General features: G+C 51.9%; 1 protein-coding gene, 1 long non-coding RNA gene, 2 other non-coding genes and 2 pseudogenes across 4 annotated transcripts; 2 read left to right on the forward strand and 4 right to left on the reverse strand.

Moving 5' to 3' along the window:
• The first annotated feature begins 24,766 nt into the window (after positions 1 to 24,766).
• Positions 24,767 to 86,230, forward strand: LOC128826660 (deleted in malignant brain tumors 1 protein-like; annotated as a pseudogene).
• Positions 78,506 to 80,124, reverse strand: LOC128826705 (uncharacterized). The gene is made up of 2 exons (XR_008442874.1): positions 79,644 to 80,124; positions 78,506 to 79,239 (listed from the first exon to the last, which is right to left on the reverse strand). It is a non-coding gene; the product is annotated as an uncharacterized LOC128826705 (long non-coding RNA).
• A 5,846-nt stretch (positions 86,231 to 92,076) lies between the features above and the next one.
• Positions 92,077 to 92,260, reverse strand: LOC128826801 (U2 spliceosomal RNA). The gene has a single exon (XR_008442891.1). It is a non-coding gene; the product is annotated as a U2 spliceosomal RNA (small nuclear RNA).
• Positions 92,261 to 103,037: 10,777 nt separating this feature from the next.
• Positions 103,038 to 105,355, forward strand: LOC128826359 (scavenger receptor cysteine-rich domain-containing group B protein-like). Its single transcript, XM_054009607.1, has 2 exons — positions 103,038 to 103,272; positions 104,943 to 105,355. Exons 1-2 carry the CDS (start codon positions 103,104 to 103,106, stop codon positions 105,353 to 105,355), a joined length of 582 nt encoding a protein of 193 aa, XP_053865582.1. The 5' UTR covers positions 103,038 to 103,103.
• LOC128826803 (U2 spliceosomal RNA) lies at positions 104,180 to 104,406 on the reverse strand (annotated as a pseudogene).
• A 7,085-nt stretch (positions 105,356 to 112,440) lies between the features above and the next one.
• Positions 112,441 to 112,624, reverse strand: LOC128826802 (U2 spliceosomal RNA). Its single transcript, XR_008442892.1, has one exon. It is a non-coding gene; the product is annotated as a U2 spliceosomal RNA (small nuclear RNA).
• Between the last annotated feature and the right edge of the window lie 12,680 nt (positions 112,625 to 125,304).

Here is a 125,304-nt window from a genome sequence, read left to right on the forward strand (position 1 = left end):
CACACTGACGGGGTCCTCCCAGGGACTGTTCCAAAGCTGGGTCTGTAGCCCTGATCCTGTGGCTCCGTGATAAGGGGATGAGGCTTTAATGTGGTTGGGGGACAGAGCTGCTGTACAGGCAATGCAGTAGAGGCAGTGGCAGTTGATGCTGAACACTCCCCAGTGCAATCACTACAGGTATGTCCACTTCACTACCACCCCCTCAGCAACACTGACTCTGCAGACGCAGGCTCTTGTTTTGGCACTAAAAATAGCTGTGTGGACGTTCCTGCTCGGGCTCTGATCTCAGCATAATTGGGGACCACTAGCAGGAATATTTACCCCCCCCCCCCAACATATAATACAAAGCAAAGGGGGGTGGGGGCTTGAGCTGCTCCGGGCCTAAGCAATTGCTTAATCTGCTTACGCCTAGCACCGGCTCTGCCCAGGAGCAATCCAGAGTCACCCCCTGGCAGAATGGGGGTCTGGGCTGGATTCCAGGCTGACACTGATGTCAGATCCATTTCTTCTGTCACTGCAGTGGGTGAGTGAGGATCTTTCTTCTCTCTCCTCTCTGCTCAGCAGGGCTCCGAACGGTGATAGCATGTTGGGTTTGGAATTTGGGGCTCAATTCAGTTTTCAGGGAGAAGATTTCTGGTTTGACCTTAACATTAATGTTCCCTCAGCTCTCCCCTGCCTAACCCTGTCCCGCCCTGTGGATACTCACGGACCGACACCCCGCTCTGCCAGAACAGCCAGCACTCTGCAACAGAGACGGCTTGTTAGTGAACAGACCCCGGAGCAAAGGAGACACTTTCCCCCCTGAATTCTCAGGGTCCCCAGTGAGATGTGATACCAGCACTGCCTTTGTCTCCTTTTACTCCCTGGTCTAAGTTTGGCCCCCACACCTTGGCCTCATGCCCTGGTCTCAGATTCCCCGACCCCTTGGACTCACGCGCTGCCCATCTCCAATACTCACGGAGGAAGAGGACGGTGAGATCACACCACATGTTGGGGGCAGCGAGGGACCCGTTAGCGCTGCCACCAATGCCCCTGCTTCACAGAGCCTGACACCCAAGTGAGCCCAAGTGAGGACCTGAGCCTCAGGGAGCCTGTGATGTCCTCCACCCATTTCTTCCTTTTTGTGTGGTTTCTCTGCAACGTCCAGGGGACATCTACTGCAGTCAGAGCAAACGCAGGTCCCTGTGGTGCACAGCAAACCACATCGCCTCTCCGGGCTGACCACAGCCTCTCCTCCCAGCGCCTGGGGACCAGAGGACAGGGGCTCCCGCGAGCCCACACCTGAGCTCACAGGAGTGAGAAGTCTCTCAGAAGATGTCAAGAGGTGCCCGAGTATTGACAGCCTGCTCCCGACCTTCTCCACTGCATGGTCTAGCCAGGGTTCCCCCTCCCCTCCTTCTGAGCTGGATCACAGCAATGAATCCAGCTAGACCAGAATCCCTGCCTCCTGGGTGCAGCAGATCAGACCAGAGGAGGGTGAAAATCCCCCAGAATGCACCTCACTGAGTGATGCTCTCTCATGGGGCAAGGACAGGTCCCTTCCTGACCTGCAGCTGGGGCCCAGCTCCTATCACGGAGCAGGAGAGTTGAAGGGGCTGGTCAATTCCATTCTCAGGCAGTGTCTCTGCAGATGCGTTTGTTAGATGAGTCTATCTCTGGAAGCTGGAGCTGGGGCCAGGGCATGGGTGGCTGTAGATTCCAGCCCTTGCCTGGTAGGGGTACAGTATCCTAAAAGGAGAAGCGAGGAGATTCAGAAAAAGGATAAGCCACCCCAGAGCTGACTATTGATCTCAGATTGAGTTTGTTTCCTGTGAAACGGACTGAAACCTGTTCCAGCAATGGTGAAATAGCTCTCAGATCGTACAGGAGACTGGCTGGAGCTGTAGGAGCTGGAAGCCAGGATTCCTGGGGTCCATCAATGGCCCTAGTCGGGAGGAGTGGGATCCAGTGGGTTAGAGCAGGGGTACTGGGAACCAGGACTCCTTGGTTCTAACTCCAGCTCTGGGAGGGGAGTGGGATCTAGTGGTTAGAGCAGGGATGCTGGAAGCCAGGACTCCTGGGTTCTATCCCCAGCTCTGGGAGGAGAGTGGGGACTCAGCACCAGCCTTTCTTTCATGTTAATCACAATTCCCTGTTTTCTCCACCTCAGTGCAGTAATTTTGGGGGAAGGAGGCTCCGGCAAGGGCAGGTGGTGCTGGAACCGGGACCCTTGGGCTCATCCAAGCCAGGGGAGTCCATGGTCTCTCTTAGCCCTGTTTCCCCCCCCCCCCCCGCACCTCTCTTCCCTGAGCTGCTTTCCTGGGGTCTCAGTGCCACTGGAGTGAGGGGCATGACCCTGCAGACGGAAGGACGGCTGGATGGGCACAGACAGATGGGGGGATCTGTGGCGATGGACAGACAGATTGTCCTGTCTCACAGCTGGGGACACTGAGGTTCCAAGAGGGAATTATCCCCCCTCCATGAAAAGCAGGGATCCCAGTTGTTCTCCCCTCCAGTCCCATGTCTCCCTGTCCAGCTCCTCCTGCAGTCACTACCCTGACCCCCTGGGTCTCTGTACTGAGCACCTAGCTGGGCAGTCTCTCTGGGGAGAGCCCTGAGCTGAGCACTGGGCCCTGGTGTGTGTGGGGGGTGTCTCCCCAGTGCTGGATGGAGGGGAGTCTCCCTTCCCCCGGCAGAACAGGAGGCCTTGGCCTGCACCATCAAAACAGCCCCCCTGGCCTGTTCTGCAGCCATGGCCCATTGCAAACTCCTGCTCCCCGGTCTCTCTGGGTCAGGGCCTTGCATGGGGGTCTGTGGAGCTGGTCCCTGTCTCTGGCATAGTGCCGCGGCCCCAGGCTGAGGAGGATCCCTGGGTCTCCCCTCAGGGCAGTGGCAGTAGGGGGGTGAGGGGTAGCTGGAGCTGCTGAATGTGGGTCCTAGATGGGCAGGTGGGGGGCAGCAAGGAGATGACTCCTCCCCCGACCCCAGCCGGGATCAACTCCAAGAGATGCTGCCCTTCCCCCACTCCTGGCAATAGAGCAGGGTCCCTTTCTCTTCAGGGGTGGGGGCATAGCATTTGCAGGGCCCTGGGCATGGGGGGGCTTACCCTGCTCTTCCCCCCATAGCTGGGTCACTCCAGTTCCCTGTGCCCATGACCTGCCCTCCGTTTCCTATGTGACCTCCCCTCCCAGCACGGGTCTGAGGTGCCTCTTCCCAGACAGTTGTGGGTCTCCTAGCACCAGAGGCAGCCACTTCCCCCCCTCCCATATGGAGAGAGAATGGCCCTCCTGAGTCATGTGTCACAGTCCCTGTACTGCTCCCAGCTGGGGAGATTCTCCTTTAGTCCAATTGCTGTATCCTACACATGTGTCAGAGGGACTGAGATCCACCCCAACTGCCCATCCAGCACCGGTCCCTTCTGCCCCCTGCACTGAGATCTGATTTTGCCCCTTCTCCTCCAAATTCTTGTTTGGCTGCTGGACCCAGGAATAAATAATTACCCCTGCACCCCCCCATAATCTCCCCATCTCTCAAAAGCCCCCATCTCACAGCCTCCCCAACTCACTCTCCTGACCCACAAACACTCCTTGTCCTCAGGCCCACTGCTCCCCCCATCACGCCGGGCTCTCAATGTGCCCCCCATCCACAAATCTCTCCTAGCCCCTCCCAGGGTCTATCTCCCCTGGGCTCAGAATGTGCCCCCTCACCAACGGCCTTCATCAGTGTCCATTCCCCCCATGACCCCTAGGTCCTCACTGTAGTAACCCCCCCGATTGCCCTCCTCCCCCATCCTAGCGCCCTGTCCCCACCTCCAACTCACTCACAACATAATGTGTTTTGTCTCAGGTGTTTTATTCCTCACAAGGGTTTGGATGAGCATTTGGGGCCAGCTCTCGGTGATGGCGGACTCCCAGCCCCACACTCCCCATGGGGGCAGCACGGCTCCTGCCAGGGCTAGTGTGCCAGGGTGGTCATAGGTGCTGGAACTAGGGATGCTGGAGGGAGGGGCTGCTGCACGCCCTGGCTTGAAGTGGTTTCCATTATATACAGGGTTTACAGTTTGGTTCAATGGCTCTCAGCACCCCCTCCCATACAAATTGTTCCAGCACCCTTGCTGGTGACGTGTCCATTGAAGGTCCAGAGGCCTGGGGCCAGCCAGTCTTGGTAGCCCATCTACCTCAGCTGAGAAGGGGAGAGGAGGTCCCTAGGAAGAGCTGCAGCAGAGAAGCTGTGGAAAGTGCAGCAGCTCCACCCTGGGACTCGGGAGATGGGCCAGAAGCAGGGAGAGCCAGGTGGCTGATGGTGGAGACTCAGCATCAAGAGGAAAGCCCACAGGAGCCACTGTCCTTTGTCACGGGAGAGAAGTGAGGCTGCAGAAAGCCATGGGGCTGCAGAGTGGACATTTCCCTGCTGATCGCTGTGAGCACTGGGGGGAAGGCAGGCTCACGGGATGCTCTGTGGCCACTGTCCCATACGAGGGGCAGGGAGCAGAGAAGGAACGCAGGAGGGGCAGGAGACAGGTGGACACTATTTATGGTGTTGCTTTGTTTGAAGGAAGACTGGGGATTGAAAAGAACTCGGGAGTAACAAAAGGCAGCAGAGGCTGAGGTGTTCGTACTTAGTGTGGGACTACAGTTCATATCTTCGAGACCTGTAATAATAAATTATCCCATGATCAGGGGGCCTCAGTCCAAGAGAGTGTCCAAGGAGTGTCTGAAGTGAACCTGAGGGGGGAAAGTGAGGCTGGGCACCTGCAGGGCCACTCCATGCCATGAGGGGTTGAACCAAGAGGACAACTCTAGGTAAGCTCATTTTGGAAGTGGTCTGCTCCATAAACCCCATCTCTCTGCTGTGGCCATGGTCAGGGTCAGGGTGCTGGGTTTGTAACACTTAGGGTGACCAGATGATAAGAACAAAATATCGGGACACATGGGGGGGGCAGGGCCCAAGCAAAAATAAATAAATAAATAAATAAATGCCCCAAGCCAAAATATCGGGACAAATGAAGTCCCGACCATACTTCCGTCAGGATGAGGGACAAACAACTGAATATCAGGACAGTCCTGATTTTATCGGGATGTCTGGTCACCCTAGTAACACTTACCTTGGTGTGGGCTGTGGCAGCTGAAAGCATTGGGCTGTACCACTGGGATGACACCCTAAAGAGGAAAGGCCCTGTGTCCCACTCCCCACTCCCTGAAACAGTCCCCCACCTGAGGTGGGATCAGAGCCAGTACCCCTTAGAAGGGAAAGGCCCCGTGTCCCAGTGCAAGGGCTATATGGAACAACTATGACTTGAATGATTAATAACTATGGATTCTTTCTGGGACTCTAAAATTAGAGAAGCTGCACACCTCTGATTATCACAAAACTGGATCCACCTATGAAAACAATAATAGAATTGTTCATATCATGTGAGATGCTTTGTCTAAGGACCCACGGCTCAGCCATGGTCAGGCGTGCCCCTCCCTAAGAATAGAAACTGGGGCCAGGTCTACACAACAGACTTAGTGTGAAACCCCTTGAGCAACATAGTTATACAGACCTAACCTCCTGCGTAGACAGCGCTGTGTGAATGGGAGAAGCTCACAGAAGGGGATTAACTAGACCAACAGTAGAAGCTCTCCAGTCAGCATAGTAGCATCTTCATTAAGCGCTACAGTGATGTAGCTGTGCCACTGTAGCACGGTATGTGAAAACAAGCCCTAAAATGGCTAAATGAGAGTATTGTTAATCCTCTAGGCAGAATCTCTCATAATTAGTGTATGGATAAAACCTTTCTCTCCCTCTCAACCTAGCTAACAAGAACTCCAAATTAGCAATGCTTTCCTATGCAAAGGGTCCCACTGCACATTGTGAGTGGATCAAGTGATGGGCGGGGATGCTGACAGTTAAACAAACTCAAAATGTGACTGTAAAATTGAAGGTCCAATAGGGCAAACTATCTCTTCTCCTAGAAATCCAATCCAAATGTTTCCACCCCAAATTATAAACTATACATAAATTCACCAGAGATAATCTTTCACCCCACATTTGAAGTTTCACTTTTGTTTGCCTTGTGAGTCAGAGCTACATCCCTGGATATGTGGAAAAAGTCTCTCACGCTGTTGTAAATCCTAAATAATGTGAAATGCCTATGTATAATCAAAGAACGCATGGAGTGTGTCCTCCAGATTTAGAAGATTATAAGGATTTTCATTGATTTTCATTTGATTTTCATTGTAAATAATTGTTGCAGTCTAGAAGAGATAGGAATGGCCTGGCCCAAGTGAGAAAAAATGTTAAATGATATAAACCAGGGTATAACTTTGGGATAGTAAGATAAAATGCTTTAAAGGGGGGATCCCAACTGATAGTGAGTAAATAATGAAATATAGTCCTTGAAATTAGTCAAACTTAAAAAGCCTGCAATGCAAAAAAGATTGAAGAAATTTGTTATATATCATCACCACCTCCTGGATACCAGTGGAAGCAGCAAAGAAACTGAAAGAACTAAAATCTAAGTACTCACTTGGCAAGTGTTCCAGAGGAATCAGAGGGCCCCACCCCTACATGCCCTGAAATGAAGTCACCACGTGCTCAAGAGAATTGACTGAATGTAACACAAGAAGCTGCAGAATCCTAAATGCAACTGATGCTCGGACCAGTCATGTGAAAAGGATTCAGCCCCATCCCAGCATTAAAAGGATAAGAATTGGTGAGATTTCATTGCAAAGTTTGTTCTTTAATATAAATAACTATAGGTATCTTGCTGAGTCTACACTCACTAGAGAGACCTCAAGTAACTACATTTCTGATGTTAACTCTTTTGTAAGTCCAAGCAAATTGAAAGAGACTGAAAAGAATTGTTTTAAGCAATTGCTTTTGTAAGCAGAGTCAGAATGAGTTCTACCCTGACATCTGGTGGTGAATTATGGCAAGTGTGGAAAAGAACTTCAGGGGCTGATCTTGTTTGCATAGGCACACCCACCCCACCTAGCATGAGCCCACGGCAGCTCAAGATGGTCACTTTGGCAGCAGTGGGATCCCCAGTTTCACTGTTATTGAGGCAGGAGGAATAAAGTGTTGTTACCCTGATTATGTGAATCAAGGACAATGAAACTGTTTTATGACACAGGGTCTCACCATCACCTAAGTAGCACTCACTAGACAAGGGACATGGGTTCCAAAACCAAGTGAATTGAGAGAGATTGGGGATAGGTATGTGTATTTGGAGGGATGGATGTCTTTTGTAGGCCTGGAACACCAATTGCATTTTTTTCCTACAGTGTTGAATAGTGGAGCTAATTTTGATTCCATTAGGAGTCTAACTAGAGGCTGATGAGTTGAATTTGTTTTGGGCTAATGGTGCACAGCACTGGGGCTCCCTGAAATCACTAAAAGAGTGTAATTACTGAGCTGAGATCACTGAGTTCTGTGTTAATTGGTGGGGGAGCCTGAAGCTATATTACTAAGTGGCTGGCAGAGTGGAGCAGTTTGTGGGATGGTTGGAGTGGCCCATGGAACAGTGAGTGGAGCAGCTTATGGGGATGGCTGGAGGACCGGACCGGACTGGACTGGCTGGTAGAGCGGAGCGTTCGTGGTGAAGGCTGCAGCAGAACTCCACGGAGAGGCGGGGCAGTTGGCCTCAGACCATGTAAGGTACCCCTTAACACCCTGTGTGGGCCCCCCCATTTCCACACAGGCTGGGTGTGTGTGTAAAACTCTGTAGATAAACTTTTGAACTCTGGGGCGGCACTGGCCAGGGACAGAGACTTTTTGGGTTGTTGGACCCTGGGGTGATTGGACTTAAGACCCTGAGGGGAAAAGGACACTGCCAAACTTACTTGGAGGTGGGTCTTTTGCTCATGGTTTGTGTTATGAATCCTGTTTGTGGTGTTTCCCAAACATGATGCTGTATTGTTTCCCTCCCTTATTAAAAGGCTTTTGCTACACTCAGACTTCGTGCTTGCAAGAGGGGAAGTATTGCCTCCTAGAGGCGCCCGGGGGGTGGTATGTAATTGTCCCAGGTCACTGGGTGGGGGCTCGAGCCGGTTTTGCATTGTGTTATTGAAACGGAACCCCTAGATACTGAACCCAGCCTTTGTTGCTGCCAACTCAGAGGGTTACACTTTTAATATTGCAAACTTGTCCCCTTTGGATAAGTCCACTCAAAGAATAGTAACCACCCTCTTAAAAGGTGCGTTAAAGACAAGTGCATCCTTGGAAGTGTGATAAATGTGTTAGGAATGGAGAATATATGGTCATAAGTAAATGTAATAAGAAAACTTGGTAATTTGCATTGTTCCTTGATATAACACCTGAGCCTCAGCTCTAGGGTGCTGATTGCTTGCAAAACTTATTTTACTCACAATTGGTTGTGTCTACGTTTGTGTGGTGAACAGCTGATTGTATACTAAGGTGGTTCTGGGTAAATGAATCAATTGTTGGTTGGTTAAGAATGAGCAAGAGTCCTGAGTAGAAAAATACTGTTCAAGTTAAAAGTTGACCGGAAAATAACCCAGCATTAAATTAGTAAGTTAATGCTCCCTGGACTCAAAAAAGTGGTGATCCTATTGGGTTCTGTTATATATTGGCAAACATCATTTGATTTCAGTTTGAAAATCTAACTGGCATGAAGGCTAATTCATAAATTGACTCCTTTTCATGCGTACAAAATTCCCCACCCCCCTTAGCCAGCCAGTCCTCTACAAATTGGGGTGGATCAGAACTTGTGCTATCTGCAGGGTGGGGGCAGAAACAGACCTCACCAGCTGGGCTAGGGTGACCAAATAGCAAGTGTGAAAAATTGTGACAGAGGTGGGCGGTAATAGGCACCTATATAAGAAAAAACCCCAAATATCAGGACTGTCCCTATAAAATAGGGACATCTGGTCATCCTAAGCTGGGCATCTCCATCCGCCGTCCCAAGGAAATCAGTAACCGGGGAGTGATGTGTCAGTCAGGATCCATCTCCCGTCTCCTTTGCTGGCTGCTCACAGCGTGGCTCTTCCCAGTGCTGTGATACTCCCTCGCCCCCACTGTGTGGAAGGGCTGTAGCCACAGGAAGGGCTGGGACCACCATGTCGGGGGCTGTGTGCCCCTCATCCCCCCATGGCAGGGCCCTTATTTTCTCTCTATCCCCATGTCAGGGGTTCTGGGCACTCCCTGTTCCTCTCTTGCCCCCATCCCCTCATTTCCCCTCCCACCCATGCCATGGTGGGAGGGCTCAGGGAGTCGGTCTGTGCAGTGGATGGATGCTGGTTGATATTATGAAGTTGTTATTATGCAGGTGCTGTACCAGGGAAAGCCCCTCTGGATGAGCCTGCCCCATGAGCTGGGTCACGTCTCCACCAGACCAGGGGCAACAGGGGTCACGAGGATTCAGTGACCATCTATTGAAGAGAAATTACCTGGGGACAGTGGGTTTGCTGTTGCAGGGAAGGGCTTCCCTTTGTCTGAAGGGAAGCGGCCATGGAGAACAGTGAGATGTAACCAACAAAGAGATGGAGCAAAGCAAAGGGTTCTACAAGGATTCACAGGGGAAGATGCGCGAGAGCCACCAGGGAACAGGCAGCACTGGGGAGGAAAGAGGAAGGGACAGCCCAGCCCAGAGCCTAGCAAGCCAGCTGGGCTAGGGAAGGATCTGTGTTTCAGATCACAAACCATGCATGGTGGCAGAAGGACCCTGGGCAGCTTCAGGCAGCTGTGGCCTGGAGAATGCACCACAGCAGGGAGGAAATTGAGGCAGGGAAATGCATGTCGGGTTTGTGATTTGAGATGTGTGTCAGGTTTCAGATCTGTGTATTTCTCATGCTATTAAAGAGCAATAGTGTGTCTCTGTGAGTCTATGGTGCACCTCCCACATTGGCCTGTGAAGAGGGAACCCATGGGGATCCCACCTGCAGGTGGAGCTCTGCCAAAGGGTGTGTTTAATATACAGGGAAGACTGAGGGGTCAGACCTGGTTCCAGGGGCTGGGCAGGGGACCATGTGGTCTAAGCTCTCAGGGTGGGTGCTAGACAGAGGACACAAAGGCAGGGACAAGGCCTGACCTCTATTCAGACTTAAAACACACAGGACCCAAGGATTGGGTCCCCTCACAGCTGTGTGGTGAATAGCCAAGAGGGGGTGCTCAATTGGACCTGTGCCACAAGGGCTCCGTGTGTCCCTCCCCCTCATTCTCCCCTCCACTACATGCAAGGGGCTCTGTGTGCCCCCCACTCCCCCCACCAATCTCATGTCTGTTTTGGAAATACATCAGTCAGGGTACCAACAATTTAAACCCCACTGGGACAATGGGCAGAGCTGAGATGGGGAGGTGGTTATATAGGAAAGCATTAATGGCAGCTTTCACAGCTGCAGGGTAACTGCACCTGCACTCCCCCACACACACCTCTGTGGTTCACTCCAGCAGTGCCCATTCAGGTCTCAGCTCTCTGGCCATCACCTCTCTCTGGACAGGGACTCTTGTCCCACTATCTTCTGACCCGGGGGTGTTAAGGATACACAGCCCCTTGCCTTACACTGGGATATCCCCAGCAAGCCAGTCTGCTTAACGGCCAACACCTACACTTTGCTTTTTCTCCAGCAGTTACCACCCAGCTCTTTCTAAGCCAGCACCTTTATTCTTAAGGTAAAAGCACAATGGAGAATCTGTAATAAAAACAACAAACAGATGTAAACAGATGCTAAACATACCACTGGTCACCCATTAGTAGAGCCATCCCTTGGGTACGGCGAACCGAAGCAACTACCCCGGGCCTCGCACTTTGGGGGTCCCTGCGGGTGGGGAGGTGAGGCGGGTGGGTGAGCAGGATGAGGAGGCGAATGGGGAAGCAAGTGGCAGGTGGGTGGGGGTTGAGGATGAACCCCCCTCCCAGAACCTCCCGCTCCCCTCAGTGCTTCCTGCCTGCTGGCAGGCCCCACCAATCACCACCTCTCCCTCCCTCCCAGCACCTACCGCCTGCCACAGATCAGATGTTCCGTGGCATCAGGAGGTGCTGGGGGGAAGGGGGGAGGAATGAGGGTGCAGTGCGCTTGGGGGAGGGGGCAGAACTGAGTGGGAAGAGGCATGGAGGGGGGGCTTTGGGAGAAGGGATGGAGTGGGGGCGGGGCCTGGGCAGAGCCGGGGGGAGCACCCCATGGTAGATAGGCACTGAGTTTCTAATGTCTTGGGCCCCACACACCCCTAGGGACAGCCCTTCCCATTAGCCTGATGGGGCCCTAGTTGGCCAGAGTCTTGCTAACCCTTCCAAAGGTCTCCCCCCGCTCTTGGACAGAAGGTCCTGTTTGTTTCCTGCATCAGAAAGAAGGCCCCTTGTCAGTTCAAGCTCATCCTTTTTTACCCAAAGCCCTTTCTTTCCCTTCTTATCTCCCTCAAACCCAGTTTCATCCAGCCTATGCAACCCACTCCAGGTGGTGGAACATCTGTTTCCAGTCTCAGGGGTGATCACCGCTGCTACTTTAGTTCCTGGAGGAGTTGTAGTACCCCTTTCCCCGTGGAATAGAACACAATCACATGTAAACCATTTCCCCCTTTCATTTTTCCTGATTTTCCCATCAAAATTGATAGGGTTCTGCTCAGTGACACCTGGAGCATTCCTGAAATTTTGGAATTGATTGGTATGACACAATGTGTCCCTGTGTCCACACCCTACATGCTATTGTAATAATCTTTGCACAAAGAATAGCTTGTGAGGTATCTTTTGAAAACTCATACTTTGCTGGCAATTATTTTCCTCATAAAAAATGTGTGGCCACATTGTAGGTGAAGTTATAAGATTCCACACTATGGTGTTATTAACACACATTTCAAACTGAGGTTGGCAGACAGGTCTGCCTCAAACAAAGGAATGTGTGCTCTGCTTGATTTGCATTTAAGCTGTAAACAGAGTGATCAAGCAGGATGGGAAACAAAGGAAGCTGAAACAGGTGAGAAAAAGCAGCTCGGAACATCCTTCCCCACAGATGTTTTGTCTCCTGGTACCCGGCTGGAAATGTTTTTCAAAAGGAGGATTGAAACTATAAAAAAGAGGGACAAACACCTCAAGACACCCCTCTCTCTCTCTCCCTGCCTATCACATTCATGACGCACCGAAGAAAGACTTCACTGGATTCTGGGAGAAGGGGTCCTGACCTAGAGTCTTTGGTCATTAAGACTGCCGAAAGCATATGGTTAGAAACTTTGCTTGAATCTGATACAGTTTGTTAAGTTAGGCACTGTAGCATTTTACCTTTATTTTCTTATAACCATTTCTGACTTTTATGCCTCATTACTTGTACTCATTTAAAATCTCTGTCTTTGTAGTTAATAAACCTGTTTTATAGTGCTCTCTAATCCAGTATGTTTGAATTGAAATGTTTGGGAAACTCCATCTGGGGTGATAAGTTGTGTACGTATTATGTCTATTGATGAAATGATGGGTTTTCTATAAACTTGTATTGTCCAGGAGAAGGTTGGGCAGTACAGGGCACACATTTCTGGAGGAAAATCTAAGGCTGGGAGTGAGTTGGGGTCATCTTGAAGTATAACCAAGGCTGGTAAGAGCCAAGGTGTGGATGCGGTGTTCAAAAATTATCTCATTCCTGACAAACAAAGCCATGGAGATGACTCTTAAGCCTCACTTTGCCTGGCCACTTATAACACCCAACTCTTCTGGTCTAGTGGGGTAGTTCAGTCTTACCTTGCTCTCCTGAGCATGGGGATGCAAGCACCTTCCAGCGACACACTGAGCCATGTGCCTGGCAGCTGTGCAGATGGAGTTTTCTCTAGTCCTTGTTTTCCCCAGGGGCAGACGGGGTGGTGGGGAGGGATCTGGCTACCTGTGATCAAGGCCCTGATTCTGGGCTGGTTGACTTGTTTTCTTTTTGATAAAAAATGCCTTTTTTCAGTTATAAGAAAGTGTTCAAGGAATTGAAAAAATTGTTTCATTTATTGTTTGAAAACAGAAAAAAAATTCAATATTCTTCCCCCATAAACCTTTTTTCCAAGGGAAAAAATATGAAAACTGAAAAGTTTACATGCACCAACCTCCTTCCCCACCTCCCCGTCACATATTCCATGTTGGGTTTTCACTTTTCATCCAAAAAATGTTCATGGGAAATAAAAAACCAGTCCTGCTTCATAGCATCCTGGGGCCTGCATATCTACTCCTCCCTAGATATTGCCTGCCCTTGGATGGCCCCTCTCCTGTGATGGCTCCAGAGCCCCTGCCCAGCAGCGGTCATTTAAAAGTTCGCACTTATCCATATTATTGCAGTCACAGCCACGCTCTGCCCAGCTGTCCTGACCCCAGCGTCCCCTGGAGCATCTCACCCTTTAGATTGGAGCTTCAGAAACGAAGAGATTTTCAATCTGCACTCCCAGACTTGCTCAACTCTAGTTGTCCAAATTCCCCTCCCTCCTCGGTGCTATTGCCCACTCCCCTGATCCATTTCTGCCACCATCATCCCTTGTTACTGAGCAGCGACTGCCCTGTGCACACAGCCCTGTCTCCCTGGTGCAGGAGGAAGGTGGTGCCTTCAATGAGGGGTGAACAAAGACAGCACTGGGGAGAAAAGGTGTAAAAAGACAGCGCAAAAAGAGCCTTTATTTTAAATGGCAGCAAAGAGTGAAATGCGTCACGATGACCACCCCCCAATCAGAGTAAAATAGCAATAAAGCAAACAAAATACCCTCCATTCTCACCTCTCCCCCTTTCTCCCTCTGGCTACATTACATGACCTTGGCTGTGCAGCTTGTTCTCATGGTTTCTTTCTGCAAGTAATCTTGTCCTTTAGCTAGAAGCATGTAGGTTTCCCTTATCACTACTGCTTCCCAGCTGCTGGCCTGTGAGGTTAGTAAAGTTTAACATGCAGGGGCTTTGATTCACTTTGACCTAGAGCGCGGGGGCTTCATCGACTCTCGGGTCTTCCAACCCCCCGAGTTACCTAGGGTGATGCCTAGTGACACCAACACCTGCTTCTAATTGTCCTCGATGATCTCCATGGCCCATTCTGGTGCTCCACTACTCCCAGCTATGACCGGTACCACCAGTGGGTATTCTCTCCTGCCTGATGCAGGTGAAGGAGAAGAAGAGACAATGGGACTTTGGAGCCACCTCAATGACTGCAATTGGATTCCACCCAGATTCTGATCCCAGTATTTATTATTAAGGCTAACATTTTGTCACGCATATTTTTAGTAAAAGTCACAGAGAGGTCACAGGGTTCCATGATTTTTTCTTTATTGCCCGTGACTTTTACTAAAAATATGCATGATAAAATGGGGAACTGCAAGCTCCCCACACCACCCAGGGGGCCTGGCTCAGAGCTGCAGGGTCCCCTCACTGCCTGTGGCGGCTGGGAGCTCTTGTGCACACCGGCGGCCCGCAGCGGCTGGGAGCTCCGGGGCACTCCTGCCGCCCACGGTGGCTGAGAGCTCCGGAGCTCCCCTGCCACCTGCTGCCTGGGAGCTCTGGGGCACTACTGCCCCCCGCCCCAGCTCGGAGATGTGGGGCACCCCTGTAGCCCTCTGCACCTGGGAGCTTGGCCCCACAGTTCCCAGCTGCCAGGGGTGGTGGGGAACCCTAAGTCCCCAGGCACTGGGGGCTGAAGTAATGGAGGTTTCTGGAAGTCACTGATTGCGTGACTTCCGTGACCAAATCGTAGCCCTATTTATTATTAGCATCACACCAAGATCAGGTCCTCATTTTACCAGGCGCTCCACAATCCCAACCAAGTTCAGGTCCCACTTTATGTCCAGTGCTGCACAGACCCTGAAGTAGATCAGGATCCCAATGGGTCCCATTGAGCCGGGTGCTGCCCAGACCCCTACTGAGATCCAGGCCCTGTTGTGCCCGGCAGTGCCCAGACCCTGACCAAGATCTGGGCCCCATTGTGCCAGGCGCTGCCCAGATGCAGATTGAAAGACAGGTGATGGCTCAGAAAGCTCAAAGTTAAAATAGATGAACAAGATGAAGGACTGGAGGGGAAACTGAGGCACATGGCGGCAAAATGACTTACCCTGGTTTATAAAGCAAGTCATTGCCTGAGTCAGAAGTAAACCCCAGGTGTCCTTAATCCCAGGCCAGAGCCCTAGTAACTGCTGCAGAGAAGGGACAGAGACTGGCAAAATTTAAAAATAAACCCTGAGGATCCTGACATTCTCCAGTCTCTGAAGATGTGATTCTTCCTCCTGCCCTGGCCCTCCCTGCTGCTAGAATAGGTTCATCAGCAGCCAGATAAGGTTCTCTCTTGTCTTTTCCCCCCTCCTCTCTTTTTTTGTCTCTTTTTACATTTTCTGTATTTTCACAGGGTTTGCTTTCTATTTTCCATTCACAAGCCTGTTTACTCTCCCCCACTCGATTCCCCCACCCTGTGGCCCCTCCCACATGCATCCCTTCCAGTCTCACCTCTAAAATGTGTTCTTTCTATTTGCTCCCCATTAAGTCTGCTGCAGATGGCGTAATAGCACGATGATTTCACAGTTAATGATAGTACCTGTGTAGGGTGGGAAATTCAAAAATGCCTCCATGACTGAGAAGTTCACGTCCCATGGAAAGTCACCTACCCCTGATTATTACAAACTCTGAAACTTTCCTGAATTACCTCCTGCCCACTGTGTAGCATGTACATGACACACAATGCTAGAGGTTGAAGCTTTTGTCAGCTTAAATTTACGATGGAAAACATTAACTCCTCCTTTTCCTTTCTGGAATTATGTGGCCAAATCAAACTCAGGTGCACACAAAAAAAATCTTTGTAGGTTCATACCTTTTAAGGTGCCAAATGACCAGTCTGTTTAGCTAGCCTGACCTCCTGCTTAACAGATTTGCACTCAGGAATTCCTGCATCCAGTCAATAAGTTGTAATAGAGCTAGAACAGACCTTTTAGAAAGCTAGCCAGTCGCCATATTGAGACACCTAGGTACGTGCTCGATTCTCCATCATGTGAAATGTTGTTCCAGGAATTAATTATCTCCATCATTACAAGTCTACATGTAAGTTCCAGTCTACATTTGTCTAGCTTCAGCTTCCAGCCATTTCTGCCTTTGTCTGCTAGTATTAATGCATGACACTGGAATGGGTTACCTAGGGAGGTGGTGGAATCTCTTTCCTTAGAGGTTTTTAAGGTCAGGCTTGACAAACCCCTGGCTGGAATGATTTAGTTGGGGATTGGTCCTGCTTTGAGCAGGGGGTTGGACTAGATGACCTCCTGAGGTCCCTTCCAACCCTGATATTCTATGATTCTATGACACCATCACACATTCTCTCTCTCTCTCATTCCACTCATGTCTGTGCATACATGCACATATACAGTTAGGGGCATTAGTGTATAAGACTGTGGGGACATCACTGTTTACTTGTGCTGAGTGGGGGTATATTTTTGCACATGAAGAAGTAAAAATTATTCTTGCAAGTGGAAAGAGAGCAGGAGTGAGAAAGAGGGAAACAATTAACTAGAGTCCCAGAAAAGTTTGGCCAAAGAATTTGGCCCTGGGACTGTTTCCTTGCACCAAGTGGGGCTGCTTTCTTGGCATTACTGCCCAGCAGAATGACTGCTGTGGGATCCAGGTGAATGGAGCAGGAGGTGGACCCACCCTTGGGTGAGCAGAACTTCCACCGGCCATCATTGTCATAGTTGGTGGTGGTCGTGCACCAGAGCCACTTGTCTTGGCTTCCCTCTCTAGTGCTTGAAGAGTATGATTTCCCCTTGTAAATAAAGCAGAAGGAGCAGGTGGGAGAGCCTGAGTCTGAAAGTGAAACACAGAAAGATCAAAGACAGACAAATTACAACCACAAGTGTCATAAAGCAGCCTTGCCTTATTGGAATCAATGGGCCAGATCCCCAGATGGTGTAACCCATGGAGGTATGCCAATTTACCCCAGCTCAGGAAGGGAAGAGCAAGTAAATCTACAGTCAGCGGCACAGGCACTTGCAGAAAGTTCTTCATTCTGATTTTAGAATTCATCCTAGTCCTTTTTAGAAACTGGCTGGTTTTTTTTGTTTTTTTGTTTTTGTTTTTTTTTGCAAATGATTTACACCAGAAATGCTGTGGGATTTAGCTGCATCATGGAACAAGGAACCAGATCTCAACCTCAGTTACTCCAGAGTCCATTTGGAGTGACCACAACGACTGATTGGAGTCCACCCAAATTCTGATCCCAACTATGATCCAGATCCCATTGTTTCAGGTGTTGCACAGATCCTGAATGAGATCAAGGATATGTGCAAACTGCTGCACAAACACATTGCAAGAGATAGGTGATGACTCATAGAGCTCAAAAAAAAAATATCGATGAAACAAAGGGTGGGGAAGGGAAACTGAAGCACAGAGAGAAGCTGTGACTTACCTAGCAGTACAAAAGAAGTCACTGAGTCAGAAATAAACCACAGGTGTCCTAACTCCAAGGCCAGAGCCCTGGTCACAGAAGAGCAAAGAGGGACAAATACTTTCAGTTTCTTTATATTTTAAAAGGGTTTACTTTTCATTTTTCCTTCTTGAGCCTGTTTTCTCTCTCCTTTATTTGTCTCACTAAACCTCTACCCCAATGGTCACCAGCCCCTCTGTGCCGCCAGAGATCGCGATCGACTGGGAGATCATCTAGGATCAGCCAGTCGATCGCGATCGATTGGTTGATGACCACTGGTCTAGATAATACTTAGTCCTTCCTCAGTGCAGGGGACTAGATTAGTTTACCTATTGAGGTCCCTTCCAGTAGGACATTTCCATGATTTCTATGAATGGTGGTGCTAGGACCACAACAGGCTGTGAAATCCAGTAGAGCTGGGCCTTTGGGGGATTCTGTTCTGACTTTAACATGACAGTTAAAAGCATGAATTTGGTGCTATTCCAATTAATGTGTGTTTTAGGGTCCATAAAATCTATGTCTATAAAATCTAATAGAACTTGGTCCTTTTGTGGTGAAATGTTTGTGTTTAACCTGCTCTATAGCACTGCCAAGTAACAGCCATGAAAATGGCACTGTTTGACCAAATGGATGTCTCAGGGTCCAACAGGGTTTTTTGGTTCCACTTTCTGTTTTCAATGTGCTCTGCTTTACTTGTGGGCGTGTCATATGACTATCTAGACCACTTCACTGTGACATACCTAACACTGGCCCTAGCTCACTGCATGCTCAAGTTGGTGCCTCCTTCCCTGGCTGGTAGTGCCTGCCATCACAGTTCTTTTGAGCAGGTCTTCAGCAAATCAGCCCGAGGCGCATGCACTGACCCCTGCTTCCGGGGTATACAGTCTCGGATTCATTTCCCAATCCTGGTAGGGGCTGTAGTGCTAGGGCTTCTTCTCAGAGGCCCTGCCTTCTTAAACAACCCATCTCGGTACCCACAGCTGGTGTCCTTTTAGCAGTCCTCCCTGAGCTCAATCTGCAACCAAACCAGCAGGGCCAGGTTCTGGGCTCAGTCCCCTGAGCTCAGCCTGCCCACACTAACCTGTCCACAGTCCTGCCGCCTAGCCAGCCAGGCACTTGATCCTCCCTCTTCAAGCTTCAGGCAGGAACTGAACTCTCTGCTCTGCTGCTTGCCTTTTATATGGCTCTTCTGGCACCTGATTGGTCGCTCCAGCAGCCCCTCCGATTGGTTGTTTCTCTGCAGCCACTGTAGTTCTCTGCAACTCTATTCTGGGGTGCAGAGCTGCAGAGCTGGGAGGCCTCCAGCAGTGGGCCCCTGGACCTAGTCCACCCCATCACAGTGTCCAACATGCCATTAAATACAATGGAAGTAGTCATAAGCCAATTGCTGACTGTAGCCTGAGACATAGCCCTTCACCTAACCCCAGACCTGTTGTGATAATGGAACATCACAGTCCAGGACAACTGCACCTGTATTCCCCTCTATGGTGCCATGAAGGATCCTGGCTCCTCAGCCATCACCACTATTAGATAGAGACTCATGTCTCTCTATGTTGATCCAGGGTGTTATCCAGACCAGTGAGGGGCTGTCATCCCCTGCCCTGTAACCTGGGGTTCCTGTAATGCTTTGCTGCTGTAGCTTGCAACCTGGATCGCTCACAAACAGCCATCAGCATGCAGGTGCCCCTAAATGTCTGTATGTAACTGCAGGCTGCCAGGCACACACTGGTTACACTCTGGCTCTCACCAGCTTCAGTTACTACCGCAGGGTGAACCCAACACACTCCCAGTCATGTATTTACCCCCACAATGTAGGTTTGCATTGTCCAGCCCTCTCCTAGACAGTCCAGATGTACCAAGTCCATAAGAACAGCCATACTGGGTCAGACCAAAGGTCCATCTAGCCCAGTACTATGTCTTCCAACAGTGACCAGTGCCCGGTACCCCGGCGGGAATGGGCCCATGTGATGCTGGGATGAGTTGTTGTCTGGTAATTTGCTTGTTGTATGCTTCCTGGTTTGAAGTTCTAGTATGGACTCTTTTGGGGGCAGCAAATGGGAGTTTTGCAAGGGCACGTGACAGTCAGATCTTACTAAGTTACTGTAAACATAGACCAGTAGCCCCCACCCAAAAAAACAAAACAAAAACAAACCCAAAGAACTAACAAACAAAAAACCCTGCAGGAATCAAAATAATGCAGGCAGAAGTCCAGCAGCAGAGATGGGACTATGCAATTTTTTGCACTGAATGCAGCATGTATGATGACCTGCCTGGTGGGCAGATGGCATACGCGTGCACTTAGTGCAAGCAACTCATGGCCCTCAAAAACCAAGTGTCAGCTCTTGAGGCAAGAGTGGCTGAACTGGGGGAGCTAAGGGAGAGAGAGAGAGAGGTACACGGAGGAGACTTTCCGGGACACAATAGAGTGGTCCCCTCCCAGTATGAAACCCTATTTGCTGTTGAGGAGGATGAAAGTCTCAGGGAAGGAGAACATCAAGCTGGAGCCGAGGGAAAGAATCCCTTAGTTGAGACCCTCCTTTCAGATCTCAAGGTGTCCTCCCACACTAAGGATACCCCTCCGAGGGAAGGGACCCTAGTTATTAGGAAGAGACAGGCAATAGTAATGGGGGATTTGATTATTAGAAATACAGATAGTTGGGTTTGTGACAACTGAGAGAATTGCATGGTGAATTATGGGCCAAATGTGAAGGTTTTGGATGTACAAGACATCCAGATAGAATTATCTGCAGTGCTGAGGAGGAGCTGGTGATGGTACATGTAACAACAATGACAAAATTAAATACATCAGAATTGGAAGTCTGTCAAATAAGCAGTGGGAACACTGAATGATTGAAATGCTAAAGGAGCACTCAAGGAACACAAGGCCATTGTGGAGAAGCTAAATGAAATTGTTACATCAGTCTTCACTGATAACCGATGACAATGAAAGTTGGTAGGGGTAGGAAAAGGAAACAAAGACTGGATTAGTCCAAACAAAAATAGCTACTGATGCCACCAAATGTCCGTGTTAGCATTGTGACTGATAAATAAGGGAAGGGTAGGGACTGGAAATCAATGGACCAAAGTTTGTGTGTCAGAAATTAGACCTAATTGGTGAATGAAATAATGACTGGATGGGCTTGTAACAAAGGACAATATCCTGGATAAACCTTACTGAAGTAAGCTAAAGCTTATTGAATTCATTTTAATACCTTTGGGGTCCATTGTATTCCAAATGCAATTGTTTCATGTGTTGTAGAATTATATGTAATTTTTTTCTGGGAGACATGACTAATGTAAACCTTGGGCAAATGTTAAGCACTTCAAAGAACTGGCTGTGACAATCTGTGTGAAGTGGGTTTCATAGCAGGCACATGGGAGGCCTTTTGAAGCAATGCCCTGAGGAGAAAAGCCCTCTCTTTGCTGATTACCTGCACCTGGGAACCCCAGATCTAACTATCCAACTGAACTGTAGAAAGGATGGTCTAAACTTTTCATGAGTGTGCTAGTTCTCAGCTGAGGCTGTTAGGAACTTGTGACCACAGAAACGATTCCTCGGTAGGGTTTGAAGGACTAATCACCTGCCAGAGCCCATGCTGCAGTTGGGGTGATCTCCGGTCAGATGACTAGCATGCGTGTAGGTTCTGTTATTGTTTTAACATGTTTTCTCTGTGATGCTTTTACCCTGTGGGTCAATGTGCTTGCTTAGAAAGAGCTGGGTGCTAACTTACCAGTGCGCCATGACACTGCTGTTATCCTCTGAAGAGAAGGCAAAAAGCAGCAAAGGCAGCCTGGAAACACCCCAGTCAGGAGGGAGGGAGACAAGGGAGATGACAGCTGGGGAGCTGGGAGCCTAGACTGGGTGCCCTTGCTGGACAATAGAGAAGGGAATACAGGTGCAGTTGCCCTGAACTGTGCCAGGATTACTCCACCCTCTACCTCTGCCTGTTTGGAGCTTTAAAAAGGGAGATTTGGGGGACCAAATTGGCAGAGCAGACCCCTGGGATTCCCTGGGAGAAGGTTGACAGCTGCTGCTTCACTCCAGAGATTCTGTCTTTGTCGGTGAGACTCACTCACTGAGATATCCAGGCCAGCACTCCAGTGAGGAAAACCATCCTCAAAGCTGGATCATAAAGACCCCAGCTGCATGCACATGAGATCCTGCCCTGTGTTCCCTTCCCTCCTGTGCTCCTTTCCACCCTCGCTATCTTCCTCCCATCCTCCCCCTCTCTCTGCTCTTTTCCGGAGCCATTTTGCAAGAGTCACATTCCTAGATTGCAAGGCCAGCAGGGACTCTTGTGACCATCCAGTCTGACCTCCTGCATAGCACAGGCCAGAGTCCCTCCCCCAGCAAGCCCTGCATCTAACCCCTAGCTTGTGTCTGGGCTGTAGGCTGTCATAGAAAGACAGCCAAGATTATCCAGTCCCGTACGGGAAGCCCCCTTCTTGTGTCTCTGCATGGCCCTTCTTCAGCTTCCTCCCCCTGAGACCCTCCGTCACCTGTGTGACCCCAAACTGATACTGGCCGTTCCTGGCCTGACAGACCCCAAACAACAAACCCATCCCTCCAGGTCCATAACAGCCAATCACATTCTGGCCATCCCCACAGCTCGGAGAATGGGTGGATGCACGCCCCCAATGGGGGCAGTATGCAGAGCTGGGCAGTGTGGGGCCGAGCCCCTCCCCTGCATGCAGCACAGGAGTAGCTCGGTCAGTGGGTGGCACTGCAAAACTGTGCGAGGTCTCCTGCTCCCCATGCTGGCTCCTCTCCATTCCCCATCTGCACAGGCTCCGGCTCTGTCCTATGCCACCCCACTCCCGTTATCGTCTCCCTTGGTGGAGGGAGCCCACTCGCCATCACTACCAGGAGTGGGAGTTGCCCAGAATGGGGATGGCTCTCAGCGCCAAACACTCACTCAGTGGGGAGGTGTACATGGAGCGGGGTGGTGGGGGAGCTGGAGCCTGTGTTGATGGGGTAGCAGAGCCTGGGGAGCCATATGAGACAGCAGCTTTGCAAGCAGCCTGCACCCCTTGGTGACCTGGCTCACACACACACTGTGAGCTCGGAGCAGCGCAGCCCTGGCTGGGGTCACAGGCCTGGCACAGACCAGGAGGAAAGATGCTTCCTGATGGGCTGAGCCAGCCACACCAGCCTGGCTGATGTCACAGGGAGGGAAGAGAGAGAGTGGAGCGACTCCCCTAGGGTGGGGTTTGGGACAGCCTGATTCAGCCCTCGGTGCAGCTGCCCCCACCTGACCCCTGGGTTATATGCAGGAGCCAGATGGTTTGCAGGGACCAAGGGTCAGTGTGGATCTCCCCTTCTCTGCCTCATGGTAAGCACCCGATCTCCCATTTCTGTCCCAGCCGATGCTGTGGGTCCCTCTGTCCCATCCCCCAGACCTGCCCCCTCACTACAGTAACCAGCCCCAGCTGTTCAGTCCCACCAGAGGAGCCCCCTCCCACTGCTCTAACCATCCTCACCCCCTGGCCCTGACCCCTCAGCTTTGCTGGAGACTATGGCAGATGAGAGCTCGGCACTGTGGGGAGAGGGGCGCACTGTTCACCGTCTCCAGGGGGCGCCCCACAGCTCTATCCAACAGCAGGGCAGGTTCTCACAGGGCCCCAGCCCGGCCCTCGTGCACCCAGCGCTGTGCCAGTGACCCTGCTACTCACTGAGCCCTAGTTTCCATGGAGCTGCCCATGGGCCTGTCCCTGTGCTGTGACAGTTTGTGCAGACTCAGGGGATAAGGGTGAGGGGTTCACACAGCTCCCCCCAGCCTCAGGGCAACTGACCATTTACCAGCCTCCTGGGTCCCCGCCATTGAGCTGCCCATCCACCAGACCGCTCCCGTCCCTGGACTCCCTCGGTAGCTCTGTGTCATCTGCACCTGTCTCCCCCTTCCCCACTCACCCTGCTCCAAGCCGGGGAATAAATGTGTGAAACACCCACCCCAGGACGGACCCAGGCCCGTATCTCCCTGTTGCCAGGGGGAGAGTCACCACCGGGGGTTCCTCTTTGGCCCTGTCCATACCAGGCCAGTAGCTGTGATTGGAGGCTCACTAGCTAAGACATTAACTAGCCTGGCTGTAAACCCTTGTGCAGGCCGTGCAGAGCCCTTTAAACATGTGTGAGTTGGGCGTGGCCAGGCCCGGGAGCAGCACACGCGGCGCAGGGTAAGTTGTCAGAGTGCTACCTGCACCAGGCTTTGGAACAGGCTTGGTGGGGTGTCAGAGCGAACACCTCTGAAGAGCCGCACGCCCTGGCAGCCGCACACCTCAGCTACACAGACGGGCACCGGCTCCATTCAGATTGGGGGTAAAGCTCATATTAGGCCTTGTCCCCATGGGAAAGTTCTCAGTTGTTGTCACCTTTGTCAGCTGCTCCATGTGCAGGGGCAAGACCATATCAGCAGTAAGGACCGTGGTAGCCAAACCCAGCACCTGCCTCCATCAGTTCTCAGTTCAGATTAGGCTGCTCTCTTGGGACAGGAGACCAATGAATTACGAAGCGTGTTTACTAACAAAAGCTGCTAGGCAGACAGTGATCATGTAGGCACCAAACGCTTCCCTGTTCCACTGAGATCGTCAAGGAGGGGCATAGACCAAACATCCACCCCGAGCGCCTTCAGGAGCTAGCCAGAATCTCTTGGGGTCTATTCTGCCTTGGGAAGTGGAATGGGGCTTAATGGATAGAGCAGAGGGGCTGGAAGCCAGGACTTCTGGGGTTTCTTCCTGCCTTGGGAATGAGAGTGGGATCTAGTGGATAGAGCAAGTGGTGATACCAGGATCTATCTAGCTGTGACGCTCTATCTGCAAGGAGGCCCAATCCTTTTGGGACTTGCAGAGATGACGAAACGGGAACGTGGCTTGGGCATAAGCTCAGGTGTGAATGGACTTGCTCTAGGTACACGGGGGTGTCCCCATGGGGTGAGGCCAGTGCAGTGATGCCCCTTCCCTGGGTAGACAAGGGCTGTGTCTACACCACAACTGCAGCAGTGGCACAGCTCAGCACTGCGGCTACGCTGCTGTGGTGTCGAGATGCAGATGCTACAGCAAAGGAAGGGGCTTTGCCATCACCGTAGTTAATCCACCCTTCGAAGCTGGGTCAACCTAAGCTTTACGTGTCAACCAGACCAAGCCTCAGTCTCATTCAACAGGAGTAAGGGCACCCACACAGCCCTCAGCGTCACTTTAACTGCATGGGCTGAAGCTCGCACACTCAGTCCAACCCGTGCGCCTGTCCCGTGTCCACCAGGCCTCCATGGATCAGTTCTGCTGACTCCCTGTGAACCAGCTCTGGGAACAGCCCCTCTGCCCCATTTGTCCCAGAACCAGCTGTTCCAAGAGGGGTTTGTGTGCTCAACATGTTCCAGGAACACGAATTTCACAATCCAATTATATAAATAAAGCCATAGTGCAGGGCACAAGGGTCACTTCTCCTTTCTGGGCTCAGTTGCACACACCCACTGGGTCACTGCAGAGAAGCGCGGAGAGAGGGGGTCTCTGCAGTGACAGGCCTGTCACACCTCCTGCCCCCTTGGGTTCCTGCCCCCTTGGGTGCTGCCCCATCTCCCCAGCCTCACAGCCTGTGACCGTCAAACTGAGCTCAGCCTTCCGCTCTCACAAGGATGATCGCATGTCCTAACACCTGGTCACGCTGCCCCACAAGGACTGTGCTATGAACATGGGGTTTCCTGGGTGCCTCCTGATCCCAGATGGGCACCCCCATGGCAGGAGCTCGGCTGTCTGCGCTGGAGCCGGGACCACAAGGATCCTCATCATCCTGGCCTGGTTTTGGGGTGAGTGGACTTTTCTCTTTGCTCTGGCTTTGAATAGTGCTGTGGGAAACCTGTGATTCTCCAGCCCCACCCATCAGACACGGCATAGCTGTGTCCTGGGAGCCAGAACTCTTGTGGTCTATTCTGCCTTGGGAAGTGGAAGTGGAATGGGGTCTAGTGAATAGAGCACAGGGGCTGGAAGCCAGGACTTCTGGGGTTTATTCCTGCCTTGGGAAGGAGAGTGGGGTCTAATGGTTAGAGCAGGGGGTGATACCAGGATCTGTCTAGCTGAAGGTACGATTTTACAATACAATTAGTTTAATTTTTGTTAAGTGTTAAAAGAGTAAAAGAAACTGTCATGTCTCTGAATCATGGAGCTTTTTCCCAGCCGCCCTGGGCTGGTCTCTTTAGCAACACGGGTCACAGAGCGCGTCATATAATCCTAGTCATATACTTATCAAGCGCCATCTTCACGTGAGTTAGCACGTTCTCCCCTCACCCATTAGGAGGCTGTTCCTGAACCTTCTTCTCATTTCCAGACTAACATGACTCCTGGCCAGTTTATCCCCACTTGTTCTTGTGCCAACAATTTCCTTTGGCTTTAGTTGGAGTTAATTCTGCTTTGAGCAGGGGGTTGGACTAGATGACCCCCTGAGGTCTCTTCCAACCCTAATCTTCTATGATTCTATGAGTAGCTCTTCTCGCTCCCTGTGGTTCCTATGATGGATTCATACAGAACAACCAGATCCCTGCTCAGCCTGTGATGAGCCAGCTAAACCAGCCAAGATCCTCTTGTCTGACCAGCCTCCATGCCCCGAACGTCCTAGCAGCCCTTCTCTGCACCTGGTCCCATCGGAATCCATCTGTCTTGCACGCGGGTGACCAGAACTGCACACAGGATTCCAGATGATTGCCACAAATGACCTAACTCCTGTCCTGCTCTCACTGTGTTTGTTCAGTGTTTGACGCTTCATTTCTTAACTATTATTTATTATGCAAACACAAGAATTCATGTTACGGCAGCACTGTAGGCCGAGCTCAAGACCCTGTGGGGCTGGGCTCTGCACTGGCAGGGCGACAGGCAGTCTCTGCCCCCAAGAGCTCAGGCTAAATGGAGAGGATACAGAAGGGGATAGGGACACAGAGAGGGGATGTGATAGCAGCTGTTGGGAACGGAGCCCTGGTCTCATCACTTCCAGCTGGGTGCCCCTCAGCACTGCCGCTGTGCTTGGTGCTGTACAACACACGACAAGAGACAGCCACTGGACTCATAGTCAGCCATGAACTGTGCTGTCCCCAGACAGAGCCCTTCTCAGACTCAGGCAGACACTGACAGAACCTGTGGGACAAGGACAAGTTAATATTACAAATCTCAGCTCCCTCTCAGCATCCACCAGCATTTCCAGAGGGCCAGCAATCCACTTTGTAAGCCCAAATACAGAGATTATGGCTCTGTCACCGGACACTAAAAGAAGAGCACATCACTGAGAAAGTTTGTAGATGACACAATTGGGGGAGCGGTAAATAATGAAGAGGACAGGTTATTGGTTGAGAGATCTGGGCACTTTGTAAACTGGGTGCAAGCGAACAATATGCATTTTAATAGAGCTACATGCAAATGTATACATCTAGGGACCAAGAACATTGACCATACTTATATATTGAACTCTCTCCTGGGAAGTAATGACTCTGAAATAGGTATGGGGTCACGGTAGATGAACAAGAGCTCCCAGTGTGACACTGTGGCCAACAGATCTGCTGTGATCATAGGATGCATGACCAAGGGAATATCTAGTACAAGTAGATAGTTTATTTTACCTCTGCATTTGGCACTGGTGTGACCGCTGCTGGAATCCTGTATCCAGTTCTGGTGTCCCCAGTTCAAGAAAGAGGTTGAAGAATTGGAGAGGGCTCAGAGAAGAGCCATGAGAATGTGGAAAGGATTAGAAGACCTTTCTTTATAACGATGGATTCAAAGAGCTTGATCTTAACAAAGAGAAGGTTAAGAATCATAGAATAGCAGGGTTGGAAGGGACCTCAGGAGGTCATCTAGTCCAACCCCCTGCTCAAAGCAGGACCCATCCCTAGACAGATTTTTGCCCCAAATTGCCCCTTCAAAGATTGCACTCAACCCTGGGTTTTACAGGCCAATGCTCAAACCACTGAGCTATCCCTCCCCCCGACTTGATCACAATCTGTGAGTATTTACTCATGGAACAAGTATTTCATAATGGGTTCTTCAATCTAGCAGAGAAAGGGGGAACAAGAGCCAATACCTGGAAGTTGAAGCTAGACAAATTGAGGCTCGAAATGACTCATTTATCAAGGGTCGTGGTGGATTCTCCATCACTGTCAGCTTTTAACTCATGATTGGATGTTTTTCTAAACAATCTGCTCTAGGAATGATTTCAGGGCAGGTCTCTGGCCTGTGCTATACAGGACTCAGACTAGATGATGACAGTGGTCCCTTTTGGCCTAGAAATCTATGAATCTGTAAAACCCCCGAGTCTGACTGAAACTTTCTACCATCCTATCACACTGTGCTGGGTGGGGGGCTGGGGCAGGTTTTGTGGAGCCCATAGGATCTCATGAAGCTGCTAAAACACTTCGCATTCAAAGTTTCTCCCTTGATTTGAGAGGAGCGCCACTGGGACCCCACTGGGATTCCAAGTCTGGTGAAGAATTCATTCATTAGAATGAACGTAGCACATTGGTTCATTACATACTTATTAGCCATGATGGATCATAGAATCATAGAAGATTAGGGCTGTAAGAGAACTAAGGAGGTCGAAGCAGGACTAACACCAAATAAATCATCCCAGACAGGGCTTTGTGATGCCGGGCCTTAAAAACATCTAACGATGGAGATTCCACCATCTCCCTAGGTAACCCATTCCAGTCCTTCACCACCCTCCTAGTGAAATATTTTTCCTAATATCCAACGTAGACCTCCCCCACTGCAACTTGAGACAATTGCTCCTTGTTCTGTCATCTGCCACCACTGAGAAAAGCTGAGCTCCATCCCCTTTGGAACCCCCCTTCAGGTAGTTGAAGGCTGCTATCAAATCCCACCTCACTCTTCTCTTCTGCAGACTAAATTAGACCAGTTCCCTCAGCCTCTCCTCATAAGTCATATACCTCAGCCCCCTAATCATTTCCGTTGACCTCCACTGGACTCTCTCCAATTTGTCCACATCCTTTCTGTAGTAGGAGCCCCAAAACTAGACGCAATACTCCAGATGTGGCCTCACCAATGCCGAACAGAGGGGAATAATAACTTCCCTCCATCTGGTAATTGGCTTGCAGCCTTAAACCCAATCCCAAGGTGTTCTGGGATCGCAGAAGGCAAACTGCTAGGTAACTTGGGGGAAGGAAGTCCCCTGGAGTTACTAGTGTCCCTCCCCTTTCCAAAGACATTGCACCATGCTCAGCCTGTTCCTCTGGGTAACAGTAGGGTTGATGAGAGATGGGTTGCTTCTCAGCAAGATAACTTAGGGTGAAGTAGGGTCCCATGTTACAATAACCCACCCCTAATGCCATTACAATAAGCTCAGTTTAGCCTTTCTGAATGAGCTGGCGACTGTCTTCATGCCTGGCCCCTTTGGAGATAGGTTCTTTTCCAAATTTGGACCAGTCGTTCTGAGTTGTTTTCCCATCAAGAGTTGTGCGGGACCATATCCAGCAGCTGCTATCGGTGTTAATCTGTAACTCAGAAGAGCAAGGAATGGGTCTTCCTGCTGTAGGATTTTCTTGGCTGTCTGTACAGCTCTTTCAGCTTCTCCATTCACTTGGGGTAATGTGGGAGACTCACAATAAGAGCAAAATCATATTTAGTTTGGAATGACAAATTCTGCTGCAGTGAATCGTGGTCTGTTGTCTGTCACTAGTTGCTCTGGAATACCAAAGTGAGCAAAGGTGCACTTCAGTTTCTCCATAACACTGTGACATGTCTTTCAAGTACATTATCTCTATATACCTGGAAAAATAGTCCATGATGACTGGGTAATGACAACCTCTGAATAGATGCAAGGTCTCTCTGGTAGAAATGTTTGTACATTGTACGGTTCAGCAATGTCTCTTAAGTGGATTTGTACTGGATCTCCTTTCAAAAGCCCAATATCATAAGAACATAAAACGGACATACTAGATCAGAGCAATGGTCCATCTAGCCCAGTATCTTATCTTCCAACAATGCCCAATGCCAGGTGCCCCTGACGGAATGAACAGAATAGGTAATCATCAAGTGATCCATCCCCTATCACCCATTCCCAGCTTCTGGGAAAAAGAGGCTATGGATAACATCCCTGCCCATCCTCGCTAATACTCTTTGGTGGACCTATCCTCCATGAACTTCTCTAATTCTCTTTTGAACCCTGTTATAGTTTGGTCCTTCACAATATCCCCTGGCAAAGAGTTCCACAGGTTGATTTTGTGTTATATCATCAAATCCTTCAGTGAGTTCTTCCACCTTTCTCACTAAGCCCATCGTGGCTGACAGGCTGTTGCTGAGAAGGTTGATGGTCTGTGGTTCTTTGATCACATGCACTCTGAATGCAAAGCTTTTGTCTTAGTAAGTTGTTTCTGTGGTGAACTGTCCCATGCATTTAAGAGTACCTCCAGGGCTAGTCACAGCCCTCAGGTGACTTCAGCTATGGGAGGATGTGACAGGGTGCACTCACACCGAACCGAATGGGGAAGGGTTAATTCCTCACTGTGAGTGGAAGAGGCCACACCCTCAAGTCCCTACTAGGCATGCACCAAGTGTAGCACTTCTATAAAAGGGAGCAGCACAGCTCAGTCAGGGCAGACCGCTGGAGAGGAAGGACTCACGCCCCAGGCTCCAGCCCGGGAGTTGTCGAAGCCCCAGACTGCGGGAGCCAGAGGTGCTGAGACCCAGGCAGATGCTCAGGTACCCGAGGACACCACTCGGAGGTCGGAGCCACCGGGAGCAGCACAGTCCAGGGAGACCAGAGACCCAGAGGATGTCTAGACCAAGACTGCAGGAGACACAGTAGGAAGTATCCCATGGAAGGACTAGCCATTGTCCCTACAGCAGTCAGCGTGTATCAAGCCTACTCGCCACTACCAGTGTCCTGGGCTGTGACCGAGTGGAGCAGGGAGGGCCAAGGTCCCCCTAAAATGGCTGCCACTCACCTCTGGAAGGCAGCCAAATCCGCACTCCGGCCAGTAAGCCTTCTGCCCTGAGGATTAGGACAAACCCATTGACTCTGGACGCAAGGCCTTACCACCCCATGGACCAGGGCAAACCTTATTGACTCAGGCCACTAGACTTTTCTGTCCTGTGGCTCAGGGCAATCCTATGGGCTCAGGTCACTGGGCCTCACTACCCTACCGACAAGGGCATCCCTATTGACTTTATCCACTGTGATGCATTGTCTGGAGAGAACGGACAGCTTGAAGACTGGGGTGCACTCACCCATGCTAGATGGGAACACCCCACCCTGTCACAGAGAGGTTGAAGGGGATTCTAAGTCCCTTCTGAGATGCCTGAAATATTAGCTCCTGAGTCAGTTTTATAGTCAAGTGTCTTGCCATGAACATTCAGTTTCACTCTCCAGACAGGCTCCATGTCCTCACAAGTGATGGATCCCAGAAACAACGGCTCTTGATTGTCTGTAATCTGAATCAGATCCATAACTGCTCTGATGCTGCAAACAGCTGCAAAATGTCCATATTTCATGCAAATATTACCCCATGTGCCTCTGGCTGGACATGTATCATCCCTTGGGATAGGACCTTTTCCACACCTAGTGTATGTAGGCTGTCCCTCTTAGTCTGGGCATTCTCTCTCCCTGCCTGATGCCTTTTATGGTAATGACCTTTAACACTCAAATATCTGTTTATAGCTTCTAAGAGCTACACTAGAGAGTTTACAGCTGCAGAGCTGCAGCAAGGCAGCTGTGTCAAGCTCTCTAATGTAACCACTCTGAGATGACGGGAGAGCTCTCCAGTTGGCTTAACTACTTCACCCCCATGAGCGGCAGTAGATATGTCAGTGGGAGAACTTCTTACGCCCACATAGCGCTGTCCATACCGGTGCTTAGGTCAGTGTAACTTACATCGCTTGGAGGGGCGGGGCTTTTTCACACCGCTATGCGCCGTAAGTTATACCACAGCAAGTGCTAGTGTAGACATAGCCTAAGCTAAGCCATAGCTAGTGTCAGGTTTAACAAGTTGCTCCTGCCTTTTGTTCTGTTGTTGGACTAATTCAGACTGGTTTGCTATTTGAATAGCTGTGGTGAGAGTTAAATCTCTTCAGTTGGACCTGCTGTGAAATTTTTTTATCTGTTAGCGCACACAGGCAGGTTATTCGGTTATTTTCAACCTTTGCATTCCTGAAATCCCAGTTTTTACCCAATATATGTGGAACTTTTATAAAATATTCCAAACTTTCCCCTGGTTCTTGAGTTCTCTGCTGGAAAGAAGCTTCTTCATAAGCCGCATTTCTCTGAGGTATAAAGTATGCATAGAACATAGCCAGAGCCCTTTCATAGTCACCTTTGTGACTGTCTTCAGTAAAGTCAAAGGATTTAAAGATATGCTCAGCCTCCTTCCCATAGCCTACATTAAAGACGATACCTGCATATCTCCAGTTTCCTTATGCAGCTTGGCAGCAATGTGAAATCTTGTTTCCAGTGTGTCCATGGTAAAGTTTGTGAAAGCTGAAGTTCTCTGGGGCACTGAAGAGTGGCACGGTGACGAGATCCTGCAACCTTCCTAGCTTTGTTCCTTCTGTTTATGTTCTTAATTTATTCCACATGCCATGTCATGTTCTTCTGTACCAAACATGGACTGGTCACAGAGCTTCCTTTTACATACCACGATCCTTTAATGCTCTGCCAGGCATGGCTGAGATCAGCTTAAAACAGGGGCGGGCAAACTTTTTCGGCCACATCGGGTTTTGGAAATGGTATGGAGGGCCGGTTAGGGGAGGCTGTGCCTCCTCAAACAGCCAGACGTGGCACAGCCCCCGCCCCCATCTGCCCTCCTGGCTTCTCACCCCTTGACGGCCCCCCCGGGACTCCTGCCCCATCCAACCCCCCCACCGTTCCCTGACCGCTCCCCCGGGACCCCTGCCCCATCCATCCCCCCCTGCTCCCTGTCCCCTGACCGCCCCCCGAACCTGCACCCCTGACTGACTCCCGCTGTCCCATCCAACCCCTCTTCTCCTTCCTGACTGCCCCCCAGGACCTCTGCCTCATCCAACCACCCCTTCTCCCTGTCCCCTGACCGTCCCCAGAACCCCTGCCCCTGACTGCCCCCTGCCACCCCATCCAACCCCCCTCCTTCCTGACTGCTCCCTAGGACCTCTGCCCCCAATCAACCCCCCTGTTCCCCACCCTCTGACCACCCTGACCCCTATCCACACCCCTGCCCCCTGCCCACCAGCCTGAACTCCTTGGCCCTCTATCCAACCCCCTCCCCCCCGCTCCCTGCCCCCTTACTGTGCTGCCTGGAGGGTCACGCCACCACGCACCACAAAGCACCGGATCAGGCTCTCAGCTGCGCTGCCCCAGGAGCTCGCAGCCCTGCCGCCCAGAGCATTGCGCTGCCAGCGGTGCAGTGAGCTGAGGTTGCGGGGGAGGGGGAACAGCAGGGGAGGGGCCGGGGGCTAGCCTCCCAGGCCAGGAGCTCAGGGGCTGGCAGGAGGGTCCCATGGGTCAGATGTGGCCCGCAGGCCATAGTTTTCCCACCTCTGGCTTAAAATAAGGTATTTTACACACATCACCACCTATTGGGTGAGCAGTATAATACACTTTTGCATCCAATTACAGGGCTTGTGGGGTTGTCACACTCCAGGGTGGGGGGACACTAGCCCCAGTCATGCCTGAGGGGAGCAGGGTGTGTGGGACCTTCAGCGATGCAGGCAGTGTGAAAGCAGGTGTCTCGGTTTGGAAGGGCTGGTGCAGTGTCATTGGTTCTGACGTCGCTCACCATGTCTTGTATTTTGCCAGCTACTTAGGGCTCATCTGCACTGGAAAAATTACAGTGTAGATACTACCAAGGCCGACAGGAGACATTCTCCCATCAGTGTAGGCAATCCACCTCCCTGAGAGTCAGTAGCTAGTGTCACTGAAATATGATGTGCAGCTGAGACCTTTTCTCCCAGTGCATCAACAGATGGCAGGGGAGAGCTCACTCTGGCCACTGCTTACATCAGCCAGTGTTTGGAGATCCCTGAAGTGTCCAGTCATGGAGATAGAGACTTACCTCATGTCTTTGCTTTCTTTCAGCTTCTATGACAGGACTCCCAATGGCAGGTAAATACAAACATAGGCCGAGGGTGCGGGGTGTGTGTGGGGTGCATGCTGCAGGGTGCAGCTCTGGGTACAGCTATCTCATAAACCGGGGTGGGGAAGGGCAGAGTTAAGATTATTTAAACTAGTGGTTCAAATGTAGAACTGGAGACCTGGGTTCAAATCTTGCCTCTGCTGGACTCAGGCTCACTACATGCCTCTGTTTTCCCCACCAGTGAATTATTAGCAAGGCGGACTGTGTGGCAGAGTGCAGGGCATCCTGGCTGTTGGGTCCCTGTGGAAATACCCAGGCCATCCAGCATCTCGAGAACTCACCCTTGTCTAGCAAGTCCAAGTTACACTTGGGCTGTGGAAGCTCCTGGGTGAGCTGCTTCAATTTGGGGTGACCCCAGATTTACCCTGGCAAAGGATCTGCCCCCAAAAGATATTTTTGCCTTGAGTTATTGTTAGAGCCATTTCAGCTCAGCTCTGGCTGGGGCTGACGCATGGCCCCGACCCCTGCACCGGGGGAGTGGAGGTGCCGTGAGTGACGCTAGCTGGGGCCTGCGGGAGATGGGGGTGGGATACCAGGAGTTAGCTGCCGTGGTGCTGTCACCACAGGAGGGTGCTCAGTTCAGCCCAGGGCCGGCCCTGTCTGTCCGGGCACTGTGGAATATAGAAGAGCCGAGTCAGCCCCAGTCAGCCCCAGTGGAGTCTTTGGGGAGCAGAACTACAGCCCCGCGAGGCTGCTGCTGTTGGCTCCGGTCAGGCAGGGTCATCGGGGCGTGGACGGGGAGGGAGCCCAGGCAGGGTCAAAGGGCAGTTCAGTCTCCTGACCACTTATGTCCTTTGCCCCTCGGCTGGGAGCCGCTCAGACTGAGGGCTGGCCTGGCCTGCACACACCTGTCCTGTCACGGAGGGGAATTAACCCCAGCAGCTCATTTCACATTCTGGGCATCAGAGAGCTGCAATGGCTGCGACTTCCACTCACTACCAGCTTGGACCCAGGGCCCCAGACGTAAAAGCCCAGTGCCTGTGCCCCCCACGCCAGCCACAGCCCCTGCCTGAGTTGGGGAACTTGTGCCCTCCAGACGAAAAGCTCCAGGTCTCCTTCCACCAGTGTACTGCATCAGCTCATCCCCCTCGCACAGACTACTGGAGCCAGAGTCCCCTGCGGGGAAAGACCCTGTGTCCCATTCTCCATCCCACGAGTCAGCCATTCCCCCCTGCCTGGGGCTGGATCAGAGCTGGTGACCTCCCGAGAAGAACCCCGCAGTGTCCCATTCTCAGCCCCGCTGAGCCAGTCAGTCTGCCACACTGGGACTGAAAGGGAGCCAGAGTAAAGGATAGGGGAAACCCCCATATTCCTTTCCTCTAGCCCATCCCTGAGTGTTTATTGCCTTGAGGTATTTGCAGACTCAGGCATCCCAGAACTAACTCAGCTCCGACTGGTGAACGGCCCGAGTCGCTGCGCTGGGAGAGTCGAGGTGCTTCACAACCAGCAGTGGGGAACCGTGTGTGATGACAACTGGGATTTAACTGAGGCCAGAGTCGTGTGCAGGCAGCTGGGCTGTGGGACGGCGTTATCAGCCCCACGTGGGTCTCAGTTTGGACAGGGAACTGACCGTATCTGGCTGGATAAGGTTAACTGCACAGGGACAGAAGCCGTCCTCTCCGAATGCACGGCTCGGCCTTGGGGAGAGAATAACTGTAACCACGTAGAAGATGCTGGTGTTGAGTGCTCAGGTAAGAGTCATCTCTTCTGTCATGGTGGGTACTACAGGGAGTGGATTAAGAAGCTTTCAGTGTAGCCCCTGGTTCCCCATCTGAGTTCCTGTGCCCCAGCATAGCGCTAAGGACTGTACTGAAGGGAGCAGGTTGGGAACACAGTAGGGGGCGCTCTCCTCTAGCAGTCTGGGCTGACCCCAGTCCTCCCGCTGGCTGACAGAAGGTCTGTGCTGCAGGGTATGGGGCTCTCTCCCTACAGTGAGTGATGCTTACAATTCCCCAGAGCTGAGCTAGGGGGCATGAGCTGCAGAGGGTGGTGTGTGGGGCAGAGTGAGAGGCCCTCTCCCCGCTCTGATCCCCCACCCCTCCCTGGCACAACGGGGCGCTGGGGAAGCATGGATCCCAGCTGTTGGACTTGGTGTCAAACAGAGCTTGCAGACACTCCTGGGGACTTGAAACCCAGGTCACCTTGTCAAGAGTTGGGCTAATAGCTCAACTATGCTGGACAATTTGCCCCACAGATAATTACCCCTGAACTTGTAACGTCCCCCACAGCTCTGACTGGACAAACATTTCCCCCTACTTCCTGTCATGCACAGTCACCATATTTCTGTGCCCTGACTCTCAGCTGCCCAGTGCCACCCCAGAAGTGGCAGCATGTCAGCGGTGGGGACTGAGCCCTTGCAGTGGCTGTGTGAGGAGGCCAGTCACACGCATCAGTGGTAGGCAATACAGTCATCAGCATCACTTGTGATCAGATGCACAGGAATCTCCTTGAGTATTTATTGCATTTGCAGACTCGGTCATTCCAGACCCAGGTCCTCTCCAACTGGTGAACGGCCCCAATCGCTGCGCTGGGAGAGTCGAGGTGCTTCATAACCATCAGTGGGGAACTGTGTGTGATGATGGCTGGGACTTAACTGATGCTGGAGTCGTGTGCAGACAGCTGGGCTGTGGGACGGCGTTATCAGCCCCACGCAAGTCTCGGTTTGGACAGGGAACTGACCGTATCTGGCTGGCTGACGTCAACTGCACAGGGACAGAAGTTGCCCTCTCCGAATGCAGGGCTCGGCCTTGGGGAGAGCATAACTGTTACCACATAGAAGATGCTGGTGTTGTGTGCTCAGGTAAGCCTCATCTCTTCTGTCATGGTGGGTACTACAGGGAGTGGATTAGGAAGCTTTCAGTGTAGCCCCTGGTTCCCCATCTGAGTTCCTGTGCCCCAGCATTGTGCTATGGGCCTGTACTGAAGGGAGCAGGTTGGGAACACAGTATGGGGTGCTCTCCCCTAGCAGTCTGGGCTGACCCCAGTCCTCCCGCTGGCTGACAAAAGGTCTGTGCTGCAGGGTATGGGGCTCTCTCCTCACAGTCAGTGATGCTCACAATTCCCCGGAGTTGAGCTAGGGGGTGTGAGCTGCAGAGGGTAGTGTGTGGGGCACAGTGAGAGGCCCCCTCCCCGCTCTGATCGCTCTGATCTCCCGCCCTTCTGGCACAATGGGGCACTGGTAAGCATGGATCCTAGCTGTGGGACTTGGTGTCAAACAGAGCTTGCAGCTGCTCCTGGGGACTAGAAACCCGGGTCACTTCGTCAGCAGTTGGGTTCCTAGCACAACCATGCTGGATAATTTGCCCCACAGATAATTACCCCTGAACCTGTAACATCCCCCATAGCTCGGATTAGGCAAACATTTCCCCCTGCTTCCAGTCATGCACAGTCACCATATTTCTGTGCCCTGACTCTCAGCTGCCCTGTCCCACCCCGAAGTGGCAGCATGTCAGTGGTGGGGACTGAGCCCTTGCAGTGGCTGTGTGAGGAGGCCAGTCACGCCGGTGTTGTTTGCTCAGGTAACCCTCCTCTCTCACATATCTGGGGGTGCTGCCTGGAACAGACTGGGAAGCTTTCATAGATTCATAGATTCATAGATTCTAGGACTGGAAGGGACCTCGAGAGGTCATTGAGTCCAGTCCCCTGCCCGCATGGCAGGACCAAATACCATCTAGACCATCCCTGATAGACATTTATCTAACCTACTCTTAAATATCTCAAGAGATGGAGATTCCACAACCTCCCTAGGCAATTTATTCCAGTGTTTAACCACCCTGACAGTTAGGAACATTTTCCTAATGTCCAACCTAGACCTCCCTTGCTGCAGTTTAAACCCATTGCTTCTGGTTCTATCCTTAGAGGCTAAGGTGAACAAGTTTTCTCCCTCCTCCTTATGACACCCTTTTAAATACCTGAAAACTGCTATCATGTCCCCTCTCAGTCTTCACTTTTCCAAACTAAACAAACCCAATTCTTTCAGCCTTCCTTCATAGGTCATGTTCTCAAGACCTTTAATCATTCTTGTTGCTCTTCTCTGGACCCTTTCCAATTTCTCCACTTCTTTTTTAAAATGCGGTGCCCAGAACTGGACACAATACTCCAGCTGAGGCCTAACCAGAGCAGAGTAGAGCGGAAGAATGACTTCTCGTGTCTTGCTCACAACACACCTGTTAATACATCCCAGAATCATGTTTGCTTTTTTTGCAACAGCATCACACTGTTGACTCATATTTAGCTTGTGGTCCACTATAACCCCTAGATCCCTTTCTGCCGTACTCCTTCCTAGACAGTCTCTTCCCATTCTGTATGTGTGAAACTGATTTTTCCTTCCTAAGTGGAGCACTTTGCATTTGTCTTTGTTAAACTTCATTCTGTTTACCTCAGTCCATTTCTCCAATTTGTCCAGATCATTTTGAATTATGACCCTGTCCTGCAAAGCAGTTGCAATCCCTCCCAGTTTGGTATCATCCTCAAACTTAATAAGCGTACTTTCTATGCCAATATCTAAGTCGTTGATGAAGATATTGAACAGCGCCGGTCCCAAAACAGACCCCTGCGGTACCCCACTCATTATGCCTTTTCAGCAGGATTGGGAACCATTAATAACAACTCTCTGAGTACGGTTATCCAGCCAGTTATGCACCCACCTTATAGTAGCCCCATCTAAATTGTATTTGCCTAGTTTATCGATAAGAATATCATGCGAGACTGTATCAAATGCCTTACTAAAGTCTAGGTATACCACATCCACAGCTTCACCCTTATCCACAAGGCTCGTTATCCTATCAAAGAAAGCTATCAGATTGGTTTGACATGATTTGTTCTTCACAAATCCATGCTGGCTGTTCCCTATCACCTTACCACCTTCCAAGTGTTTGCAGATGATTTCCTTAATTACTTGCTCCATTATCTGCCCTGGCACAGAAGTTAAACTAACTGGTCTGTAGTTTCCTGGGTTGTTTTTATTTCCCTTTTTATAGATGGGCACTATATTTGCCCTTTTCCAGTCTTCTGGAATCTCTCCCGTCTCCCATGATTTTCCAGAGATAATAGCTAGAGGCTCAGATACCTCCTCTATTAGCTCCTTGAGTATTCTAGGATGCATTTCATCAGGCCCTGGTGACTTGCAGGCATCTAACTTTTCTAAGTGATTTTTAACTTGTTCTTTTTTTATTTTATCTGCTAAACCTACCCCCTTCCCATTAGCATTCACTATGTTAGGCATTCCTTCAGACTTCTCGGTGAAGACCGAAACAAAGAAGTCATTAAGCATCTCCGCCATTTCCAAGTTTCCTGTTACTGTTTCTCCCTCTTCACTAAGCAGTGGGCCTACCCTGTCTTTGGTCTTCCTCTTGCTTTTAATGTATTGATAAAAAGTCTTCTTGTTTCCCTTTATTCCCGTAGCTAGTTTGAGCTCATTTTGTGCCTTTGCCTTTCTAATCTTGCCCCTGCATTCCTGTGTTGTTTGCCTATATTCATCCTTTGTAATCTGTCCCAGTTTCCATTTTTTATATGACTCCTTTTTATTTTTTAGATCATGCAAGATCTCATGGTTAAGCCAAGGTGGTCTTTTGCCACATTTTCTATCTTTACTAACCAGTGGAATAGCTTGCTTTTGGGCTCTTAATAGTGTCCCTTTGAAAAACTGCCAACTCTCCTCAGTTGTTTTTCCCCTCAGTCTTGATTCCCATGGGACCTTACCTATCAGCTCTCTGAGCTTACCAAAATCTGCCTTCCTGAAATCCATTGTCTCTATTTTGCTGTTCTCCCTTCTACCCTTCCTTAGAATTGCAAACTCTATGATTTCATGATCACTTTCACCCAGGCTGTCTTCTACTTTCAAATTCTCAACGAGTTCCTCCCTATTTGTTAAAATCAAGTCTAGAACAGCTTCCCCCCTAGTAGCTTTTTCAACCTTCTGAAATAAAAAGTTGTCTCCAATGCAGTCCAAGAATTTGTGGGATAGTCTGTGCCCCGCTGTGTTATTTTCCCAACATATATCCGGATAGTTGAAGTCCCCCATCACCACCAAATCTTGGGCTTTGGATGATTTTGTTAGTTGCTTAAAAAAAGCCTCATCCACCTCTTCCACCTAGTTAGGTGGCCTGTAGTAGACTCCTAGCATGACATCTCCCTTGTTTTTTACCCCTTTTAGCCTAACCCAGAGACTCTCAACACTTCCGTCTCCTATGTCCATCTCTACCTCAGTCCAAATGTGTACATTTTTAATATATAAGGCAACACCTCCTCCCTTTTTCCCCTGTCTATCCTTCCTGAGCAAGCTGTACCCATCCACACCAACATTCCAATCATGTGTATTATCCCACCAAGTTTCAGTGATGCCAACAATGTCATAGTTGTATTTATTTATTAGCACTTCCAGTTCTTCCTGCTTATTGCCCATACTTCTCGCATTTGTATATAGGCATCTAAGATACTGGTTTGATCTTTCCTCCCAGTTTTGTCCTGACCCTCCTTTCTCTCTGACAATATAGCCCACACTCCCTCTCGTTTCCGACCCATCTCCCCGGTCTCCGTGTTCCCCACTTACCTGTGGGCTTTGCTCACCTGTCCCCGTCGAACCTAGTTTAAAGCCCTCCTCACTAGGTTAGCCAGTCTGTGTCCAAATAGGGTCTTTCCTCTCCTCGAAAGGTGAACGCCATCTCTGCCTAGCAGTCCTTCCTCGAATAGCATCCCGTGGTCTAGGAAGCCAAAGCCCTCCTGGCGACACCATCTTCGCAGCCAGGCATTCACCTCCATGATGCATCTGTCTCTGCCCGGGCCCCTACCTTTGACAAAAAGAATTGAAGAGAATACCACCTGCTCTCCAAACTCCTTCACCCGTACTCCCAGAGCCCTGTAGTCACTCTTGATCCGCTCAGTGTCACACCGCGCAGTATCATTTGTGCCCACATGGATGAGTAGCATGGGGTAGTAGTCAGAGGGCTGGATAATCCTCGACAATGCCTCCGTAACGTCTCGGATACGGGCTCCCGGCAGGCAGCATACCTCCCGAGATGAAATGTCAGGGCGACAGATGGGCGCCTCCGTCCCCCTCAGCAGAGAGTCTCCGACCACCACTACCCTATGTTTCCTATTCGCAGTGGTGGCAGCAGACCTCCCAGCCTTAGGGGTACGAGGCTTATCCTCCTTTACTGTAGGGAGTGATTCCTTCTTTCCTGTATCAAGAAGAGCATAACGGTTACCTATTACCACAGCAGGAGGGTTCGGAGCAGGGGTGGAGCACTGCCTGCTGCCAGAAGTAACCAGCTGCCAGTGTCCACCCTGAGCCATCTCCTCCTCCACCAGTGGTGTATCAGCAGTCCTGTGTACTGGGACAGCTACCTCAGCTGTCTCCACATGGACACTGTTGAGGAATTGCTCGTGGATTCAGATGCTCCTCAACCTAGCCACCTCCTCCTGTAGCTCTCCCACCTGCTGCCTGAGAGATTCCACCAGCAGGCACCTCTCACATTGGATGGTCCCCCCAGCCTGGATATCAGTAAGTGGAAATTGCAAGTTACAGTCTCTGCAAAACCACACCAGGATCTGGGTAGAAGCATCCATGCTCAGGCGCTCTGTCTGGCTACAGGCACAGGTGGAGGAGACAGAAGCAGTGCTGGCACAGGTGTTGCGGGTCTTCCTAACCATCATAAGCCTCCCTCTGTCACACTCCTGTCTGCAGCCCCCTGTCCGCTGAAAGGGTTGTTTAAGCAAGAAGTTTTGAATGTAGTTGGTTTATAGGTATTAAGGGGAATAAAGAGAAAACAGATAGAACCGGCAAGGGACCCTCGCCCCCTTCCTGCTCCCTTCCAAACTCCCTTACGAAACTCCCTGTTAGCAGCCCCAGTTCGCAAAAAAAAGCACAGTCCCTGCTTTCCTGTCTGAGTCAGTGCTGACCCCAGTGCCCTAGTGAGGTGCTGGGGGGCTGTGCTGCAGGGTGTGCTGTGTCCCTGTGAGACATACACCGCTCCCTGAGCCAGGCAACAGGCGTCAGGAACAAGGGATGGTAACAGGAGCAAGGAACAGTAACTGGACGAGGAAGCAGGAGTCAGGAACAAGGATCAGGAACTTGGGCTGGTCCCAGGCGTCTGGCCAGCAGCCGGCCTAGCAACGGGTTGTTCAGATAAGGGGTAAAACGGGAACAGGAATCTCTGTACCTGAAGGTGTCCAATCAACAGTCTGCTGCTAGTTACCTGACTATGATGAGTCAGCAGGTGTGGCCTCTGCTGGTGGGCCATTGGCTGCAGTGACACATTATGCTCTAGTTGGGCAATCTCATAGGCCTAAGTTTCAGACCTGCAGTAACAGAGAAAGACGAAATTCTTCCCCATTTCCTGCGTAAACTACTGGGCCAGCTTTCTGTAGCCTGTCTCTCAGCTGCCCTGTTCCACCCCAGAGGTAGTAGCATGTCTGTGGTGGGGAGTGAGCCCTTGTTGGTCAGTCACTGTGTGCTGAGACTGTTTAGACCTGTCAGTGGAAGGGATAAGATGCACAGGAATCTCTCTGATTACTCACTTGGGGTGTTTGCAGACTCAGCCCTTCCACACCTGGCTGAGGTGCGACTGGTGAACAGCCCAAGTCGCTGCGCTGGGAGAGTCGAGGTGTTTCGTCACCATCAGTGGGGAACTGTGTGTGATGATGGCTGGGACTTAACTGATGCTGGAGTCGTGTGCAGACAGCTAGGCTGTGGGACGGCGTTATCAGCCCCAGGAGGGGGTCGATTTGGACAAGGATCTGGACCAATTTGGCTGGATGATGTTAACTGCACAGGGACCGAAGCTGCCCTCTCCGAATGCAGGGCTCCGCCTTGGGGGGACCATAAATGTGACCACAGAGAAGATGCCGGTGTTGTGTGCTCAGGTAACCCTCCTTCGTCATGCCCATGTGAAAAGCAGTTTGGGGACTCACTGAGGTGCTCTCCCCTCACAGTGAGTCCTGACCCTAATGCACCACCTGATGCAAAAGGCTGTGCTGCAGGGAGTGGGGCTGGGGCTCAGCGTTGGCTGCTCTCCCTGCAGATTTATGTGTAACCACAAGGTCCCAGGTCATGTCTAAGGGCCTTTCTGCAGGCAGCAGTTTGGGGACCACAGGAGGGGGCTGCCCTCTCTCAGAGTCAGTGCTGACCCCAATGCCCCAGCATGGTGCTAGGGCACCGTGCTGCAGGCTGAGGTGTATACGTCGCTGTGAGAGCCCCTCTGCTCACTCTGACCCCCCCCACCAACTACAGCACTGTGGGCACTCTGTGACCAGTGAGTTCTAGTCAGACTCACTTGGTGTCTTATTCTGATGAGATGGGAGGGAATAGCCTTGATGTGCTTAGACATCTGCCATTTTTGTATGCAGTGTAGTTGCAGCCATGTCGATCCCAGGATACGAGAGAGACAAGATGGGTGAGGAAATGTCTTTTATTGGACCAACTTCTGTTGGTGAGAGAGACAAGCTTTCCAACCACACCGAGCCCAGACCTGAAGAAGAGCTCTGTGTGAGCACCAAAGCTTGTCAGGAGAGGGGGTTGGGGTGCAGGTGGGGTATGGGATGCAGCAGGGGGCTCAGTGGAGGGGGTTGGGGTGCAGGTGGGGTGTGGGATGCAGCAGGGAGCTCAGCGCAGGGGGTTGGGGTGCAGGATGCGGGAGGGGTTTGGAGTGCGGGCTCTGGCCCGGCGCCACTTACCTGGAGCGGCTTCAGAGTAGCAGCGGCGTGGCACCACTAAGGCAGGCTCCCTGCCTGCCCTGGGCCCGCACTGCTCCCAGGAATGGGGAACCATGGCCAATGGGAGCTTCGAGTGTGGAATCCACAGGTGAGGGCTGCGCATGGAGCCCTCTGACCCCTACCCTCACTCGGCCGCTTCTGGGAGCGGTGCGGGGCCCACGGCGCCACGGGGGTGGCAATCCCGCGGGCCGGATACAAAGCCCTGAGGGGCCGGATCCTGCCTGCGGGCCGTAGTCTGCCCACTATTGCTCTAGATTCCTGTAAGGCAAAGATTACTTGGCACTGCACGAGAATGATGCAAAATTGACATTGTACATGATAACTCAATGATACATCTAGGAACACAGAACACAGGCCGCACTTCCAGGAGGGGGACTCTCTCCTGGGAAACAGTAACTCTGAGAGAGATTTGGGGGTGGGGGGTGGATAATCAGCTGAACAGGAGCTCCCAGTGTGACTCTGTGACCAAAATGGCTAATGCAATCCTGGGATGCGCACACAGGGGAATCTCGAGTAGCTGAAGAGAGGTTATTTTACCTCTGTAGTTGGTGCTGGTGCGAACACTGCTGGAATCTTGTGTCCAGTTCTGGTGCCCACAATTCAGGAAAGATGTTGATAAATTTAAGACGTTTCAGAGAAGAGCCATGAGAATGATCAAAGGATCATTTGATTGAGGGGAGGGATAGCTCAGTGGTTTGAGCATTGGCTTACTAAACTTAGAGGTTGTGAGTTCAGTTCTTGAGAGGGCTATTTAGGGAACTGGAGTAAAAATCTGATTGGGGATTGGTCCTGCTTTGAGTAAGGGGTGGGACTAGATGACCTCCTGAGGTCCCTTCCAATCATGGTGTTTTTATGATTAGGAAACCTTCCTTGGGGTGATAGACCCAAGCAGCTCAATATGTTGAGTTTAACAAAGAGAAGGTGAAGGGGTCACTTGATCACAGTCTGTAATTACCATCATGAGGAACAGAAATGTGATAATAAAGGGCACTTTAATCTTACAGGCAAGTGATTAATAAGATCCAATGGCTGGAAGTTCAAGAGAGACAAATTTAGATTACGGATAAAGTGCAAATTTGTATCAATGAGGATTATTAACTGTTGGAACATCTTTCCAAGGGCTGTGGGGGATCCTCCCTCACTGGCAATTTTTATATCAGGATTGGATGTGTCTGAAAGGAATGTCCTAGGAATTACTCTGGGGCAGGTCTCTGGCCTGTGCTACCCAGGAGGTCAGACTAGCTGGTCACAGTGGGCACTTTGGACCTTGGGAATCTATGAATCCCGCTGATCAGATTCAGTGTCAGATGGATCCTGCAGCCATTCCCAAGGAGTAGGGACCCTGGGTCACTTTGTCAAGCATCAGGCCCCTAAACCCACTGGCCAGTTAGTGTCTTAGCTGATGAGCCATAAACCTGTAACATTTGGCACCATTGTGAATGGATGCAGAATTCTTACCCCTGTCCTCCCTAAATGACTGGGCCAGATTTCTCTTGCCTGTTTCTCAGCTGCACCCCAGCAGTGGCTGCATATCAGTGGTGGGGAGTGAGACCCTGATAGGCGGTAGCTGTGTGTGGAGGCTGTTCAGACCCGTCAGTGGGAGGTGCTACGTTCCCCAGCATCACTACTGATCAGATGCACAGGAACCTCTCTGAGTGTTTATTCTCTTGGGGTATTTGCAGACTCTGGCATCTCAGAAGTAAGTCAGCTCCGACTGGTGAATGGCCCGAGTCGCTGCGCTGGGAGGGTCGAGGTGCTTCACAACCAGCAGTGGGGAACCGTGTGTGCTGATGACTGGAACCTACAGGATGCCACAGTCGTGTGCAGGCAGCTGGGCTGTGGGACAGCGTTATCAGCCCCTGGGAGAGCTCACTTTGGACAAGGATCTGACCCCATCTGGCTGGATGATGTTCACTGCACAGGGACAGAAGCTGCCCTCTCCCAATGCAGGGCTCGGCCTTGGGGAGACAATAACTGTTACCACGGAGAAGATGCCGGTGTTGTGTGCTCAGGTAACTTGCATCCATCACGTCACTGTGGGTGCTGTAGGGATCGGGCTGGGAAGCTTTCAGCACAGACCCAGCTCTCCTGTCTGAGTAAGCGCTGACCCCAGTGCCCCAGCATGGTGCTAAAGGCCTGTACTGCAGGGAGCCGGTTGGGGGCCACAGTAAGTGTCGCTCTTCCCATGGTATCAGTGCTGACCCCATTTCCCCCACACAGTTCTACAGGCTTTTGCTGCAGGGAGCCGGATGGGGGCTCAGTAGGGGGCGCTCTGCCCTCACAGTCAGTGCTATCCCAGTGCCCCAGCACAGCACTTAGGGCCTGCGTTGCAGGGAGCAGTACGTGCGTCTCAGTGAGAGGCCCTCCCCGTCACTGATCGCTCTGTTCCCGCTTCCCCACTACAGCACAATGGGGCGCTGGGTAACCGTAGATCCCATTTGTGGGATTTGGGGTCGAATGGAGCCTGCAGCCGCTCAGAGGCAGTAGAAACCTGGGATCCCTTTATGAAGTGTGGGACTCCTCCCCCCGTCACTCGGGATAATTTCCATCTCAGCTAATTACTCCTGAACCTTTAACATCTCCTAGAGCTGTGACTGGAGACATGGTTCTTCCTCACTCCCTCTCCTACACAGCCCATGAGTTTCTGTGCCTGGTCTCTCAGCTGCCCTGTTCCACCCCAGAAGTGGCTGCATGTCAGTGGTAGGGAGTGAGTCCTTGATAGGCAGGTGCTGTGTTTAGAGGCTGTTCAGACCTGTCAGTGGGAGGTGCTACATTCCCCAGCATCACTACTGATCAGATGCACAGGAACCTCCCTGAGTGTTTATTCTCTTGGGGTGTTTGCAGACTCTGGCATCTCAGAAGTAACTCAGCTCCGACTGGTGAACGGCCCAAATCGCTGCGCTGGGAGGGTCGAGGTGCTTCACAACCAGCAGTGGGGAACCGTTTGTGCTGATGACTGGAACCTACAGGATGCCACAGTCGTGTGCAGGCAGCTGGGCTGTGGGACGGCGTTATCAGCCCCTGGGAGAGCTCACTTTGGACAAGGATCTGACCCCATCTGGCTGGATGTCGTTCACTGCACAGGGACAGAAGTTGCCCTCTCCCAATGCAGGGCTCGGCCTTGGGGAGAGTATAACTGTCACCATGGAGAAGATGCCGGTGTCGTGTGCTCAGGTAACTTGCATCCATCATGTCACTGTGGGTAGTGTGGGGATCGGGCTGGGAAGCTTTCAGCACAGACCCAGCTCTCCTGTCTGAGTCAGTGCTGACCCCAGTGCCCCAGCATGGTGCTAAAGGCCTGTACTGCAGGGAGCCAGTTGGGGGTCACAGTAAGTGTCGCTCTTCCCATGGTATCAGTGCTGACCCCATTTCCCCCACCCAGTTCTACAGGCCTGTGCTGCAGGGAGCGGGATGGGGGCTCAGTAGGGGGCGCTCTGCCCTCGCAGTCAGTGCTATCCCAGTGCCCCAGCACAGCACTAGAGCTGTGACTGGAGACATGGTTCTTCCTCACTCCCTCTCCTACACAGCCCATGAGTTTCTGTGCCTGGTCTCTCAGCTGCCCTGTTCCACCCCAGAAGTGGCTGCATGTCAGTGGTAGGGAGTGAGTCCTTGATAGGCAGGTGCTGTGTTTAGAGGCTGTTCAGACCTGTCAGCGGGAGGCGCTAAGTTTCCCAGTGTCACTAGTGATCAGAGGCACAGGAATCTCTTTGAGTCATTTACCCTTGGGGTATTTGCAGGCTCAGACAGTCTGGGCTTTGCTCCATTCGGATTGGTGAATGGCCCAAATCCCTGCGCTGGGAGAGTCGAGGTGCTTCACAATCAGCAGTGGGGAACCGTGTGTGATGGCAACTAGCAGTTACCTGATGCTGCCGTCATGTGGAGGCAGCTGGGCTGCGGGACGGCGTTATCAGCCCTAGGCAGGGCTTGATCTGGGCGAGGGTCTGATCCCATCTGGCAGGACAATGTTCACTGCAGAGGATCGGAAGTTTCCTGCAGTGAATGCCTGGCTAAGCCTTGGGGAATCCATAACTTTCACCACAGAAAAGATGCCGGTGTTATGTGTTCAGGTAACCCACATCCATCACCATGGTGCAGGGAGGGTGAGGGGGTCTCAGCAGGGAGCGCTCTGCCCTCACAGTCAGTGCTGACCCCAACACTCCAGTGTGGTGCTAAGGGCCTGTGCTGCAGGGAGCAGCTCAGGGACAACCATGAGAGCTGGATGTCAGTGGTGGTGATTTAGCCCGGGTCAGGCAGTCGCTGTGTGCGGAGCCCATTCAGACCCTTCAGTGGAAGGAACTATGTTCCCCAGCGTCTCTAGCAATCAGAGGCACAGGAACCTCCCTGAGTGTTTATTCCCTTGGGTGTTTGAAGGCTCAGGAATCTCAGAAGTTCCTTTGCTCCAGCTAGTGAATGGCCACAATCGCTGGGCTGGGAGAGTCGAGGTGTTTCATAACCAGCAGTGGAGAACTGGGTGTGATGGCAGCTGGGACTTACGTGATGCTGGAGTTGTGTGCTGGGCAGTGGGACACCGTTATCAGCGCCACATGGGGCTCAGTTTGGACATGGATCTAACTGTCCCTGGGGGGATGATGTTAACTGCACAGGGACAGAAGTTGCCGTCTCCGAATGCAGGGCTAGGTCTTGGGGAGACCATAACTTCAATTATGCAGAAGATTCCAGTGTTGTGTGCTCAGGTAACTCTTGCTTTCCCTTGCACTGTTGATGCTGCAGAGAGCCTGTTGGGAAGCTCAATAGAGCATGCTTTCCTGTCTGAGTTAGTGCTGACCCCAGAGCCCCATCACTGTGCTATGGGCCTCTACTGCAGAGAGGGGTATGTGTGCTATGTGGAGAGGCCTTCATCCCCATTTGATTGTTCTAGTTAGTAGAAAATTGATAAGGGAAGCAAAGTGACGGAATAAGAAATCTATGGCCAGCAGAGTAAATAACAACAAGAAGGCATTTTTAAAATATATTAAGAACCAAAAGAATCCTGACAATGATATCAGTCCATGCTTAGATGGAAATGGTAGAAATATCAATAACAATGCGGACAGAGCAGAAGTGTTCAATAAATATTTTTGTCTGTATTTGGGAAAAAGAGATCATATAGTCTCGCCATATGGTGATGATAACACTCTGTCTATTCCACTAATGTATCAGGAGGATGTTAAACAGAAGCCACGAAAGGTAGATAGTTTAAAATCAGCAGGTCCAGATAATTTGAATCCAAGGGTTTTAAAACAGCCAAGTATGGAGCATGCTGGACAGTTATTATTAATTTTCAATAAGTCTGGGAGGACTAGGAAAGCTCCAGCAGCCTGGAAGAAAGCTAATGTTGTTCCAATTTTTAAAAAGAGTAAAAGGGATAACTTGGCTAATTACAGGCCTGTCAGCCTAACGTCAATCCCAGGCAAGATAAAGAAGTGGCTGATATGGGAGTTGAACAATAAAGAATTAAAGGAGGGTAATGTCATTAAAGGAAATGAACATGGGTTTATGGAAAATAGATCTTGTCAAACTAACTTGATATTTTTTTTATGAGATTACCCGTTTGGTTGATAAAGGTAATAGTGTGGATGAACTAGACTTAGACTTCTGTAAGGTACCACAGAACATTTTGATTAAAAAACTAGAACAGTATAAAATTAACATGGCACACATGGCAGAGAGTGGTTCTTGGACCTATGATATTTAACATTTTTATAAATGACTTAGAAGAAAATATAAAATCATAGGTGTTAAAATTTGAAGATGATACAAAAATTGGGGGAGTGGTAAATAATGAAGTGCACAGGTTACTGATTCAGCCTGATTTGGATTGCTTGGTAAACTAGGTGCAAGCAAAGAATATACATTGAAATGTAAATATCTACATCTAGGAACAAAGAATGTAGATCATGTTTACATGATGGGGGATTATATCCTGGGAAACAGTGACTCAGAAACAGATTTCCAGGTCATGGTGGACAATCAGTTGGGCATGAGCTCCCACTGAGACTCTGTGGTCAAAAGGGCTAATGCAAACCTGGGATATATAAAGAGAGGAATCATTAGCAGGAGTAGAAAGGATATTTTACTTGTATATTTGGCACTGCTGTGGCCATTGCAGGAATACAGTATTCAGTTCTGGTGCCCATAATCCAGGAAGGATGTTGATAAATTGGAGAGGGTCATAGAAGAGCCACAAGAATGATTAAAGGATAAGAAAACCTGCCTTACAGTGATAGGCTCAAGGAGCTCAATCTATTAACAAAGAGAAGGGTAAGAGGTGACTTGATCACAAACCAGTCTACAAGAATCTACCTGGGGAATAAATATTTAGTAAAGGGCTTTTCAATCTAGCAGAGAAAGGTAGAACAGGATCCAATGGCTTGAAGTTGAAGCTAGACAAATTCAGAGTGGAAAGGAGGCATACATTTAGAATGGTGAGGGTAATTAACCACCGGCACAATTTACCACGGGTTGTGGTGGATTCTCTATCGCTGACAATTATTGAGTCAAGAATGGCTGTTTCTGTAAAAGCTCTGCTCTAGGATCAGAGTAGATGAACACAAAGGTACGTTTATAGATTTATAGATTCTAGGGCTGGAAGGGACCTCAAGAGGTCATCGAGTTCAGTCCCCTGCCCGCATGGCAGGACCAAATACTGTCTAGACCATCCCTGATAGACATTTATGTAAACTACTCTTAAATATCTCCAGAGATGGAGATTACACAACATCCCTAGGCAGTTTATTCCAATGTTTAACCACCCTGACGGTTAGGAACTTTTTCCTAATGTCCAACCTAAACCTCCGTTTCTGCAGTTTAAGCCCATTGCTTCTTGTTCTATCCTTAGAGGCTAAGATGAACAAGTTTTTTCCCTCATTATGGCACCCTTTTAGATACCTGAAAACTGCTATCATGTCCCCTCTCAGTCTTCTCTTTTCCAAACTAAACAAACCTAATTCTTTCAGCCTTCCTTCATAGGTCATGTTCTCTAGACATTTAATCATTCTTGTTGGTCTTCTCTGGACCCTCTCCAATTTCTCCACATCTTTCTTGAAATGCGGTGCCCAGAACTGGACACTATATTTCAGTTGAGGCCTAACCAGCGCAGAGTATAGCGGAAGAATGACTTCTCGCGTCTTGCTCACAACACACCTGTTAATGCATCCCAGAATCACGTATGATTTTTGTACAACAGCATCACACTGTTGACTCATATTTAGCTTGTGGTCCACTGTAACCCCTAGATCCCTTTCTGCTGTACTCCTTCCTACACAGTCTCTTCCCATTCTCTATGTGTGAAACTGGTTTTTCCTTCCTAAGTGGAGCACTTTGCATTTGTCTTTATTAAACTTCATCCTGTTTACCTCAGACCATTTCTCCAATTTGTTCAGATCATTTTGAATTGTGACCATATCCTCCAAAGCAGTTGCAATCCCTCCCAGTTTGGTATCATCTGCAAACTTAATAAGCGTACTTTCTATGCCAATATCTAAGCCATTGATGAAGGTATTGAGCAGAGCCGGTCCCAAAACAGACCCCTGCGGAACCCCACTTGTTATACCTTTCCAGCAGGGTTGGAAATAACCATTAATAACTACTCTCTGAGTACGGTTATCCAGCCAGTTATGCACCCACCTTATCGTAGCCCCATCTAAGCTGTATTTGCCTAGTTTATTTATTTAGCCTTGGAATCAATGAATCTATGATCCCCTGCCCCGCTATGGCACAATAATTAATTAACCTCACTGGTATCAATGCCCTGATATTTCTGAATATATCTAGCTTCTGTCACTGGATCTCATTCTGGTTTTGCCTGCTGGATTTGAGAGCCCTCTGTGACCTCCGATAAGGAACTGATAGAATGTAATCAAGTCAACTCTTAACTTTCTCTAAATTGAACTAAATAGGATGAATGGACTAAAAGGTGGATAGAAAGCTGTCTAGATTGCCGGGCTCAACGGGTAGTGATCAACAGCTCAATGTCTAGTTGGCAGCTGGTATTAAGAGGACAACAAGGCGTCCGGTGGCACCTTAAAGACTAACAGATATATTTGGGCATAAGCTTTTATGAGTAAAAAACCCACTTCTTCAGATGCATGGAGTGAAAATTACAGATGCAGGCATTATATACTGACACATGAAGAGAAGGGAGTTACCTCACAAGTGGAGAATCAGTATTGACAGGGCCAATTCGATCAGGGTGGATGTGGTCCACTCCCAATAATTGATGAGGAGGTGTCAATTCCAGGAGAGGGAAAGCTGCTTTTGTAGTGAGCCAGCCAGTCCCTGTTCAAGCCCAAATTAATGGTGTTAAATTTGAAAATGAAGAAGAAGACATCAGGACATCAGGAATGGTAACATACAAAAGCCAGTAGGAGAACTCTTCAGTCTTCTATAGACATTCTATAACAGATTTAAAAGTAGCCATACTTTGAACAAAAAAACTTCAGAAACAGACTTCAAAGAGAAACTGCAGAACTAAAATTCATTTGCAAATTTAACACTATTTCACTAGGAGGGTGGAGAAGCACTGGAATGGGTTACCTAGGGAGGTGGTGGAATCTCCATCCTTAGAGGTTTTTAAGGCCCGGCTTGACAAAGCCCTGGCTGGGATGATTTAGTGGGTGTTGGTCCTTCTTTGAGCAGGGGGTTGGACTAGATGACCTCCTGAGGTCTCTTCCAACCCTCATCTTCTATGATTCTATGACAGAGCTTCACACATTTTTTTCATTGTGATGCAGGTTTTCCAGAACTCAGACCCTACTTGGCACTCTTTTCTGAACCCTTTCCAATTGGTCACCATCCCGTTTGAAGAGTGGACACCAGAGCTGGATACAACATCCAGTAATGGTCTCGCTAATGCCATACACCAAGGTGATACTACTTCCCTGATCCTACTCAACATTATCTCCAATTTATACATCCTGGGATTGCAGTGGCCCTCCTAGCTACAGCACTGAGCAGAGAGCTCATGTTCAGTTGGTTTCTACCATGACCACTAAATTCTTTGCGGAGTCATTCCTTTCCACATTACAGTCCCCTGTACTGTACATGTGACCTACATTCTTTGGCCTATATCCCAAAAGGGACTAAGGCAGCCACCTCCCAGTGCAGTCAATGGGACTTAGGCACCTAAATACCCTTGAAGACATGGGCCTTTGTTCCTAGGTGTGTGACCTCACACTTGTCTGTGTTTAAATACACGTTGTTCAAATGAGTCCATATTACGAAGTGACCTAGTTTGCTATGTAGAAAGGACCTGGCCTCATCATTGTTTACCGCTCCACTAATCTTTGTGTCTCCTGCAGACTTTACCAACAATGAATTGATATTCTCTTCTAGATCACTGATAAAGATATTGAATAGCACTGGATCAAGACCACATCCCTGTGAGACCCCACCAGAAACACCCCCAATAGGACGATGATTCCCCATTTACAATTATTTTTGAGACCGATCTGGGCTATGTTGGTTCTGTATAGTGTTAATATTTCTTATCAGAATGTCAAACTCCTTACAGAGTCTAAGTATGTGTAACCTTCTGGCAGGTGGAGCTGGCAGCAAGGGTTAGGGTCCATACAAAACAGAAGAAACATAATACAAAACAAAGCAAAACAGAACCGTCTCGAGCCCCTACCCACTGATCTGGGGAAATTAAACATCACCTTGGGCACTTCGCAAAGGCAATACTTGCCAACTTGCAAGCACTGACTCTGCGTATAGCAAAGAAAATATCTAATAAAAAGGCAAAAGGAACCAGCATTAATTTGGGAACACACCACAACCACCATTCGAAAGCATATGACCATGAGCAAATACCCACCCCAGAGTATGTTGGGCAAGTGTCCTTTGCCTCATTCAGATCATGCTCACGTATAGTATATAAATACTGTTATATTTATCAACTGAACCTGTAATCCTGCTTCTTCTCAAAGGCAAAACAGAAATGTTGATCTCCCGTGTCTGCCTTTTCTGCATGCTTATTGACAATTTTACCATCCCTGCCATGCATAGGATCTAGGCCATTCCTAGGATTTCTGTATGTTCCTGATACATTACAAATACTACTTTTTACTGTAGTTACTCCTTTTTGATCTGAGCAGTTAGCTAATTTTCAGCTCCAAGTGGGTTGTTTCTGATAGAAGGAGAGATTGAAGATTCTGTAGCTAAGTGGGCGAATGTGATCCTGTGATGTATAAGTGGGGGAATATCAAGTAAGAGGAGGAAAACAGTTATTAACATTGCTGGATTTCTGCAACACAGTCCTGGTTATTTACAAAGCATGTACAAAGTCCCGTCTCGCTGAACACAGCAGAAATCAAACAAAAGGAGAGAGTTTCGTTGCTCACAGTTCAAAGTCTCTTTCAGCTCACCCTGACCCCAAAGCTCTTTGCGTGTTTCAGAAGAACACATGATCAGCGATTCTCTGGCTGTGTCCGGGCTTCTTTGCTCCTTCTCTGCATCATTCTCTGTAACTTAAGACTAAGATAAAGATTCAGCATCAGCCCCATCAGTTGGTATTCGTGCTGTCTGCACTGATCACTAGAGCCTTCCCCTCCCCTCTGCCTGTTAAATGAAAATTTAAAACGATAACTCATAGGAACCCAGGTACTCTGCCATCCACACAGGTTTCCTTGTCACTCTGCCTGCTCGAGTCCTATATTCACTCATGGAGACATCAGTCGTAGTTGGATCTAGATTATCAGTGAGTTCAGGGTTCATGCCCTCTTGGTGAGGCCTATCTGTTGTGGACAGGCTGTCTGTAGAAGATAGCAGTTGCTGAGGTAAGCTGCATGCTCTTGCCTTTGGTATCAGCAAGGATAAATTGTTCAGCTTTTAATGATCATGTAAAGTCCCCTCCAAAAAGGAGTAAGTTTGGGATTCTTTTCCAGGATGCTTTTTCCAATTGTGTAGCCGCTGCTGCACCTTCTGTCCTTCCTGTACTGGCATTCCATTCTCCTCTCTCCTGGCATCTCGTGTCTGGCACGCTCCTGTCCAGCTCATCTTTTCCTCCACCTGCTGGAATGCTGTCCTCAGACCACTGAGATAAGGCCAGGGTTACGCTACACAATTACTTCAGTATAACTACGTTGCTCAGGGCTGTAAAAAATCCATACCCCTGAGGGACGTAGTTACACCGACCTCAACTCCCCTTGTAGAAAGTGCTATGTTGGCAGAATAGCATCTCCCGAGGACATAGCTACTGCCTCTCATGGAGATGGAGTTAATAAGCCGACCAGAGCGCTCTCCCCTCGGCATACAGGGTCGGTCCTGGGGCCGGTTTTGTTTAATATCTTTATTAATGACCTGGAGGATGGTGTGGACTGCACTCTCAGCAAGTTTTCAGATTATACTAAACTGGGAGGCGTGGTAGATACACTGGAGGGTAGGGATCGGATACAGAGGGACCTAGACAAATTAGAGGATTGGGCCAAAAAAAAACCTGATGAGGTTCAACAAGGACAAGTGCAGAGTCCTGCACTTAGGATGGAAGAATCCTATGCACTGCTACAGACTAGGGACCAAATGGCTAGGTAGCAGTTCTGCAGAAAAGGACCCAGGGGTCACAGTGGATGAGAAGCTGGATATGAGTCAACAGTGTGCTGTTGTTGCCAAGAAGGCTAACGGCATTTTGGGCTGTATAAGTAGGGGCATTGCCAGTAGATCGAGGAACGGGGTCGTTCCCCTTTATTCGACATTGGTGAGGCCTCATCTGGAGTACTGTGTCCAGTTTTGGGCCCCACACTACAAGAAGGATGTGGAAAAATTGGAAAGAGTCCAGCGGAGGGCAACAAAAATGATTAGGCGTCTGGAGCACATGACTTATGAGGATAGGCTGAGGGAACTGGGATTGTTTAATCTCCAGAAGAGAAGAAAGAGGGAGGATTTGATAGCTGCTTTCAACTACCTGAAGGGGGGTTCCAAAGAGGATGGAGCTCGGCTGTTCTCAGTGGTGGAAGATGACAGAACAAGGAGCAACGGTCTCAAGTTGCAGTGGGGGAGGTCTAGGTTGGATATTAGGAAACACTATTTCACTAGGAGGGTGGTGAAGCACTGGAATGCGTTACCTAGGGAGGTGGTGGAATCTCCTTCCTTGGAGGTTTTTAAGGCCTGGCTTGACAAAGCCCTGGCTGGAATGATTTAGTTGGGAATTGGTCCTGCTTTGAGCAGGGGGTTGGACTAGATGACCTCCTGAGGTCCCTTCCAACCCTGATATTCTATGATACTTCAGTGTTTTTCAATCTGTGGTCTGTGAGCTCCGGGTGTCTGCAGACTATGCCTAAGGGGTCAACAAAAGGTTGTCGTTACCATAGAACCGTGGTTTTCAGCCTGTGGTCCATGAACCCCTGAGGGTCCACAGACTATGTCTGAAATTTCCAAAGGGGACCCCACCTCCATTCGAAATATTTCAAGGTCCGCAAATGAAAAAAGGTTAAACCCCCCTGGCTTAGAGCGTCTTCATCAGAAACGCTGATGCAAGTTTATAGTGTCGACCTGCCCTAAGACTCCAGTGTATCTCTAACCTGTACAGGTGCAGGGGGCCTGGCCAGTTCTTGCTGCTGAACATCAAGTCACTGGGAAGCCTGGGTTTGCAAGGTCCACAAATTATCCCAGAAGCAGAGTAAGGGATAGTTGATTGATGGCTGTGCTAAGATAACAAACGATATCTTCATTTCCCAGTCTTGTTGGTCTTCATCGACTCAGGCTGTAAGAATGGAACCAATGGTGTAATTTACTCTCTCCACTGCCCTTTTACCCACAGGATAGACAACACTGGTACTCACCTCGGTTATCTGGAGTTCTCAGCAAACCTCTTGTAGTAACCGTGATACAAATTCCTTCTCCTCATGACTGCAGACACAGCCTGGTGGGATGAATTGCAACTCTACCTGTTTCATCAATGCAGTCATAGCTGTTTCAGTCCTTTTACCTTTCAGTCACTGCAGCACCACATGCTTTGGGAAAGTGTCATACACGGTCAGCAACTACCAATTTCCAGCCGGTGTTGCTCATAATTGTTTTCAGCTTTGGGAAACTGGCCCACTGGCCCTCCCTGATCCAGCTTCACCAGAATGGGCTGCTAGAAGGAGCCAGCCCTTTTCATCTGGCCTACTGGGCCCTGACCTCTGTCTGCTCCCCATGCTTCTAGGTAACGAGGGACCAACTCTCGCTGATTCTGCCTGAAGCTGATTGTGGTAGATGGCTCAAAGCAACCCCTGGAGGTCTCAACTCACTGCTCTTCCCTTCCAGCAGGGCAGCCTGTTAGGGCAGGGTGTGCCGAAGTGCTGGGGCCTCCAGCAGGGGGCAACAAACATCTGGTACAACCCATCACTGCTGTCAGGGCATAGATTCATAGATTCTAGGACTGGAAGAGACCTCGAGAGGTCATCGAGTCCAGTCCCCTGCCCTCATGGCAGGACCAAATACTGTCTAGACCATCCTGATAGACATTTATCTAACCTACTCTTAAATATCTCCAGAGATGGAGATTCCACAACCTCCCTAGGCAGTTTATTCCAATGTTTAACCACCCTGATGGTTAGGAACTTTTTCCTAATGTCCAACCTAAACCTCTGTTTCTGCAGTTTAAGCCCATTGCTTCTTGTTCTATCCTTAAAGGCTAAGATGAACAAGTTTTTTCCCTCTTCATTATGACATCCTTTTAGATACCTGAAAACTGCTATCATGTCCCCTCTCAGTCTTCTCTTTTCCAAACTAAACAAACCTAATTCTTTCAGCCTTCCTTCATAGGTCATGTTCTCTAGACCTTTAATCATTCTTGTTGCTCTTCTCTGGACCCTCTCCAATTTCTCCACATCTTTCTTGAAATGCGGTGCCCAGAACTGGACACTATATTTCAGTTGAGGCCTAACCAGCGCAGAGTATAGCGGAAGAATGACTTCTCGTGTCTTGCTCACAACACACTTGTTAATACATCCCAGAATCATGTTTGCTTTTTTTTGCAACAGCATCACACTGTTGACTCATACTTAGCTTGTGGTCCACTATAACCCCTAGATCCCTTTCTGCCGTACTCCTTCCTACACAGTCTCTTCCCATTCTGTATGTGTGAAACTGATTTTTTCTTCGTAAGTGGAGCACTTTATTTGTCTTTATTAAACTTCATCCTGTTTACCTCAGACCATTTCTCCAATTTATTCAGATCATTTTGAATTATGACCCTATCCTCCAAAGCAGTTGTAATCCCTCCCAGTTTGGTATCATCTGCAAAGTTAATAAGCGTACTTTCTATGCCAATATCTAAGTCGTTGATGAAGATATTGAACAGAGCCGGTCCCAAAACAGACCCCTGCAGAACCCCACTTGTTATACTTTTCCAGCAGGATTGTGAACCATTTATAACTACTCTCTGAGTATGGTTATCCAGCCAGTTATGCACCCACCTTATAGTAGCCCGATCTAAGTTGTATTTGCCTAGTTTATCGACAAGAATATAATGGGAGACCATTGTGATGGGTTAGATCACAGAAACCCCCTTGTGAGCTGCCACCTAATGTGCCAAGACTACTTCTATTCCTGTTTTCCCTTGCAGCTCAGGACTCCAGCACCCTGTCTTGCTGAGCCAGACACTCCCGTCTGCTCCAACACAGACCCAGGCTCTGAATTACTTGCCCCAAAGCTGCAAGTTTACCTGAAAGCAGCTCACAGAAGTGTGCTTGTCTTTAGCACTCAGATACCCAACTCCCAATGGGGTCTAAACCCAAATAAATCTGTTTTACCCTGTATAAAGCTTATATAGGGTAAACTCATAAATTGTTCACCCTCTATAACACTGATAGAAAGATATGTACAGTTGTTTGCTCCCCCAGGTATTAATACATACTCTGAGTTAATTAATAAGTAAAAAGTGATTTTATTAAATACAGACAGTAGGATTTAAGTGTTTCCAAGTAGTTACAGACAGAACAAAGTAACTCACCAAGAAAAAATAAAATGCACAAATCTATGTCTAATCAAACTGAATACAGATAATCTCACCCTCAGAGATGCTTCAGTAAGTTTTTTCTCAGACTGGACACCTTCCAATTCTTTCCCCGGTACAGCTCTTGTTCCTGCTCAGGTGATAACTAGGGGATTCTTCATGATGGCTCCTCTCCTCCTTTCTATTCTGTCCCACCCCTTTATATCTTTTTCATAAGGCAGGAACCCTTTGTCCCTCTGGGTTTCTACCCCCCCTCACTGAAAAAGCACCAGGTTAAAGATAGATTCCAGTCCAGATGACATGATCACATGTCACTGCAAGACTACATTACCCACTTGCCAGCACACAGGTATACAGGAAGACTCACAGGTAAAACAGAGCCATCTGCAGACAATTGTCCTAGTTAATAGGAGTCATCAAGATTCCAAACCACCATTAATGGCCCACATTTTGCATAATTACAATAGGCCCTCAGAGTTATACTTTATATTTCTAGTTTTAGATACAAGAGTGGTACATTTATACAAATACGATGATCACAGTCAGTAGATTATAAGCTTTGTAATGATACCTTACAAGAGACTTTTTGCATCAAGCATATTCCAGTTACATTATATTCACTAATTATCATTTTTTTAATAAAACCATATAGACTGCACAATGTCACAACCATATCAAATGCTTTACTAAGTTTTGTGTTTGCACATAGCCAGTATGCTCAGGTCCGGATCACTTGCAGCTCTGCACCTTCCCATTTGTAATTCTGTGATAAATTCTCCTTTATCCGTCAGTCTTCTGTAGGCCCAGCCTGAGTCAGGGGCCATACTTGTTGTGTTAGAAAATTATCACTGATCATTCTTAGAAACTCCAGGGGTGTTTTTCTCGTGGCAGCACGAGACCCCTGCAGGCTCCCATAGATGGATCCCCAAGAGCAACACAGAGTGTCTTTCTACACATTGCAGCGGGTGTTCAAAGTGCTGTTCACGCTGGTCTTTGAGCTGGGGGGCTTTGCAGACCCCTCTTGCCATGGTGCAATGGGAACAGTGTTCCCTACACTTTTCATCTCCAGCACTGTTGAGTGCTCACTAACTGTAAAGCAATTCAGGGTGCCAACTCCCACTGCCATGGGCCCACTCTGCTCTTCCTAAATGCGGAGTGTTGCCCAATTGTTGCATTAGCCATAGTGGGGCCTTGATGGGTTTCTTTAATAGGAGAAATTGATTACACAAGTCAAGTGTTTCTTCAGTGCGATTTGATTTATTTACAAAGTCCTGTTTCCCTGAACACAGTACAAAACAGAAAGCAGCCGGCATTTTCCTTTCTCTCAATTTCCAGAGTCTGCCTCTCCAGCCAGTCCTGTGTCTCAAGGCGCTACATTCCCTGTGTCACTAGAGATCAGATGCACAGGAACCTCCCTCAATGTTTATTCCCTTGGTTGTTTGCAGGCTCAGGCATCTCAGAAGTGGCTCCGCTCCGACTGGTGAACGGCCCGAGTCGCTGCGCTGGGAGAGTCGAGGTGCTTCACAACCAGCAGTGGGGAACCGTGTGTGATGGCAGCTGGGACTTGTCCGAGGCTGAAGTCGTGTGCAGGCAGCTGGTCTGTGGGACGGCATTATCAGTGCCACGTGGGGCTCACTTTGGACAAGGATCTGACCGTGTGTGGCTGGATGAGGTTCAGTGCACAGGGGCAGAAGCTGCCCTCACCAAATGCAAGGCTAAGCCTTGGGGAGAGCATGGCTGTAACCCTGGAGAAGATGCCAGTGTTGTGTGCTCAGGTAACACCCAGGGCGGAAGGAGCCTGTGCTGCTGGAAGTGGGGTGGGGGCTCTGCAGAGGGTGCTAACCCCTGGGAGTCAGCCTAGGTGTGTTGGTGTGTGGATGTGTGTGTGTGTTTTGGGGTTTGTGTGTGATTGTCTGTACCTGTTTGTGGCAGCGTGTGTGTGTGTGTGTGTGTGTGTGTGTGTGAAGGGGTGTGCACGGAACAATCTATGGATATTTGCATACATGTGTGGCAGTTAGGGTTGCCAACCCTCCCTGACTGCCTGAGAGTCTCCCAGAATCGGCCTCCATCTCCCAGAGGCTACTGAAACCAATCCGGGAGATTTTAAGTGCTAAAAGTCCAGCAGCGGAGCAGAGCTAAGGCAGGCAGCCTACCTGCCCTGGCTCCACATGGCTCCCAGGAGCGACCAGCATATCCCTCTTGCTCCTAGATGAAGGGGTGCCCAGGTGGTCTCTGCGCACTGCCCCGTCCTGAGTGCTGACTCTGCAGCTCCCATTGGCAGCAGTTCCCATCCCCCTCCTGCACTCCAACCACCTGCCCCAGCCCTAAGCCCCCTCCCGCACCCAAACTCCCTCCCGAAGCCTGCACCCCACACCCTCTCCTGCACCCCAACCACCTGCCCCAACCGGATGAAAGTGAGGGTGGGGGAGAGTGAGCGACGGAGGGAGGGAGGATGGAGTGAGCGGGGGCGGGGCCTCGGAGAAGGTGGCGGGGCAAGAGTGTTTGGGTTTCTGCGATTAGTTGGCAACCCTAATGGCAGTATGTGTGCATGTGACAGTGTGTGTATTTGAGGCAATGTGTGTGTGTGCATAACGACGTATGGGGGTTGTGCATGGGACTCTGTGTATGTGTCTGCTTGTGAGGCAGCATGTGTATGGGGGAGTGCATGTGTGTGTGAGTGTGTGAGTGCGCGCACACATGCACACAGGTGGGATGAAATAGAAATGGCTCCTCTCTGCTCTGTGCAGACACACACACCCCATCCGCGTGCGGTGCTGTGTATCCGGGCGCCTGGCGGCTGGGAACAGCCTCTCATGCCCTGTGCTTTGTGTTTCAGATCAGGGCCAGCTGAGGCTGCGGCTGATGAGTGGCCCAAGCCCCTGCTCCGGGCGAGTGGAGGTGCTGATTAACGACACCTGGGGTGCCGTGTGTGATGCCGGCTGGGGCCTGACGGAGGCGGGAGTGGTGTGCAAGCAGCTGGGCTGCGGCACGGCGCTGTCAGCCCTGGGGGTTGCTCAGTTCGGCCACGGGGCCGGCGATGTCTGGCTGGATGGCGTGAGCTGCTCGGGCCAGGAGTCTCTCATCAGCGAGTGCCAGCTGAGCCGGCTGGGTCCTGGGCTGTGTGGCCGTGGCTCCAAGGCCAGCGTGGTGTGTGCTGGGCAGGCCGGTGAGTGCCCAGCTCCGTAGCCATGCCCATGTTCCTGCAGACACGGGGTGGGTGGGAGTGACACCCTGGCCAAGGTTACTGACTGTCCCAGAGGTTCCCACAGCCTTGGTCAGCCTGGGGCACCACTCCTGGGTCTCTGAGCAGCCTCCTCCACCACAGGACTCCCTCTCCTGCCAGCCCTCGGTCCTGTGCTGGAGGCTGCTACCCATGCAGGCAGACCCAGAGCACAGATCTGGGGGGCAGAGAGCCTGTGGGGCCTGGGGGAGGAGTCTGGGGGCAGGGCCTGGGAAGGAGTCTGAGGGACAGGGCCTGTGGGAGAAGCTGGGGAGAGGCCTCTGGGAGTTAGTGTCCCCACCCTCTCTATAACACATCCCCCTCCCTCCGACTCCTTGGGCTGGGAATGGTCCCTGGGGGCAGCCCAGCACTGAGCCGCCTCCTGCACCCCAACCCCCAGCCCTGAGTCCTATGCTGCACCCAAACTCTCTCCCAGATTCTGCACCCCATCCTGCACCCAGCTCCCATCCTGAGCTCCCTCCTGCACCCAAACTACCTCCCAGATTCTGCACTCCCTCCTGCACCCCGGCCCCCGGCCTGAGCCGCCTCCTGCACCCAAACTCCCTCCAAGAGCCCACATCCCCTCCCGCACCAACCCCCTGCCTCAGTCTGGTGAAAGTGAGTGAGGACTTGGGAGAGCGAGCAACAGAGGGAGGGGGGATGGAGTGAGAAGGGGCATGGCCTTGGGGAAGGAGCAGGGGACAGGTGTGCGGCAAGAGTGTTTGGGTTTGTGTGATTAGGCAGTTGGCAACCCTACCCCTTAGCCACCTCCAGCGCAGGGTCCTGCACTGCCCCACACTCCACCCTCCTCCCCAGGGCCTGTGGCAGAGGGGGTGGGGTTGGCCACCCAAGGTTCTGAGGGCAAGGAACTCAATCCCGGGTGGGGCTGTGGGGTGGGGCAGGGAGGTGTCCTCAGGATGGGGGCTGTGGAGTGGGGGACAGAGTCAGGCAAATAGGGACTGAGGGGAAGGAGAGGGAGTCAGCCGTGGGGGGGCCCATGGGATGTGGACAGAGACAGGCCATGGGGAGTTATTGGGGAGGGGATGGAATCAGCCTTGGCAGGGGGCTCTGGGAGGGGAGAGAGTCAGTCTCAGGGGCTGTGGGGCAGAGGCAGGGGTCAGCCCCATGTTTGTAGCAGGTCCATGCGGGGGAGCATAGCTCACTGCCTGGCTCTCTCCACAGGCTCCGGGCTGCTCTGCTCTGTGCTCCTCGGCCTGGGTGCTGTCGTGGTGCTGATCTGCGGAGTCCTGCTCTGCTGGAGGATGCGGCGGGACAGAGCTGCTGGGAACCCCCTGGGTAAGAGCCCTGAACCCGGAGCACAGCACTGCAAGGAAGCGGGGCTGGGATGAGGGTTGCCCTCCTGACTCTGGAGTCCAGCCCCAGCTGGAACCCAGTACCCCTGAGTGGCAGCCCAGTGCCCTGTCCAGGCCCTGCGCTACCTCCCTGCCTGGAGACCTGCTGCTCTCACAGCTGCTGGGGACCCTGCTCTGGCTGCCACGCACAGGCCCAGTGTCCCGGCCTGCGGTTGCCCCGTCCCTACAGCCCTGCCCTGGCAGTGGTGTAGGGTTGCCAGTCATCCGGTTTTCGACCGGAACACCCGTTCGAAAGACGACCATGGCAGCTCCAGTCAATGGCGCAGTCGGGGTCCGGGGCTATGGCAGGCTCCACACGCTGCCTCCGCCCCGAGTGCTGGCTCCACAGCTCTCATTGGCTGGGAACCGCAACCAATGGGAGCTGTGAGGGCGGTGCCTGCAGATGCGAACGCAGTGCGCAGAGCCTCCCTGGCCGCCCATGCATTTAGTGGCCGCAAGGACCTGGTGGCCGCTTCCTGGGAGCCACAGTAAGCGACACAGGGACCTCGCACCCCTAGCCCCCTCCCAGACCCTCACCCCTGGCTCCAACCTGAAGACCCCTCCGACACACTCCCTCCTGGAGCCTGTCCCGCCCCACACACATCCCAACCCCTGTCCCAGCTCCCTCCTGCACCCCAAACCCCTCATCCCCCCCCCCACGCCTCAGAGCCCACAGCCCCAGCCGGAGCCCTCACCTCCTCCCCCCCACCCAACCACCCTGCTCCAGTCAGGTGAAAGTGCATAAGGGTCGGGGAGAGTGAGCGATGGAGGGAGGGGGCATGGAGCGAGTGGGGGCGGGGCCTTGGAGAAGGGTAGTCGTAGGGGTGTTCAGCTTTGTGCGATTTGAAAGTTGGCAATCCTACGGTGGGGTCCCATTCACAAGGCGCCCTGGCACCTGGGTGAGGTGGGGCTGGGGGCAAAGGTCATTGGCCCGGGTGCTTCACCCTGTCCTCTTGCTTGCAGGCCATGTGCACCTGGAGAAGCTGGGGGCTCCAGGGACCCCGCCCCAGCCCCAGGGTGCGGCAAATCCAGAGCCCCCGGAGGACCCCGACAGCGAGATGACCTATCTGGTGAGGGAAGACGTGGTACTGTGAGAGCCGCATGCCAGCCAGGCTGGGCTGGTCTCTGCCTGCAGTGAGAGATGGGCTGGTGGGATCCTGCACAAAGCAGCCCCAGGGCTGCCAGCTGCCTGGACTGTGGGGACGCTGATGGGGCTTGTCTGGGGGCTGGGGGTCTCCACTCCCCCTGTGGGGCCCCTGGCACCATTGTCCCCCCAGCTAACTTGGAAGGCTCCCCTGCTCCACCCCAGCCCCAGCTTTCCCTGGTGTAGCTCCCAGCAGCTCCCATGCCCATCCGTGCCCAGCCATGCAGACAGCATGTGGTGCGCCCTGCAGAGCCATTGTCTGGTGCACTGGGACAGTCGGTTCCTTCCCCATGACACGACCATCCCAACATTTAAATGAGGTATGGGGAGAGATTGACTATGGGTGTCTGCCTGTTCCTGATGCACCAGGCCCTGGTAAAGCCTGGTGTTCTCATCTGTCTGTGCCCAATACAGCCTGATCTCAGGGCACCAGGCCCCATCTGTGTGTCTGTGCCTGATGCCCCCTGAGCTCAGGGCACCAGGACCTGTCTCCTCTCTCTGTGCCCAATGCCCCCGGAGCTCGGGGCACCAGGCCCCGTCTCTCTGTGCAGCAGCCAGCTCGGGCCCTCAGTAAATGATCATTACAGCTTCTAGTGTGTAGATAAGTTGCAGAACTGAGTGCAGCTGCATGATGGTGCCTTGCTTAATAGAAAGGAATGGGCTGGGTTACAGATACAGATACAGAGAGCTTCCCTCTAACCTTCCCAAATTCCCGCCCTGCTCTGTCCTGGCCCCTCAGTCCTGCCCCACCTGCTCCTTACGCTGTATAAACACCCTGCTGTAATATTACACAGCTAGACCAGCAACACAGGATTTTCTCAATTTTGATGGGCTTAAAGCATATTTTCTTTCTCAAGATAAATGCCCAACACTGCTACAGAAACTCTTTGATGATCCTGCCACTCAACTGTGGCTTCTATTTGTCAGCAGACAAAACTGCCATGTTCCAAAACATAACGGAGATGATAGAGAAAAACGATGTGTCAGTGACAGAAGTGGCACTGCAAATACATTCCCTGTATGTTAACTTATCAGAGAGGCTTGCAGAAAGATTTGTCACAACAGAAGTGAAGAACCTACTGCACACTCTTGTAGAATGCAGACAAATGAAAGAAAAGGAGTTTTACGATGTAGTTGACAATTTTTACACAACGTGCCTGTCCTACTTAGAGCACTGGAGACCTGCCTTTGAGTGCACCGAAAAGTTTGAGTGGGCTTTGCTAAGGACTATGCCGCAGTGAGAGCAACTGCAAGTCAGCCTCGCTGCATGCCACATCAGAATTCCCACCTGAAATATGTTGTATGAGAATCGTCTCTGACAAGGGGTCCAGTGCAAAATCAATTGTCTCCAGTTGTCTTTCAGTCTGGAACCATCAGTGAACGCCCACCACCGAAAGGTGGCAGAAGATTTTTCGAGAGAGATTGACCGTAATGCAGTACAAAACGCAGATCTAGACAAGGCTGTGGAATTTGTGCTGTCTCTGCCTGGTACTACAGTCCCTGTTGAATGTGTCTTTTCAATTATTAATGATGTGTGGTCTCCTGAAAAATCACATCTGAATATCTCCACCATGAAGGCTGTCTTGTGGGTGCGAGTTAACTCTTCTCTAGACTGTACTGCATTCTATGACAAGTTGTACAGTTTTAGTCACAAAGCACAATACATCATACTTAGTACATAAAGTAGACACTCGATAAGCTGTATGAAAGGCATTCTTTTCAACTTGATATATATTTTGAAGCATATGAATTTGCCCTTGTAATTCAGAGATTCTTGATTAATATGTATATCTCGCAACATGGTGGTTTTAACATACACACAGCTATCATTACCTTGAAAAAGTGGGTGTCCTGTCAGGGTAATTCCTTGTCCCCTACCCTCCCAGCAAACATTGTCACGAACAGTGACAACTTCTCCTGGCTTCAGTTTATGTATACACTGAAGCCGTGGAGGTTCTAACGGCCAAAATGTCCATTCATTCCCTATCCCCATCCTAATGTCGGGTGTTATTCCAGGAGCACTAACAACAAATTGGCTAGGCATACCAGGTGGTCTAATCTCCCAGACATCATGGGGAATAATCCAGTACCACATTCATCCTCCCCATGGACCCAGCAGGGTTCGGTATGTGGGAGCCCACATCCCTCCTACCGGCCCATATGCTTGGGAGGAGCACTGTGTGTATACACAACTCCATCCTGAAAATCTCCAAGTATGTCTCCATGGCCACACATCAGATGGCATTTCTGAGGTATCTGTAAGGGCAGTAGGCTATGCCTCATGCTTCAGATCACTCCGAATGGCCATCAGCTGGTCATTCAGGAAATCTTGAATTCTGAACATGCCAAATCCCACTGCAATACCTTCCCAGCCTCAGTGATCTTCAATACCATCTCTGTCAACAGCTCCTGGTTATTAACTAAGGGTGGAAATAACATGTAATTCATCAACTCCAGCTTGCACCTGGGTCAGCTGTGCTCCAGAAATAAGACCAGTGGCCTTTTCTAGTTGCCCCAATTTCTCATCATGTTCTTGGCTCTTTAAAATATCCCAAATTGCTGCTGCACTATTAGTCCCATCCCATAGGGATCTGGTCAAGTCCCTCTCCTTTCTAGAGGAACTAACCCAGACCCTCTGTTGTGCTAATCTAATGGCAGCTCCCTGTGAGCAATTTGGGATCTGGAAACTGGATAAGGGCAATGTAAATTTGACAGTCCCTAGTATAGTATTAATCACAGTCCATCTATATCCTAATACATCTCTCTTTGCCGTAGTACTATACCACATCTGTTGGTTGTACACCGTTATATACTTCTGGGAGGCATTAATATTAATGGCATGGGGGGGGGTATATTGCAATAGAGTACAGGTTACATTATCAGTCACTGGAATAATTTCAATACAGGTAAAATTTCCGGTGGCAGAACAAACTCTTTGGGTATTCATTAAATTATTCACTAATTGGGTGACTAAATAACAATAAGGGCCTCTTTCATCTAACACATTGCAAACTCCAGGAACAGCCACCATATTTACTTCACTATAGAACCCATCAATTTCAATGACAGATTATTGGGGTTCATTTGTAGTGATATCATGTACTTTTATCTCCTCTGACCAGTTTTTTTCCACTCAATTGTCTGCTTATATGGGATATCCTGAACCTTAAAAATATTTTTTTACCCAAACAATATTTAAATAAATCACTAAAGAGTGAAGGCCTTGGCCATTGGTTTTATCAAATATATGGCATTGTCTGTATTTGGATGTATTACAGGGGTAATAGTGTAATGGAGGAGATGGCAGGGGCACTGGCAACAAGGTGCCTTTGGTACTTGTCATTTAAAATCCAATTAGGGAGGGCAATACATGCTGAAGGACTTATCCAAAACAAAGGGCGCAGTCTGTAGAATAAACCCCCAAATTCAATCAATACCACATTCCCAAGCATGGGTCCCACAAGTTTCTTCCTGCCAGTGTATAATTCTTTGTTTCTTCACCAGGGTCAGTTCTTAATGTCTTTTGTAGTCAGGAATCCCTAGACTTTGGTGGTTTCAATGAGCGAGTGCTTCCTCTTCTCTTTTCCTGAAACAGTCATAATTCAGCATCATACAGGGGAGAGGTTACCAGCACATACTCTGTAATGGTTTTGCTTCTTCTAGAAAAATCCAAAGGCACAGTAGGTCTGTCAGTGGACAAGGAAGAGGTTACTAGCACTTCACCTTGTCCTTTTTCCCTGCTGTCCAGAAGGCACAGCAGAGCTAGGAGGAGAAATAGGCTAATCATCAGTAGGAGAATCCTCCCGAGATGGAGGGGTCTTTTTTTCAGTGCAAAGCATGGGTCCAGGCAGGTAGTCCATGGCACTTCATGGCAGTGTTGGTGGTTAACAGGAATTGTAAAGGGCCCTTAGAGCATGGAGCCTGGGCAGTCTTTCGCTGATGGACCTTTACATAGATCCAGTCTCCTGGTTCCAAGGAGTGGCAGGGCTGCTAGGGTCTTTGGGTAGCGCTTCTTTACCTGTGAGAAAAGAAACCTAACACATTTCATTAATGTCTGGCAGTGGTTTGCAGATCTCATAGCTGCTTGGGTACATTCAGGCCCCCCCACTTTTTCTTGGTTGTCAGCCAAGTCTTAGCTGTGAGCAGTGTCCTTGAACGGGGCCAGCATCTTATCTCTGGACTGAGCTTGCTAGCTTTTTTTTTCCCAGTTAATTCGTTCTGTTCTTTTTCCTTCTCCCCTTCTTGGCTTCTTTTAACCTACAAAGGAAACTTCCACTCTTCACTCATACCCCTTTTTCCAACAATGAACACATACACATTGCCATTATACAGTACATTAGTCTTATTATTCAATGTATGCCATGTACACCCTTCCAGTAAAATAACTTTATTACAGAGCTTTGGAGCAACAAGCCAGGATGAGCACACCCACTTTTGAGGAATTCACTCAATACAGCCTCTGGTGTCCAATAGCTTTCCTCCCTCCCCAGCCCTCTGGCTAGAAATCTGAGGTAGCCAGAAGGATCCCATGTGCAATATGGGGAGTGGGTTAACCTTTCATGTCCTTGCTTCCAAAGACTGTTGGTATGCAAATTTTAACAACATTTTTTTCAATTAAAAGATCTGGCCAATGAAATTTCTTTTTTTCTTACTTAAGCAAATGTATTAGACTTTAGTATATCACATTTTCCTGATATTATCCAAACTCTTGGTATTCCAAGTTGAATAAAACAAGTAGCTGATTTTTTATTTAACCCTTCTATTTAATTTTGAACTAGACTGTCCTATGAAAATATTAAACCTAACAATTCTGGCCACGAGACAAACACCACAAGACAGAACATAGAACACAGAACATAATTCCTATTGTGCCAGTAAATGCATGGTACATTCAATGCTGTTCAGCTGGCATCAGTTTTCTCTGATTATCTGAAAGACAAAAGAACAGAGGTCTACCCCTTCTGGGGCAGTCAGTCATTGCTTAAAATATTTCCTTTTTATACAAATACTCTTGTTGATTTCAGGCAAAACAGAGGAATTACCCCATATTTTCTTGTATTTGTTTCATAGGCAGCACAGGTTTCAATGTCTTCTATCTTTATCATTTAGGTAATTTGCATTAATACAGATGCTTTCTGGCTTGCTTCTGGATCCGAAGCTATCCACAACTTAAAGATTCTTACTTAAAAAGGGAAATAATTAACTTTCCCAGACTTTTGATTGCCTTTTATTTCTAACTCCTGCTTTCAAACACACAGTGATCTGAAAGAAAACACTACTTATAGTGCCCCTTAGAGCCTAATAGGATTTTAATTAAATAGCATGGTAGGTTTGCATTTCTTTTACCCCTGCTACAATATACACTGCACATGTTCTGGGGAAAATGCACATTTCCTCCATAATTCAACTTCCACAACACTAGTCACATTAATTTCTACACAAGTTGTAACTGTTTCTTTTATGCTTACAAAATCTCCATGCACCCCTAGTAAAGTGACAGCTCAACCACACAGAGCCAGGGGCACTGTCCTTCTCTCTCTTTACCAGATCTTTTATCTGCTATTTTGTTACCCCAAAACAAATTCAAATCTTTTATTCTCCTGGCTTTGACTACCCTGCTGCAGCCACAACCTTTGGTCTTTATTTAAAACATTTCAAAGACACCAAGAACTTTCCTCTTTAGCATTTTACAAACTTCAACTGCTTGATTCTCTCTAGCAACTACAGAATTAACTTCTCACTCTCTTTCCTTAAATCATTTGCTTGTCTCCCAAAACGACACCCAATCAACTCAAATTTTAACATTCCAATTATTGTCCTGGGGATTTGAAATCCCCATGCTTATAATTACTTACTCCTTTCCTTCCACTATGCCCTCAAAAGTTTCCAACCTGTTTCCAAATACTCTATCTGTTGCCTGCCCAATTGGGCCCGATCCTGCTTTTCTCACTGAAGCGTCCCTTCCATGAGCACCGGCTTGTTTCACTACCAATTTAGCTAGCACGGTGGGCTTCTCAACTAGCCCCCATCCTTCCTGGTCTCTTCCCTTAAACATTCTTACTCACAAGGCTACCCGAGTCCTCCCTCATGAGGCTTGCCACCTGGACAAAAACACATGGCCCATTGGTGTTTAACTATTAAATTTTCTCTTGTGGCAAACACACTGCTGTTACGGCATATGCTGAGCACAAATGGTCAAATTATGACAAGACTCTGAAGGACCGGTACTTGCTTAGCCAGTGCTTCCTTTTCTGCCTGGAAGTCCTGTCTCAAGGCTTGCAACTTGCCCTGGGCGTAGGTTTGAGTTGCTCCCTGATTATAATAAAATAATTAATGGAGATATCCTATCTCCTAGAACTGGAAGGGACCTTGAAAGGTCATTGAGTCCAGCCCCCTGCCTTCACTAGCAGGACCAAATACTGATTTTCCCCAGATCCCCAAGTGGCCGCCTCAAGGATTGAACTCACAACCCTGGGTTTAGCAGGCCAATGCTCAAACCACTGAGCTATCTCTCCCACCCCTATAGCTATATTCTTAATTGCTCAATTCTAGTTATCGAGTACACATCTCTTCCCTTTTCTCCAACTTCTCTATTGCCTAGTTCTGCTACGACTGGGGGTAGATCCACCTGACACCCTTCCCAGTCAACTGGGGTGGAGAGAGGAATGCTAAACCCCTCTCCGGTTCTCAGACTTACTGCAGCTGAGAATGGGCACACTTTTAATCATGCAATCCTCAACATATAACACCAACAATACCAAGCAAAGCAAACATAAAATAACAAGGGCAAAACAAATAGATGGTGTGCATTCTGCAGGGCTCCCCCTTTCTCAATTTTCCACCAAAACGTCCAGAGAAGGGGGAGAGGTGAACGGGAGATTATCCTGTGTACAGCTTGCCCAGAATCTCCAACTTGCTTCCGCTCTTGGGAGGCCTGTTCTTTTACACCCTGGGGTCTCCTGCAACGTCTCTTTCAGAGATTCCAGTCCAGGCCGGCTGCCTGTGGCTTCTTCAGTGTCACCAAACCACACCGGCTCCAAGGTCGCAAAGGCAGACTGTTGGATCTCCCTGGACAGTTAAGGTTTGCAAATGTAATCTCAGTCCTGTAACTTGTGTTGCCTTTGGTTTGCCTCTGTCTATATTTTTTCACAGCCAGCTGGGGCCGAAAGCAGTTTTCCTTTGTACTTGGCATGGTCTGCATTGATTCTTGACCTTGAATGCAGAACAGCTCTCTCTTTATCTCTGGGCCAAGTTGAATTTCAAATTAACCCGTTCCTTTCCTCAATAGACAAATTGCTCCCATTGTGTGTCCGAGGCTTTTTTGGTGATTAAAAGCTCCTCTGAGATGTATGATCTTATCTAGATTGAAGGTACCTTCTAGTGGCCATTGTTTACATGGATTTTCATGCGTGTAAAGATTCCAATGTCTAAATACCTGCAGATTCTAGGACCATAATGTACATACATGTAATCTGCTGGGGGTGAGGGAGAATGCTTAGACTGCTTAGACTGCTCCCCACCCATTTTCCAATCACGCACAGGGAGAACACCCTGTCCACTAGTGGCTCATAAACTAAGGGCACTCACACAGGAGAGGTTAACGAGGATGGCCATGACCCTCCTACACCTCCCTTCAGCAAAGAGCGTTGGCTAGTCTCAGAGAGACGGCGCCGCTTACTCTCATTGCTTCCAGTGAGATGATCAGATGTCAGGGGCTCACACGGAGAGAAAAAAGGAGGGGAGTTGGGTTCACACAATCCTAGACCCAGGCAGCTCCCTCGCCAGACGATGCCAGCCAGAGGCAGCCTACCGTGGGTCTGATCCTTTACCGATCCTCTAGGCGGAGTCACCAGGCTTGCTTTAGAATATTTCTGGTCACGAGCCGACAGCTTCACAGAATACTCTGGGCGTCTTCTTGTGACTCACATTCACACTAGTGTACACACGCACACACACACACACACACACACACACACACCAAGGCCTCTATTTCTAAATACGATGATGCATCAGTTTTCTCCTCTTTTTATCTTTTTTCCTCCTTTTATTATTTTAACCTGAGGCTGTCACCACCACCCCTCTGTCCAGACTGAACACATCTGTGTTCTTCTCTGAGGGCATTACCACAACCCCTCTGCACTGGTGCATTAACCTAATGCATTTCCATTATGCATTAACCTTATTGTTGGCGGCCAAACTACAGTCCCCAGTACCGCATACAACTGCTTTTATTGAGGGTTGCAAACTAAGTCCTCAGTACCACTTCAAGCCAACCTTATTGGGAGCGGCAAAACAGTTCCCCAGTACCGCTCTGCATCTGATCTTGCTGCATAGTCAATAAGTTCGGATGGTGTAAGCCCAACAGGGACAGACGGCCCCACAGACAGTCCTCCTCTGACACCCCAATAGAGATTTCAAAAGGTCTCCTACCTCTATTGTGGCGCCATGGGGTTCGAAGGGGAATGGGCCACAGCAGTTGCAGCTGTCTCAGCGGGCGTTGCCATCCCGGATGAGCCCTCAAATTGTCGGAGAAAAACAGAGTTCTCACTCTCTTTTTGGGTGCAGCAAAGTCAGATACTTTATTCTCAAGCAATTGCATAGAGGGAGAGAGTGCACTAGGACACAGGGTTTCCCCTTCCTAGGCAGGTGTCTCTCTAGGTAAACAATTACAGCAAGCATTTATACCTTTTGCTACATACAGTAATGAGAAACAGCTGCATTTTGTTTATACATAGATCATCCTGATATCTTATTTTTCACCTTTATTTAGACTCTAGTCTACATTCCATACTTATCTACACAAGATCGCAAAAACTTCTCACAGAGTTCTTTCCCACTCGCCTCACACAATCCTTGCTTCTACAAATCTCGGGTTATTAGGGTTACAGCTAGCCTGACTCTTGCTCACAGAATAGACTGTTTGCATTGAAATCCCCTTCAAATCCCTGTCAGTTCTTGCTCTACTTCCACACTTACACTGAGTTTTTCTTCTATGTCCGTCACCGAGAAGTCTTCCCAGGCCTTTTTCTTTCATGCACACTAGGTTCTTCTTTTCCTTACAGCACTCTGTGATTGCCTTCTCAGGGCAGTTTTATCAGACACACCTGACTCCTGGCTCTGGGCTCTTTTCTCCTTGCAGTTCCTCTCTGCCCAGTCCCGCATACACTCTCTTGTTCACACTCCCTTATCTCCCACACACACTCCCTTGTTCACACTCTCTCTAATTGCGTGATGGAATATTGCAAAGCTTGGAGGTTCATACAAGTGGTAACTGAAAAGGTTAAAAAGCTTGCAAAGGTTACAAAACTTAAAAGGCTATGATAACAATAACTAAAGTTACAAAGTCTGCAAAAAGGTTACAAAACTTAATGATTGAAGTTACAGATCTTACATTTGAGCAGAGGCTTTACATAACACCATCAGTCTTGGTCACATGTGACCTGGGAGCTGAATTCTTTTTCTGGATGATAGCTGGAGCCGTTCATCCTTTTTCTCCACCCAATTTGACGTGAACATGGTCACGGTGTTCCAGACTCGGCAGGTCTCAAACAGAGTCAAGGCTCTTGTAAAGGTGTTTGTCGTGTAGGGGCCAGCTACCTACACGAGTGCGGGGAATGTTGTTTGCCTGCCCTCTGCCCATACCAGGAGAGAGGGGAGGGGTAAAGGAATAGTTGGGACCCTGGGACTGAGAGGGCCTCTGGCCAATCAGAGAACTCCAGATTAGGACCAATCGCTAGTAGCCAGCACCCCAAGTCAGTCTGATTGACCGCCCCAGCTCACCCCCACTCCGCCTTCTCCCCTGAGCACGCTGGTGCCGCTACACTTCTCCCGCCTCCCAGGCTTGTGGCGCCAATCAGCTGTTTGGCACTGCAAGCCTGGGAAGGGAGGAGAATTAGAGCGGGGACGGTGTGCTCAGGGGAGGAGGCTGAGCGGAGATGAGCTGGGGCGGGGAGCGGTTCTCCTGCACGCCCACCCCCGTTACTTGCTGCAGGCAGCACTCCCTGTGCCCCCACTCACCTCCACTCCATTTCCTCCCCTGAGCACGTTTTTTGGCGCCCTTAACCACTTGGCTCCCTAGGTGGCTGCCTAGTTCGCCTAGTGGTTGCACCGGCCCTACCTGAGCAACATAAGTTATACCTCATCATGTGATAGTGTAGACATAGCCTAAGCTAGTTTCATGTTTTTCAAGTTGCCCCGCCTTTGGTTCTGTTGTTTGACTAATTCAGACTGGTTTGCTATTTGAATAGCTGTGGCTAGAGTTAAATCTCTCTTCAGTTGTAGCTGTTGTGAAAGGATTTTATCTGTCAACCCAATAACCAGCTTGTCTGTTTTATTTTCAAACTTTGCATTCCCAAAATCACAGTTTTCAGCCCATATATGCGGAGATCAGCTTTAAATAAGGTATTTTACACACATCATCGCCTAGTGGCTGAACAGTATAATATACTTTTGCATCCAATTACAGGACGAGTGGTGTTGTCACACTCCAGGGTGGGGAGACACTAGCCCCAGCCAGGCCTGAGGGGAGCAGGGTGTGTGGGACCTTCAGCGGTGCAGGCAGTGTGAAAGCAGGTGGCTCGGTTTGGAAGGGCTGGTGCAGTGTCACTGGTTCTGACATTGCTCACCAGGTCTTCTCTTTTGCCAGCTACTTAAGACTTCTCTGCACTTGAAACATTACAGTGGCACAGTGGCAGCTCGGCAGCTGTAGCGCATCCGTATAGATGCTATCAGTGCTGACAGAAGGGACTCTCCCATCAGTGTAGGCAATCCAGCTCCCTGAGAGTCAGTAGCCTGGGTCAGTGAAATACGACGTGCCGCTCAGACCTTTTCCCCCAGTGCATCAAGAGAGGCAGGGGAGAGCTCATTCAGGCCACTGCTTACATCAGCCAGTGTTTGGAGATCCCTGAAATGTCCAGTCATGGAGATAGAGACTTACCTCATGTCTTTGCTTTCTTTCAGCTTCCATGACAGGATTCTCCATGGCAGGTAAATACGAACATAGACAGAGGGTTGGGGTCTGTCTGTGTGTGCAGGATACATGCTGCGGTGTGCAGCTAACTCATAAATTGGAGTGAGGAAGGACAAAGAAGAGATTATTTAATCTAGTGGTTCAAATATAGAGCTGGTGACCTGGGTTCAAATCCTGCCTCCATCAAACTCACCCTGTGGTCTCAGCCTGCATTTCCACACTACGTGCTTCAGTTTCCCCACCCGTGAGTTGTTAACAATGCGGGCTGTGTCGCAGAGCACAGGGCATCCTGGATTTCAGGTGCCAGTCAAAATACCCAGGCCACCCAGCATCTCAAGGGCTCACCCTTGCCTAGTAAATCTGAGAGAAATTTGGGCTCTGTCAGTTCCTGGCTGGGCCACGTCAGCTGGAGGTATGATATGCCCCCAACAGATAGTTTTGCCTTTAGTTATTGCTAGACCCATTTCAGGTCAGCTTTGGCTGTGGCTGGTGCATGGCCCCGACCTCTCCACCGGGCAAGTGGAGGTGCTGTGTACTGACACCAGGCCACCATGATGCTAGCTGAGGCCTGTCAGAGGTGGGGGTGGGGTGCCAGAAGCTGGCCTGCCATGGTGCCATCACCACAGGAGGGTTCTCAGTTCAGCACGGGCCCAGCCCTGTCTGTCTGGGTGCTGTGGAATATAGAGGAGCCGAGTCAGCCCCAGTCAGGGCCAGTGGAGGCTTTTGGATAAGCAGAACTACACCCCTACGAAGCTGCTGCTGTTGGCTTTGGTCAGGCAGGGGCGTCGGGGCGCAGACAGGGAGGGAGCCCAAAGAGGGGTAAAGGGCAGTTCAATCTCCTGACCAGTTTTGCCCTTTGCCCCTTAGCTGGGAGCTGCTCAGACTGATGGCTGGGCTGGCCTGGCCTGCACACGCATGTCCTGTCACGGTGGGGAATTAACCCCAGCAGCTCATTTCACATTTTGGGCATCAGAGAACTGCAATGGCTGCGACTTCCACTCACTACCAGCTTGGATCCAGGGCCCCGAGCGTGAAAGCCCAGTGCCTGTGCCCCCCATGCCAGCCACAGCCCCTGCCTGAGTTGGGGAACTGGTGCCCTCCAGGGGAAAAGCTCCAGGTCTCCTTCCCCCAGTGTACTGCGTCAGCTCATCCCCCTCGCACAGACTGTACTGGAGCCAGAGTCCCCTGCGGGGAAAGACCCTGTGTCCCATTCTCCATCCCACGAGTCAGCCATTCCCCCCTGCCTGGGGCTGGATCAGAGCTGGTGACCTCCCGAGAGGAACCCCGCAGTGTCCCATTCTCAGCCCTGCAGAGCCAGCCAGTCTGCCACACTGGGACTGAAAGGGAGCCAGAGTAAAGGATAGGGGAAACCCCCATATTCCTTTCCTCTAGCCCATCCCTGAGTGTTTATTCCCTTGGGGTATTTGCAGACTCAGGCATCCCAGAACTAACTCAGCTCCGACTGGTGAACGGCCCGAGTCGCTGTGCTGGGAGGGTCGAGGTGCTTCACAACCAGCAGTGGGGAACTGTGTGTGATGACAACTGGGATTTAAATGAGGCCAGAGTTGTGTGCTGGCAGCTGGGCTGTGGGACGGCGTTATCAGCCCCACGTGGGTCTCAGTTTGGACAGGGAACTGACCGTATCTGGCTGGATGAGGTTAACTGCACAGGGATAGAAGCTGCCCTCTCCGAATGCAGGGCTCGGCCTTGAGGAGAGCATAACTGTAACCATGTGGAAGATGCCGGTGTTGAGTGCTTAGGTAAGCCTCACCTCTTCTGTTACAGTGGGTGCTTCAGGGAGTGGATGAGGAAGTTTTCAGCGCAGGCCCTGGTGCCCCATCTGAGTTCCTGTGCCCCAGCCCAGCGCTAAGGGCCTGTACTGAAGGAAGCATGATGGGAACCCATTTAGCCAATGTTACCCTTCGCACACATGGGATTGGACACTGTCAGGGCCAGTAACACGGTGGTTTTGCCTAGTGGTCAGAACCAGGGTGGCATCGGGATCATGGTTGGACGTCACATCAAAGGTGAAAGACAGAAATAGAGTCAGAAGCCTTGCCCAGGGGCAAGCCACTGTCAGAGTTTGTCACTGCACTTAGGGTGAGAAGCCAGGAACAAGAGGCAGTAACGGGAGCAAGGAATAGGAACCGGGCGAGGAGGCAGGAACCTGGTGCCTGGGGTCTGTCCAATCAGCAGTCAGCTTCTAGTCACCTGCCCTGGTGGGTGGGCCTCTGCTGGTGGGCCATTAGCTACAATTCCCTCATCTCATCATGGTGGGACACGTAAGGCTGTAGTTCAGGGACCTCGGTTTGAGGCCTGTAGTGCATGTGAGATGCCTAATTCTTTCCCATTTCCTGCATAAACAGCATATTGCCCTCTGGGGCAGGTCTCTGGCCTGTGCTACCCAGGAGGGCAGACTAGCTGGTCACAGTGGGCTCTTTGGGCCTTGGGAATCTATGAATCCTGCTGATCAGATTCAGTGTCACATGGAGCCTGCAGCCATTCCCAGGGAGTCGGGACCCCATTTCCCTGTCCAATTAGCATCTAAGCTGATGAACCTTTAACATTTGGCACCATTGTGAATGGATGCAGAATTCTTCCCCCTGTCCTCCCTAAATGACTGGGCCAGATTTCTCTTGCCTGTTTCTCAGCTGCACCCCAGCGGTGGCTGCATATCAGTGGTGGGGAGTGAGACCCTGATAGGCGGTAGCTGTGTGTGGAGGCTGTTCAGACCCGTCAGTGGGAGGTGCTACGTTCCCCAGCATCACTACTGATCAGATGCACAGGAACCTCCCTGAGTGTTTATTCCCTTGGGGTGTTTGCAGACTCTGGCATCTCAGAAGAGGCTCAGCTCCGACTGGTGAACGGCCCGAGTCACTGTGCTGGGAGGGTCGAGGTGCTTCACAACCAGCAGTGGGGAACCGTGTGTGATGACAGCTGGGACATAATTGATGCTGGAGTCGTGTGCAGGCAGCTGGGCTGTGGGACGGCGTTATCAGCCCCAGGAGGGACTCGATTTGGGCGAGGATCTGACCGTATCTGGCTGGACAAGGTTCAGTGCAAAGGGACAGAAACTGCACTTTCCGAATGCAGGGCTCGGCCTTGGGGAGACAATAGCTGTCACCATGGAGAAGATGCTGGTGTTGTTTGCGCAGGTAACCCTCATCCATCACTGTGCGTGTTGCAGGGAGCAGGGTAGGAAGCTCATTACGGGGCATTGTCCCCTCACAGCCATTACTAACCCCAGCATGGTGCTTGGGGCCTGTGCTTCAGGGAGCAATATGGCGGTTGTTATAGGAGGCGCTCTCTCTCACACTCTGTGGTGACCCTAATTCCCCTCTGCGGATCTATAGGCCTGTGCTGCAGGGAATGGCATGGGGGCTTAGTAGGGGGCGCTCTCTCCTTGAAGTCAGTGCTGGCCCCTGTGCCCCAGTGCGGGGACAAGGGGCCTGTGCTGCAGGGAGGAGGGCTCGGTGTCAGTAGGGGGCGCTCTCCCTTTGCAGTTGTGCTGGACTAGGGTTACCATATTTGAACATTGAAAAAAGAGGACACTCCACGGGGCCCCGGCCCCGCCCCAACTCCGCCCCTTCCCCTCCCCAGCCCCACCCCTTTCCCCGCCCCTGGCCCCGCCCAACTCCGCCCCTTCCCTGCCCCCATTCCAACCCCTTCCCCAAAGTCTCCGCCCCTTCCCCTGAGCACCCCACATTCCCCCTCCTCCCTCCCAGCCACACGAAACAACTGCACCAATTCTAAAGTCAGGCACTCCACTAGTATAGACTCCCATGACTTTAATGAAGCTGCTCAGTGGAGGATCTGCCCCAGCGCTCCGTTTTTGGGAGCGGTCAGGACACGCAGCTCACACTGTTCTGTTTCCCAGCTCCCCAGATGCCTTGGAGCACCCAGTTCTCCTCCCTGCCGGGTAAAATCCCGGACATTTTGAGCTATTTAATTCTTTAATTCTAAAACGTAATTCTTTATATGTAGTGAGTCCTTTCCTTTCACCAGTTCTTCAGTTTTCTTTCTCCTCATGTGCCCACGCATACTTCTCTGCAGATCGCATTTTTCTCAGCAGTGGTTGATTGCTCTTTAAGAAGGCATGAAAGTCTTTACAAGAAGTTTGTCTGAAGTTGTACTGTACAAGTAGAATTCCTTTCAACGACTCAACATTCAAGTTGGTCCTTTCCTTTGTCCACTGGCTTTGCATCAGTGAAAAAATTCGCTCTACATTTGCATTGTGAGAAGGAATAGCAAAGAAAAACTGTGCAATCTTTAACAGTTCTGAATGACACTCAATGTTTTTGGATTTCTCAAAATATTTGGTCCACTTCTGGTGTGCTAGCAAATTACTGAACTCTTCATCACTGTTGCAACTTTCTGTAAACTTCTTCAGGTTGCTGAACTGATCAAAACACTTCACGTCATCAATTTGCATCCCCTTATCGGTCAGGTACTTGATACAAGGTTCCACATCACTCCAATTCGGTGTCTCACTCAGGGTAATCCACCTGTAACAAGAGAAGTCTTCAAGGGGTCTAAGCCACATCTCCAAATATTCTAAGCATCTGCTGTACATATTATTCACTTCAGCACAGAATTTGTCACACTCTTCATCAATTCGCAGTGATCCACCACACTGCTGTGTCTCATCACAAATGGGGAGCTGAGTGCCATACAGCACACCCCAGCCCCAGGAGCTCTGATCCACTTGCAGGCAAGGCAGCCCGATGCCCATCGCAGCCAGAGCTCTGATCCCTCTGCACACTCCTGCCTTTTTCACACTGCCCTCCCTTCCTCCCCCACCAGTCAGTGCTTTTTGGCGACTCCCCGGAGCAGCTCCCCCAGCGCTGCCCCCCACCTGTGCAATCAGCGGCGCATGGTACTCCCAGCTTTGCTGGCATCCCTGGCTTACCTTAGAGCAGGCTCTGGCGACTGCTGCTGCTCCCTGACTCTTCGGCTCTGTTTAAGAGCCGAGCTGCCCTAGTGCTACCGGCTTCAGGCACTTCTCCTACCTGGGCTCCAGCTGAGCTGCTCCTCCCAGCTCAGACTGTAAGAGCCGAGCTGCTGGCTTCGGGCAGCCCTCCCCTACCTCAGGACCCAGAGCTGGCTGGACACGTCCCTTCCCCAGCTCCAGCCGAGCTCGGCTCCGCCCCCTCAGACTTACAGAGCAGAGCTGCAGGAGCCAGCGTTACCGGCTTCAGGCAGCACCCCCCCTGCCTCGGGACCTTGCACCGTGGGAGCAGCTCAGCTGGAGCCGGGTAGGAGAAGTGCCTGGCTGGGGGCTCGGGGTCCGGAGGCTGCCTGAAGCCAGTAGCGCTTGCTCGGGCAGCTTGGCTCTGTAAATCTGAGAGAGGAGGAGTGGAGCAGAGCCACAGGGGGAGAGGAAGTGCCGGCCATTTTCCCGGACATGTGTGGCTTTTCAGCAATTCCCCCCGGACGGGGGTTTGATTGCTGAAAAGCCGGACATGTCCGGGAAAAAGAGGACGTATGGTAACCCTATGCTGGACCCAATGCCCCAGTGTGGTGCCATCGTTCCTAGCATGAAGAAGCCTTGTCTGTGCCCGCTGGGGGCCAGCTCTCCAACTCTGACAACTCCAACTGGAGCGAATACCAGCGCCAGGAGTGAGGGTGTAAATCTGCTCCCCAGGAGGTTCCTGCCAGCAGTGCGGGGGTGATCTTTTTAATTAAGTGTTCTAGTGCCAGCAGTAGGTCAGACTGCCGTCCAGTCTCCCCAACCAGGTGACAGCTGGCTGGGACAGGGGTGGACAAACTTCAACATTACCCAAGTGATTAGCCTGGTCAGTGGTGGGGAGCATAGGCACCAACTTTTCCCCACGCCGGTGGGTGCTCGCGCCCCCACTCTGTGACTCCATCCCCGCCTCGCCCCTCCCGCCCCGATTCCAACCCCTTCCCCAAAGTCCCCACCCCAACTCCACCCCTTCCATGCCCCTTTTGGACCCCTTCCCCAAATCGCGGCCCACCTCCTCCCCTGAGTGCGCCGTGTGCCCGCTCCTCCCCCCTTCCTCCAAGCACTTGTTGCGCAAAACAGTTGTTTAATGGCGGGAAGCGCTAGGAGCTAGGGGGAAAAAGCGGGCACACGGCGCGCTCAGGGGATGAGGCAGAGCGGAGGTGGGGGTGAGCTGGGGCAGGGAGCTGCTGGTGCGTGCAGAGCACCCACCAATTTTTACCCATGGGTGCTCCAGAAGCTGCCCTATACAATTGTAAGATTCGGCCTTGGGGAGATAGTAACTGTACCCACAAAGATGCCGCTGTTGTGTGCTCAGGTAACCCTCCTCCATCATGTCACTGAGGGTGGTGCAGGGATCGGGCTGGGAAGCTTTCAGCACAGACCCAGCTCTCCTGTCGGAGTCAGCGCTGACCCCAGTGCCCCAGCATGGTGCTAAGGGCCTGTACTGCAGGGAGCCGGTTTCGGGGTCACAGTAAGTGTTGCTCTTCCCATGCTGTCAGCACTAACCCCATTTCCCCCACACAGTCCTACAGGCCTCTGCTGCAGGGAGCGGGATGGGGGCTCAGCCGAGGTCCCATGTGGCAGGTAGGATTTTAGACAGCTTACGGTCCTTTTTCCTTTGTAGAGAGGTGAAGTGTGTAATGTAGATCTCCTGTCTTATTTTAGTAAAGTCCATTTGTGTGGAGGGTTGGTTATTTATGGAAGTCTCCAGGTTGGAGAGCTCTTTCTTGATGTTTTTCTGTTTGCTGTATAGGATGCTGATCAGGTGGTTCCTCAGTTTCTTTGATAATGTATGGCATAATCTCTCACTGTGGTCTGTGCAGTATGTAGATAGCAATGGATTTTTCACCTTCAGTCCATTTGGTATGATGTCCATCCGTTTGCATTTGGAAAGGAAGATGATATCTGTCTGTCAGTGATCTACAACCCATCCTGGACAATGATCCCTCACTTTCACAGACCTTGGGAGGCAGTCCAGTCCTCACCCACAGACAACCTGCCAACCTTAAGCATATTCTCACCAGCAACCACGCACCGCACCATAACAACTCTAACTCTGGAACCAACCCATGCAACAAACCTCGATGCCAACTCTGCCCACATATCTACACCAGCAACACCATCACTGGACCTAACCAGATCAGCTACAACATCACCGGCTCATTCACCTGCACGTCCACCAATGTTATATATGCCATCATATGCCAGCAATGCCCCTCTGCTATGTACATTGGCCGAACTGGACAGTCACTACGCAAGAGGATAAATGGACACAAGTCAGATATCAGGAATGGCAATATACAAAAACCTATAGGAGAACACTTCAACCTCCCTGGCCACACAATAGCAGATGTAAAGGTAGCCATCTTACAGCAAAAAAACTTCAGGACCAGACTCCAAAGAGAAACTGCTGAGCTCCAGTTCATTTGCAAATTTGACACCATCAGATCAGGATTAAACAAAGACTGTGAATGGCTATCCAACTACAGAAGCAGTTTCTCCTCCCTTGGTGTTCACACCTCAATTGCTAGCAGAGCACCTCACCCTCCCTGATTGAACTAACCTCGTTAACTCCACACTGATATATACCTGCCTCTGGAGATTTCCATTACTTGCATCTGAAGAAGTGAGGTTCTTACCCATGAAAGCTTATGCTCCCAGTACTTCTGTTAGTCTCTAAGGTGCCACAGGACCCTCTGTTGCTTTTTACAGATTCAGACTAACACGGCTACCCTTCTGATACTTGTACCCACAAAGATGCCGCTGTTGTGTGCTCAGGTAACCCTCCTCCATCATGTCACTGAGGGTGGTGCAGGGATCGGGCTGGGAAGCTTTCAGCACAGACCCAGCTCTCCTGTCTGAGTCTGCGCTGACCCCAGTGCCCCAGCATGGTGCTAAGGGCCTGTACTGCAGGGAGCCGGTTCGGGGTCACAGTAAGTGTCGCTCTTCCCATGCTGTCAGCACTGACCCCATTTCCCCCACACAGTCCTACAGGCCTCTGCTGCAGGGAGCGGGATGGGGGCTCAGCCGAGGGCGCTCTCACCTCGCAGTCAGTGCTGGCCTCATTGTCCCAGCACAGCACTTAGGGCCTGCAGTGCAGGTACCAGTATATGCAACTCAGTGAGAGACCCTCCCCATCGCTGATCGCACTGATCCCCCCGTCCCACTACAGTACAATGGGGTGCTGGGTAACCTTAGATCCAATTCGCAGGATTTGGTGTCGAATGGAGCCTGCAGCACTATGGTTCCCTTTTTGAAGTATGGGGTTCCTATCCCCGTCACTTTGGGTGATTTCCATCTCAGCTAATTTGCCTGAACCTGTAATATCCCCCACAGTGTGGCTGCAGACAGGGTTCTTCCTCACTCCCTCTCCTACAGCCCATGAGTATTTGTGTCCAGTCTCTCAGCTGCCTTGTTCCATCCCAGAGGTGGCTGCATATCAGAGGTGGGGAGTGAGTCCTTGATAGGCAGGCGCTGTGTTTAGAGGCTGTTCAGACCTGTCAGTGGGAGGTGCTAAGTTCCCCAGCCTTAGTAGCAATCACATGCACAGGAACCTACCTGAGTGTTTATTCCCTTGGGGCATTTGCAGACTCAGGCATTTCAGAGCAGACTTCGCTCCGACTGGTGAACAGCAGGAGTCGCTGCGCTGGGAGAGTCGAGGTGCTTCACAACCAGCAGTGGGGAACCGTGTGTGATCACAAATGGGAATTAGCTGTGGACAGAGTCGTCTGCAGGCAGCTGGGCTGTGGGACGGCGTTATCAGCCCCAGATGGGTCTCACTTTGGGCGAGGATCTGACCCCATCTGGCTGGATGTCGTTCACTGCACAGGGACAGAAGCTGCCCTCACCGAATGCCGGGCTAGCCCTTGGAGAGACCATAACTGTCACGATGGAGAAGATGCCGGTGTTGTGTGCTCAGGTAACCCTCCGCCATCCCGGTGGATGCTGCAGGGAGTGGGGTAGGAGCTCAGTAGGGGGCAGTCAGTTCAGAGCCCAATATAACAGGGCTTTGCAAGAGGCCTGTGCTGTAGGGACAGCGTGCGGGCTCCTGAGAGATTGCTCTGCCCTCGCAGTCAGCGCTGACCCCCATGTGGGTGAAGGGACTGTGCTGTAGGGAGCAGTTTGGGGACCACACAAGGGAGCCTTTCCCCTGGAGTTAGTGCTGACCCCAGTGTCAAGCACAGCACTTAGGGCCTGCTCTGCAGTGAGCAGTATGTGCACCTCAGTGAGAGACCCTCCCCGTCACTGATCGCTCTGATCCCCCTGCCCCACTACAGCACAATGGGACGCTGGGTAACTGTAGATCCCATTTGTGGAATTTGGGGTCGAATGGAGCCTGTAGCCGCTCACAGGCAATAGAAACCTGGGATCCCTTTATGAAGTGTGGGGCTCCTCCCCACATCACTCCTGGTGATTTCCATCTCAGCTAATTACCCTTGAACCTGTTATATTCTCCAAACTGTGACTGGAGTCATGGTCCTTCCTCACTCCCTCTCCTTCACATCCCATGAGTTTCTGTGCTTTGTCTTTCATCTACCCTGTTCCAACCAGAGGCGGCTGCATGTCAGTGGTGGCGAGTAAACCCCTAACAGGCAGTTGCAGAGGCTGTTCACAGCCCTCAGTGGGTTGTGCTACTTTCCCCAGGGTCACTAGTGATCAGATGCAGAGGAACCTACTTGAATGTTTATTCCCTTGGGGTGTTTGCAGACGCTGGCATTTCAGAAGTGGCTCAGCTCCGACTGGTGAACGGCCCGAGTCACTGTGCTGGGAGAGTCGAGGTGCTTCACAACCAGCAGTGGGGAACCGTGTGTGATGACAGCTGGGATTTAACTGAGGCCAGCGTCGTGTGCAGGCAGCTGAGCTGCGGGATGGCATTATCAGCCCCTGGGGGGTCTCGATATGGGGGAGGCTCTGATCCCATCTGGCTGGATAACATTCACTGCACAGGGACAGAAGCTGCCCTCTCCGAATGCAGGACTCAGCCTTGGGGAGACAATGACTGTGACCACGGAGAAGCTGCCGGTGTTGTGTGCTCAGGTAACTTGCATCCGTCACTGTGGGTGTTGTGGGGAGCAGGATGGGGGCTCAGTAGGGGGGCTTTCCCCTCGCAGTCAGTGCTGAGCCAGTACCCCAGCGCTGCAGGGAGCAGTACGTGCACCTCAGTGAGAGAGCCTCCGCGTCGCTGATCGCCCTGATCGCCCTGCCCCGCTACAGCACAATGGGGTGCTGTGTAAACGTAGATCCCATTTGCAGGATTTGGTGTTGAATGGAGCCTGCAGCCACTCAGGGATCCCTTTATGAAGTGTGGGGTTCCTATCCCTGTCACTTCTGGTCATTTCCAAAGGCTCTGGGAGGGCCTTTGGGTGTGAGAGGGGCTTAGTACGCAGGAGTGGTTGTGGGGTGTTGGATCCAGGCTCCAGCAACCTGTCCCGGGCTCTGGCTACTCCTAAGTATCGGCGCATCCCCCCCCGCCCCTCCACCCCCCGCCAGTGCTGACTGCACATCTCCAATTGGCTGGGAGCGATGGCCAATGGGAGCTGCGGGTGGAGTGAATGTGCCAAACCCCGTGTCGCAGCTCCGTCCAGGAGCAGCCAGGAGAAGTTGCCGCTTTCAGGGAGCCATCCGAGGTGAGTGGCCCCCGGATCCAGCACCCCCCACTCGATACTGCTCCCCAACTGCCTGCCCTGAGCCCCCTCCTGCACCCAAACTTCCTCCCAGAGTCCGTGCGCCACACCCCCTCCCGTGTCCCAACCCCCAGCCCCGCACCCACACCCGCTTCCGCACCCAAACTCCCTCCCTCTTAGTTGACCGGCATTTTTCATTTACCGGCACCCCCCAGACCCCAAACATGCCGGATAATAATAAAGTGAGAACGGTACACATTGTATTCTGTGTTGTAACTGAAATCAATATATTTGAAAACGAAGAAAAACATCCAAAATATTCAGTAAATTTCAATTGGTATTCTATTGTTTAACAGCATGATTAAAACTGCGATTAATAGTGATTAATTTTTTAAATCACAATTAATCTTTTGAGTTAATCGCATGAGTTAACTGCGATTAATTGACAGGAAGTGAATCCCTAACAGGCTGTTGTAGAGGCTGTTCAGACCCGTCAGTGGGAGGCGCTACGTTTCCCAGCATCACTAGTGATCAGATGCACAAGAACCTCCCTGAGTGTTTATTCCCTTGGGGTGTTTGCAGACCCAGGAATTTCAGAAGTGGCTCAGCTCCGACTGGTGAATGGCCCGAGTCGCTGCGCTGCGAGGGTCGAGGTGTTTCACAACCAGCAGTGGGGAACCGTGTGTGATGATGGCTGAGACATAACTGATGCTGGAGTCGTGTGCAGGCAGCTGGGCTGTGGGACGGCGTTATCAGCCCCAGGAGGGGCTCGATTTGGGCGAGGATCTGACCGTATTTGGCTGGATGACGTCAACTGCACAGGGACAGAAGCTGCCCTCACCGTATGCAGGGCTCGGCCTTGGGGAGACAATAACTGTAAGCACGGAGAAGATGCCGGTGTTGTGTGCTCAGCTAACCTTCAACTACCACCATGTGTGTTACAGGGAGCAGGGTGGGAAGCTCATTATGGGGCATTGTCCCCTCACAGCCAGAGCTGATCCCAGCATGGTGCTTGGGGCCTGTGCTTAAGGGGGCAATATGGCGGTTCCAGTAGGGAGCGCTCTCCTCTCAGACTGTGCTGACCCTAATTCCTCTGTGCGGTTCTATGGGCCTGTGCTGCAGGGAGCAGTGTGGGGGCTCAGCAGGGGATGCTCACACTCTCCCCTTGAAGTCAGTGCTGGCCCCAGTGCCCTAGTGCGGTGCTAGGGGGCTTGTGCTGCAGGTAGGGGGGTGTTAGTAGGGGGTGCTCGCCCTTTGCAGTTGTGCTGCAACTAATGCCCCAGTGCGGTGCCATGGGTCCCTAGCATGAGGAAGCCTGGTCTGTACCCGCTGGGGGGCTGCTCTCCAACTCCCTCGACCACAGGCCACACAAGCCGTGCCCTCTAGGCCTTGCGGGGTGACCTCTCTCCAGGTTGGCAATAGGCACAATTCATCCCTCGGCCCTCCGAGCGTCCCCCTGCAGGACCCAATCCCTGTCTCACTCGGCATTCACAGCAGTCACAGATCTGCTGCTCCCAAAGAACAGGGCCCCCATCTGACCAGTTCCACGTCCCATCTCTGCCCCAATCAATGCACAGTCCTAAATCTCTTCATAGTCACACCAAGGACAAGTGATTTCACAAAGTGTAGAGATTCTAGGGGTACCAAGGAGAAGAGTTGGAAAGAAATAGTTCCATGGCAAATAAAGTCATACCATGCTGAGTATAGCTTAGACTCACTGAACGAGATACTTTTCTGTCTGGTAGAGGAACATTCACCCCACAGTGCTTTTTACACACCACCCCTTGGGTGCTTCTACATGGCAAAACGTCCCCTCCTGCAAGCACAGAGTCTCAATGCAGAACAGAAGCTTTTTTATAAAAGGAGGAAAGCCCCCCACCATTCACTTGGGAAAATGCCACAAACAGGATTTATAACATAAAATTATGAGTAAAACACCTCCCCTACAGCATGTTGGGAAGTGTCTTTTGCCTCAGGTTCTTGAGTCGAGCAACCAAAAGTTCCTTTAAGGTGCCCCTCCCATCTCCCTCCAGCGCACCCCACTCACAGTGGTAGTCCTTGATTAGTGAAGACCCAGAGTCTTAGCACGGAAGAATCCCAAGGCTGGCTAAGCAGCATAGAATCATGGAATATCAGGGTTGGAAGGGATCTCAGGAGGTCATCTAGTCCAACCCCCTGCTCAAAGCAGGACCAATCCCCAACTAAATCATCCCAGCCAGGGCTTTGACAAGCCTGGCCTTAAAAAACACCTCCCTAGGTAACCCATTCCAGTGCTTCACCACTCTCCTAGTGAAAAAGTTTTTCCTAATATCCAACCAAACCTCCCCCACTCCAACTTGAGACCATTACTCCTTGTTCTGTCATCTGGTACCAATGAGACCCGTCTAGATCCACCCTCTTTGGAACCCCCTTTCAGGTAGTTGAAAGCAGCTATCAAATCCTCCCTCATTCTTCTCTTCTGCAGACTAAATAATCCCAGTTCCCTCAGTCGCTCCCCTTAAGTCATGTGTTTCAGCCCCCAAATCATTTTTGTTGCCCTCCGCTGTACTCTTTCCAATTTTTCCACATCCTTCTTGTAGTGTGGGGCCCAAAACTGGACACACTACTCCAGATGAGGCCTCACCAATGTCGAATAGAGGGGAATGATCACATCTCTCGATCTGCTTCAGAATTAATTCCTTGAGGACCTGCTCCATGATTTTTCCAGGGACTAAGGTGAGGCTGACTGGCCTGTAGTTCCCCAGATCCTCCTTCTTCCCTTTTTTAAAGATGGGCACTACATAAGCCTTTTTCCAGTCATCCGGGACCTCCCTGGATCCCCATGAGTTTTCAAAGATAATGGCCAATGGCTCTGCAATCACATCTGCCAACTCCTTTAGCACCCTCGGATGCAGCGCATTCAGCCACATGGACTTGTGCTCATCCAGCTTCTCTAAATAGTCCTGAACCACTTCCTTCTCCACAGAGGGCTGGTCACCTTCTCCCCATACTGTGCTGCCCAGTGCAGCAGTCTGGGAGCTGACCTTGTTCGTGAAGACAGAGGCAAAGAAAGCATCGAGTACATTAGCTTTTTCCACGTCCTCTGTCACTAGGTTGCCTCCCTCATTCAGTAAGGGGCCCACACTTTCCTTGACTTTCTTCTTGTTGCTAACATACCTGAAGAAACCCTTCTTGTTACTCTTAACATCCCTTGTTAGCTGCAACTCCAAGTGTGATTTGGCCTTCCTGATTACACCCCTGCATGCCAGAGCAATATTTTTGTACTCCTCCCTGGTTATTTGTCCAATCTTCCACTTCTTGTAAGCTTCTTTTTTGTGTTTAAGATCAGCAAGGATTTCACTGTTAAGCCAAGCTGGTCGCCTGCCATATTTACTATTCTTAAAAATTTGATTAAGATGATGTTAAAAAAAGAATAGTGAACAGAGTTTGAGCATAGAAGTTTCTGGTTATCAGGGAATAACATAGAGATTATCGAGGGTGCAAACTTTGGTTTAAGATAAAGTGGCATGAGGAATACATAATCTGCAATATCCCCGATTGGGGGTAAAAGGTTGATGAGTCAAAGTACAGACATTGAGATATGAGGGTATGAAGTTCCTAAAGTGGCTATGTTCGGGTGTTGATAATAATGAGTGGATATGATGATGAGGATGTATTGACCCTCATTTGGTGAGATTTAATGTTCAGGGAGTTTATGGTTCCAGTTCATATGATCCAACGGAGAAGGTCACTTGGTCCCTTTCTCCTAGTTGGGGAACGATGTCACTCTGGCTCACGCCTCCTGGTACTGTCGGTGGCCGGTTATGTGCTCGATGTAGATGTCCCTGGACCATCGGATGGCGTCTGAGACCACGAGGCGCCACATGAGACGTGCGTAGCGTCGACCGATCCCGCAGGTCCGCAGCACACGCTCGTTGCAGGGGTTCCAGGCGCCCAGGGCTCCGACAATCAGTGCGTCCATCTGCACCTCATAGCCCTTCGCTCTCAGGGTGTCAGCCCGGGGGGCCTACTTTTCCAGCTTACGAGCCTGGACTTCACGAAATGCCGGGGTCCTGTTCTCAAAGGAGACCATGACGTCAACGAGAATGATCTTTTTCAGGGCCTCGTCGGTGACGACCACGTCAGGTCGTAGCTGGCTGTCAGTACCGGTGATGGTGCAGTTCACGGAGATCTCCCCTAGGTGTGGCGCGATGGCTTTCACCAGGCGGTTCTGGATGGCATTGTGGTGCAGCTGCCAGGCTCTGGAGTGGGGTTTGCAGCTGCACAGGACGTGGGCAGGGTCTCTTTGAGGTAGCCGCACTTCCTGCAACGCTTGTCTTGGCTCCGTTGAGCGGGACGTAGTTGAGCCGGGCACGGTGGATAAACCGCCAGTCGGAGAAACGGGTGAAGCCGCTCCCATCGAGGAAGTGGTTGCTAGCATCCCACTTGCTGGTCAGCTCAAAGGCTTTACCCTGGTCCGGTTTATGCTTCAGGGTTTCCACGTACAGCGGCCTTCAGAGTCCTCTCCAGCAAGCCCCTGGCCGTCGGGGTGACGATGGTGTTGTTGTCCGACCTGATCTGCGGCACCCGGACTCCCAGCTCCTGGCGCTCCTCGCACCACTCCCAGCGGCAGCCGATGTGCTTCTCCAGGCGACGCGTGACATTGCGAGTGCGGGACCACAGTGAAGCGATGTCGCGCCCATCCCGTCCGAATTCCCCATCCAGGGAGCCGCTCAGGAAGGTGGCGATGTCTTGGTTCGAGGGGGCTCTGCCGATCCGCTTCACGCAGGGCGTTCGCCACAATGTTCCTCACCGTGGCGTCAGGACATGTCAGCAGGTGGAAGGCGTGGGTGATCACCACGATGTCACACAGGTCACCCATGCAGGGGACGTTGGCACCGCCGTGCCTGTGGGCAATGTAGACCAGCTCGTTGCTGGCTTTCTGGGGAAGGAACAGTCACTTCTTCACCAACCTCCGGATGATCTTGTCTGCCTTGTTGAGGGGCACCTTCGCCACGGCGGATCTCCTTAGGGTGAACGAGATGCGTGGGATCAGGAAGGTGTTCAGGGCATTTATCTTCTGCCACGGTGCCAGCAGGGAGGCATCAATCTTGGCGGCATCCTGCAAGATCTCCTGGATGGTGTCCTCGGGTGTCTGCCGGACACGGAACCCTGTTGGCGTGCCCAGGTGCTGGTATGCCTGCCCCTCTGCCAGGGGGATGACGGGCTCACCCTGGATCTGGAACCCCGTTGTCTGCACCGAGTCCCTTTTGCTGCCCTCAATATGCAGAGTTGCACACTTCCTCGCATTGAAGCGGAGTCCCATCCAGTCAGTAGCTCGGCTGGTGGTATCTAGCATACCTTGGAGGCTCTCTGGATCATCCGCTGTCAGGACCAGATCTGGGGGCTATGGGAGGCTCCTCCGTTGGTTGGATCTCGCCGTGCAGCCTGGGGAACGATGCTAGTTGCTCCTACAGCAGGGCGGCATTAGGTTACCTGTGGGGGAGCGCTGCAGTGTCTCGCTTCTGTGTTGTGCCGGATAGTTTTTATGAAGCCGCTGAGGAGTCTGGTGAGGTTGTTGACCTGAGAGGTGGCGGTGGTCCCCCTCACAGCAGGGTCCAGCGTGGGGATTCTGGAGACGGGACTGGTCCTTTTGGTGGCATCGTCAGTCCTCGAGGCGGGGGTTACGCTTCCCTCAGTTGGCGGTTGGTCCCCCCTTATCTGCTGTGACACTGGGGATGCTGGCTGGGGTGCTGAAGCCAGATCATCGGTGGGGGTCAGGGTTGGAACCCGGAGGATGTCAGTGGGATTCACTTTCACGGTCGTGGGGGGTCCCCTGCATGTGGCTTGATGAAACTTACATTTCTTTTGGGTCTCGAAGGGGAGATCGCAGCGGCTACACCGGAAAGCAATCTGTTTGTTGTAGGTCTTACGAACGTGTTTGCTGAGGGCCGTGAGGGTCTGGACTCCATGGACAGGGAGACAGAAGGGGCAGAGGAGGAGACCTGTAGGGAGCGGGTACTGGAGGTAGATGCGGTCTTCTTCCCCTGCCTCACTCTCCGTGGGGCGGATCTCTGTTGTGCCTGCAGACTCGCCAGGTGATTCCTCTGGATCCGGTAGAGAAGCTTGGGGAGGTGAAGTCGCTCTTGGGGGGGCACTGGACTCACTGGCCATGTTATCTCTTTGCCCGGAAGGACAGCGTGCGGCATCGAGATCTTGGACTCTGAGGTGCAGTCCCCTTCGAGCAGCCCTCCTCCGGACAACCGGGTGGTAAGTAGTTTTGGGGTCTGGGGTTGAGGAGGTGGTTCCTTCCGGAGCATCCCTCTGTGGAGCAGTGGGGCAGCGATCATCATCCTGGTCCTGGGTCGTCGGGGGGACTCCCGTGGTGGCATCCTTCCTGGTGGGGTGGCGCTCAGCATCCTGGTCCTGGGTCATTGAGGGGGCTCGTCCGCTGGCATCCTTCCCGGCGGGGCAGCGATCAGCATCCTGGTCCTGGGAAGCGGGCAGGGTTCTCCGGGGGTCCCCCTCCTGAAGAGCTGTTGAGATATTCTTGCTCCTGGATGTGAAGTCCTGAAGAGCTGTCCTGCTGGACCCAGGTCTCCCTGCAGAGCTATCCACGGGGGGTTTCTTCAGCCAGCTCCTAATGTTTTGGTTCTTGCAGATGCTCCGGGTCTTCCGTGAAGCACCAAGGGTGGTCTTCAGAATAGGTTTTTGCTGAGCTTTCTGGGAAGCAGGAACAGCAGCAGCCGATGACAGAATAGCTGAAGCTGAAAAAGAGTTTTCTTCTAAAATAGGAGAAGTGGAGTATATCTTTAAAGCAGCATCAATTTTTTCAAAAATGGCTGCAGGAGATTCCATCTTCTGGATGGGTGTTTGCAGTCAACCATCAGAAAAAAATTAAACTGATAAGAACAGACACTACACTTTGATCTTAGCTCTAAGGAGCCAAGAAGCGATTTCTACACATCGGGATGATTTGTTCCTGGACTCTAGGTGATGTTTTCAGGGAGCTATGGAGACAACACATGTAAATTTGATTCTGATGTCAGGCTAAGGCAACCATTAATGACATGGGTGACTGTGCTGAGCTCACAATCACCAAGATGCTTATGCCAGCATCTGCCCCACAGTACTGCACAGTATCACACTGGAGCGAATACCAGTGCCAGGAGTGAGGGTGTAAATCTGCTCCCCAGGAGGTTCCTGCCAGCAGTGCAGCAGGTGATCTTTTTCATTAAGTGCTCTAGTGGGAGCAGTAGGTCAGACTGCCGTCCAGTCTGCATAACTAGGTGACAGCTGGCTGGGAGGGGAGTGGACAAACTTCAACATTGCCCAAGTGATTAGCCTGGTCAGTGGTGGGGAGCCCTTGACAGGCAGTGGCTGTGTGCAGAGACCGGTCAGACCCGTTGGTGGGAGGCGCTACGTTCCCCAGCGACAGGAGAGATCAAAGGCCCAGGAAACTCCCTGAGTGTTTATTCCTTTGGGTGTTTGCAGGCTCAGTCCATAGGCGCGAACTCCATGGGTGCTCTGGGGCTGGAGCACCCACGGAAAAAAATTGGTGGGTGCTCATCACCCACCGGTAGCTCCCCATGGCCCCGCCCCGCCCCCCTACTCCAGCTCACCTCCGCCTCCTCCATGAGCGCACCGCCACGTTCTGCTTCTCCCCCCTCCCTCCCAGTGCTTGTGCCACGAAACAGCTCAGGGCAGGGAGGGAGGGGGAAGGAGGGGGAATGCGGTGTACTGGGGGAAGAGGCAGGGCCGGGGCAGGGATTTGGGGAAGGGATCCAATAGGGGCAGGAAGGGGGCGAAGTTAGGGCAGGGACTTTGGGGATGGGATTGGAATGGGTGCGAGGTCAGGGGTGGGGATGGGATGGAGTCGGGGCGGGGCAAGGGGGGGGCGCGGGCACCCACCGGCGCTAGAGAAAGTTGGCACCTATGGCTCAGTCAGTCTGGGCTTTGCTCCACTTCAACTGGTGAACAGCCCGAGTCGCTGCGCTGGGAGGGTCGAGGTGCTTCACAATCAGCAGTGGGGAACCGTGTGTGATGACAGCTGGCAGTTACCTGTCACATGATGCTGCCGTCACGTGCAGGCAGCTGGGCTGTGGGACAGCGTAATCAGCCCCAGGCAGGCCTCGATTTGGTCGAGGGTCTGATCTAGATGATTCCCTAAGAAAGTAGGATCCAGGGGTCCCAGCACATCCCAGTGCTGCCCCCTTGTCTCGAGAATCTTCCACCCCAGTGTGAATGCCGGGATTCTGTATTCCCAAAGATTTGGCTCTGTGGCCCCTATCAAAGTGCCTCTTCTCCTGAGTTTTCTATTCATCTTCCTTCTGAACTCTCTGGAACTCAGGCCAGCAAAGGTCTCGTTGAGATCATTTTGGGGTCGTTCCGATAGTTGGCTGACCCTCAGCCCTACCACGAGCCTGTCTCTGATACGTTCTTCACTCACCTACCCATAGCCACAGTGTTCGATTAGGTTCTACGGGGCTCTTATCAATCATTCGCTGACTCCCCGTTCTCTGGCTGGCATAAGTGAAATCGCACCTGCTCGGACACCACAGTGCAGCGTGGCACGAAATGCTCATCCAGTTCTTCTTTCACTGTCTTGAACGGTTTTATCTGAGCGGCTGTGAGGCTTCTGGGAGGGACAACAACTCTGCTTCAGGCCCATTGAACAGTGCACGGCATTCCCTTGTTTCTCCTCTGATTGCTCAGAAAGACTTACACCTGAGGGAACTTCTGTAATGTGCCTACCCAGAGTAGCCACCCCTCAGGGTGCTGTCAATCCCATTCTGTGGGGGTGGAGTTTGGAAAGCTTGGGTCACATGGAACCGTTTCTGCTGTTTTACCAGACTATAGACCCCTCCCCTTTTTCTGTGTTGCCTTTGTGTAGCCTAAGGTGATGTGGCCCAGTAAGGAAGCATTTGTTGACAGATGTTCCTGTGGGTCTCCTCTAGGGTTACCAACAGTCCTGTATTACAAGGGATGTTCCTTATTTAAACAGAAAATTTCCTGTCCCGTACTGAGTGAGCACGGAAAAGACGGTTACTCACCGTTGTAACTGTTGTTCTTCGAGATGTGTTGCTCATATCCATTCCATTAGGTGTGTGCGCGCCGCGTGCACGATCGTCGGAAGATTTTCTACCCTAGCAACACCGGCGGGTCGGCTGTGGAGCCCCCTAGAGTGGCTCCTTCATGGCGCTGAATATATACCCCAGCCGACCCGGCGCCCCCTCAGTTCCTTCTTGCCGGCTACTCCGACAGTGGGGACGGGGGGCGGGTTTGGAATGGATATGAGCAACACATCTCGAAGAACAACAGTTACAACGGTGAGTAACCGTCTTTTCTTCTTCGAGTGCTTGCTCATATCCATTCCATTAGGTGACTCCCAAGCCCAACTTAGGTGGTGGGGTTGGAGTGAGACATTGCCGTGTGCAAAACCGCTGATCCGAAGGCAGCATCGTCCCTGGACTGCTGCACTAGTGCATAGTGAGCTGTAAACGTGTGGACTGATGACCAAACCGCCGCTCTACAAATGTCCTGTATCGGAACATGTGCCAGGAAAGCAGTCGAGGAGGCTTGGGCCCTCGTGGAGTGAGCGGTGAGGTGCGGTGCTGAGACACCTGCCAGGTCATAGCAAGTCCGGATGCAAGACGTAATCCAGGAGGATAGGCGCTGTGAGGAGACCGGTGAGCCTTTCATTCGGTCGGCCACTGCAACGAAGAGCTGCGTCGTCTTTCTAAAGTGCTTTGTGCGGTCAATATAGAAGGCCAGGGCCCTTCTTACATCCAGGGAATGCAGACGTTGGTCCTGGCGAGTGGCATGCGGTTTGGGATAAAAGACCGGGAGAAATATGTCCTGGTTGATATGAAATGGCGAAACCACCTTAGGGAGAAAGGCAGGATGTGGACGAAGTTGCACTTTATCCTTATGAAAAACTGTGTAAGGGGGCTCAGATGTCAGCGCCCTGAGTTCAGAAACGCGCCTTGCTGAGGTGATGGCTACGAGGAAGGCTGTCTTCCAGGATAGGTACAGAAGTGAACAGGTGGCCAGTGGCTCGAATGGAGGACCTGTGAGCTTGGAGAGAACCAGGTTGAGGTCCCACGTCGGTACGGGCTGACGTTGTTGTGGGTACATCCGGTCTAAGCCCTTGAGGAATCTAACGACCATCGGGTTAGAGAATACCGAGGACGCGAGTTCCCCTGGGTGAAAGGCCGATATAGCGGCCAGGTGAACCCTAATTGAAGATATCGCCAACCCCTGATGTTTTAGGGAGAGGAGATACTCCAAAATGAGAGGAATGGGTGCCTGCAACGGGGACGTGGCTCGTTGTTCACACCAACAGGAGAACCGCTTCCACTTGGCCAGGTACGTGGTGCGTGTTGAGGGCTTCCTACTGCTCAGCAGAATCTGTTGGACAGAGTGCGAGCATTGCTGCTCTGCCTGGGTGAACCATGGAGCAGCCACGCCGTGAGGTGGAGTGATTGCAGGTCGGGGTGACGCAGCCGGCCGTGGTCCTGCGTGATGAGATCCGGATACAACGGAAGCGGGATCGGTGTCTGAACCGAGAGTTCCAACAGTGTGGTGTACCAATGTTGTCTCGGCCACGCTGGAGCGACCAGAATTACCTGTGCCTGGTCTCTGCGCAATTTGAGCAGTACCTTGTGGACCAGAGGAAACGGAGGGAAGGCGTAAAACAGGTGGTCTTTCCAGGGAAGGAGAAACGCATCCGAGAGGGAGCCCGGAGCTCGACCTTGTAGGGAGCAGAACACGTGGCACTTCCTGTTGTCTCGGGATGCAAACAGGTCTATCTGGGGAAACCCCCACCTCTGGAAGATGGAATGTATGATGTCCGGACGGATAGACCACTCGTGCGTCTGGAAGGACCTGCTGAGTCGGTCCGCTAGAGTGTTCTGGACTCCAGGGAGGAACGATGCCGTGAGGTGGATTGAGTGGGCGATGCAGAAGTCCCACAGGCGAATGGCCTCTTGGCATAGGATTGACGAACGTGCTCCTCCTTGCTTGTTGATGTAAAACATGGCCGTGGTGTTGTCGATGAGAACTAACACACATCGGCCACGTAGGAGGTTGAGAAATGCCTGGCACGCCAGTCGTACCGCCATCAGTTCCCGAACATTGATGTGCAGGGCTAGCTGGGATGCAGTCCACAGGCCCTGGGTATGGTGTTCGTTGAGATGGGCGCCCCAACCCAGAGATGAAGCGTCTGTGACCAGGTGCAGAGAGGGTTGTGGGGCGTGAAATGGTATCCCCTCGCAGACCACATTGCGATCTAGCCACCAGGTGAGGGAGGCCAGGACCGAGTTCGGGACCGTGACCACCATGTTCAGACTGTCCCGATGTGGACGGTATATTGATGACACCCAGGTTTGAAGTGGGCGAAGCCGAAGTCTGGCATGCCTAGTTACGTACGTGCAGGAAGCCATGTGACCCAGCAGGGTAAGGCACGACCTCACCGTGGTCGTTGGGAAGGCCTGGAGCCCTTGAATGAGGCTCGTGATGGTGCCGAATCTGTTGTCTGGCAGGATGGCTTGTGCACGTCTGGAGTCTAGAACTGCGCCGATGAATTCTATTCTCTGGGTAGGTTCTAGAGTGGATTTGTCCTTGTTGAGTAGGATGCCCAACTCGTTGAATGTGTGCACTATTATGTGGACGTGAGCTTGAACTTGCTCCTTGGTGCGACTGCGTACCAGCCAGTCGTCTAGGTACGGGAACACCTGTATCCCTTGCCGACGAAGGTATGCTGCCACGACAGCCATACATTTCGTGAACACTCTTGGGGCCGAGGATAGGCCGAAGGGAAGGACTGCAAATTGGTAGTGCACTGTGTTTACCACGAATCGCAGGAAGCGTCTGTGAGGTGGGTAAATTGAGATGTGAAAGTATGCGTCTTTCATGTCGAGGGCGGCGAACCAGTCTCCAGGATCGAGGGAAGGGATAATGGCCCCCAAAGAGACCATGCGGAACTTCAACTTTACTACGAATTTGTTGAGTCCGCGCAAGTCCAAGATGGGCCGCAGACCTCCCTTGGACTTGGGGATCAGGAAATAACGGGAATAAAATCCCCTGCCCCTTAACTCTATCGGAACCTCCTCTATGGCCCCCATGGCCAGGAGCGTAGAAACCTCCTGAATAAGAAGTTGCTCGTGAGAAGGGTCCCTGAAGAGGGACGGGGAAGGGGGGTGGGAGGGGGGGATAGAAGAAAATTGGATAGCGTATCCCCTCTCCACCGTGCGGAGGACCCAACGGTCCGAAGTTATAAGGGACCAAGCACGGTGGAAGTGGGAGAGGCGATCCCGAAAGGAGGGGGTTGGATCCTGGGGGATGACTGGGGCGCCGTCCTCGACCGCACCTTCAAAAGTTCTGCCTGGGGCCTGAAGGTGGTCTAGGTGGCCCCTGGTTCTGGCCGGGTTGAGGGCCGGTCCACCTTCTTCTACCACCTCGCCCTCGCCTCCTGGCCGAGTCCTGTCTCTGACGAGGTGGGGGGGGTAGAAGCGCTGAGGCTGCGGCCTAAATGGCCTGCGCTGAGGGCCCACAACATGCATCCCCAGGGAGCGCATGATTGTTCTCGAGTCCTTTAGGCTCTGCAGGCGAGAGTCCGTTTTGTCTGAGAACAATCCGTGTCCCTCAAAGGGGAGATCCTGTAGGGTTTGCTGCAGCTCCGGAGGCAAACCCGAGACCTGAAGCCAGGAGATCCTACGCATAGCGATACCCGAAGCCAGGGTCCTCGCAGCTGAGTCTGCTATGTCCAAGGAGGCCTGCAAGGAGGTCCGAGCCACCTTCTTGCCCTCCTCTACCATGGCTCCAAACTCTTCCCTGGACTCTTGGGGAATCAGCTCCTTAAACTTCCCCATAGAGTTCCAGGAGTTGAAACTGTAGCGGCTCAGCAGCGCCTGTTGGTTCGCTGCTCTAAGTTGTAGCCCTCCGGCTGAGTAAACCTTACGGCCAAACAAATCGAGCCGCTTAGCCTCTTTTGATTTAGGCGCTGCAGCCTGCTGGCCGTGGCGCTCTCGTGCGTTCACTGATTCCACCACCAGTGAACACGGTTGGGGGTGGGTATACAAGTACCCATAGTCCTTAGACAGGACAAAGTATTTCCTTTCCACCCCTCTCGCTGTGGGTGGGATAGAGGCAGGAGTTTGCCATATCGTATCCGCATTCATTTGAATCGTGCGGATCAGGGGTAACGCTACCCTCGATGGGGCATCCGCTCCAAGGATATTCACGATCGGGTCGTGAACCTCCACTATCTCCTCCGCCTGCAGGTCCATATTACGGGCCATCCTGCGCAGAAGATCCTGGTGAGCCCGAAGATCTATTGGAGGCGGGCCTGTGCACGATGTGCCCGCCACTGCCTCATCGGGAGAAGAAGAGGAAGATGCCTCCGGTGGAACAGGATCCAAGGGCTGGTCCTGGTCTCCCTGTTCCTGGGCTGAAGCGTCACCTGTGCCTGGGTCCAGGGTGTCAGGTGGTGCGGACCCAGAGGCCTCCATGCCCCCTGGCGGAGGCCGAGAGATGGTGGACTCCGGGGCCCCTCTGACGGAGTGACCGGAGCGAGAGGTCGACGCAATTGGAGCCCCTTGCGCCTGATGGTACGCCCACAGGGTCCAGAACGACCAGTGAGATGGGCCATGAGCAGGGTCCTCTGCTACCTCCTGCCAATGGCCTATGTCCTGCTCCTCGGCTTGACCCTGAGGGGGGTATGCCGATCTCGATACTTCCTCAGAGGAGCGGGACACCGATCTCGATGGCCATGGCGGTGCCGAGTGCGTCGAGACGAATCCCGTGGGATGCGGTGCCGCACGGTGCCGGTCCGGGGATGTTCTATCTCCACGCGGTGCCGGCGATCGGTGCCGGGACCGCGACCGGTGCCGATGACCTCGTCGGTGCCGGGAGTCGGATCTGGACCTCGACGAGGACCTGGAGTATGCCCGGTGCCGGGAGCGGCCTCTCGACGTCGAGCGTCGACCGTAGCGGTGCCGAGAGCTACGTCTCGACGTTGATCGGTGCCGACGATGATATCGGTGCCGAGACGTAGAGCGGTGCCGCGAAGAAGATCTTGGCCGCGAGTACGACCGGTGCCGAGACGATATTCGGTGCCGGGACTGCGAGCGGCGTGGGGACCTGCTTCGGGACCTGGAGCGGTGCCGAGGTTCCAGTCCTTGTGGAGGGCGCATCAAGGCAGGTTTCCCCCTCGACTGGACCGGGCGAGTCAGCGGTGCAGTCGGTGCCGGTGGTTGAGGCGGTGCCGGCTCCGTGAGAGCTATTAAGTCTCTCGCCGCCGCGAAGGTCTCTGGAGTCGACGGTAGGCACTGTATCACCGCCGGCCTCGGTGGAGACGCTATCTGCACCGGACTCAACGGCTTCGGTGCCGGAGTCGACGGTGCTGGAGGCACCTGTTTCCTTTGCTCCACCGGCGGACACGGCTCTACCCCCGGCACTGGGGGAGCCGGCGTCTTCGGCACGGACGTCCCCGTCTTATGGGCTTTTTTATGCCCCGGGGATAATGATCGGCGCCGAGGCACTGCTTGCGGTGCCGACGAGGTCCGGTGCCGGGGAGGCTTGTCTGACGCCACTCGCGTGGTCATCAAAGCCGGTGCTGCCGGTGCACTGCGCACCGAGGTGCTAGGCGCCGGGGTCTGGCCCGTAGAGGGAGTGTCCGGGCTAAGTGCCGCCTCCATCAGGAGTTGCCTGAGTCGAAAGTCCCGCTCCTTCTTGGTCCTTGGTCTGAAGGCCTTACAGATCTTGCACTTATCTGTTTGGTGGGACTCTCCCAGGCACTTCAGACAGGAGTCGTGCGGGTCGCTCGTGGGCATAGGCTTCGCGCAGGAGGCGCACTGCTTGAAGCCGGGAGCGTTGGGCATGAGCCCGGCCCCGCGGCCGGGGAAGAAAGGGGGAGACGACCCCCTTAATCCCCTGAGCTACTTAGAACAACTATAACAACTTTTTTAAAACTATTTAACTATTTAACTATAAACACTATAACTATAACTACTAATAACCAACAAAGCTAGGGAGAGTGGAGAACAGCTAAGCAGCGCTCCACAGTTCCAACGACCGTCAGGGGCGGTAAGAAGGAACTGAGGGGGCGCCGGGTCGGCTGGGGTATATATTCAGCGCCATGAAGGCGCCACTCTAGGGGGCTCCACAGCCGACCCGCCGGTGTTGCTAGGGTAGAAAATCTTCCGACGATCGTGCACGCGGCGCGCACACACCTAATGGAATGGATATGAGCAAGCACTCGAAGAAGAACATCTTTTATCCCGTATTTCAACAGCAGGGGCCAGTACTCACAAGTGCATCTTTCCAGTCCCCTCCCGACCCTTCAGTGCTTCTCAGGGAAAGCAGATGGGGCTGCGCTCAGGGGCTAGGGCCCAGAGGAGAGTAGAAAGATGCACCTATGAATACTGGCCCCCTGCTGGACAGGGCCCCCTGCTGACTCCAGCCCTTGAGCACGGCCCCGGCGCAGGCTCCGTCTGGCAGGGCAAGTGGATGGGGCGTTGTGCCCTGGAGCTGCGCTGAAGGGCCAGAGTCAGAAAGGGGCTCTGTCTGGCAGGGGGGTCAGTACTCCCGGGGTGTAGCCACCCGGCTAGCAGAGTCTCTGCTGACGTCCCCTGTAGAGTGCACAGCCCTGCAGCAGACAAAGACCAGCAACTCGGCTCCTGGTGCCGACGCAGAACCTGAACAGGAGGCAAAGCAGCTGCTGGCCCAGCACCTGAGCCCCTGGGTTCTCTGCAACATCCAGAGCTGGAGAGACAGAAGCCCTAGGAAGTGGGGAGTGGGGGAAAAGGGACTTGCCCCCAGGGGTTCAAGTCATGACTGGGGACATCTGAGGTCTGACCTGTATTTTTAAATACAATGTTGGGAACCCTTATCTTAGCTTCTGCATCCCTTATTCACCTGCCTCAGCATAACCGTATTAAAGTGCACTGGCCATAGATTATATACACTGATACTTTAGGTTCCCTTATCAACTGTCTGCATCTCCTTACTGCTAATTTATAGCCATCGCTTTCAGCTTCCCTCATTTTCTGTTTGTTAGATATTGTGTCAATTATTCATCATTATTATTATTATTTGTTGCTGCATTACTTCCCTTCTTAACCAGGATATTTTTTTAACCAACGAATCCGTCTTCTGTGATTGTGGAGTTGTCGGGTTATTGGGCATCCTAAACATTTCCCAATTATTGTTCACAGTTTGGGTTTAAACCTTTCCTCTCAATCAATTTTGCTCATAATTGTTTTCAGCTTTTGGAAACTGGCCCACTGGCCCTCCATGTCCCACCTTCACCAGAATGGGCTGCTAGAAGGAGCCAGCCCTTTTCATCTGGCCTGCTGGGCCCTGACCTCTGTCTGCTCCCCATGCTTCTAGGTGCCGAGGGACCAGCTCTTGCTGATTCTGCCTGCAGCTGATTGTGGGAGACTGCTCAAGGCAACCCCTGGCGGTCTGAACTCATTCCTCTTCCCTTTCAGCAGGGCGGCCTGTTAGGGCAGTGTGTGCCGAAGTGATGGGGCATCCAGCAGAGGGCAGAAAACATCTGGTACACCCCATCACCACTGTCAGGGCAGTTCTGTGTTTGCACAGAGCCAGTGTAATCAGGTCCAAACCATAGAATCATAGAATATCAGGGTTGGAAGGAACCTCAGGAGGTATCTAGTCCAACCCCCTGCTCAAAGCAGGACCAATTCCCAACTAAATCATCCCAGCCAGGGCTTTGTCAAGCCTGTCCTTAAAAACCTCTAAGGAAGGAGATTCCAATACCTCCCTAGGTAACCCATTCCAGTGCTTCACCACCCTCCTAGTGAAATAGTGTTCCCTAATATCCAACCTGGACCTCCCCCACTGCAACTTGAGACCATTACTCCTTGTTCTGTCATCTGGTACCACTGAGACACTTGCACTTGCTCCTCTGCACCTTCCCATTTGTAATTCTGTGATAAATTCTCCTTTATCTGTCAGTTGCCTGTAGGCCCACCCTGAGTCAGGGGCAATACTTGTTGTGTTAGAAAATTATCACTGATCATTCTTAGAAACTCCAGGGATGTTTTTCTCGTGGCAGCACCAGTCTCCCATAGACTGATCCCCCAGATCAACTCAGATTGTCTTTCTACACATTGCAGCAGATGTTCAAAGTGCTGTTCACCCTGGTCTTTGATTTGCGTCGTGTAGCAGACCCCTCTTACCATGTCTTCATAGGAACAGTTTTCCCTACACTTTACATGTCCAGCTCTGTTGAGTACCCACTAACTGTAAAGCAAGTCAGGGTGTCTTTGATGCAGAGTGTAATCCCCACTGCCGTGTGCCCACTCTGCTCTTCCTAAATGAGGAGAGTTGCCCATTTGTTGCATTAGCCATAGTGGGGCCTTGATGGGTTTCTTTAAGAGGAGAAATTGATTACACAAGTCAAGTATTTCTTTGGTGCAATCTGGTTCATTTACAAAGTCCTGTTTCCCTGAACACAGTACAAAACAAAAAGCAGCCGGCATTTTCCTTTCTCTCAATTTTCAGAGTCTGCCCCTCCAGCCAGTCCTGTGTCTCAAGGCGCTACGTTCCCTGTGTCACTAGAGATCAGATGCACAGGAACCTCCCTGAGTGTTTATTCCCTTGGTTGTTTGCAGGCTCAGGCATCTCAGAAGTGGCTCCGCTCCAACTGGTGAACGGCCCAAGTCACTGCGCTGGGAGAGTCGAGGTGCTTCATAACCAGCAGTGGGGATCCGTGTGTGATGGCAGCTGGGACTTGTCCGAGGCTGAAGTCGTGTGAAGGCAGCTGGGCTGTGGGATGGCGTTATCAGCACCACGTGGGGCTCACTTTGGACAAGGATCTGACCGTGTGTGGCTGGATGAGGTTCAGTGCACAGGGGCAGAAGCTGCTCTCACCGAATGCAAGGCTAAGCCTTGGGGAGAGCATGGCTGTAACCCCGGAGAAGATGCCAGTGTTGTCTGCTCAGGTAACAAACAGGACGGTAGGAGACTGTGCTGCTAGAAGTGGGGTGGGGGCTCTGTAGAGGATGCTAAACCCTGGGAGTCAGCCCAGGTGTGTGGATGTGTGTGTGTGTTTCGGGGTTTGTGTGTGATTGTCTCTGTACCTGTTTGTGGCAGTGTGTGTGTGTGTGTGTGTGTGTGTGTGAAGGGGTGTGCACGGGACAGTCCATTAATATTTGCATACATGTGTGGCACTTAGAGTTGCCAACCATCCCAGACTGCCCGGGAGTCTCCCGGAATCGGCCTCGATCTCCCAGAGGCTACTGAAACCAATCCGGGAGATTTTACGTGCTAAAAGTCCAGCGGCACAGCAGGGCTAAGGCAGGCAGCCTACCTGCCCTGGCTCCACATGGCTCCCGGAAGCGACCAGCAAATCCCTCTGGCTCCTAGGTGAACGGGTGCCCAGGTGGTCTCTGCGCACTACCCCGTCCTGAGCACTGACTCCGCAGTTCCCATTGGCCGCAGCTCCCATCCCCCTCCTGCACTCCAACCACCTGCCCAGCCCTCAGCCCCCTCCCGCACCCAACTCCCTCCCGAAGCCTGATAGGGCCGCGCTCAGCATCCTGGTCCTGGGTCATTGGGGGGGCTCGTCTGCTGGCATCCTTCCCGGCGGGGCAGCGATCAGCATCCTGGTCCTGGGAAGCGGGCAGGGTTCTCCGGGGGTCACCCTCCTGAAGAGCTGTTGAGATATTCTTGCTCCTGGATGTGAAGTCCTGAAGAGCTGTCCTGCTGGACCCAGGTCTCCCTGCAGAGGTATCTACGGGGGGTTTCTTCAGCCAGCTCCTAATGTTTTGGTTCTTGCAGGTGCTCCTGGTCTTCCATGAAGCACCAAGGGTGGTCTTCAGAATAGGTTTTTGCTGAGCTTTCTGGGAAGCAGGAACAGCAGCAGCCAATGACAGAATAGCTGAAGCTGAAAAAGAGTTTTCTTCTAAAATAGGAGAAGTGGAGTATATCTTTAAAGCAGCATCAATTTTTTCAAAAATGGCTGCAGGAGATTCCATCTTCTGGATGGGTGTTTGCAGTCAACCATCAGAAAAAAATTAATCTGATAAGAACAGACACTACACTTTGATCTTAGCTCTAAGGAGCCAAGAAGCGATTTCTACACATCGGGATGATTTGTTCCTGGACTCTAGGTGATGTTTTCAGGGAGCTATGGAGACAACACATGTAAATTCGATTCTGATGTCAGGCTAAGGCAACCACTAATGACACGGGTGACTGTGCTGAGCTCACAATCACCAAGATGCTTATGCCAGCATCTGCCCACGGTACTGCACAGTATCACACTGGAGCGAATACCAGCGCCAGGAGTGAGGGTGTAAATCTGCTCCCCAGGAGGTTCCTGCCAGCAGTGCAGCAGGTGATCTTTTTAATTAAGTGCTCTAGTGGGAGCAGTAGGTCAGACTGCCGTCCAGTCTGCATAACTAGGTGACAGCTGGCTGGGAGGGGAGTGGACAAACTTCAACATTGCCCAAGTGATTAGCCTGGTCAGTGGTGGGGAGCCCTTGACAGGGAGTGGCTGTGTGCAGAGACCGGTCAGACCCGTTGGTGGGAGGCGCTACGTTCCCCAGCGACAGGAGAGATCAAAGGCCCAGGAAACTCCCTGAGTGTTTATTCCCTTGGGTGTTTGCAGACTCCGGCATCTCTGAAGTGACTCAGCTGCGGCTGGTGAATGGTTCGAGTCGCTGCGCTGGGAGAGTCGAGGTGTTTCATAACAAGAAGTGGGGAACTGTGTGTGATTACAGCTGGGACTTACAGGATGCTGGAGTCGTGTGCAGGCAGCTGGGCTGTGGGACGGCGTTATCAGCCCCTGCCGGAGCTCACTTGGGGCCAGGATCTGACCATATCTGGCTGGATACTGTCAACTGCACAGGGCAGAAGCTGCCCTCTCCCAGTGCAGGGCTAAGCCTTGGGGAGACAGTAACTGTACCCATGAAGAAGATGCCGGCGTTGTGTGCTCAGATAACCCTCCTCCATCCCGTCACTGTGGGTACTGCAAGGAGAAGGATGGGAAGCTTTCAGCACAGACCCAGCTCTCCTGTCTGAGTCAGCGCTGACCCCAGTGCCCCAGCATGGTGCTAAGGGCCTGCACTGCAGGGAGCCGGTTCGGGGTCACAGTAAGTGTCGCTTTTCCCACGGTGTCAGCACTGACCCCATTTCCCCCACCCAGTTCTACAGGCCTGTGCTGCAGGGAGCGGGATGGGGGCTCAGTGGGGGGCGCTCTGCCCTCGCAGTCAGCGCTGACCCCCATGTGGGTGATGGGACTGTGCTGTAGGGAGCAGTTTGGGGACCACACAAGGGGCCTTTCCCCCTGGAGTTAGTGCTGACCCCAGTGTCCCAGGGTGATGACGGCTGTTGTGCTGTAGGAGGCAGGGTGGCGGTTTCAAGAATAAAGTCCTCCCATTGTGGGCAGTGCTGGCCCCAGTGCCCCAGCACAGCACTTAGGGCCTGCACTGCAGGGAGCAGTACGTGCGCCTCAGTGAGAGACCCTCCCCATCGCTGATCGCTCTGATCCCCCTGCCCCGCTACAGCACAATGGGACGCTGGGTAACCGTAGATCCCATTTGTGGGATTTGGGATCGAATGGAGCCTGCAGCCGCTCAGAGGCAGTAGAAACCTGGGATCCCTTTATGAAGTGTGGGGCTCCTCCCCCTGTCACTCGGGATAATTTCCATCTCAGCTAATTACTCCTGAACCTGTAACATCCCCTAGAACTGTGACTGGAGACATGTTTTTTCCTCACTCCCTCTCCTACACAGCCCATGAGTTTCTGTGCCTGGTCTCTCAGCTGCCCTGTTCCATCCCAGAGGTGGCTGCATGTCAGTGGTGGGGACCGACTGGCTAAGCAGCATAGAATCATAGAATATCAGGGTTGGAAGTGACCTCAGGAGGTCATCTAGTCCAACCCCCTGCTCAAAGGAGGCCCAATCCCCAACTAAATCATTCCAGCCACGGCTTTGTCAAGCCTGGCCCTAAAAACCACCTCCCTAGGTAACCCATTCCAGTGCTTCACCACCCACCTAGTGAAATAGTTTTTCCTAATATCCAACCTAAACCTCCCCCACTCCAACTTGAGACCATTACTCCTTGTTCTGTCATCTGGTACCACTGAGACCCGTCTAGATCCACCCTCTTTGGAACCCCCTTTCAGGTAGTTGAAAGCATCTATCAAATCCTCCCTCATTCTTCTCTTCTGCAGACTAAATAATCCCAGTTCCCTCAACCGCTCCTCATAAATCATGTGTTCCAGCCCCCAAATCATTTTTGTTGCCCTCCGCTGGACTCCTTCCAATTTTTCCACATCCTTCTTGTACTGTGGGGCCCAAAACCGGACACATTACTCCAGATGAGGCCTCACCTATGTCGAATAGAGGGGAATGATCACGTCTCTCGATCTGCTTCAGAATCAATTCCTTGAGGACCTGCTCCATGATTTTTCCAGGGACTAAGGTGAGGCTGACTGGCCTGTAGTTCCCGAGATCCTCCTTCTTCCCTTTTTTAAAGATGGGCACTACATTAGCCTTTTTCCAGTCATCTGGGACCTCCCTGGATCCCCATGAGTTTTCAAAGATAATGGCCAATGGCTCTGCAATCACATCTGCCAACTCCTTTAGCACCCTCGGATGCAGCGCATTCAGCCCCATGGACTTGTGCTCATCCAGCCTTTCTTAATAGTCCCGAACCACTTCTTTCTCCAAAGAGGGCTGGTCACCTTCTCCCCATACTGTGCTGCCCAGTGCAGCAGTCTGGGAGCTGACCTTGTTCGTGAAGACAGAGGCAAAGAAAGCATCGAGTACATTAGCTTTTTCCACATCCTCGGTCACTAGGTTGCCTCCATCATTCAGTAAGGGGCCCACACTTTCCTTGACTTTCTTCTTGTTGCTAACATACATGAAGAAACCCTTCTTGTTACTCTTAACATCCCTTGTTAGCTGCAACTCCACGTATGATTTGGCCTTCCTGATTACACCCCTGCACCCCATAGCAATATTTTTGTACTCCTCCCTGGTTATTTGTCCAATCTTCCACTTCTGGTAAGCTTCTTTTTTGTGTTTAAGATCAGCAAGGATTTCACTGTTAAGCCAAGCTGGTCGCCTACCATATTTACTATTCTTAAAAATTTGATTAAGATGATGTTAAAAAAAGAATAGTGAACAGAGTTTGAGCATAGAAGTTTCTGGTTATCAGGGAATAACATAGAGATTATCGAGGGTGCAAAGTTTGGTTTAAGATAAAGTGGCATGAGGAATACATAATCTGCAATATCCCCGATTGGGGGTAAAAGGTTGATGAGTCAAAGTACAGACATTGAGATATGAGGGTATGAAGTTCCTAAAGTGGCTATGTTCGGGTGTTGATAATAATGAGTGGATATGATGATGAGGATGGATTGACCCTCATTTGGTGAGATTTAATGTTCAGGGAGTTTATGGTTCCAGTTCATATGATCCAACGGAGAAGGTCACTTGGTCCCTTTCTCCTAGTTGGGGAACGATGTCACTCTGGCTCACGCCTCCTGGTACTGTCGGTGGCCGGTTATGTGCTCGATGTAGATGTCCCTGGACCATCGGATGGCGTCTGAGACCACGAGGCGCCGCATGAGACGTGTGTAGCGTCGACCGATCCCGCAGGTCCGCAGCACACGCTCGTTGCAGGGGTTCCAGGCGCCCAGGGCTCCGACAATCAGTGCGTCCATCTGCACCTCATAGCCCTTCGCTCTCAGGGTGTCAGCCCGGGGGGCCTACTTTTCCAGCTTACGAGCCTGGACTTCACGAAATGCCGGGGTCCTGTTCTCAAATGAGACCATGATATCAACGAGAATGATCTTTTTCAGGGCCTCGTCGGTGACGACCACGTCAGATCGTAGCTGGCTGTCAGTACCAGCGATGGTGCAGTTCACGGAGATCTCCCCAAGGTGTGGCGCGATGGCTTTCACCAGGCGGTTCTGGATGGCATTGTGGTGCAGCTGCCAGGACCTGGAGTGGGGTTTGCAGCAGCACAGGACATGGGGCAGGGTCTCTTTGAGGTAGCCGCACTTCCTGCAACGCTTGTCTTGGCTCCGTTGAGCGGGACGCAGTTGAGCTGGGCACGGTGGATGAACCGCCGGTCGGAGAAACGGGAGAAGCCGCCCCCGTTGAGGAAGTGGTTGCTAGCGTCCCACTTGCTGGTCAACTCAAAGGCTTTACTCTGGTCCGGTTTACACTTCAGGGTTTCCATGTACAGCGGCCTTCAGAGTCCTCTCCAGCAAGCCCCTGGCCGTCGGGGTGACGATGGTGTTGTCATCTGACCTGATCTGCGTCACCCGGACTCCCAGCTCCTGGCGCTCCTCGCACCACTCCCAGCGGCAGCCCATGCGCTTCCCCAGGCGACGCGTGGCATTGCCAGTGCGGGACCACAGTGAAGCGATGTCGTGCCCATCCCGTCCGAATTCCCCATCCAGGGAGCCGCTCAGGAAGGTGGCGATGTCTTGGTTCGAGGGGTCTCTGCCGATCCGCTTCACGCAGGGCGTTCGCCACAATGTTCCTCACCGTGGCGTCAGGACATGTCAGCAGGTGGAAAGCGTGGGTGATCACCGCGATGTCACACAGGTCACCCATGCAGGGGATGTTGGCGCAGCCGTGTCTGTGGGCAATGTAGACCAGCTTGTTGCTGGCTTTTTGGGGAAGGAATAGCCACTTCTTCACCAACCTCCGGATGATCTTGTCTGCCTTGTTGAGGGGCACCTTCGCCACGGCGGATACCCTTAGGGTGAACGAGATGCGTGGGATCAGGAAGGTGTTCAGAGCGTTTATCTTCTGCCACGGTGCCAGCAGGGAGGCATCAATCTTGGCGGCATCCTGCAAGATCTCCTGGATGGTGTCCTCGGGTGTCTGCCGGACATGGAACCCTGTTGGCGTGCCCAGGTGCTGGTATGCCTGCCCCTCTGCCAGGGGGATGATGGGCTCACCCTGGATCTGGAACCCCGTTGTCTGCACCGAGTCCCTTTTGCTGCCGTCAATGTGCAGAGTTGCACACTTCTTCGCATTGAAGCGGAGCCCCATCCAGTCAGTAGCTCGGCTGGTGGCATCTAGCATACCTTGGAGGCTCTCTGGATCATCCGCGGTCAGGACTAGATCGTCCGCGTAGGCCAGAATGCTGAGTTTCTTGCCATGCAGGTCGAAGCCAGTCGGGCCACTGGAGATGGCTCGGATGAGCGGTTCCATGGCCAGGTTGAAGATGATGGGGTTAAGGGGGCATCCTTGTTTCACGCCGCGGCGGATGGGGATGGCGTCCGTCTCTCCGTCCGTGGCGCGGATGGTGGTGGTGCAGTCCTTGTAGAGGTCCCGGAGGATCTGGATGAAGGTTTCTGGCATCCCGAACTCTCCCAGGGTGGCAAAGATGTGATGGTGGGGTATGGACCCAAACGCGTTGGTGAGGTCAAGCCATGCTACTGCGCACTGCCTCTTGGACCTCCTGGCCTGCTGGATGGCCGTCTGAAGGAGGAAGTTGTGCTCGTAGCATCCCTCGCAGGACATGAAACCCTTCTGCACCGAGATGACGGCGCCCCCGCACACTGACCAGTCTGTGATCCTTGCCGCGAGGATGTACAGCTTGTAGATGGTGGAGCAGAGGGAGATGGGCCTCCAGTTGCTGGGGTCGTCTCGGTCGCCTTTTTTGTGGTTGAGCACGGTCATGGACTTTTTCCAGGAGCAGGGAACGCGATGGAACTCCTTGCATTTGTTGAAGATGGCAACGAGCACCAAGCAGCCGGGGTCTCGCTTCTTCAGCAGGGGGTAGCGGATGCCATCTTTTCCAGGGGCGGTGTTTTTGGTCCTCGACAGACTCGCCTGCACCTCCTGTGGGGAAAGATGTCGCTCCAAGTCCGCCGTGAGGTCCATCCGGGATAGCGGGGAAGGGCACTCTGGGCGTCGCAAGTTGGTCTGGGCCTCGTGATCAAACACATCCTTGAAGTAGGAGTAGAGCCTCTCGGGCTGGATGGCACAGTAGGAGGAGGTCCCATCGAGGATCTCCCTCATGGCTTTCGTCCGGTTCATCCTGTATAGTTTCTGAATACGGGATGCAGCCGTTGGATCGTAGCGGCGGCCGACGTCCCCTCCCCTGCCTTCTCCGGCAGTGTTGTTACGGCTCGGCGCAGGGAATCTGCGAGTGGCCCGTGCGGCTTCCTGGGGTTCCTTCCTTTTGGCCGTAATTTCCACAGATAATTCTGCAGTCAGTCTGTCCATCAGGGTGTCGAAGTTCTCAAAGTCCTCAGCCTTTGCCAGCTCCTCCATCCAGGCAGATTGCCATGGCATGGCGACCCTCGCTCGTGGCCGTCGCTCCTCTTGCTGCGTTGTCTCTGCAGGTTCAGGTGCTGCGGGGACGGTTAGCGGCCTTGTTATCCCTCTGACTGTGGAGCGGTGTTCAGGTGGGTCTTGAGGCGGGGGTCCTGGTGTGGCAGGGAGGGCAGCTCTCGGTGTCTTCGATGCAGCACTGGATCTTCCGGGACGGAGTGGGGTTCTGGAAGCACCGGTGTTGGGCTTTGTCAGGGCATGGTTGTGTTTGGAAGCGCTGGAGATGGTTCTGGTTCTTCTGCGGGCGGCATCCGGCTGCTGGGTCCTCGGTGGGGCATGGGGTTTTTGGCAGTCAGACGCTCTTTGGGTAACCTTGGAGGAGGTGTTGAGTCTCCCGGGGGCGGGGTCTGGCTGTGGGATCTGGGGGCTATGGGAGGCTCCTCCGTTGGCTGGATCTCGCCGTGCAGCCTGGGGAACGATGCTAGTTGCTCCTACGGCAGGGCGGCATGAGGTTACCTGTGGGGGAGCGCTGCAGTGTCTCGCGTCCGTGTTGTGCCGGATGGTTTCTATGAAGTCGCTGAGGCGTCTGGTGAGGTTGTTGACCTGAGAGGTGGTGGTGGTCCCCCTCACAGCAGGGTCCAGCGTGGGGATTCTGGAGACGGGACTGGTCCTTTTGGTGGCATCGTCAGTCCTCGAGGCGGGGGTTACGCTTCCCTCAGTTGGCGGTTGGTCCCCCCTTATCTGCTGTGACACTGGGGATGCTGGCTGGGGTGCTGAAGCCAGATCATCGGTGGGAGTCAAGGTTGGAACCCGGAGGATGTCAGTGGGATTCACTTTCACGGTCGTGGGGGGTCCCCTGCACGTGGCTTGATGAAACTTACATTTCTTTTGGGTCTCGAAGGGTAGATCGCAGCGGCTACACCGGAAAGCAATCTGTTTGTTGTAGGTCTTACAAACGTGTTTGCTGAGGGCCGTGAGGGTCTGGACTCCATGGACAGGGAGACAGAAGGGGCAGAGGAGGAGACCTGTAGGGAGCGGGTACTGGAGGTAGATGCGGTCTTCTTCCCCTGCCTCACTCTCCGTGAGGCGGATCTCTGTTGTGCCTGCAGACTCGCCAGGTGATTCCTCTGGGTCCAGTAGAGAAGCTTGGGGAGGTGTAGTCGCTCTTGGGGGGGCACTGGGCTCACTGGCCACATTGTCTCTTTGCCCGGAAGGACAGCGTGCGGCATCGAGATCTTGGACTCTGAGGTGCAGTCCCCTTCGAGCAGCCCTCCTCCGGACAGCCGGGTGGTAAGTAGTTTTGAGGTCTGGGGTTGAGGAGGTGGTTCCTTCCGGAGCATCCCTCTCTGGAGCAGTGGGGCAGCGATCAGCATCCTGGTCCTGGGTCATTGGGGGGGGCTCATCCGCTGGCATCCTTCCCGGCGGGGCGACGCTCATCATCCTGGTTCTGGGTCATTGAGGGGGCTCGTCCGCTGGCATCCTTCCCGGCGGGGCGGCGCTCATCATCCTGGTTCTGGGTCATTGAGGGGGCTCGTCCGCTGGCATCCTTCCCGGCGGGGCAGCGATCAGCATCCTGGTCCTGGGAAGCGGGCAGGGTTCTCCGGGGGTCCCCCTCCTGAAGAGCTGTTGAGATATTCTTGCTCCTGGATGTGAAGTCCTGAAGAGCTGTCCTTCTGGACCCAGGTCTCCCTGCAGAGGTATCCACGGGGGGTTTCTTCAGCCAGCTCCTAACGTTTTGGTTCTTGCAGGTGCTCCGGGTCTTCCATGAAGCACCAAGGGTGGTCTTCAGAATAGGTTTTTGCTGAGCTTTCTGGGAAGCAGGAACAGCAGCAGCCGATGACAGAATAGCTGAAGCTGAAAAAGAGTTTTCTTCTAAAATAGGAGAAGTGGAGTATATCTTTAAAGCAGCATCAATTTTTTCAAAAATGGCTGCAGGAGATTCCATCTTCTGGATGGGTGTTTGCAGTCAACCATCAGAAAAAAATTAAACTGATAAGAACAGACACTACACTTTGATCTTAGCTCTAAGGAGCCAAGAAGCGATTTCTACACATCGGGATGATTTGTTCCTGGACTCTAGGTGATGTTTTCAGGGAGCTATGGAGACAACACATGTAAGTTCGATTCTGATGTCAGGCTAAGGCAACCACTAATGACACGGGTGACTGTGTTCAGCTCCCAATCACCAAGATGCTTATGCCAGCATCTGCCCCACGGTACTTCACAGTATCACACTGGAGCGAATACCAGCACCAGGAGTGAGGGTGTAAATCTGCTCCCCAGGAGGTTCCTGCCAGCAGTGCAGCAGGTGATCTTTTTAATTAAGTGCTCTAGTGGGAGCAGTAGGTCAGACTGCCGTCCAGTCTGCATAAGTAGGTGACAGCTGGCTGGGAGGGGAGTGGACAAACTTCAACATTGCCCAAGTGATTAGCCTGGTCAGTGGTGGGGAGCCCTTGACAGGCAGTGGCTGTGTGCAGAGACCAGTCAGACCCGTTGGCGGGAGGCGCTACGTTCCCCAGCGACAGGAGAGATCAGAGGCCCAGGAACCTCCCTGAGTGTTTATTCCCTTGGATGTTTGCAGACTCCGGCATCTCTGAAGTGACTCAGCTGCGGCTGGTGAATGGTTCGAGTCGCTGCGCTGGGAGAGTCGAGGTGTTTCATAACAAGAAGTGGGGAACCGTGTGTGATGACAGCCGGGACTTACAGGATGCCGGAGTGGTGTGCAGGCAGCTGGGCTGTGGGACGGCGTTATCAGCCCCTGCCGGAGCTTACTTTGGGCCAGGATCTGACCATATCTGGCTGGATACTGTCAACTGCACAGGGCAGAAGCTGCCCTCTCCCAGTGCAGGGCTAAGCCTTGGGATGACAGTAACTGTACCCATGAAGAAGATGCCAGCGTTGTGTGCTCAGGTAACCCTCCTCCATCATGTCACTGTGGGTGCTGCAGGGATCGGGCTGGGAAGCTTTCAGCACAGACCCAGCTCTCCTGTCTGAGTCAGCGCTGACCCCAGTGCTGCAGCATGGTGCTAAGGGCCTGTACTGCAGGGAGCCGGATGGGGGCTCAGTGGGGGGCGCTCTGCCCTCGCAGTCAGCGCTGACCCCCATGTGGGTGAAGGGACTGTGCTGTAGGGAGCAGTTTGGGGACCACACAAGGGGCCTTTCCCCCTGGAGTTAGTGCTGACCCCAGTGTCCCAGGGTGATGACGGCTGTTGTGCTGTCGGAGGCAGGGTGGCGGTTTCAAGAATAAAGTCCTCCCATTGTGGGCAGTGCTGGCCCCAGTGCCCCAGCACAGCAGTTACGGCCTGTGCTGTAGGAAGCAGTACGTGCGCCTCAATGAGAGACCCTCCCCATCACTGATCGCTCTGATCCCCCTGCCCCGCTACAGCACAATGGGACGCTGGGTAACCGTAGATCCCATTTGTGGGATTTGGGATCGAATGGAGCCTGCAGCCGCTCAGAGGCAGTAGAAACCTGGGATCCCTTTATGAAGTGTGGGGCTCCTCCCCCCGTCACTTGGGATAATTTCCATCTCAGCTAATTACTTCTGAACCTGTAACGTCCCCTAGAGCTGTGACTGGAGACATGGTTTTTCCTCACTCCCTCTCCTATACAGCCCATGAGTTTCTGTGCCTGGTCTCTCAGCTGCCCTGTTCCATCCCAGAGGTGGCTGCATGTCAGTGGTGGGGACCGACTGGCTAAGCAGCATAGAATCATAGACTATCAGGGTTGGAAGGGACCTCAGGAGGTCATCTAGTCCAACCCCCTGCTCAAAGGAGGCCCAATCCCCAACTAAATCATTCCAGCCACGGCTTTGTCAAGCCTGGCCCTAAAAACCACATCCCTAGGTAACCCATTCCAGTGCTTCACCACCCACCTAGTGAAATAGTTTTTCCTAATATCCAACCTAGACCTCCCCCACTGCAACTTGAGACCATTACTCCTTGTTCTGTCATCTGGTACCACTGAGACACTTGCACTTGCTCCTCTGCACCTTCCCATTTGTAATTCTGTGATAAATTCTCCTTTATCTGTCAGTTGCCTGTAGGCCCAGCCTGAGTCAGGGGCAATACTTGTGTTAGAAAATTATCACTGATCATTCTTAGAAACTCCAGGGATGTTTTTCTCGTGGCAGCACCAGTCTCCCATAGACTGATCCCCCAGATCAACTCAGATTGTCTTTCTACACATTGCAGCAGATGTTCAAAGTGCTGTTCACCCTGGTCTTTGATTTGCGGGGTGTTGCAGACCCCTCTTACCATGTCTTCATAGGAACAGTTTTCCCTACACTTTACATGTCCAGCTCTGTTGAGTACCCACTAACTGTAAAGCAAGTCAGGGTGTCTTTGATGCAGAGTGTAATCCCCACTACCGTGTGCCCACTCTGCTCTTCCTAAATGAGGAGAGTTGCCCATTTGTTGCATTAGCCATAGTGGGGCCTTGATGGGTTTCTTTAAGAGGAGAAATTGATTACACAAGTCAAGAATTTCTTTGGTGCAATCTGGTTCATTTACAAAGTCCTGTTTCCCTGAACACAGTACAAAACAAAAAGCAGCTGGCATTTTCCTTTCTCTCAATTTCCAGAGTCTGCCCCTCCAGCCAGTCCTGTGTTTCAAGGTGCTACATTCCCTGTGTCACTAGAGATCAGATGCACAGGAACCTCCCTGAGTGTTTATTCCCTTGGTTGTTTCCAGGCTCAGGCATCTCAGAAGTGGCTCCGCTCCAACTGGTGAAAGGCCCAAGTCGCTGCGCTGGGAGAGTCGAGGTGCTTCATAACCAGCTGTGAGGAACCGTGTGTGATGGCAGCTGGGACTTGTCTGAGGCTGAAGTCGTGTGCAGGCAGCTGGGCTGTGGGACAGCGTTATCAACACCACGTGCGGCTCACTTTGGACAAGGATCTGACCGTGTGTGGCTGGATGAGGTTCAGTGCACAGGGGCAGAAGCTGCCCTCACCGAATGCAAGGCTAATCCTTGGGGAGAGCATGGCTGTAACCCCGGAGAAGATGCCAGTGTTGTGTGCTCAGGTAAGAAACAGGGCGGTAGGAGTCTGTGCTGCTAGAAGTGGGGTGGGGCTCTGTAGAGGATGCTAAACCCTGGGAGTCAGCCCAGGTGTGTGGATGTGTGTCTGTGTGTTTCGGGGTTTGTGTGTAATTGTCTCTGTATCTGTTTGTGGCAGTGTGTGTGTGTGTGTATGTGTGTGTGTGTGTGTGAAGGGGTGTGCACGGGACAGTCCATTAATATTTGCATACATGTGTGGCACTTAGGGTTGCCAACCGTCCCAGACTGCCCGGGAGTCTCCCGGAATCAGCCTCGATCTCCCAGAGGCTACTGACACCAGTCTGGGAGATTTTACGTGCTAAAAGTCCAGTGGCACAGCAGGGCTAAGGCAGGCAGCCTACCTGCCCTGGCTCCACATGGCTCCCGGAAGCGACCAGCAAATCCCTCTGGCTCCTAGGCGAAGGGGCGGCCAGGCGGTCTCTGCGCACTACCCCGTCCTGAGCACTGACTCCGCAGCTCCCATTGGCCGCAGCTCCCATCCCCTTCCTGCACTCCAACCGCCTGCCCAGCCCTCAGCCCCCTCCCGCACCCAACTCCCTCCCGAAGCCTGCACCCTGCACCCCCTCCTACGCCCCAACCGCCTGCCCCAACCAGATGAAACTGAGGGTGGGGGAGAGCGAGCGACAGAGGGAGGGAAGATGGAGTGAGCGGGGGCGGGGCCTTGGAGAAGGGGGAAGGGCAAGAGTGTTTGGGTTTGTGCAATTAGACAGTTGGCAACCCTAATGGCAGTATGTGTGCACGTGACAGTGTGTGTGTGCATAAGGACGTATGGGGGTTGTGCATGGGACTCTGTATGTGTCTGCTTGTGTAGCAGCATGTGTATGGGGGTGCAGTATGTATGTGTGTTTGTGTGCGTTTGAGGCAATGTGTGTTTGTGTGCACAGGGCCAGATAGTGGTTGTGCATTGGACTCTATGTGTGTGTGTCTGCTTGTGTCACAGCATATGTATGGGGGAGTGCATGTGTGTGTGTGTGAGTGAGTGCGCGCACACATGCACACAGGTGGGATGAAATAGAAATGGCTCCTCTCTGCTCTGTGCAGACACACACACCCCATCTGCGTGCGGTGCTGTGTATCCGGGCGCCTGGCGGCTGGGAACAGCCTCTCATGCCCTGTGCTTTGTGTTTCAGATCAGGGCCAGCTGAGGCTGCGGCTGACGAGTGGCCCAAGCCCCTGCTCCGGGCGAGTGGAGGTGCTGATTAACGACACCTGGGGTGCCGTGTGTGACGCCGGCTGGGGCCTGCCAGAGGCGGGAGTGGTGTGCAAGCAGCTGGGCTGCGGCACAGCACTGTCAGCCCCGGGGGTTGCTCAGTTCGGCCACGGGGCCGGCGACGTCTGGCTGGACGGCGTGAGCTGCTCGGGCCAGGAGTCTCTCATCAGCGAGTGCCAGCTGAGCCGGCTGGGTCCTGGGCTGTGTGGCCGTGGCTCCGAGGCCAGCGTGGTGTGTGCTGGGCAGGCCGGTGCCTGCAGATGCGAAGGCAGCGCGCAGAGCCTCCCTGGCCGATCATGCACCTAGGGGCCGCAGGGACATGGTGGCCGCTTCCTGCAAGCCGTGGTAAGTGACGCTGGGACACCCTCCCAGGCCCCCACCAGCTGCTCCAACCTGGAGTCCCCTCCCACACCCAAACTCCCTCCTGGAGCCCGAACCCCCTCCACACATCCCAACCCCCTGCCGCAGCCCCCTCCTGCATCCCAAACTCCTCATCCCCAGCCCCACCCCAGAGCCCACAGCCCCAGGAGGAGCCCACACCTCCTCCTGCACCCCAGCCTCCTGCTCCAGACAGGTGAAAGTGTGTGAGGGTGGGGAAGAGCGAGCAATGGAGGGAGAGGGTATGGAGCAAGTGGGGGCAGGGCCTTGGAGAAGGGGAGGGAGAGGGGTATTTGGCTTTCTGTGATTCAAAAGTTGTAAACCGTACGGTGGGGTCCCATTCACTAGGTTCCCTGGCACCTGGGTGAGGTGGGGCTGGGGACAAAGGCCATTGGCCCGGGTGCTTCACCCGGTTGTCTTGCTTGCAGGCCATGTGCACACGGAGGATCTGGGGGCTTCAGGGACCCCAGCTCGGCCCCAGGGAGTGACAAATCTGGATCCCTCTGAGAAGCCTGAAAGCGAGATGACCCGGCTGGTGATAGAAGACATGGTGGCAGGGGCGGACCTAGACTAGCTGACAGCAAGTGGTGCCCTAGGCGAACCATGCAATCGTTACCCCCACCCCCAAACGCCAAGGGCAGATCTAGGCTGAGGTTTTTGGTAAACTGGGATACATTTTGCCCCTTTTTTCCTTTTAATGTTTTTTAAGCATTTCTTTTTTAAACAGAGGCTTAATTATTTGGTTTGTCCGACTGTCCAACCAATGTTTCTGAGATCAAATAAAATAGAGACACATGTAAGCAGAGTCAGAATGAGCTGTACCCTGACATCTGGTGGTGAGCTGTGGGAAAGGACTTAGGGGCTGATCTCATATGCCTAGGCACACCCACCCCACCTAGCATGATGGACTCCTTGCCCAAATGGTCACTTTGGCTGCTATGGGATCCCCAGTCTCTTTGTTATTGGGGCAGGAGTAATAAAGTGTTGTTATCCTGGTTATGTGAACCAAGGACAGTAGAACTGTACTTGGCATTTTATAACGGAGGGACTCGCCCTCAACTGAGTAGCACTTGCTAGGCAAGGGACATGGGTTCCAAAATCCAGTGAATGCAGAAAAGCCAGGGAAAGGTAGTGGTGTGTAGGTGCCACATGGTCCTTTTATATTCTCTTTCCTGCTCTCTCTTTTCCCACTGTTTAATAACAGAGCTAATTTTGATTCCCTTAGGAGTCTTGTTACACACTGCAGAGCTGAAGTCACTGATTCCTGGATCTAAGTATTAGACCTACTTTGGGCCAGTGGTTCTGAGTGTGCCAGCACTAAGGCTTCCCTACTAGCAGTTGAAATTGCTAAAAGCTGTGTTAAGTGTGGGGGCTGAAGACATATTAGTGAGTGGCCAGAGGGATGGCTGGCAGAGAGGTATGGCAATTGGGCATGTAAGGTGCCCCCATATCTCTTCCTACTTCCACCCAGGCATAGATCAGAGCAGCCAGAGCCTAGGGAGAGAGCCAGGCAGATGAACTTCTGAACTCTGGGGGCTGCACTGACCAAGGACAGAAGCTGTGTGTGAGGTGACTGTTGGGTTGCTTGACTTAGGACCCTGAGGGGAAAAGGACACTGCCAAACTTACTTGGGGGGGGTGGGTCTTTTGCTCATGGTTTGTGTTATGAATCCTGTTTGTGGTGTTCCCCAGCATAATGCCACATTGTTTCCCCCCTTTATTAAAAGGCTTTTGCTACACTCAGACTCTGTGCTTGTGAGAGGGGAAGTATTGCCTCCTAGAGGCGCCCAGGGGGGTGGTATGTAATTGTCCCAGATCACTGGGCTGGGGCTCGAGCCAGTGTTGCATTGTGTTATTGAAATGGAACCCCTAGATACTGAACCTGGCCCTTGTTGCTGCCAACTCTGACAGGCAGAAGGGTTACACACAAAATTTTCAGAATAGATTTGTACACAAACAGCTAGATGATATTTCAGTCCAATTTCAAATAAAAATGCATTAAAAATGTTAATTATAATTTTTATTATTACAAATCCAAAATCATCCATTATGCTATACTGCTTTAACTGCCATTACTGCCACATCCAATATAGGAAGAAATAAGAAAATTCGTCAATGAACTTTAACCTATATTTACAAAACACTCCGAATAAAAAACACTCTGTGCTCTTAAAACATGACTTTTCTTGCTTTAAGTTTTGAAAATTCAGTCACTAGTTCTTTTAGATCCAGTTTTCCAGCTATTTCATATTCTACTGACATTGTGGCAAGTCCAACAAGTCTCTCTTGAACCATTGTTGAACGCAGATACGTTTTTATCAATTTTAACTTGGAGAAGCTAAGTTCCCCACTAGCTACGGAAACTGGCAAAGTTAAAAGAATGCCTAAAGCTATAAAAATGTTTGGAAAACTGTCTGTGAGTTTATTTTTACAAACAAACTTCAACTTCTTCAGGAGTGGAATGTTTCTTAAGTCGTCTTGAAAAAGCCTGAAGCTCACTACACAAATCTGTAGCATCAATGTCTTTTGAATTTTCATGAGTCGATGCTGACTCCAGTTTTATACAAAATTCTCTTATCTGTCTTGCTGTTTTCTTTAGCAAGCTGTGGATATCATATTGAAAGCCAAATACTGACTCTAGCTGCTGCATCTGTTGAAATCTTTCATCAACCGAGTGAATAGCAGTATCAAAGATTGCAAAGTAGAAATTCACTTTGAACCTTTGTTTTGGGTTCTGAATGGGTGTGCCTCATCCTTTATATGAAAACTGGTGTTTCTTCTTCAAGTGATGGTTCATATCCATTCCAAGCAGCTGTGTGCGCACCGTGTGCATGCCAGCCAGAAGATTTCCCCCTAGCAGCGTCCGTAGGGTCGGCGTGGGCGCCCCCTGGAGTGGCGCCTTCATGGCACCCAATATAGGGCCCCCCGACCCTGCACCCCCTCAGTTCCTTCTTACCACTGGTGATGGCTAGTTGGAACTTTGCTTGCTCTTGCAGCAAGTGCCTTAGCACTGTCTGATAGATCTTAGTTGTATATAGTTCTCAGTTTGTTAATAGTTGTTTCCCTATAGTTATAGTTAGTTGGTTGTTAGGATGTTTTTTCCCCCTCCTGGGGTATGCCAGGGTCTCCAGGGTTTAAGCTCTGCAAGGCCTGTGGCAAGTTTATGCCCAAGAGTGATCCTCACTCTTCCTGCTTGCGGTGTCTTGGTGAGAGTCACCAAAAGGAGAAGTGCCGCATCTGCAAAGGTTTCCGCCCCAGAACCCTTAAAGACCAAGAGCAGAGACTAAAGCTCCTGCTGGAGACAGCGTTGAGACCACAATCCGACCCGGGACCCAATGACCCGGCACCGAGCATGTCCTCTTCGGTGTGCAGTGCTCCGGCACCAACGGTGCATGAAATGGGCCCAGCTAAAGACTCTAAAGCCCACCGGCACCACCACGGCTTGGGCCATAGGACGTCAGCCTCAGTACGGCACCGCTCTCCATCCCTGGTGCCAGTAAAAAAAGAAGAGGCCAGTAAGGGGCTGATCACCCCTCTCGAAACTTAAAGGGTCGGCGGCGTCCACAAGTGGGTCGGGACAAACCGACTTCTCCTTGCTTCCGCCCAGGGTTTCGTCGACTCCTGCCCCGGCTGGGGTCCCAGTCGAGTCCTAACGCTCCTCGGTCCTCGGACCACCAGGGGGACATACAACCACCATCGACGCCAGAGGTGTTCAAGATGGCCATGGACCTGATGCGCCTCCCGGTGCCGTCCTCCCCACAAAGGAGGGACACATCGCCTTATGCAGGGTAGAGGGGTAAATAGTCTAGGAGCTCAGCCCTCAGGTACGTCAAGGCACCAAGCAGTGTAGGCATTCAGCCCTCAAGCAAGGCAGAGCAATAAAGCGTCTAGCATCTGAGCTCTGGTGGTTGGTAAACTAACACAGGCCTCCTGGCATAAGGTGGGGAGGCTGCCCCAAGGGGAGGGGTGGCAGAGTGTAGGAGGACCCGGGCCCACCTGACTCCATCTGGTCCGAGCCCAGGGCCCTAACAGTGGCAGAGCGTTCCACCTTTGGATCAGGGCAATCCAGCCCCAACACGCTGACCTGGATTCAGGCAGCAGTGCAGCCGAACATGAGTCAGCTGTCCCTGGATTACTTCCTACCCTCCTTTCAGGGTGTACCTGGATCTCAGAGTCATCGAATGTCTCCCCAGGGTATACCGCTGTAGGTAGTCCCAGCAGTTCCTCGGTGTCTGGAGTGGTGGGGCGCTCTGGAAGCTCAGGGAAACCCTTGGGGCAGCCGAGGTTCTCCTCAGCATCCCACTCCTGCAGTGGGGGAGAAGCATCTGTCTCCCTCTGCAGCTCCAGCCCAACTGAGCTGCAGGGCCTGCCTTTTATACTTCCTGTTCCTGTCCCTCCCCTCTGTTTCCGTCAGGATGGCCGTGGACTTCCTGTTTCCACACACCAGGGGGTGCATAGCTACGCCCCCTTGCTACAATGACCTATTGGCACATTTCCAGGAATCTTGTAAACTTTACTGGCATAGGACTATTCTTAGGGTAAGATTCCTTAAGCCTGATGCCTAGTGTGACTAAACTGAAATCTTACAGGGCTCAGCCTATAGACCTCGTATTACTGCCATGCTTTACTTACACACCGAATACAGACTCATCACTCCTAAATATCTGTTAATCTTATCATCATATTTCAGCCTACACCTTCAACTTAAATCTATGTATCCCCCAGTGATTGCATCTGAAATAACACATGATTTGACCATAACAATAGATAATACAATGATAAATGAATGACAAAATGAACATATTGCAGGCTGAAGGGATGCACCTGAATCAGCAGGGGGCGCTCTGCCTCTTTCTCCTTTCAAATCTCAATACAGAGGCATAGCGTAGGGGGTTCTGTGCTGCAGATAGTGCAGTGATGGTTCAGTAATGGCGCTCTCCCCTCGGAGTCAGTCGTGATCCCACGGTGACAGCAAGTGATTAGGAGAGTGCAGGGCCTGGCCTGGTCTGAACATGGAGCTGTCACCTCCAAATCTTTGAAGTCCACACACCACAGTGACACTGATATCCTGTACGCCCGTGTAATCTTTATCCATATCACATCCTATGTGGAGCTAACTTCATCAGTAGGTGTGGCTATATTCCGCAGTATCACTAGTGATCTGATGCACAGGAATCTCCCTGAGTGTTTCTTTCCTGGGGGTGTTTGTAGATTCAGCCCTTCCAGACTCTGATCCGACAGGTGAACAGTTCGAGTCGTTGCGCTGGGAGAGTCGAGGTGCTTCACAACCAGCAGTGGGGAACCGCGTGTGATGACAGCTGGGACTTACAGGATGCCGGAGTTGTGGGCAGGCAGCTGGGCTGTGGGATAGCGTTATCAGTCCTGGGAGAGGCTCACTTTGGGCAAGGATCTGGCCCTATCTGACTGGACAACATTCACTGCACTGGGACAGAAATTGTCCTCTCCAATTGTAGGGCTTGGCCTTGGGGAGACCATAAGTGTAGCCACAGAGAAGATGCCGGTGTTGCGTGCTCAGGTAACCCTTTTTTAGATCACATCTCAAAAAAGATATATTTGAAGTGGAAAAGGTACAGAAAAGGGCAACAAAAATGATTAGATGTATGGAACAGCTTGCATATGAGGAGAGAATAAAAACACTGAGACTGTTTATCTTAGGTGAATGGTGGCTCGAGGGGATATGATAGAGGTCAATAAAACCCTGAATGATGTGAAGAAAGTGAATAAGGAAGAGTAATTTATCCCTTCACATAACACAAGAACCAGGGGTCACCCAATGGAATTAATAGGCAGCACATTTAAAACAAACCTAAGGAAGTATTTCTTCACATGATGCACAGTTAACCGGTGGAACTCGTTGCCAGGGGCTACTCCTTGTTTACACCTTCTTATAATAGAAGGTAGATGGCAGTTGCCCTCACTGCCAGGTGTGGGAGAATGCCCAGAATGGGGATGGCTCCCAGGTCCAAATACTCAGCCTGTGGGGAGGCATAAATGGAGTGGGGGGTCGCAGGGAAACCGGAGCCCGTGTCAATGGGGCAGCGAAGCCTGGGGAGCCCTGTGAGGCAGTAGCTTTGCTAGCAGCCTGCACCCCTCAGCGACCTGGCTCAGGGTTTCCAGACAGATTTCCCTGGTTCTGCGACCCTCCACCACACACTGTGAGCTCTGAGCAGCTGGGGTCACACGCCTGGCACAGACCAGGAGGAAAGATGCTTCCTGAGGGGCTGAGCCAGCCACACCAGCCTGGCTGATGTCACAGGGAGGGAAGAGAGAGAGTGGAGCGACTCCCCCAGGGTGGGGTTTGGGACAGCCTGATTCAGCCCTCGGTGCAGCTGCCCCCACCTGACCCCTGGGTTATATGCAGGAGCCAGATGGTTTGCAGGGACCAAGGGTCAGTGTGGATCTCCCCTTCTCTGCCTCATGGTAAGCACACGATCTCCCATTTCTGTCCCAGCCGACGCTGTGGGTCCCTCTGTCCCATCCCCCAGACCTGCCCCCTCACTACAGTAACCAGCCCCAGCTGTTCAGTGCTACCACAGAGGAGCCCCCTCCCCCAGCTGTAACCATCCTCACCCCCTGGCCCAAACCCCTCAGCTCTGCTGAAGACTATTGCAGATGGGAGCTCGGCGCTCTGGGGAGAGGGGGCACTGTTCACCGTCTCCAGGGGCGCCCCATGGCTCTATCCAAAGGCAGGGCAGGTTCTCACGAGGTCCCAGCCCGGCCCTCGTGCACCCAGCTACTCACTGAGCCCTGGTTTCCATGGAGCTGCCCATGAGCCTGTCCCTGAGCTGGGACAGTTTGTGCAGACTCAGGGGATGAGGGTGAGGGGTTCACATGGCTCCCCCCAGCCTCAGGGCACCTGACCATTTACCAGCCTCCTGGGTCCCCGCCATTGTGCTGCCCATGCTCCAGCCTGCTCCCATCCCTGGACTCCCTCTTTAGCTCTGTGTCGCCTGCACTGGTCTCCCCCTTCCCCACTCACCCTGCTCCCAGCGGGGGAATAAATGTGTGAAACACCCACCCCAGGACGGGCCCAGGCCCATATCTCCCTGCTGCCAGGGGGAGAGTCACCACTGGGGGCTCCTCTTTGGCCCTCTCCACACCAGGCCAGTAGCCACAGTTGGAAGCTCGCCAGCTAAGACGTTAACTAGCCCGGTTGCAAACCCTCGTACAGGCCAAGCGGAGCCCTGTAAATGTGTGTGAGCTGGGCGTGGCCAGGCCCGGGGGCAGCATACGCGGTGCAGGGTGAGTTGTCAGAGCTCTGCCTGCACCAGGCTTTGGAACGGGCTCAGTGGGGTGTCAGAGCGAACACCTCTGAACAGTCACACGCCCTGGCAGCCGCACACCTCAGCTACACAGACGGGCACCAGCTCCATTCAGATTGGGGGTAAAGCTCATATTAGGCCTTGTCCCCATGGGAACAGTTCTAGTCACCTTTGTCAGCTGTTCCATATGCAGGGGCAAGACCATATCAGCAGTGAGGACCTTGGAAGCTGAACCCAGCACGCGCCTCCATCAGCTCTCGGTTCAGTTTCGGGACAGGAAGACCAATGAATTACGAAACGTGTTTACCAACGAAAGCTGCTAGGCAGACGGTGATCACGTAGGCAACAAACACTTCCCTGTTCCACTGACATCGCCAAGGAGGGGAATACACCAAACATCCACCCCGAGCGCCTTCAGGAGCTAGCCAAAGACTGAGCCGGGTGACGCTCGATCTGCAAGGAGGCTGCGTCCTTTTGGGATTTGCAGAGATGACAACATGGGAACATGGCTGGGGCATAAGCTCAGGTGCGAATGGACCTGCTCTAGGTACACGGGGGTGAGGTCAGTGCAGTGATGCCCCTTCCCTGGGCAGACAAGGGCTGTGTCTACACCACAACCGCAGCAGTGGCACAACTCAGTGCTGTGGCTACGGTGCTGTGGTTTTGTGTTGCAGACGCTACAGCAATGGAAGGGGCTTTGCCATAGTTAATCCAGCCCTCCAAGCGGCGGTAGCCAGGCCAATGGAAGAATTCTTCATTCCACTTTCTGGTGTCTACACCAGGACATAGATCGGCTTAA

The sequence above is a fragment of the Malaclemys terrapin genome, chromosome 20 (genome assembly GCF_027887155.1).
Source record: "Malaclemys terrapin pileata isolate rMalTer1 chromosome 20, rMalTer1.hap1, whole genome shotgun sequence".
NCBI lineage: Eukaryota > Metazoa > Chordata > Testudines > Emydidae > Malaclemys > Malaclemys terrapin.

What these genes read in the sequence shown, in the direction of transcription:
- LOC128826359 (XM_054009607.1), top strand. Translation starts at nt 103,104, where the DNA reads ATGGCGTTATCAGCACCACGTGGGGCTCACTTTGGACAAGGATCTGAC. An exon ending in TGCCAGTGTTGTCTGCTCAG is followed by an intron (nt 103,273 to 104,942) that starts GTAACAAACAGG and finishes GGGTGTTTGCAG; the next exon opens with ACTCCGGCATCTCTGAAGTG.